The following is a 144,179-nucleotide window of genomic DNA, read 5'->3' as shown; positions in this document are numbered from 1 at the left end:
CAACTTTTCCATATAAAATATAGAGTTTGGGATATACTTGCAGTATAAGTCGGGGGTCAACTTATACGCCCGGTGTCATCTTATATGGCGGATGTGGAGCTCTGTGAAGGTGTGAGTCAAGCTGCAGGCATCTGTGACGCCCGGGGTATGGAGAAAAGATAGTGCGGCGCTGGATCTAGAGAAACACGCCTCGCTGAGGAGCTGCTCCACCAGGCTGGGTGCAGAGTGTGGTGACGGCAGCCTGGTTGCTGTGCACCCGCAGGCTTCTCCTGCAGTAGACGCTCGGCTGGTCCAGGTATCAGTTCGCCACTTCGTTCACCTCCGGAAGCAGTGACCCGGGGAGACATCTCCAGGCCACATCTTCCTCTCTGGGTGATTCGGGCTCAGGGCGGGGTGCAGAACATCGGCGGATGTAATTTCTCCGTGGAGCTCTGCCCTTCAGTGATCGCTGAACTCTTCCAGGGAAGTGTCCATCGCCAAGGTGACTATCAGCCTCACTCCATCATGTTTGGGAACTGGAGGGCAAGGAAGCTTCGTTAGTAGGGTGCAGTCTGGAGTCTTCCGGCCAGCAACTGTGACAAACATTGATTCCTACCCTGACGTTCGTATCTAGTTAGCAATTGTACTGTCCATCCTCACCAGTAATGGCGCTGACGGCTCCATATGCGGCGACCCCAGAGCTCCGCACCTGCTGTATAAGACGACACCCGGCGTATAAGACAACCCCTGAACTTTTGAGAAGATTTTCAGGGGTTGAAAAGTCATCTTACACGCCTGAAAATACGGTGTATATATCCTACTATATAATCGTCTAATTCTGTCTGTCTGTAACGGAAATCCCGCATCGCTGATTGTCGCGGACGGCCGGCAGGGCGCAATCAATCAGCGACAGGCGCAGTCCGACCGCGAATTGGTGCGGAATTTGAACGACGCACGCCACCGCTACTGTCGGGAGATCTGCCGCACGGAGGTCAGCGGCGACGTAGCCGGGAGATGACTGGCGCTAGCCGGTACCCAGGGTCCGGAGGAGCGGAGACTCTCCTTCAGGCCCTGGGTACCAAAAACCTGTAAACAATAGAATTAAAATAAAAAATAGTGATATACTTACCTTCCGACGGCCCCCGGACTCTTTCCCTCCTCTCACCAGACCGCTGATGACGCTGCGCTCTCGCGAGAGTGACGTAATCTCCGGTCCTTCGCGCCAAGCATTACTGGGACCGGAAGATGCCAGGAGCGTGGAGAGGAGATCGGGGGCCGTCAAAGGTGAGAATAACCTTTTTTTAAAAAAATTTTTATTATTTTTTACATTTTATCTTTTACTACTGATGCTGTATAGGCAGCATCAATAGTAAAAAGTTGATCACAATTGTCAAACACTATGCTTGACAAGTATGACCAACCTGTCAATCACATTCCAAGCGATGCTTCAAATCTCTTGGAATGCGCTTGAATTCCGCACGCGAAAATCCCGGGGAAAACACATGCGAATTCACATGAGTTTTTCCTGCGGCGGGAGTTGCGGAAATGCTGTGGAAATTTTTGTAGCATTTCTGCAAAGTGGGTACTTAGCCTTAGTGTGACACGCAGCAGCGACCAGGCCCCCACTGTGAGATCGCCGATCGTGGTGGATTGTCTTGGACCATCTTTTGAACGTCGGTCTCCCGCTGGCCATATTCTAGAATGCCCGATGCGTTAGAGTCGGGCCACCAATATATTTAATCTTTTGCAGCAAAAATGCAGAAAGTGGGCAACCCCTTTTAAAGAAAATATTAAATTGCTCAGTTCTAAGACATAATGCAAATTTTAAAATACATTTAAAAAAAAAAAAAAAGTAGTTCAGAATGTGCATTTAGTCCATCTGCAAATAATGAATGCACATTTGTAGCTTCAGTTCTGAGCAGTATAAATATCACAGCAGGAAGACACTGCCCTCTGCTGATGAAATGCTTCATTGCAACAACTTCAAACATTTTTACATAGACAGTAGTTTGCATTAATGGAAAAATAATAGTTTTTACCTTATATCATGACCATATTTTGATTGATTACATTTTGATTAGTGTCTAGAAAGTGCATAGGTAGGTCTGCATTATCAAACTAGAACATTTAATGGTGTGTTCTGGGTAATAAAAAAAATATACCTTAAAGTTTGCTGACTAGTTTTGTGTCCATTTTTGTAAAAGGACTTTATTTCCCTTCATCATAGATAAAGGTAAAATGTAAAAAGATAGCGAGTTACTATGGAAATCCAAGTAAATCTAGACAGTCAATGCTGCATCATAATAAATGTGACCCAGTATTTAAAAGAACTAGGTAGCAGTTGGGCAGAAGGTCAGACACGGCATATGCACTCTGTACTGAAGCCATTAGTGGTGAGGGGAGAAATCAACCCCAGAAGCCATACAAGGGACAGGGAGGCATAATACAGGCGGCTAGTGGGTCATAGTTGAGGGATAGTTAATAGTTTCTGAAGATGGTTCTGACGGGGGAAAATGTTGCTTAAGCTGCAGACTACTTGGCTCCAACTGAAATTGGGAAGGTGAACCCTATTGGTAGGGGGTCAATTCGATAGGAAAATTAGAGGTTGGATCAGGTTAGAAACTATATATAAGAAATGGGTTAAGGCATATGTAAGGGCCGGCTCAGATGAGGGAGCTCAGAATCGTACCTGAGAAGATTGGAAGCCACCCAACACTCCCTGTATAATGAGACATTGCTGCAGAATGTAGGCCTGGGGTTGCGGCACAGTAATCACTGTAGACAGAAGGGTTGGACTGGAACTGAAATCAGCCCTGGCAATTGAGATCACGCAGGCCCACCCGATGTGTGGTGAATGTGAAATATTTTTGAGTACTTGTGGGTTATGACTGATTTGGGTATATTTCACATTTTTCAAATAAAAATGGCTGCAAACTGCACTTTATCGTCAACAGACAAAACTGAATTGACATAATGTGGAGTATAAATTTCCCTCCAGGAAAATGTTAATTTCTTTCAACTGGAGGGACAGACATGTTTGTAGTAAAGAGCTCCATGATCCCAAAAACGCTGTTTGATAGTAATAGAAAAGTGAATGAGATGTCTGAAATCTCATGGAAAAGCCGCTTATGTTTTCCTTGCAGATTTGAAGCAGTTTTATGTCCGCAGCGCAGAGGTGTAGCTAGGGTTTTGGTTCGGGGGGGCGAAACTTCTGAGTGGGCCCCTAACCAGGTAACCTTGATTATAACTGGGTGACGCACCCTAATAGTGGAGGAGAACCTCAGCAGATGACCGCGCTGTTACTGAAAATAATCGCTATATAAAGACCAACATTGATATTACCGCCATATGGTCAGTGGTAGATACCCGTCCTACAGAACATACTGTATAAGAGATCACAGCACAGCTACAGATAATGACTTACCACTGACGTTCTTTCTGAAGGAATCATTAACTTTTCACGCCTTTTCCATCTGGCCCAGACTGACATGACAACTCCTCCAGCCAGGACTCGGCTACAGAGAATACAACAAAGACACGTTTCACTGCTCACATTTTCAGCACTGTCCAAAACGGGACTATTCCCAACCTGCACAAACTCCTCATCCTACTGATGCCCCAATGCTGATCTGCTGCTGCCATATGTGACCCTATCAGTGCACCTGCTGTGTGGCCCTGTGTGACCTCTAAATTTTAAAGCAACCCTCTAGAAAATACTAAGGCCGGGTGCAAGTGCCCTAGAAAAGTGCCCACATTTTGTCCCCTAGAATGTAATAATGCCCTCTGTGTGCCCATTTGACAGTCACAGTAACCTACTGTAAGTTCCCCTATAACAATAAGTGCCCACTTTACATTTAATAATGTCCAGAGTCTCCCTCCTGTACAGCTCCTCTATACACAGTATGATACTATCTTATACACAGTATAATGCCTCCTCACTGTATATACAGTCATATGTAAAAGTTTGGGCACCCCTATTAATGTTAACCTTTTTTCTTTATAGCAATTTTGGTTTTTGCAACAGCTATTTCAGTTTCATATATCTAATAACTGATGGACTCAGTTATATTTCTGGATTCAAATGGGGTTTATTGTACTAACAGAAAATGTGCAATCTGCATTTTAACAAAATTTGACTAGTGCAAAAGTATGGGCACCCTTATTATTTTCTTGATTTGAACACTCCTAACTACTTTTTACTGACTTCTTGAAGCACTAAATTGGTTTTGTAACCTCATTGAGCTTTCAACTTCATAGCCAGGTGTATCAAATCATGAGAAAAGGTATTTAACCCCTTCATGACCCAGCCTATTTTGACCTTAATGACCTGGCCATTTTTTGCAATTCTGACCAGTGTCCCTTTATGAGGTAATAACTCTGGAATGCTTCAACGCATCTTAGCGATTCTGAGATTGTTTTTTCGTGACATATTGGGCTTCATGTTAGTGGTAAACTTAGGTCGATAATTTTTGCGTTTATTTGTGAAAAAAACTGAAATTTGGCGAAAATTTTGAAAATTTCGCAATTTTCAAATTTTTAATTTTTATTCTGTTAAACCAGAGAGTGATGTGACACAAAATAGTTACTAAATAACATTTCCCACATGTCTACTTTACATCAGCACAATTTTGGAAACAATTTTTTTTTGTTAGGAAGTTATAAGGGTTAAAAGTTGACCAGCGATTTCTCATTTTTACAACAATATTTACAAAACCATTTTTTTTAGGGACCACCTCATATTTGAAGTCACTTTGAGGGGTCTATATGGCACAAAATACCCAAAAGTGACACCATTCTAAAAACTGCACCCCTCAAGCTACTCAAAACTACATTGTAGGAGATTATTAACCCTTCAGGTGCTCCACAGGAACTAAAGCAACGTGGAAGGAAAAAATGGACATTTTATTTTTTGCACCACAAATTTTCATTTATCATTAATTTTTTTCATTTTTACATGGGCTACAGGATAAAATGGATCCTAAAATTTGTTGGGCAATTTCTCCTGAGTACACCGATACCTCATATGTGGTCATAAACCACTGTTTGGGCGCACAGCAGGGCTCGGAAGGGAAGGAGCACATTTGACATTTTGAATGGAAAATATGCTGGAATATTTAGCGCTTGCCATGTCGCGTTTGGAGAGTCGCTGTGCGCCTAAGCACTGGAGCTTCCCCACAAGTGACCCCATTTAAGAAACTAGACCCCCCAAGAAACTTATCTAGATGCATAGTGATCACTTTGAACCCCCAGGTGCTTCACAAATTGATCCGTAAAAAAAAAAAGTACTTTTTTTTCGCAAAAATTATCTTTTAGCCTCAGTTTTTTCATTTTCACGTGGGCAACAGGATAAAATGGATCCTAAAATTTGTTGGACAATTTCTCCTGAGTACTCCAATACCTCATATGTGGTCATAAACCACTGTTTGGGCGCACGGCAGGGCCCCGAAGGGAAGGAGCACCATTTGACTTTTTGAATGGAAAATTCGCTCCAATCGTTATCGGACACCATGTCGCGTTTGGAGAGCCCCTGTGTACCTAAACATTGGAGCTCCCCCACAAGTAACACCATTTTGGAAACTAGACCCCTTAAGGAACTTATCTAGATGTGTAGTGAGCACCTTGAACCCCCAAGTGCTTCACAAAAGTTTATAACGTAGAGCAGTGAAAATAAAAAATCATTTTTTTTCCTCAAAAATGATTTTTTAGCACGCTATTTTTTATTTTCACAAGGTTAACAGGAGAAATTGGACCACAAAAGTTGTTGTCCAGTTTGTCCTGAGTACGCTGGTACCCCATATGTGGGGGGGAACCACTGTTTGGGCGCACAGCAGGGCTCAGAAGGGAAGGAGTGCCATTTGACTTTTTGAAATGAAAATTAGCTCCAATCGTTAGCGGACACCATATCGTGTTTGGAGAGCCCCTGTGTGCCTAAACTTTGGAGCTCCCCCACAAATGACCCCATTATGGAAACTAGACCCCCTAAGGAACTTATCTAGATGTGTGGTGAGCACTTTGAACCCCCAGGTGCTTCACAGAAGTTTATAACGTAGAGCCGTGAAAATAAAAAATATTTTTTTTTCTTAAAAAAAATATTTTTAGTCCGCAATTTTTTATTTTCACAGGGGTACCAGGATAAATTGGACCCCAAAAGTTGTTGTACAGTTAGTCCTGAGTACACTGGTACCCCATATTTGGGGGGGACCACTGTTTGGGCACACGTCGGGGCTCAGCAGGGAGGTAGTGACATTTTGAAATGCTGACTTTGATGGCATGGTCTGAGGGTGTCATGTTGCATTTGCAGAGCCCTTGATGTACCTAAACTGTGGAAACCCCCCACAAGTGACCCCATTTTGGAAACTAGACCCCCCAAGGAACTTATCAAGATGTGTGGTGAGCACCTTGAACCCCCAAGTGCTTCACAGAAGTTTATAACGCAGAGCTGTGAAAATAAAAAATCATTTTTTCTCCTCAAAAAAAAAGATTTTTAGCCCGCAATTTTTTTTCACAAGAGTAACAGGATGATTTGGACCCCAAAAGTTGTTGTACAGTTTGTCCTGAGTACGCTGGTACCCCATATGTGGGGGGGAACCACTGTTTGGGCACACGTCAGGGCTCGGAAGGGAAGTAGTGACATTTTGAAATGCTGACTTTGATGGCATGGTCTGCGGGCATCATGTTACATTTGCAGAGCCCTTGATGTACCTAAACTGTGGAAACCCCCCACAAGTGACCCCATTTTGGAAACTAGACCCCATAAGGAAGTTGCCTAGATGTGTGGTGAGCACACTGAACCCCTAAGTGCTTCACAGAAGATTATAACGCAGAGCCATGAAAATAAAATTATTTTTTTTTCTCAAAAAATGATTTTTTAGCTCGCAATTTTTTATTTTCACAAGGGTAACAGGAGAAATTGGACCCCGAAAGTTGTTGTACAGTTTGTCCTGAGTACGCTGATACCCCATATGTGGGGGGGAAACCACTGTATGGGCACACGTCAGGGCTCGGAAGGGAAGTAGTGACATTTTGAAATGCTGACTTTGATGGCATGGTCTGCGGGTATCATGTTACATTTGCAGAGCCCTTGATGTACCTAAACTGTGGAAACCCCCCACAAGTGACCCCATTTTGGAAACTAGACCCCATAAGGAAGTTACTTAGATGTGTAGTGAGCACACTGAACCCCCAAGTGCTTCACAGAAGATTATAACGCAGAGCCATGAAAATAAAAAATATTTTTTTTTTCCTCAAAAAATGATTTTTTAGCTCGCAATTTTTTATTTTCACAAGGGTAACAGGAGAAATTGGGCCCCGAAAGTTGTTGTCCAGTTTGTCCTGAGTACGCTGGTACCGCATATGTGGGGGGGAACCATTGTTTGGGCACACGTCAGGGCTCGGAATGGAAGTAGTGACGTTTTGAAATGCAGACTTTGATGGAATAGTCTGCGGTCGTCATTACGTTTGCAGAGCCCCTGATGTGCCTAAACAGTGGAAACCCCCACAAGTGACCCCATTTTGGAAACTAGACCTTCCAAGGAACGTATGTAAGATGTGTTGTGAGCACTTTGAACCCCCAAGTGCTTCACAGAAGTTTATAATGCAGAGACGTGAAAATGAAAAAATCATTTTTTTCCACAAAAATAATTTTTTAGCCTCCAATTTTTTATTTTCCCAAGGGTAACACGAGAAATTAGTCCCCAAAAGTTGTTGTACAATTTTTCCTGAGTACGCTGATACCCCATATGTTGGGGTAAACCACTGTTTGGGCACATGTCAGGGCTTGGAAGGGAGGGTGCACCGTTTGACTTTTTGAACGCAAAATTGGCTGGAATCAATGGTTGCACCATGTCGCGTTTGGAGACCCCCTGATGTGCCTAAACAGTGGAAACCCCTCAATTCTAACTCCAACCCTAACCCCAACACACCCCTAACCACAGCCCTAACCCTAACACATCCCTAACCACAAGCCTAACCCTAATTCCAACGCTAACCCTAATTCCAACCCTAACCCTAATTCTAACCCTAATTCCAACCCTAACCCTAATTCCAACCCTAACCCTAATTCAACCCTAACCCTCTTTCCAACACTAACCCTCTTTCCAACCCTAACCCTCTTTCCAATCCTAACCCTAACCCTCTTTCCAACCCTAACCCTCTTTCCAACCCTAACCCTAACCCTCTTTCCAACCCTAACCCTCTTTCCAACCCTAACCCTCTTTCCAACCCTAACCCTAACCCTCTTTCCAACCCTAACCCTCTTTCCAACCCTAACCCTAACCATTTTTTCAACCCTAACCCTAACCCTAATGGAAAAATAAAAATATTGTCTTTATTTTATTAGTTGTGCCTACCTATGGGGGTGATAATCGGGGGGTTTATTTACTTTTTCTTTCATTTTGATCACTGTGAGAGTGATCAAAATGAAAGAATGGAATCTGCAGTCGGCAGATTCGGGCGGGCGCACTGCGCATGCGCCCGCCATTTTCCAAAATGGCGGCGCCCATGAACCGGACCCGCCGGACACCGGGAGCGACAGGGGGACTTAGAAGGTGCCAGGGGAGGTGAGAGGGGGTGAGGGGGTTATCGGAAGCTGGCGGGGAGCAGAGGGAATGGGAGGGGGGCAGATGATGACAGCGGCGGCAGATCGCCGCTGTCATTCAGTTGCGGGGGGGGGCGATCGCCTGTGGGGGGGGTGGAATCGGTGTCTCCAGCCATGTCCGATGCTACAGCAGTATCGGCCATGGCTGGATTGTAATATTTCATCAATTTTCATTGATGAAATATTACTGTCGCTCTGATTGGCTGTTTCACTTTTAACAGCCAGTCAGAGCGATCGTAGCCACGTGGGGGCGAAGCCACACCCCCTGTGGCGAAGAACAAAGCCCCCTGTATCTGCGGGTCGGGTGACCTTTCAGTGACCTAGGTCACCCGACCCGCAGGGGGGCTTTAAAGTCATGACGCCACATAGGCGTCATGGGTCGTTCTGGCACGACTTTTCATGACGCCTACGTGGCGTCAAAGGTCGTGAAGGGGTTAAGGTGGCCACTTGCAAGTAGTTCTTCTATTTGATTCTCCCATGAAGAGTGGCATCATGGGCTCCTCAAAACAACTCTCAAATGATCTGAAAACAAAGATTATTCAACATAGCTTTTCAGGGGAAGGATACAAAAAGTTGTCTCAGAGATTTAACCTGTCAGTTTCCACTGTGAGGAACAAAGTAAGGAAATGGAAGAACACAGGTACAGTTCTTGTTAAGCCCAGAAGTGGCAGGCCAAGAAAAAATATCAGAAAGGCAGAGAAGAAGAATGGTGAGAACAGTCAAGGACAATCCACAGATCTCCTCCAAAGACCTGCAGCATCATCTTGCTGCAGATGGTGTCACTGTGCATCGGGCAACAATACAGCGCACTTTGCACAAGGAGAAGCTGTATGGGAGAGTGATGCGAAAGAAGCCGTTTCTGCAAGCACGCCACAAACAGAGTCGCCTGAGGTGTGCAAAAGCACATTTGGGCAAGCCAGTTACATTTTGGAAGAAGGTCCTGTGGACTGATGAAACAAAGATTGAGTTGTTTGGTCATACAAAAAGGCGTTATGCATGGAGGCTAAAAAACACAGCATTCCAAGAAAAACACTTGCTACCCACAGTAAAATTTGGTGGAGGTTCCATCATGCTTTGGGGCTGTGTGGCCAATGCCGGCATCGGGAATCTTGTTAAAGTTGAGGGTCGCATGGATTCAACTTAGTATCAGCAGATTCTTGACAATAATGTGCAAGAATCAGTGACGAAGTTGAAGTTACGCAGGGGATGGATATTTCAGCAACACAATGATCCAAAACACCGCTCCAAATCTACTCAGGCATTCATGCACAGGAACAATTACAATGTTCTGGAATGGCTATCCCAGTCCCCAGACCTGAATATCATTGTACATCTGTGGGATGATTTGAAGCGGGCTGTCCATGCTCGGCGAACAGCAAACTTAACTGAACTGGAATTGTTTTGTAAACAGGAATGGTCACAAATACCTTCATCCAGGATCCAGGAACTCATTAATAGCTACAGGAAGCAACTAGAGGCTGTTATTTTTGCAAAAGGAGGATCTACGAAATATTAATGTCACTTTTATTTTGAGGTGCCCATACTTTTGCACCCATCAAATTTTGTTTAAATGCAGATTGCACATACTGTATTCTGTTAGTACAATAAACCTCATTTGAATCCAGAAATATAACTGAGTCCATCAGTTATTAGATATATAAAACTGAAATAGCTGTTGGAAAAACCAAAATTGTTATAAAGAAAAAAGGTTAACATTAATAGGGGTGCCCAAACTTTTACATATGACTGTATACTGACCCCTTAATATCCCCCAAACTATTTTATGGCTCCAACACTATGATAGCCCTGTCACTATAATCACCACACTGTATGATGGGCCACTAGATAGGCCTCCACATAGTATACTGCACTCCCCATAGGTTTCCATATTGTATAATGCATTCCCCATAGGTCCATCTCCAAATAGTATAATGCACTCCCCATAGTCCTCCATATAGTATAATGCACTCCCCATAGGTCTCCATATAGTATAATGCTCTCTCCAAAGGCAGACTCTATATTGTATAATGACCTCCCCATAGGCAGACTCTATAGCATCATGCACCCCATAGGCAGCTTCTGTAGTGTAATGCACCCCCATAGGCAGCCTCTGTAGTGTAATGCACCCCCATAGGCAGCCTCTATAATGTATTGCATCCCCATAGCCACCCTCTGTAGTATAATGCACCCCCGTAGCCACCCTCTGTAGTATAATGCACCCCTATAGCCACCCTCTGTAGTATAATGCACCTCATAGCCACCCTCTGTAGTATAATGCACCCACATAGCCACCCTCTGTAGTATAATGCACCCGATAGCCACCCTCTGTAGTATAATGAACCCCTATAGCCACCCTATGTAGTATAATGCAGCCTCATAGCCACCGTCTGTAGTATAATGCACTCCCATAGCCACCCTCTGTAGTATAATGCACTCCCATAGCCACCCTCTGTAGTATAATGCACTCCCATAGCCACACTCTGTAGTATAATGCACTCCCATAGCCACCCTCTGTAGTATAATGCACCCCATAGCCACCCCCTTGTAGTGTATTATAGCCCCATAGCCACCCCATTTAGTATACTGCACCCCCATAACCTCCCTCTGTAGTATAATGCACCCCCATAGCCACCCTCTGTAGTATAATGAGCCCCCATATCCACCCTCTGTAGTATAATGCACCCCTCCCCCATAAACTAATAACTCACCTTTCTCCCTCATGGTTGCTGTGCTGCTCCCACTCATCTCCGACTGCAGGTGCCGAGTACTGACGTCATCAAGCCCACTGTCAGTGTCGGCGTCGGTGACGTCAGACGCTGACAGGGGGATGATGAGTGAAGGAGCGCTCGCTCCTTCTCTCATCAATGCGGTCAGCTGTATCGGCATGAAGCCGATTCAGCTGAACCTACGATGACGGGCGGGGGGCCCATTGCTGACACTGGGTCCCCCCGCCTGCTCAGGGGCCCCATAGCGGCCGAGCAGGAAGATTGATTCTCCCTGCTCTGCCGCACAATGTAACTGTAACGTAGCTCCGGGTGGGCCCCCTGAGAGCGCGGGGCCTCTGCCCCCCTGGTAGCTACGCTACTACCGCAGCGTCTATTCTTTCAGCATTTTTCAACCATCCTAAAGAACGGGAAAAAATCTCATTAAAAAAAGCAGCAATATGAAGGCGATTTTCCTGCCAAGTGACACATTTTTGGTGCAGAAATGTCTGCAGCCTGTACTTATGGTGTGCACATACCCACGCCGTATCATTACCAGTACACACACCAGACTATAGGCTGCTATCTCTACTAGATGCTGAATTCAACAATTATCTTGGACAGGAGAAAGGTCCATGTACACCGGCAGAATGCAGCCATTAAAACAGCATCCACCGTTTTGTCATGTAACTGCTGGAATGTGATTTCCACAGTTGCAGTTTCGTGCTGAATAGATCCTCAATATCTTCTCTCAATGTTCTGTTGAGTAAAGCAGATGACAATCTGATCAGAACATGACCACCATGCAGCCCAAATCACATTCCTGCAGTGACGCGACACCAACAAGCAGAGCCGAACCCTGACTTTGTATATACTGCTCACGGTCAGTTATTCTGCACGCTGTACTGCTTGCTGAGTTTCCTTCTGGGTGAAAACCCCCTTTAACGGCTGTGGTCAACCGGGGTGAATGCACCTTAAATAGAACCTGTCAGCAAGTAAAGCGATGGCTGTAATGGCGCGGTAATACTGATCACATTGATATCTTTGGTGAGGGAATCCACATTGATGTTCCTCTGTAGTCACCATGGGAAGTTTTCTGCTAATCACATTTCAGTGCACAGGGGCCGGACTGTTTAATTAGTTTTCCATAGACTTCATTGTTAAAAAAAAAAGAAAAAAAAAAAGATTCAGTTGAAACCAGTTTTTTTCAAGCTGGTCAGAACAGTTGTGTCTGCAACACTTTTTTGTCAATTGATGGCTGCTGGATCCGCTCTAACTGATGATACTAGACAAGTGAACAGAGCCTTACTGTAGGGATTCTTACTTTGTCTGGTCTTATCCCCTCACTGTTTGGACTCGCTGAGCTCATTCTAGGGGTCTTTAGACTTCATCTTTTCTAAAAGAATGGTCACAATAAGTCTAAGTATAGAAGTGCAGCCATTCTTCCCATTTTTTTTTGCTTATATTTTGTTATGTAGCGTTCCTCAGTACATTTATGTCATCCCCCATTAGCTTTTTCATCTCTCCTTACACATATGTCTTGTATCTTAGCTAAAACCTGGTAGTAAGTAGCACATAAGACAGTTCTATAATGGGTAGTGTATAATCCCTGCATATTTCAGGGTTATGTGCTTCTGAGGACTAATTAGTGCTGCCTTCCTCAGGCAGAACCTGGTTGTGACCTCGTATAATATGGGGCTGGCCAGTCTCAGCTACCAGTGTGGGTCACAGACCCTTTTTCTGTTTGCTTTGATGTTTTACTCATCTTTTATTATGTTACACCCCAAATCCCTCCTAATCCTGGAGATCCTGGTGTGGGCGAGGTTAGCTGTGGAGTGGGCGGGGTTAGCTTTCTCAGCTGTGCTGCATTGCTAAATCTAATAGCTCTGATTGTGTCAGAATGGCTGCACCCAGTAAACTAAGCAATAAATATTTGGATTCAGGGTTTCTTTTCCTATATCGGGCTGCTCTCAGATGAAATAGTAAAAAACTGCTGACAGATTCCCTTTAACTAAAAATTATTTTAACTTCTCAGTTTTTCTGAATCTAAAAGTAATGGATCAAGGCAATAAATAAGAGAGGGTGATCCAGCCCACCCACGTTAAATGACCTAATCCTCAGCTTGGATGAAAAACCACTCCTGCTTGGTGGTAGCAATTGGAAACGATAGGGATATCTATCTATTTTTTAAATTAAAATTTTCAAAACTATTTTAGTAGAATTCAATAAAAACAGAACATACCCAGTACAATAGAAAAAGTGAGACCTGTTCCAAAATGTTTTGTTTTTATTCAATTCTAGTAATATTTTTTTTTTAAATTTGTTATCCAAAAAACGGCTGGATATCCCTACCTTTTCCAATGGATCAAGGCACCCTCCAAACTGCATATGTTGATTATTAACCTTTGACATTATAATGATACAAAAGGATCTGGAAATTATTCCTGCAAGAGTAACCATATGGCAGATGACGTTTAATGTAGAGTAATGCACCGCAATGGTAGTAATCATACCGCTGTATATAGATTAAATGTAAATATATTAGAGATTACAGAACAGGAGAAGGACTTGTGTATTCTGGTCATAAGTAAGGGTCCCGTTTTTCACATAGCGACGCATCAGCGATCCCGACAACTATATGACCTGGTAGGGATCACTGGTGTGTCACTACATGGTCGCTAGTAAGCTGCCAAAAAGGCAGATCTCTTCAATGACGCAGCAACGATCTGGCGATCCGTATAACGACCTCGGCAATCGTTGATACCTTGTCACACAGCAGCTTATCTGACGACTCACACCTGCGTCCCTGAGTTCTGCGTCGCCAACGAGGTCGCTCGTCGGAGTCAAACACAGCGATGCATGCTGGCCAGCGGGACGCCGACGATCAAAAAATGGCCCACGACATTCGAGCACGATCAGCGATATCCAGCGGGGGGCCGTCGCCGCTATGTGTCACACCTAGCGAGATCGCTGGCGAGGTCGCTGTTGCGTCACAAAATCGGTGACTTTTCAGCGATCTCGCTAACGATCTCGTTATGGGATATGGGGCCTTAAGCTGAGCAGCAGTACTCAATGTCAGGAAGCAGCTGCAAAAGCAAACAAGATTTTAGGGTGTATAAAAAAAGAGAGATAAAATCCTGTGATCCATATGTAAACAGCGATAAAGTCCCTAAAGGAGAAAAAAACAACAGCTCGACACACCAAAAACAAGTCCTTACAAAGCTCTATGGGATAGAAAAATAAAAATGTTACAGATCTTGGAATACAGTAAAATTTAGATGTGGACTCATATACAGGAATTTCCAAAAGGCAGGACATATAGACTGAGGCATCATCATAAGGAGTTTGGGAAAAATGAAGATTATACATAACGCTCACCCTAAAGATCCTCTGCCAATCTCTTTGATCTGGGTATAGTTGCTCATACTTGGTTTTCTCATAGGGGTCAATGATCTGATCACGGCCTAGAAGAATAAGAAATGACAATAAGACATATAAGTTGCAGGAAGATAAAAGCTGCAGATGCAGGAACTTCTCTACATTATGTCCCCGCTGATTACACTGCAGCAGATGTAGAGGACATGATACCAGCAGGACGCTCCCCAGACACTATTATATTATAGGGATATCCTCCATACACATGTATCATTGTACTGGAGGGGATGGTAAGGGACATCACACAGAGGAGACAGGAATAATAATAGGTCAAATCTACATTCATTAAGAATAGAGTTAACCCACTGTACTCTGGGGTGTAACATGTGATGTGTAATTCATACCCCGTTATCTGATGATATACAGATGTTTTCTCTGATACTTACACTGGCAGATTCGGGGATCTCTGGTGTCTCAGATATTCCACCGTCAGCAGTTGCCGGCTCAGTTGTCTCTAATATAATGATAAAATAATGAGACATCATGTATTAGACTATATCAGAACTTAATATATAACACATTGATATAAGGAAGGAAAGACAAGTAAATGGTATAATACTAGTTATATGGATATTCTGCACATACTGTATATACTTATGGCACATCCATAGATAGATATACTCTGCCATAAATGTGTGATTGTTCGGGATCTGACAGTGACTTGGATGAGGACCCTGTGAGGTCCTCTGTGCATTTTGGGGCTTAGAAGATCCCAGAAGGGAGAACCAGAGGGGTTTTCAGAATTGCATGAGCCCTCTCCATTACAGTCTACAGGAGGTTCAGGAGCCGTCACCGGCCTCATACAGAGGATGAAGAGTAAATTTATATATTCTCTGGTGTCTCCATAATATTAATGTTTGTAGGAATGCGAGATGATCAGCTTACCTTCAATCAGATCACTTTTTAGCCCTGGCTCACTGGTATTGGGGTCAGCGATATTTCGGTGTTGCCCCTCTTTGGAGTCACCGGCCGGTGTTTCCTGATGGATATAATATGTGCAATTAATATAACAACTCACAAATACTAAATTACAGTACACAAAAGACAGAACGGACTAAACCTGGATTTACATAATTGCGGGGAATATACACGGCCGCTCCGCCCAGTAAATCCACATTAATATATAAGGGACTTGTATATACAACAGTTCTCCAATAACATCTATTACCTGAACTGCAGCATTTACAAGAAGGAAGATTGTGAAGATAAAGCGAGACCGATGTGATATGAAAGGTCTGCACCACTGAGCACAGTACAGACTGTCACCACAGAGGATGGAGCAGAGACAGGCTGCCATAAAAGATCCTGTATCTGCCTGGAGCGGACAGGGGGCTTCTATAATGAGAAATATGACAATCTGCTATATGACTAGTAATCTGGAGAAGATCAGACAAGAAAGACATGAGATATAGAAGATGACGGATTCTTACCAAATGCTTCAGTGGGCGGGCAATAAACTCTAGTACATACAGGAAATGTTGGGCCAATTGTTTAAAAAAGGCCAGATCTCCACATTGGGATCTTTCTTCAGCCTATAAAAATGGAAGTAAACAAAAAAGGAAAATCATGAGAGAAAGTAGAGAATATAGGACGCTATTTATGTCACCATTTTACTCCTGCAATCTACAGCTACAATTAATACATATATGGATATTTCTTATAAGCTATAAATTATATTGCTCTTGGCCAAAATATATAAATATATATTTCATGTAAAGAAACTTGTATTTTATAAATATTATTCATTATTGTTTCATGTGCTGTGAATATCATTCATTATTATTGTTATGTGCTTTGCCCAGATTGTCTGTTACCTGTTGTACTAATGTCCTGATGTTCATCTGTAAATGCTCAAGATATTCTGAGCTCATACGACCTTGTTGGTGTTTGGTCAGGCAGTCGCTCACTAGCTCCATAACCAGCCGGTAAGTGAAGCTGAGGACGCCATCGGGTATTGGTAGCACATTGTCAGGGACATAGATGGTAAGAATCCCCTGGAGTAGTGCCAACTCCTCAAGTTTATCTGAAGAAATGTCAGACATTTCAAGCAAATCCAAGCGCAGTCAGTATATCACCAGCTTCGCAGCCAATCACTGACAATAATGACACCTGGGCAGTAAGCACTTGGTTAAGTAGTGGCGGAGCATTATGATGTCATTTTTACGCTGAGATTTATATTCAGATTTTATACATAGAATTGCATTAGATGAGGAAAATACGCAGGTAAAAAACACAAAATGCATAAAATCCACACATGACTCTATCAATAAAGCTTTGTTAAAGCCGAGTACCAGGAAGTATCAAAATTAAAGCAGATTTATTCAACACATAACATAGCAAATAAACAAAAAAACGCAGTCAAAAAGATACAAAAATAGGTGGAAAAATGCAGCAGAAAATCTGCGACATCAAGAACTCACCAACTACTCTAACACAGACAGGGGCTGGCTGGCACTTTTCAGCCTGGGGAGCCATCACAAGGCAGTGGCCCTCGAGTTGCAGTGGCCCTCCTTTTCCCTCCCTATCTCTGGCCATTGTATTAAAGCAGCAGAGATAACAGGCTTTAAAAATAGGCTGGTATGTAGATATGGGAACAGTAAGGAGCTTGCTGCATAGATATGGGAGCAGAACCAAGCGTACTCCAGAGATATGGAAGCAGAACCAAGCTTACTCCAGAGATATGGGAGCAGAATGGAGCTTACTCCAGAGATATGGGAGCAGAACAGAGCTTACTACAGAAATATGGGAGCAGAGCAGCACTTACTCCAGATATATGGGAGCAGAATCAAGCTTACTACAAGATATGGGAGCAGAACTGAGCATACTCCAGAGATATGGGAGCAGAACTGAGCATACTCCAGAGATATGGGAGCAGAACAGAGCTTACTACAGACATATGGGAGAAGAACTGAGCTTACTACACAGATGTGGATATGGATCAGAACGGAGAATACTCCAGAGATATGGGAGCAGAATGGAGCTTACTCCAGAGATATGGGAGCAGAACAGAGCATACTACAGAAATATGGGAGCAGAGCAGCACTTACTCCAGATATATGGGAGCAGAATCAAGCTTACTACAGAGATATGGGAGCAGAACTGAGCATACTCCAGAGATATGGGAGCAGAACAGAGCTTACTCCAGAGATATGGGAGCAGAACAGAGCTTACTACAGAAATATGGGAGCAGAGCAGCGCTTACTCCAGATATATGGGTACAGAATCAAGCTTACTACAGAGATATGGAAACAGAACTGAGCATACTCCAGAGATATGGGAGCAGAACTGAGCATACTCCAGAGATATGGGAGCAGAACAGAGCTTACTACAGACATATGGGAGAAGAATTGAGCTTACTACACAGATGTGGATATGGATCAGAACGGAGAATACTCCAGAGATATGGGAGCAGAATGGAGCTTACTCCAGAGATATGGGAGCAGAACAGAGCATACTACAGAAATATGGGAGCAGAGCAGCACTTACTCCAGATAAATGGGAGCAGAATCAAGCTTACTACAGAGATATGGGAGCAGAACTGAGCATACTCCAGAGATATGGGAGCAGAACAGAGCTTACTCCAGAGATATGGGAGCAGAACAGAGCTTACTACAGAAATATGGGAGCAGAGCAGCGCTTACTCCAGATATATGGGTACAGAATCAAGCTTACTACAGAGATATGGAAACAGAACTGAGCATACTCCAGAGATATGGGAGCAGAACCGAGCTTACTACAGACATATGGGAGAAGAACTGAGCTTACTACACAGATATGGATCAGAACGGAGAATACTCCAGAGATATGGGAGCAGAATGGAGCTTACTACAGCGGTATGGGAGCAGAACCGAACTTACTTGTCACAATCCATTTTTGGATCTGTGTCAGAGTCTGGACTCTCTTATATAAACCTTTTTCCTTTCAGGCCCTGGGGGTTAATATGGGTTTTTTCCCCGGTGGCTGCTGGTGTTACTACAACTGTAGTTGCTCTGCTGCTGGTTTTCTCCTGGTGGCCGCTGGTGTTACTACATGTTCAATTAGCCAGCAGGTGGTGACCTCCCCCCTCCTTCCTATAAAAGATCATCAGCTGCTGCAGCTCTCTGTTGGTAATACCGGTCATTTGCTAACGAACCTTGGTGAAGTCTGGACCTACCTGGTGGAGAAGGGGTTCAGCTTATCTGGAGCAGTGGAGTTGCTGCTGGATGCTGATCGGGTACCTTTCTCTGCTGCTTGGAGCATTGGCAGCAGATAAAGCTAAGTTTGGGTTTATAGTTGCTTTAACCCCGTGGTGTCTGTTTTATTTTCCCTTGTGTTATTTGGTGCAATTTACTTTATTCCCTGTCTCACCTCCTGGGGAGGGGGTTGGGGCTGAGCTCATGGCTAAACAGGGGATAAGGACAGGTCAGAGAATTGGGCCTCACTACCATTAAGTGTACCCCCAAGTTAAGGAAAGTTAGGGCACCCCCTAAGCCTGAGGGACAGTTCAGGGGCCCAGGTTCCATGTCTCCTGCCTTTTCCCTACTGTCCTGTGACATTATTACCAACCGTCCCATTTTTTCTGGTGAGCCATGGCCCTAATGCAGACCTGTTTCCAATTGCTGCAGACCCTCACTGAGGAGTGTGGGGTGCTGCGTGGTGTGGTGGAGCAGCAGCTACAGCAGTTGGTGGGGTACGGGGCTTCAGCTCAGATGCAGGCTCAACCAGAGCCCAAGTTACCTCTCCCAGACAGGTTTTCTGGAGGGAGAGAGAATTTTTTGTTTTTTAAGGAGGCCTACAAGCTACACTTCAGGCTCCACAATCGCTCATTAGGGAGTGAGGAACAGCAGGTGGGATCCACTATAGCCCTCCCTGAGGGTGAACCCCAATCCTGGACCTTCTCCTTGCCGGCCGATTCACCATCTCTACGGTCGGTAGATGAGTTTTTTGTGGCTTTGGCGAATATGTCCAATGTAGTCCTTGCTAGGGAGGAGGACACACTGGTGCAGGAAGATGAGCCCAGGCAGGTGGGAAGAGGTGGTTCCCCAGCGGTGTTTCCTCCAGTTCGTCGTGGTGTGGGGGCATGTTTTAGCTATGGGCAAACTGGTCATGTTTTCAGGGTCTGCCCAGCGCGCGCCAAATCTTCTGTGCCATCTAAGAAGCCGCGTCCCCCTGGTCGTGTGGAGGGAGGCGATCAGGGAGTGTATATTTCCTCCATTTTGCCCTCTCTGTCTACATCCACGATATATTTTTGGTCTGGCAGGGTACTACTCTGTACTACTCTGGAACTACAGGAGTTTATTGGTCGCCTGAATAGCAACGACCAAAATATACGTTAAACATTCACATGCGATGCTGATAAGATTGAGTTCCTCTATGTCATTGTTTAAAAGGATACTGATGGTCTGGGGCAGCCCGATATTTTTAGGAAGATGACTTCTACAAATATGTTGTTACATGCTTCGCTATGTCATCCTGATCACATGGTCAGGTCTGTTCCCATTGGTCAGTTCCTCCAACTTTGTCGGATTTGCTCTATTAATGAGGATTTTGAGAGAAGAGCAGAGGAGCTAAAAATGAGATTCTTGGAACGTGGCTATAGTCGGCATCTACTCAAAAGAGCCTATAACAGGGCTAATTATTCTTCCCAAAATGGCCTGCTGTACAATAGGGAATCAGCTAGGAAGATGGAGGGACCTGGAAGTTACGCTTCATTGCAAATTATCATTCCCATTCTAGGCAGGTCAGGCAGGCTTTGTCTAAAGCATGTCCTATATTGAAAATTGACCCAATAATTGGCAAATTTATTCTGGATATACCAGTCATTACATTTAGGCATGCTAAGAATCTGCGCAATCACCTCACCCATTGTCATTATACAAGTGAGAGAAAGGGTACATTTTTGGATAATTTCACACATAGGAGTGGGTGTGTTCCGTGTGGACATTGAGTTGCCTGTCCCAACATTGAAAAGTGTGATTCTTTTTCCGATTCAGTTGGCGTTAAAAATTTTAAGATCAATAAATACATTACTTGTGCTACGAGATATGTTATTTATTACGCCACCTGTCCATGTGGATTAATTTATGTCGGTTTAACAACTAGACAATTCAAGGTTTGCGTGCGCGAGTAAGTGTTGGATATTCAGGCGGCGGCTGGCCACATGGATGCATCCACTCTTAAAACGTTACCCCGTCACTTTAAAAACTTTCATGACTGTGACAGTACGGTGCTACAGGTGAGGGGTATCGATGCCTTAAATATTGGAATTCGTGGTGGCAATCTGTTTCAAAGATTGGTTAAACTTGAGACTCGCTGGATCTGGACGCTTAATACGGTATATCCACAAGGACTAAACGAGAATTTGAGTTTCGATCCGTTCCTGTGACCACCTTACTGTTCCAGGTGGACATTGGGTGGATCTAATCCTTGCTATTTTTTATTGTTTTTATTATATTTTTAATTGTGTGTTTTTCATGTATTAGGTATTTTTATGATATTTTGTGGATCTATGAAGATCATTGGACGGAGTCCAGGATAGCGGCGGTACCTTGTACAGATGGACTAATTTCTACTGTTTTCTGTGTCCATCCTATACCTATGTTTGAAGAAGATCCTTTGACGAGGTTGAAGATGAGTCGGGGGGATGTCTTGTGGATATCTTTATTTTGTTTATTTTATTTTATTTTATTTATTTTTCTATTTTTTTCAATGATATATAATTAGGACTGTATGATAATGTCTCTTATATAATCATATCTTGGTAATGCTGTTCTATATATTTTGTGGGCAATAATGAAATATAATATTATTATATCTTTCTTTGTGATATGATTGTATATCAATTTTGATATTGCTTGAAAATTGTGAATATAATATGAATTCTTATTTTTTTTATATTATCTATCAAAAAATATATATGGCATTCTCCTTTAAATATTATGCAGTGAAGGGTATGTGTCTATTTCTATTATAAAAACTTGTGGGATACATATAGGGTGTTTTTTGATTGTTGGCACTGCTGCATGTGCGGTGGTGCTGCTTCTTATGTATTTGTACTATTCTGTATTACTCTGCTTTCTATTGTATTATGTTGCCCTTCTGCATATCTTGTGTCGGCGGTGCATCCCACGCCAGACCTCAGGGACACCGTGGTTTGGGTGCGGGCTGCCATGCCTTGTACATATACACTATTTCACCTCCCTGGTAGCGTGTCACTTGTTCCCACTCCCCCTCCTCTGCACATGCGACGCCTTCTTGGTTCATCGCGTCGGTCCCCGACACGTGGTGCCTCCGGCGTCTGGTCACATGATAATGTGTTTCCGATGCTGGGGGTTCCTGTGTCGGATGCTGGCATCTTGGACACAATGGCGATGCACCACCTCTTCCCTTATTAGGTATTACATTATTTCCGGCCTCCTCCCTTTATAACATCACTTAGGTCAACCTTTACCACGCCCCCTGATAAAGGAGTAATCCGAAACGTGTGTAGGGGAGGGCGGGCTGGCCTCTTGTAGACCCTGCTGCCATCCATCACCACTTATCACCAACGGGTAATTATTGTAAGACTTTATGCACTTTATTATACATACAGTATGTTGGACACTTGTTCATGTATACATTCTGCTGTTTGAGCCCATATACTTCTGTGTATAGAAGTGAGAGTGATGGGTATACATGTATGCAGTGACTGCTTTATCTCTATGGCTGATATAGCTGGGCACTGTGCAATATGAATCAGGGCTGCAGTGCAGGGTGTTATATCCACTGATGTTTTTAACTCCTTCTATCTTTGTCTGCTCATCTTGACTAATAAAAATTATATATTTTTTGCATTACATGGACTCTTGTGATTGCAATTTTTGTTGGTTTCCTTCCCTCCTTTGTATGATTATTGGCAATCTGTTCTTACCAGTCCTATGCATTGTTTGGGGATCTATGGCCAGTCATATTTATATGATTTTGTGAGATTTATATATAAATAGCTGAAGAGCCCGGCGCTGCCCGGGCATAGTAACTAACTGTGGTTAGTTATAACAAATTATAATAATCCTCCATCCCATAGTCCCGTGCCCATATACCCATCACACATCCACGATCCCATAGGCCCATGCCCATATACCCATCATACATATCCTCCATCCCATAGTCGAGTGCCCATATACCCATCCTCCATCCAATAGTCCCATGCCCATATACCCATCATACATATTCTCCATCCCATAGTCCCATGCCCATATACCCATCATACATATCCTCCATCCCATAGTCGAGTGCCCATATACCCATCATACATCCTCCATCCCATAGTCGAGTGCCCATATACCCATCACACATCCTCCATCCCATAGTCCCGTGCCCATATACCCATCATACATAGCCTCCATCCCATAGTCCCGTGCCCATATACTCATCATACATATCCTCCATCCCATAGTCCCGTGCCCATATACTCGTCATACATATCCTCCATCCCACAGTCCCGTGCCCATATACCCATCATACATATCCTCCATCCCATAGTCCCGTGCCCATATACCCGTCATACATATCCTCCATACCATAGTCCCGTGCCCATATACCCATCATGCATATCCTCCATACCATAGTCCCATGCCCATATACCCGTCATACATATCCTCCATCCCATAGTCCCGTGCCCATATACCCGTCATACATATCCTCCATCCCATAGTCCAGTGCCCATATACCCGTCATACACATCTGCCATACCATAGTCCCGAGCCCATATACCCGTCATACATATCCTCCATCCCATAGTCCAGTGCCCATATACCCATCACACATCCTCCATCTCATAGTCAACCATTATGACATCATAATGAGCGGCGGCAGGGCTTGCAACCTATGATGACATCAGCGTCGCCATGGCAACCATTGTGACATCATAATGAGCGGCGGGGCTTGATACGCACACACTGCTTCCCCAGTATGCAAATAGGGGCATTATGACATCATAATGAGGGGCGGGGCTTGACGCGCACACACTTTTTCCCTCAGTATGTAGACGGGGGCAAAATTGTTTGGTGAATTGGAACGCGCGGGGTTAAAATTTTGCCTCACAACATAGCTTAGGACGCTCTCGGGGTCCAGACGTGTGACTGTGCCAAATTTTGTGGCTGTAGCTGCGACGGTGCGGATGCCTATCCCGGACATACACACATACACACACACACACACATACATACATGCACACATACACACACACTTTGAGCTTTATATATTAGATATATACATTTGGATATTATCCATTCATATATTCCTTTTGGTCCATTGTTACCCCAGACATTCTAATGTCTTTCATATACAATATTTCCTTATATCTAAGTACAGCAGCATATAGAAATAATGCCCCCATGCCTCCTTATAATAATTCTCCTTCACCCTTTATAGTAATAATATTGACCCCATACCGTCTTACCCCATGATTGCTTATAATAATATGTCTCCTGTTCTCTCCCTGTAATGATACTGATTTTGCATTCTGCCTCTTGATAGTAATGCCCCTGAGCAGGAGCATACGTAGAAATCACTGGAACGCCAAACCAAAAGTCTTATTATTATTTATTATTATTATTATTATTATAGTGACATTTAATCCATGGCGCTTTACATGTGAGGAGGGGTGTACATAATAAAAGACAAGTACAGTAATCTTTTTTTAACTCCTTAGTGACTGAGCCAATTTGCAGATTACTGACCAGGCCAATTTTTACAATTCTGACGACTGTCACTTTGAGGTTATAACTTTGGAACACTTTAACAGATCCCGCGATTCTGAGACTGTTTTTTCATGACATATTTTACTTTATGTTAGTGGTAAACGTTCTTCGAAATGACTTGTGTTTATTTATGAAAAAAACGGAAATATGGCAAAAAAATTTAAAATTTTGCAATTTTCAAATTTTGAATTTTTATGCCCTTAAATCAGAGAGATATGTTACACAAAATACTTAATAAATAACATTTCCCACATGCCTGCTTTACAGTAGCATAATTTTTTTTGTTAGGACGTTATAAGGATTAAAAGTTGACCAGCGATTTCACATTTTTACAACAAAATTTGCAAAACCATTTTTTTAGGGACCACCTCACATTTGAAGTCACTTTGAGAGGTCAATATGACAGAAAATACACAAAAGTGACACCATTCTAAAAACTGCACCCCTCAAGGTGCTCAAAACCACATTCAAGAAGTTTATTAACCCTTTACGTGCTGCACAGGAACTGAACAACGTGGAAGAAAAAAATTAACATTTAACTTTTTTTTACAAACATTTTACTTCAGAACCAATTTTTTTATTTTCACAAGCGTAAAAAGAGAAAATAAAACACAAAATTTGTTGTGCAATTTTTCCTGAATACGGTGATACCCCATATGTGGGGGTAAACCACTGTTTGGGCGCACGGCAGGGCTTGGAATGGAAGGAGCGCCGTTTGACTTTTTCAATGCAGAATTGGATGGAATTGAAATCGGATGCCATGCCGCGTTTGTAGAGTCCCCGATGTGCCTAAACAGTGGAAACCCCCAACAATTGACACCATTTTGGAAACTATACCCCTTAAGGAACTTAACTAGATGTGTGGTGAGCACTTTGAACCTCCAAGTGCTTCACAGAAGTTTATAACGTAGAGCCGTGAAAATAAAAAATCATATTTTTTTCACAAAAATTATCTTTTTGTCCCCGAATTTTTATTTTCACAAGGGTAACAGGAGAAATTAGACCCCCAAAGTTGTGCAATTTGTCCTGAGTGCGCCGATACCCCTTATGTGGGGGTAACTGACTGTTAGGGGGCACGGTAGAGCTCAGAAGTGAAGGAACGTCATTTGACTTTTTCAATGCAGAATTGGCTGGAATTGAGGTCAAACGCCATGTCGCGTTTGGAGACCCCTTGATGTGCCTAAACAGTGGAAACCCCCTACAAGTGACACCATTTTGGAAACTAGACCCCCAAGGAGTTTATCTAGGTGTGTGGTGAGCACTTTGAACCCCCAAGTGCTTCACAGAAGTTTATAACGCAGAGTCGTGAAAATAAAAAATCATTTTTTTTCCACAAAAATGATTTTTTAGCCACCAGTTTTTTAATTTTCCCAAGGGTAACTGTAGAAATTAGACTCCCAAAGTTGTTGTGCAATTTGTCTTGAGTACGCTGATGCCCCATATGTTGGGGTGAACCACTGTTTGGGCACACGTCGGGGCTTGGAAGGGAGGGAGCATCATTTGACTTTTTCAACGCAAAATTGGTTGGAATCAATGGTGGCACCATGTCGCGTTTGAAGACCCTGTGATGTGCCTAAGTAGTGGAAACCCATCAATTCTTCAACCCTAACCCCAACACACCCGTAACCTTAATCCCAACCCTAATCATAACTCTAACCACAAACCTAACCCCAACACACCCCTAACTCTAATCCCAACCCTAACCATAACCCTAACCCCAAACACAACCCTAACCCTAACCACAATCCTAACCACAAACCTAACACCAACACACCCCTAGCCCTAATTCTTAACCCGAGTCCCAACCCTAACCCTAATGCCAAACCTAACCCTAATCCTAATGCCAATCCCAACCCTAACCCTAATTCCCACCCTAATGCTAACCCTAACCCTAATGGAAAAATGAAAATAAAAATATTTTCTTTATTTCATTATTTTTCCCCACCTATGGGGTGATAAAGTGGGGGTTTATTTACTATTTTTTAATTTTGATCACTGTGATAGGGTCTATCACAGTGACCAAAATGAACCAATAGGAAAAATCTTCCTATTGAAAAAAGGGAGAAAAGAGACACAGGATAACATGCACACAACAGCAGAATGTCCATGTGAAAAAAGGCTTTTATTGACATACAATAGCCAGAGAGATCCAAGTGTACAATAAAAACAATTAAAAACCACAAATAAAACAAAAGTGGGCAGGTGGAGAACACATGCAGTATACAAAGGAAGAAATGTTTATATAAATAAGTGTTCCTTACTTCCCCTGACGAAACTGCAGGTTAGTAGCGACACACGTTGGGTTCTGTGGGCAGTGTGAGTATGCTTAGGCAATTTTCATGTGATCCAGCAATTGCCTTCCCTCATCTATGGACTTGCATGGTAATCATTTGGATTATTCATATACCTACAAGTGACTATTAGACTGATCGGACTTCATTGCTGCAAATTGTCCATATGTTTATACTAAACAATTTATGCATATTATATGGCGATAGAGGGCATTGTTGTGAATGCATTTTTTTGAAACACTTATTTATAGAAACATTTCTTCCTTTGTATACTGCATGTGTTCTCCACCTGCCCACTTTTGTTTCATTTGTGGTTTTTAATTGTTTTTATTGTACACTTGGATCTCTCTGGCTATTGTATGTCAATAAAAGCCTTTTTTCACATGGACATTCTGCTGTTGTGTGCATGTTATCCTGTGTCTCTTTTCTCCCTTTTTTTCATTTGATCTATTTGGCACAGTGTTGCACCCAGTTATCATATTCATGTCATATTTTCCATGGTGCCCACCTATATACATATAAAAAATCTTCCTATTGTTGCCGGGTACCGGCCGGCAGATCTCGGCGGGCGCACTGCGCATGCGCCCACCATTTTCTTCCCAGAAGAAGATGGCGTCACCCATGGAGGGTAAGCACGAGGGCCGAGGACCACCGGGAGGTACCGGGGGGGTTGGGGATCCTATTTCTCTCTCCTCTGATGTGCGATCACATCATAGGAGAGAGAAATTGAATGGCACATTGGACTTTTTTTTTCGGTCGCCGTTATACGGTTAATAACGGCGATGGCAAAAGCGGGGTCAGTAAAAATCAACCCAAATCATGTTCTTTGGAGTCTCAGCTACCTCCGGCAGCTGAGACCCCGGAGAAAATCCGACTCTGGGGGTTGCTATACACTTTCTCCACAGCGCTGTTCATTAACGGCGATGTGGTTTAAGTACCCTTAACTACCGCAATTAAAAAGCGTATTGGTGGTCGTTAAGGGGTTAAACTGTTTATTTTTTAAATATTTTCTATTTTCTTGTACAAATAACATCATAAACACAAGTATACTTGTAGCAAAATTCTGCAAAACATTTTAGAAGTTTCTTCCAGTGGTACAGTACTCAGCACTTCTGCTCCTACTAACATTAGGTCAAACATCTAATACATCATCTAAGAGTAGGTATGGTACAGGGAAGACATAGGGAAAAAGTCAGGGAGGGGGGAAAAAAAAAGAAAGAAAAGAAGCACGTAACATCAATTGGTTAGCTTAGTTACATAGTCATCCCATGGATTCAATATGCGATTAACCCCTTCCCGACCTTTGACACAGTGTATGCATCATGAAAGCCAGTGCCAATCCGACCTGTGACGCATACGCTGTGTCATGGAAGGATCGCGTTCCTGCGGGTCGGGTGACTGGGGTCACTGAAAGGTCACCTGTCCCGAAGGCACAAGACCCTTTGTACTTCACCTCGGGGGTGGGTTAGCCCCCCATGGCTACGATCGCTCTGATTGGCTGTTAAAAGTGAAACAGCCAATCAGAGCGATTTGTAATATTTCATCAATGAAATTTGGTGAAATATTACAATCCAGCCATGGCTGATGCTGCAATAGCATCTGTCATGGCTGGAGACCAAGATCCGACCCCCCCACACCAAATGATGGGGACGATCAGCCCCCGCCACTGACTAACGGCGTCAATCTGCCGCCACCGTAACATCTGCTCCCCTCCCCCTTCCCTCCACTTCCCCCGCCTTCTGATCCCCCCTCACCTGTCCCAGTATCTCCGATGCCCCTGTGTCCATCCCGGTGTCCCTCCAGAATCCTTCATGGGCGCTGCCATCCTGCAAAATGGTGGGCGCATACGCAGTGCGCCCGCCGGCCGGCAGATTCCATTAATTTATTTTGATCACTGTGATAAACTCTCACAGAGATCAAAATAAAAAAAAAGTAAATAAACCCCCCCTTTATCACCCCCTTAGGTAGGGGAAAATAATAAAATAAAGAAAATATTTTTTATTTTTCCATTAGGGTTAGAATTAGGGTTAGGGATGGAATTAGGTTTAGGGTTGGAATTAGGGTTAGGGTTGGAATTAGGGTTAGAATTATGGTTAGGGTTGGAATTAGGGTTAGGGTTGGAATTAGGGTTGGGATTAGGGCTAGGGTTGGAATTAGGGTTAAGATTAGGGTTAGGCTTGTGTTTAGGGTTAGAGTTGGGATTAGGGTTAGGGGTGTGTTGAGGTTAGGGTTGTGGTTATGGATAGGGTTGGGATTAGGGTTAGGAGTGTGTTGGGGTTTGGGTTGGAGTTAGAATGGGGGGTTTACACTATTTAGGCACATCAGGGTGTCTCCAAACGCGGCATGGTGCCACCATTGATTCCAGCCAATTTTGCTTTCAAAAAGTCAAACAGTGCTCCCTCCATTCCGAGCCCTGACGTGTGCCCAAACAGTGGTTTACCCCAACATATGGGGTATCAGCGTACTCAGGAAAAATTGCACAACATCTTTGGGGGTCTAATTTCTCCTGTTACCCTTGGGAAAATAAAAAATTGGGTACTAAAAAAATGATTTTTGTGGAAAAAAATGATTTTTTTATTTTCAAGGCTCAGCGCTATAAACTTCTGTGAAGAACTTGGGGATTCAAAGTGCTCACCACACATCTAGATGAGTTCCTTGGGGGATCTAGTTTCCAAAATGGGGTCACTTGTGGGGGGTTTCTACTTTTTAGGCACATCATGGGCTCTGCAAACGTAACATGACGCCCGCAGACCATTCCATCAAGTCGGCATTTCAAAACGTCACTACTTCTCTTCCGAGCCCCGACGTGTGCCCAAACAGTGGTTCCCCCCCATATATGGGATACCAGCGTACTCAGGACAAATTGCACAACAACTTTTGTGGTCCAATTTCTCCTGTTACCCTTGTCAAAATAAAAAATTGTGGGCTAAAATATCATTTTTGAGGAAAAAAAATGATTTTTTATTTTCACTGCTCTGCGTTATAAACTTCTGTGAAGCACTTGGGGGGTTCAGAGTGCTCACATCACATCTAGATAAGTTCCTTAAAGGGTCTACTTTTCAAAATGGTGTCACTTGTGTTTTTTTCGCTGTTTAGGTACACAGAGGCTCTCCAAATGCGTCATGATGTCCGCTAACGACTGGAGCTAATTTTTGTATTTGAAAAGTCAAATGGTGCTCCTTTCCTTCTGGGCCCTGCGGTGCGCCCAAACAGTGGTTTATAACCACATATGAGGTATCGGTTTACTCAGGAGAAATTGACCAGGAAATTTTAGGATCCACTTTATCCTGTTGTCCATGTGAAAATAAAAAACTGAGGCTAGAAGATAATTTTTGTGAAAAAAAGTACTTTCTTTTTTTTACAGATCAATTTGTGAAGCACCTGGGGGTTCAAAGTGCTCACTATGCATCTAGATAAGTTCCTTGGGTGGTCTAGTTTCCAAAATGGGGTCACTTGTGGGGGAGCTCCAATGTTTAGGCACACAGAGACTCTCCAAATGTGACATGGCAACCGCTAAATATTCTGGCATATTTTCCATTCAAAAAGTCAAATGGCACTCTTTCCCTTCTGAGCCCTGCCGTGCGCTCAAACAGTGGTTTATGACCACACATGAGGTATCGTTGTACTCAGGAGAAATTGCCCAACAAATTTAGGATCCAATTTATCCTGTTACCCATGTGAAAATGAAAAAATTGATGCTAAATTAAATTTTTTGTCAGAAAAATTAAAATGTCCATTTTTTCCTTCCATATTGCTTTAGTTCCTGTTAGGCACCAGAAGTGTTAATAATCTTCTTGAATGTAGTTTTGAGTAGCTTGAGGAGTGTAGTTTTTAGAATTATGTCACTTTTGGGTATTTTCTGCCATATAGACCCCTCAAAGTGACTTCAAATGTGAGGTGGCCCCTAAAAAAATGGTTTTGTATATTTTGTTGTAAAAATGAGAAATCGCTGGTCAACTTTTAACCCTTATAACTTCCTAACAAAACAAAATTTTGTTTCCAAAAAAATTGTGCTGATGTAAAGTAAACATGTGGGAAATGTTATTTATTAACTATTGTGTGTCACATAACTCTCTGGTTTAACAGAATAAAAAATCAAAATATGAAAATTGCAAAATTTACAAAATTTTCACCAAATTTCCATTTTTTCACAAATAAATGCAAAAATTATCAACCTAAATTTACCACTATCATGAAGCCCAATATGTCACAAAATACAGTCTCAGAATCGCAAGGATCCGTTGAAGCGTTCCTGAGTTATTACCTCATAAAGGGACACTGGTCAGAATTGCAAAAAATGGCCTGGTCATTAAGGTCAAAATAGGCTGGGTCATGAAGGGGTTAAACAAATCAAGTTCATTATTAATACAGGCCGTAAGAATCTCCATACGTCTTCATTTCTTTAATCTTCAAGCTGAGTTTTTTCATGGAAGGAGCTGATCTTTTCTTCCAGTATGAGGCTATTAGACACTTTGACGATGTTAGAATATGGAGGAGCAGCCTGGCAGGACCCTTGCTCATAGATACGGGTGGAACATTAAGTAAATAAGCCACAGGATCCAGAGGTATCTCTACATCCAACACCTAAGAAATCAACCCCTGTACTCTCTTCCAGAAGGGGGGTATAGTCTGGCGATCCCAGAATATATGTGGCAATGAGCCCTCAGCCCCCAGGCATCTCCAGCATCTATCTGACATGGCAGGGTAAATATTATGTAAAACCTCCTGCGTATGATACCAATACATCAGTATCTTGTACTGATTTTCCTTCTGTATTGTGCATGGTGATGATTTAGCTGCCTAAGGGTACCGTTACACCTAGCAACTCACCAGCGATCCCGACCAGCGATATGACGCGGTCAGGATCGCTGGTGAATCGCTAGGTGGTCGCTAGTGAGCTGCCACACAGGCAGATCTCACCAGCGACATCGCAGGGGTCGGGGGTCGCTACTTACCTGTCAGACGCGGCGATCCTGCGTCTTCCCGCCCGGCTCCACGCGTCGCTCGTCGGCGCCACAGGAAGCGCCGCAGGAAGTGGACGACGAGGAATGGTCCAGCAGCTTCTCGCGCAATCAGCGATAACCAGCGGGGGAGCCGGTCGGAGGTAAGTATCACATGCAGCGATATCGCTAGCAATATCGCTGCTACGTCACAAAATCGGTGACTTTACAGTGATATTGCTAGCGATATCGCAGTGTGTAATCGGGGCTTTAGACCATATGACCTGCCAGATAGGAAGTGGAAGTTCCCTCCCCAGGTATCTCTCCCACTTAATCATGTAAGTATGTTTAGGAGGGGGTCTAATGGCAGAGTGAACAGTATATTATAAAAGTCTGTGATCAAACCCTTTGTAGAGGGGTTCCCTTTACAGAGTCGCTCAAAGGGAGTGGGGGTAGAGAACGTTGTGTTTTTATATAAAGATAAGGCCAGGTGGCGAATTTGTAAGTATGAGAAGTAGGTCCTAAGTGGGAGATTAAACCGCTCTCTAAGAGTCTGGAAAGGAAGAATATTTATGTTAAAGGGGTCTACAATATCTGCATAATAAAATAATTGTGATTGAAGCCATGGTTCTGCCATAGCTGCAGGAATACTATAAAGTATGGAGAGTGTAAAAAAGAAGGAGATCATATGGGGACCTGGGGGAGATCAATGGAAAGGCCCTGTTGCTTATCCTCCAAATTTTCATTGTAAATGCCATAGAGCCCAGCAGAGGAACTGAGGGGCATGTACTCCCATCTCTCCATAACAATGAATTGGGATACGCTGGAGCCATCCAAAGTTTATCAACTTCTACCCATTTGCTATAAGCCCGCAAGGAGGCCCAAGCTGGTATCCTTCTAAGGTGCACGGCCAAGTTATATCTCCAGATGTCTGGAAAGGTAATACCCCCTGCGTTTTTGGAGAGGTGAGGACTGATTTAGCTATTCGATGTCGCAGTACAGTAATCTTAAACAACACAGGTCCCAATAGGTACAGGAGGAGAGAGGACCCTGCCCACGAGGGCTCACAATCTACAAGGGCTGGGTGAGGATACAATAGCTGAGGGCCGAGCTGGTCATGCAGTGGTTTGGTGGATCGGTGGTTACTGCAGGTTATAGGCATGTTGGAAGAGGTAGGTCTTCAGGTTCCTTTTGAAGGTTTCCACAGTAGGTGAGAGTCTGATATGTTGTGGTAGAGTTCGAGAGTAGGGCGGATGCACCGGAGAAATCTTGTATGCGTTTGTGGGAAGAGGAGATAAGAGGGGAGTCGAGAAGATCTTGTGAGGATCGGATGTTGCATGCAAGTAAGTACCAGGAGACGAGGTCACAGATGTATGGTGGGCACAGGTTGTGGATGGCTTTGTATATCATGGTTAGGGTTTTGAGCTGGAGTCTTTGGGTAATATGGAGCCAGTGCAGGGATTGACAGAGGAGGGAGGCTGGGGAAGAGCGGGGAAACAGGTGGATTAGTCAGGCAGCGGAGTTTAGAATAGATTGGAGGGGTGCGAGAGTGTTAGCGGGGAGGCCATAGAGCAGGAGGTTGCAGTAGTCAAGGTGGGAGATGAAGAGGGCATGGATTAGGGTTTTTGCAGATTCTTGGTTGAGGAATGTACGGATCCGAGAAATATTTTTGGGTAGAGATGAGCGACTTTGCCTTGTTTAGGGTCAAGTCGGGTTTCATGAAACCCGACTTTCTCAAAAGTCAAGTTGAACGAAATAGGCCGACTATCCGGAAAAGTCGGAGGTCCGACTGAAACACGAAACCCAATGCAAGTCAATGGGGAAGCAAAGTCGTCAGGGAGAGGAGGACAGTAAACACACCTATAGTGCCCATTTCAATGCCAACGACATCAATTCTTATTACTTAAGCTTGTCAAGCTTAATTTACTTTATAATAATAGTTACGCATTGAAAACTGGGGGTTATTTGGCTAAAGTTGTGGGGGGGAAGGGCTGGCGCCAGGTTTTCGTGTGCCCCGGGCGAAAGAGTGTCAGTGGGCCCCTTTAACACATACCACAATTCATGATGCTCCGATACAGCAGAGAAATATTGGTATAGTGCAATGAGAAATACTTCACTTCTTACATTACATGACTGATATCTATTTTAAATTCTACAATAGCTCAAAAACCGGACAGTATATTCCTCCATACAGTATTATGTCCACCACATAGTGCACCATACAGAATAATGAGCCCCATATATTGCTCCATACAGAATAATCGGTCCCATATAATGTTCCATACAGTATATGATGAGCTCCACATAATGCTACAATATATGATGGTCCCCATATAATGTGCCATACAGTATAGGACGGTCCCCATAGAATAGAATGAGCCCCACATATTGCTCCATGCAGTATAATGAGTCGCATATAAAGCTCCATACAGTATATGATGAGCCCCATATATTGCTCCATACAGAATGGGCTCCAGCCCCATAAATAATGAACCCCATATGATGCTCCAGTATATGATGGGCACCATGGATGATTCTCCATTGTATGATGGGCCTATATATTGCTCCATATATAATGGGCCCCATATGATGCTTTAGTATATGATGGGCCCCATATGACGCTCCAGTATATGATGGGCCCCATGGATGATGCTCCATTGTATGATGGGCCTATATTATGCTCCATATATAATGGGCCCCATATGATGCTCTAGAATATGATGGGCCCCATATGATGCTCCATTATATGAAGGGCCCCATGGATGATGCTCCAGTGTATGATGGGCCTATACACTGCGTGCAGAATTATAAGGCAAATGAGTATTTTGAGCACATCATCCTTTTCATACATGTTGTCCTACTCCAAGCTATATAGGCTTGAAAGTCAACTGCCAATTATGTAAATCAGGTGATTTGCATCTCTGTAATGAGGAGGGGTGTGGTCTAATGACATCAACACCCTATATAAGGTGTGCTTAATTATTAGGTAACTTCCTTTCCTTTGGCAAAATGGGTCAGAAGAGAGATTTGACGGACTCTGAAAAGTCAAAAATTGTGAGATGTCTTGCAGAGGGATGCAGCAGTCTTGAAATTGCCAAACTTTTGAAGCGTGATCACTGAACAATCAGGCAATTCATGGCAAATAGCCAACAGGGTCACAAGAAGCGTGTTGATAAAAAAAGGCTCAAAATAACTGTCCATGAATAGAGGAAAATCAAGTGTGAAGCTGCCAAGATGCCATTTGCCACCAGTTTTGCCGTATTTCAGAACTGCGTTACTGGAGTACCAAAAAGCACAAGGTGTGCCATACTCTGGGACATGACCAAGGTAAGGAAGGCTGGAAAACGACCACCTTTGAACAAGAAACATAAGATGAAATGTCAAGACTGGGCCAAGAAATATGTTAAGACAGTTTTTTGTAAGGTTTTATGGACTGATGAAATGAGAGTGACTCTTGATGGGCCAGATGGATGGGCCCAAGGCTGGATCAGTAAATGCTGTAGAGCTCCACTCTGACTCAGACGCCAGCAAGGTGGAGGTGGGGTACTGGTATGGGCTGGTATCATCAAAGATAAACTTGTGGGACTTATTCGGGTTGAGGATGGAGGGAAGCTCAACTCCCAGACCTACTGCTAATTTCTGGAAGACACCTTCTTCAACCAGTGGTACAGGAAGAAGTCAGTATTGTTCAAGAAAATCATGATTTTTATGCAGGCCAATGCTCCATCACATGCATCCAAATACTCCACAGCGTGGCTGCCCAGTAAAGGTCTAAAAGAAGAAAAAATAATGACATGGCCCCCTTGTTCACCTAATCTGAACCCCACAGAGAACCTGGGGAGTCAAAACATTACACCTCTGGGAACAGTGTCAGGGAGGCTGTGGTGGCTGCTGCACGCAATGTTGATCGTAAACAGATCAAGCAACTGACAGAATGTATGGATGGAAGGCTTTTGAGTGTCATCGTAAAGAAAGGTGGCTATGTTGGTCCTTTTTTTTGTTTTGAATGTCAGAAATGTTTATTTCTACATTTTGTGTTGTTATATTGGTTTACCTGGTGAAAATAAACAAGTGAGATGGGTATATACTGCACAGTAATAGTTACCTGCACAAACAGATATCCTCCTAAGATAGCCAAATCTAAAAAAAACCCACTCCAACTTCCAAAAATATTAAGCTTTGATATTTATGAGTCTTTTCGGTTGATTGAGAACATAGTTGTTGTTCAATAATAAAAAGAATCCTCTCAAATACAACTTGCCTAGTAATAATTATGCAAACAAGTATCAACCTAGGGCCTTGTCAGATCACTCCCCTGTTATGGCGACATTTAATTGGGAAAATGGCGGGAGAGGGGAACGGGCACCATGGTCGTTTAACGCATTCTGGTTACCTATTATTCAAGCAGATGCTAGGATCCCTGATTGCTAAAATAATTTTTTGCTATTAATGAGGGTGCAGCCCCCAGGGAAATAATATGGGATGCGTCTAAAGCTTATCTGAGAGGACTGTTGATCTCGGAAGTGAATAGAGTTAGAATTAAGTCTAGAGAATATGAGGAACTTTTACAGAAGGAAGCTATCTCTGCAGAATTGCAATATTTGAAAACTCCGTCGGATATACATTTTAACGCATTAAAAGATGGGGAAAAACTTTCAACCCAACATAAGCTTTCAAAAGCTGCAGATAAACAATACTTCCGGCGGCAGGTCTATTTCGGGGAGGGGGAGGGAACTGGACATCTACTAGCTACCCTGATCAAGACTCAATCTGGCCCTGCAATGGTAGCGGAGATAAAAAACAAAAATGGGGAACTAGAAAGATCTTCTGGGGCAATTCTAGCAACTTTTAGCGAGTTTTTTGAGACATTATATAATTCGCAGGGCGGGTTCTCTGACGAGTTGCTCAGTAGCTTTTTGGGGACTGCTGGTCTGCCTTCTCAGTCGGAATCGGAAGCTGTTGGGCTGGAGGCACCAATTAGTCTGGAGGAATAAGGGTACCGTTACACCTAGCGATGCACCAGCGATCCCGACTAGCGAATATGACGCAGTCAGGATCGCTGGTGCATCGCTAGGTGGTCGCTAGTGAGCTGCCACTCAGGCAGATCTCACCAGCGACATCGCAGGGGACGGGGATCGCTACTTACCTGTCAGACGCGGCGATCCTGCGTCCTCCCGCCCACGTCCACGCGTCGCTCGTCGTCACAGCAGGAAGCGCCGCAGGAAGTGACCGACAAGGAATGGTCCAGGAGCTTCTCGCGCGATCAGCGATGAGCAGCGGGGGAGCCGGTCGGAGGTAAGTATCACATGCAGCGATATCGCTAGCAATATCGCTGCAACGTCACAAAATCGGTGACTTTACAGCGATATTGCTAGCGATATCGCAGTGTGTAACGGGGGCTTTAGAGGAGGCTCTAGATCAGTGATGGTTAACCTTGGCACTCCACCTGTTGTAAAACTACAACTCACAGCATGCCCTTGCAACCTGCAGCAGTTGAGGCAGCAGTTGAGGCATGCTGGTAGTTGTAGTTCTCCAGCAGCTGGAGTGCCAAGGTTCACCATCACTGCTCTAGATTCTATGGCAGGGAATAAGACACCGGGGTCTGATGGGCTGCCTGTGGAGGTATATAAACAATACTCAAATATAATGCCTCCACAGCTGTTGAAGGTGTTTGATGCAGCTAGGGAATATGGGCACTTGCCCCGGTCCTTGAATGAAGCAATCATAGTGGTGATCCCCAAGGCTGATAAGGATCCTTGTCTTCCAGAGTCATACAGGCCTATCTCCCTTTTAAACATTGATGTCAAGATTTTTGCAAAGATTCTGGCGATGCGGCTGTCTGGAGTAATATCTAGTATTATTCATCCAGATAAAACTGGTTTTATGCCAGAGAAATCAACTGCAATTAATATCCGGCGGTTATATCTAAATTTACAGATCCCATCTAAGGGATAGGAACCTAGGGCTGTTGCATTTTTGGATGCTGCTAAAGCATTTGACTGCGTCGAATACCCATATCTCTGGGCTATATTAGCCAAGATGGGTTTCTGTAAAAATTGTATTGCCTGGATACAGCTGCTGAATTCGAGTCCAGAGGCCAAAATTAGAATTAATGGGGAGATCTCAAATACAATTAACTTATACATAGGGACCAGACAGGGGTGCCCCCTGTCTCCCCTACTGTTTGATCTGGCATTGAGCCCTTGGCAGTAGTAATTCAGGCGACACCTGAAATTAAGGGGTTTGGGTATGAGTCTTTGCAAGAAAAAATAGTGTTGTATGCTGATGACATGCTTTTGTTTTTGGGAGAGTGGCCATCTTCTCTGAGGGTGGCAATGTAAGTCTTTGGATCCTTCGCAGTGATCTCTGGTTTATGTATTAACTGGGAGAAATCTTCAATTATGCCGGTGGGAGATGCTCCCGAGAACTCCTTGGAATTGGCCAGACGATTAAATGTAGTCAAAGAGTTTAAATAATTGGGAATTCATAGTAAGGCTAGTTTCACACTTGCTTTTTTTTGCAGCGCGTTTTTCCCGCAAAAAAACGCATTGAAAAAACGCATACAAAAGCATACAACTGCTGCGTTTTTTTCAAGCATTTTTATGAGCATGCATGAAAAATGCAGCGTTTTTATGCGTTTGTATGCGTTTTTAGTGCGTTTTTACCGCGTTTGCGTTTTTTTCCAACATTAGGTGGCCCCTCACACTAACCCAAACCATGACTTTACTAACCCTAACCATGACCCTAACCCTAACCGTGACCCTAACCCTAACCCTTAACCAAACCATACTTAACCCTAACCCAAACCCTAAACCCTAACTAACCCTAACCCTGACCCTAAACCTAACCCTAACCCTAACCCTATCCCTGACCCTAACCCTAACCCTAACCCTGACCCTAACCCTTAACCAAACCATACTTAACCCTAACCCTAACCCTAACCCTGACCCTAACCCTAACCCTAACCCTGACCCTAACCCTTAACCAAACCATACTTAACCCTAACCCAAACCCTAAACCCTAACTAACCCTAACCCTGACCCTAAACCTAACCCTAACCCTGACCCTAACCCTAACCCTAACCCTGACCCTAACCCTTAACCAAACCATACTTAACCCTAACCCAAACCCTAAACCCTAACTAACCCTAACCCTGACCCTAACCCTGACCCTAAACCTAACCCTAACCCTTACCCTAACCCTAACCCTAACCCTGACCTTAACCAAACCATACTTAACCCTAACCCAAACCCTAAACCATAACTAACCCTAACCCTGACCCTAAACCTAACCCTAACCCTGACCCTGACCCTAACCATAACCCTAAACCCCCTTAACTAACCCTAACTCTAACCCAAACCCCTAAATTCCATGGTTAACAAAAAAAAACGCATGTGCAAAAAAACGCATACATAAGCATGCCAATGCGCACATATGCGCACCCATAGACTATAATGGGTGTCTTGCTGTAAAAAAACGCATTGCGCGCGCATGCGTTTTTTTGAGGCAAGTCGGACGCACCAAAAAATGCAACAGGTTGCATTTTGTGCACCCGAGCGCTTACCACAAAAAAACGCATGCGCGGTAAAACGCGTACAAACGCATGTGTATGCGCACATAAGGCTGAAGGAAGACCTTATGTCCATCTAGTTCAGCCTATTTTTAGTGCAGCTGTTCTGCATTGTTGATCCTGGGGAAGGCAAAAAACCCACAGAGTAGAAGCCAATTTTCTCCATAGGGAAAAAAATCCCTTCCCCTAAGTTGGGTCAACCATCTACCTATAATATTATGTTATTCGTAACCTTCTATACTGTTACTCACAAGAAAAACATCCATTCCTTTCTTAAATTCATTCAGTGAGTTGGCCATCACCACTTCCTCAGGAAGAGAATTCCAGAGCCTCACTGCTCTTTCCGTGAAGAACGCTCTTCTATGCTGGTGCAGAAATTGTCTTTCCTCCAAACGAAGAGAATGCCCCCTTGTTCTTGTCACAGTCCTTGGTACAAACAGTTCATTGGAGAGATCTCTGTATTGCCCTCTGATATACTTGCACATATATATTAGGTCTCCAGTAAGTCTTCTCTTTTCTAGAGTAAATAGACCTAATTTTGATAACCTTTCTGGGTTTTGTAGTGAACCAACTCCATTTATCATTTTAGTAGCCCGCCTTTGAACCCTTTCAAGTTCAGTAATGTCTTTCTTGAGCACCGGCGTCCAAAATTACACACAATACTCCAAGGGTGGTCTGACGAGTGATTTGTACAGAGGGAGAATTATGTTTTCATCTCGTGTCCCCAGACCTCTTCTAATGCATCCCATGACCCTATTTGCTTTGGTGGCAGCTGCCTGACACTGGGCACTCCAATTTAGCTTATTTTTCCATGTCTGATTTCCCAAGCAGTTTCCCATTTAGTAAGTAATTGTAGCATCTGTTTCTCCTTCCCATGTGCATAACCTTACACTTATCTGTGTTAAACCTCATTTGCCATTTTTCAGCCCAATTCTCCATTATTCATCTTGGATATAATATACAAGATTTTGAGCATTTAAATATTACCCCGCTACTTGCTAAATTTAAAAAAAAAATAAATGACTGGTGCAAGTTACCACTGAGTATGGTGGGAAGGGCAAACCTGGTAAAAATGGTTCTCATGCCACAAGCTTTGTATGCCCTCCACAATGCGCCCATTTGGATTCCTGGTCGAATCTTTTATCAGATAAACAGAATATTTAGAGAGCTTATCTGGAAGAGGAGTGTTCCTAGAATTCGGTTGGAGGTTTTGCGTACATCTAAAGAACTGGGGGGGTTAGCGGTTCCTGACCCGTTTCTGTATTATCTTGCAGCCCAGTTGCAACATTTTAGAGGATGGGGGAGGAGGATTCCTTCATGTGAAGTTCCTCGTGATGTATGCTTACATGCGTAGTGGGAAGGGACTTACTGCTGCAGGCGCTAGACTCAGTGCAGTTCCGTCAGGGTCAAGCTATCAATACTCCGATAATGAAGTACATGGATAAGGTATGGAACACGGTCAAAGAAATATTGGGTATACAGGGAGTCACGGCGCATTCCCTGATCTGGAGAAACTTGACATGTACAGAGCTAAATAAATTAGAGGGTTTGAACTATGGGAGAGGAGAGGGCTTAACCCCTTCACGACCTTTGACGCCACGTAGGCGTCATGAAGAGTCGTGCCAGAACGACCCATGACGCCTATGTGGCGTCATGACTTTAAAGCCCCCCTGCGGGTCGGGTGACCTAGGTCACTGAAAGGTCACCCGACCCGCAGATACAGGGGGCTTTGTTCTTCGCCACAGGGGGCGTGGCTTCGCCCCCACGTGGCTACGATCGCTCTGATTGGCTGTTAAAAGTGAAACAGCCAATCAGAGCGATAGTAATATTTCATCAATGAAAATTGATGAAATATTACAATCCAGCCATGGCCGATGCTGCTGTAGCATCGGACATGGCTGGAGACACCGATTCCACCCCCCCCCAGCGGCGATCGCCCCCCCCGCAACTGAATGACAGTGGCGATCTGCCGCCGCTGTCATGATCTGCCCCCCTCCCATTCCCTCTGCTCCCCGCCAGCTTCCGATAACCCCCTCACCGCATCTCACCTCCCCCGGCACCTTCTAAGTCCCAGTGTCGCTCCCGGTGTCCGGCGGGTCCGGTTCATGGGCGCCGCCATCTTAGAAAATGGCGGGCGCATGCGCAGTGCGCCCGCCCAAATCTGCCGGCTGCAGATTCAATTCTTTAATTTTGATCACTCTCACAGTGATCAAAATGAAAGAAAAAGTAAATAAACCCCCCGATTATCACCCCACAACTAATAAAATAAAGAAAATATTTTTATTTTTATTTTTCCATTAGGGTTAGGGTTAGGGTTGAAAAGAGGGTTAGGGTTAGGGTTGAAAAGAGGGTTAGGGTTAGGGTTGAAAAGAGGGTTAGGGTTGGAAAGAGGGTTAGGGTTAGGGTTGGAAAGAGGGTTAGGGTTAGGGTTGGAAAGAGGGTTAGGGTTGGAAAGAGGGTTAGGGTTAGGGTTGGAAAGAGGGTTAGGGTTAGGGTTGGAAAGAGGGTTAGGGTTGGAAAGAGGGTTAGGGTTAGGATTGGAAAGAGGGTTAGGGTTGGAAAGAGGGTTAGGGTTAGGGTTGGAATTAAGGTTAGCGTTGGAATTAGGGTTAGGCTTGTGGTTAGGGATGTGTTAGGGTTAGGGCTGTGGTTAGGGGTGTGTTGGGGTTAGGGTTGGAGTTAGAATTGAGGGGTTTCCACTGTTTAGGCACATCAGGGGGTCGCCAAACGCGACATGGTGCAACCATTGATTCCAGCAAATTTTGCGTTCAAAAAGTCAAACGGTGCTCCCTCCCTTCCAAGCCCTGACGTGTGCCCAAACAGTGGTTTACCCCAACATATGAGGTATCAGCGTACTCAGGAAAAATTGCACAACAACTTTTGGGGACTAATTTCTCGTGTTACCCTTGGGAAAATAAAAAATTGGAGGCTAAAAAATTATTTTTGTGGAAAAAAATGATTTTTTCATTTTCACGTCTCTGCATTATAAACTTCTGTGAACCACTTGGGGGTTCAAAGTGCTCACAAAACATCTTACATACGTTCCTTGGAAGGTCTAGTTTCCAAAATGGGGTCACTTGTGGGGGGTTTCCACTGTTTAGGCACATCAGGGGCTCTGCAAACATAATGACGACCGCAGACTATTCCATCAAAGTCTGCATTTCAAAACGTCACTACTTCCATTCCGAGCCTAGACGTGTGCCCAAACAATGGTTCCCCCCCACATATGGGGTACCAGTGTACTCAGGACAAACTGGACAACAACTTTTGGGGTCCAATTTCTCCTGTTACCCTTGTGAAAATAAAAAATTGCGGGCTAAAAAATCCTTTTTTGAGTAAAAAAAAGATTTTTTATTTTCACGGTTCTGCATTATAAACTTCTGTGAAGCACTTGGGGGTTCAAAGTGCTGCTCACCACACATCTAGATAAGTTCCTTGGTGGTCTAGTTTCCAAAATGGGGTCACTTGTGGGGGGTTTCCACTGTTTAGGCACATCAGAGGCTCTGCAAACGTAACATGATGCCTGCAGACCATTCGATCAAGTCGGTATTTCAAAACGTCACTACTTCCCTTCCGAGCCCCGACGTGTGCCCAAACAATGGTACCTCCCCACATGTGGGGTATCAGCATACTCAGGGCAAACTGGACAACAACTTTTGGGGTCCAATTTCTCCTGTTACCCTTGTGAAAATAAAAAATTGCGAGCTAAAAATTCATTTTTTGAGGAAAAAAAAAGATTTTTTATTTTCATGGCTCTGCGTTACAATCTTCTGTGAAGCTCTTCGGGGTTCAAGGTGCTCACCACACATCTAGATAAGTTCCTTGGGGGGTCTAGTTTCCAAAATGGGGTCACTTGTGGGGGGTTTCCACAGTTTAGGTACATCAAGGGCTCTGCAAATGTAACATGATGCCCGCAGACCATTCCATCAAAGTCTGCATACCAAAACGTCACTACTTCCCTTCCGAGCCCTGACGTGTGCCCATACAGTGGTCATCCCCCACATATGGGGTATCAGCGTCCTCAGGACAAACTGGACAACAACTTTTGGGGTCCAATTTCTCCTGTTACCCTTGTGAAAAAAAAATTGCGTGCTAAAATTCATTTTTTTTGAGGGAAAAAAAATGATTTTTTATTTTCACGGCTCTGCATTATAAACTTCTGTGAAGCACTTGGGGGTTCAAGGTGCTCACCACACATCTAGATAAGTTCCTTGGGGGGTCTAGTTTCCAAAATGGGGTCACTTGTGGGGGGTTTCTACTGTTTAGGCACACAGGGGCTCAGCAAATGTAACATGACGCCCGCAGACCATTCCATCAAAGTCAGCATTTCAAAATGTCACTACTTCCCTGCTGAGCCCCAACGTGTGCCCAAACAGTGGTTCCCCCCCACATATGGGGTACCAGCGTACTCAGGACAAACTGGACAACAACTTTTGGGGTCCAATTTATCCTAGTACCCTTGTGAAAATAAAAAATTGCCAACTAAAAAAAATTTTTTTAGGAAAAAAAAAGATTTTTTATTTTCACTGCTCTGCATTATAAACTTCTGTGAATCACCTGGGGGTTCAAAGTGCTCACTATGCATCTAGATAAGTTCCTTAGGGGGTCTAGTTTCCAAAATGGGGTCATTTGTGGGGGAGCTCCAAAGTTTAGGCACACAGGGGCTCTCCAAACACGACATGGTGTCCGCTAACGATTGGAGCTAATTTTCATTTCAAAAAGTCAAATGGCACTCATTCCCTTCTGCGCCCTGCCGTGCACCCAAACAGTGCCCCCCCCCACATATGGGGTACCAGCGTACTCAGGACAATCTGGACAACAACTTTTTTGGTTCAATTTCTCCTGTTACCCTTGTGAAAATAAAAAATAGCGTGCTAAAAAATCATTTTTGAGGAAAAAAAATGATTTTTTATTTTCACTGCTCTATGTTATAAACTTTTGTGAAGCACTTGGGGGTTCAAAGTGTTCACTACACATCTAGATAAGTTCCTTAAGGGGTCTAGATTCCAAAATTGTGTCATTTGTGGGGGAGCTCCAAAGTTTAGGCACACAGGGGCTCTCCAAATGCGACATGGTGTCCGATAACGATTGGAGCTAATTTTCCATTCAAAAAGTCAAATGGCGCTCCTTCCCTTCCGGGCCCTGCCGTGCACCCAAACAGTGGTTTATGACCATATATGAGGTATCGGTGTACTCAGGAGAAATTGCCCAACAAATTTTAGGATCCATTTTATCCTGTTGCCCATGTGAAAATGAAAAAACTGAGGCTAAAAGATAATTTTTGTGAAAAAAAGTACTTTTTTTTTTTACGGATCAATTTGAGAAGCACCTGGGGGTTCAAAGTGATCACTATGCATCTAGATAAGTTCCTTGGGGGGTCTAGTTTCCAAAATGGCATCACTTGTGGGGGAGCTCCAGTGTTTAGGCACACAGCGACTCTCCAAACGCGACATGGCAAGCGCTAAATATTCCAGCATATTTTCCATTCAAAAAGTCAAATGGCGCTCCTTCCCTTCTGAGCCCTGCCGTGCGCCCAAACAGTGGTTTTTGACCACATATGAGGTATCGGTGTACTCAGGGGAAATTGCCCAACAAATTTTATGATCCATTTTATCCTGTTGCCCATGTGAAAAATGAAAAAATTGATGCTGAAAGAAAATTTTTGTTGGAAAAATTAAAATGTCCTTTTTTTCCTTCCATGTTGCTTTAGTTCCTGTGAAACACCTAAAGGGTTAATAATCTTCTTGAATGTAGTTTTGAGTAGCTTGAGGGGTGCAGTTTTTAGAATGGTGTCACTTTTGGGTATTTTCTACCATATAGACCCCTCAAAGTAACTTCAAATGTGAGGTGGTCCCTAAAAAAAATGGTTTTGTAAATTTTGTTGTAAAAATGAGAAATCGCTGGTCAACTTTTAACCCTTATAACTTCCTAACAAAAAAATTTTGCTTCCAAAATTGTGCTGATGTAAATTAGACATGTGGGAAATGTTATTTAGTAACTATTTTGTGTCACATAACTCTCTAGTTTAACAGAATAAAAATTCAAAATTTGAAAATTTTCAATTTCTGATTTTTTCACAAATAAACGCAAAAATTATCGATCTAAATTTACCACTAACATGAAGCCCAATATGTCACGAAAAAACAATCTCAGAATCGCTAGGATGCGTTGAAGCGTTCCAGAGTTATTACCTCATAAAGGGACACTGGTCAGAATTGCAAAAAATGGCCAGGTCATTAAGATCAAAATAGGCTGTGTCATGAAGGGGTTAAACTAGTATCACAGCTTTATTCGGAAGGTTAGTTTCGATCTTTTGAGGATCTCAAACAGACATTTTCCATCCCTAATAAAAGATTTTTTCAATATCTCCAGCTGAGACATGCTTGTGAAGCACAACAGTGACTCGCTCCACTAGGTAATCCAGCTAAAACTCCGCTGTTGGATAGAGTAGTGATGGGAGGAGGATCAAGAGGTATTATATCCATGATATATGCAACCATGTTGGAAAAGAGAGTGGTAAGTTTGGAGACACTGAAGAATAAGTGGCAAGTTGATGTAGGTGATTTAACAGATGATGAATGGGAGAATGCATTGCAAGAAGTCACGAAAGTCTCGGTTAGCGAGGCTCAGAGTGTCGCATCTTTATTTGTTTCATCGAGTTTATCGAACCCCTGTATGGCTGTTGAAAATGGGCTATGCTAGAGAGGCAGATTGTTGTAAATGTGGAACGCCTAAAGCTGATCTGATACACATGACCTGGAACTGTCCTCGGTTACGTAGGTTTTGGGGAGGTGTGAATGATTTACTTAATACTGTCTATCAATGTCAAATGGTACTAGACCCCAAAATGGCTCTTCTGGGGCGGGTGGAGACTTTGCCGCTTTCGGAGAAGCACCAGCAGGCAGTCTCACGAATATTATATCAAGCTCGTAAAAGGGTGGTGGCTCACTGGAAGAGATCTTCCGTACCCACAATCATGGAAGTTACTGATGCAGTTAATAATAATATGGATATGGAAAAATATGTGTATCAAAAGAGAAGAACAACTAAGAAATGGGAAGATATGTGGGCACCTTGGTTGGACACACCCGGGTTGGCACCTCCTAGATTAACATGGATGAGAGCATTGAGGAGGATATAACCCAAAAATTGTAGCTATGAGAGATCAAATGCATCGGGAGAGACGAGAGGTGTTTTTTCGGGTGAGGGTGGGGGGTGAGTTGGGAGGGATTTTTGTGAGGTTCTATTGTGTTTATGTAATACACTCTTTGGGAAATATCCTGTATATGACTACCTGCTTTTTCAATTCATCAGGGGAAGGTGGTACAAAATCCTTTGAAACCCAGGCATGGTTCATTTTAATGAAGGTGAGATCACCAACATTTTGGGTCAACAGCCGGGTCCTTCTTTCTGTCAGGATTGATCCAGCAGCACTGAAGACTCTTTCTGATAGCACACTACCAGCAGGGCAAGCGAGCTCCTGTAAGGCATATTGTGCCAATTCAGGCCAGGTGTCCAGTTTAGAGGGCCAGTAGTCAAAGGGGAATGAACTGTGAGGGAGAACATCGATAGGGGAGGAGAGGTAATTTTGAACCATAGTTGACAACTGCTGTCTCCTGTCTGTTGCAATCGATTCAGTATTAACAGTCATGTGAGCGGTCCTCGAGAAATCAGTCCACAACATGGTCATGAAACCCCTGTCTCCAACGCCAGTTCGGCTGTGTGCACCACGAACACCTCTTCTATTTGGCCCAGTACGGCTCGTGGTAGAACCTGCACCGCTGCTGTGTGCTGAGAATGCCTCTTACAAACGGTTTACCAGAGTTGCTTGTTTGTTCACCAGTATTAGGTCTAGGTTCTCCTGTGGCATGATGTTCTGTAATTTGCCTTTATAGCATGGATCGAGGATGCTGGCCAACCAATAGTCGTCATCCTTCATAATTTTGACAATGTGGGGGTCCCTTTTTAGGATCCGCAAGAGATAATCACACATGTGGGCCAATGTTCCAGGTGTCAATGATGCACTGACAGTGGTGGGTGGAGAAGTGCTGGCCAACCAATAGTCGTCATCCTTCATAATTTTGACAATGCGGGGGTCCCTTTTTAGGATCCGCAAGAGATAATCACACATGTGGGCCAATGTTCCAGGTGTCAATGATGCACTGACAGTGGTGGGTGGAGAAGCACTTTCTGCCAAATCCACATCCCTCCAGTCACGCACAAACCCTGTACATGACCTGGGCAAGCCAACATTTTCTCTTGCCCCCCGAGAAGCATCCTCCTCCCCAAAATAATCATCCCCCTCATCCTCCTCCTCCTCCTCTTCTTCCTCCACCTCGTCCAGTACAGTTCCCTGAGCAGACATGGCTGACTGTCATCAAGGCTTCCCTCCTCCTCCTCCTCCTCCTTTTCCTCCTCCTGCAGACGCCTGATCCTTAATGTGCGTCAAAGTTTGCATGAGCAGATGCATAAGTGGTATGCTCATGCTTATGATGGCGTCGTCTGCGCTTACAAGCCGTGTGCATTCCTCAAAACACTGAAGGACTTTACAGAGGTCTTTCAGCTTGGACCATTGCAAACCCGACAACTCCATGTCTGCCCTCAAACTGCCTGCCCGTGTATCCTCCCACAAATGCATTATAGCCTGCCTCTGTTCGCACAGCCTCTCCACCATGTGCATGGTGGAGTTCCACCTTGTTGCAACGTCTGATTAGGCAGTGCTTGGGGAGGTGGAGCGATCGCTGCAGCCTCTGCATACGACTGGAGTCTACGGGCGAGCGACGGATATGCAAGCACAGTCTTCGCATCTTATGGAGCAGGGATGTTAACTCTGGATAATTGTTTAGGAAGCACTGCACCACCAGGTTCAAGGTGTGAGCCAGCACAACACACAAGAACACACTGACCATAAGTCCTGAATGTAAATATATACATACTTTATTATTTTATAAATAAAGGTACTTGAGGTATTTTAAAAGTGGCAAAGCATCAGTGTTTTATAATATAAAAATATACATAAGAGGGCAGTACTATCCATTTCATAAGGACATATTATTACAGTAAATGGTGCTAACAAATATATATATATCTCAACAGTGAAAAAAAATTTTTAAAAACCAAAATGATAATATACACTCACTGGCCACTTTATTAGGTACACCATGCTAGTAACGGGTTGGACCCCCTTTTGCCTTCAGAACTGCCTCAATTCTTCGTGGCAGAGATTCAACAAGGTGCTGGAAGCATTCCTCAGAGATTTTGGACCATATTGACATGATGGCATCACACAGTTGGCGCAGATTTGTCGGCTGCACATCCCTGATGCGAATCTCCCGTTCCACCACATCCCAAAGATGCTCTATTGGATTGAGATCTGGTGACTGAGGAGGCCATTTGAGTACAGTGAACTCATTGTCATGGTCAAGAAACCAATCTGAGATCATTCGAGCTTTATGACATGGCGCATTATCCTGCTGAAAGTAGCCATCAGATGTTGGGTACATTGTGGTCATAAAGGGATGGACATGGTCAGCAACAATACTCAGGTAGGCTGTGGCGTTGCAACGATGCTCAATTGGTACCAAGGGGCCCAAAGAGTGCCAAGAAAAAATTCCCCACACCATAACACCACCACCACCAGCCTGAACCGTTGATACAAGGCTGGATGGATCCATGCTTTCATGTTGTTTACGCCAAATTCTGACCCTACCATCCGAATGTCGCAGCAGAAATCGAGACTCATCAGACCAGGCAACGTTTTTCCAATCTTCTACTGTCCAATTTCGATGAGCTTGTGCAAATTGTAGCCTCAGTTTCCTGTTCTTAGCTGAGAGGAGTGGTACCCAGTGTGGTCTTCTGCTGCTGTAGCCCATCTGCCTCAAAGTTCGACGCACTGTGCGTTCAGAGATGCTCTTCTGCCTACCTTGGTTGTAACGGGTGGCAATTTGAGTCACTGTTGCCTTTCTATCAGCTCGAACCAGTATGCCCATTCTCCTCTGACCTCTGGCATCAACAAGGCATTTCCGCCCACAGAACTGCCGCTCACTGGATTTTTTTTCTTTTTCGGACCATTCTCTGTAAACCCTAGAGATGGTTGTGCGTGAAAATCCCAGTAGATCAGCAGTTTCTGAAATACTCAGACCAGCCCTTCTGGCACCAACAATCATGCCACGTTCAAAGGCACTCAAATCACCTTTCTTCCCCATACTGATGCTCGGTTTGAACTGCAGGAGATTGTCTTGACCATGTCTACATGCCTAAATGCACTGAGTTGCCGCCATGTGATTGGCTGATTAGAAATTAAGTCTTAACACACAGTTGGACAGGTGTACCTAATAAAGTGGCCAGTGAGTGTATATTCATAAGTAAGGTGCATACAAATTAGTAAAAATTTTATATCAATTCCCTATAGGTGTACATCATAATTATACAAATAAGAAAACGTATATAAAGTGCAAAAAATATATAGGTATTAAAATGCAATATTAGTGCAAAAATAGTGAACACCATATGTGTCACTGCATAGATATACCATGTGAATAATGGGAATAATACCCAATAGCACCAATAGGTGTCACTATATGCATAGTTTATGTCATGGACCAGGAAAATTTCTGAAAACAGCGTTAGACATCAAAGAGTATGGTAAGTATAAGGTATAACTTACAAGCTACACTGCACCTGATCTGGACAGCCGCCCTCCCCAACACGTGTTTCGACCCTTAGCCTTCATCAGGGGGTGGCACCTATAGGAGACAGGTAATTATATATACCCAAACTCAACCAATCGCACATCGGATATAGCAAAACTGGCCAATCAAAGCGGAAGGGTGTGTTTAACAATCACCATGATGAACCTCCCATCCTATTCTACCTCATACGTCATTTAATCAAAACCATATCATTATAAGCTGTGAATCGTTGCAATATGTGTGAAAACAGGAGACCAGGCCCTAATAGCGCGTGACAAACAAGAAGTAATCATCACCGCTCATAAATACAAAGCATCCCTGGTAACATAATGACAGGCATACTGCGCATTACAGTTAAAACATGGCCACCGCTACTCATAGATATACAGCGTCCATAGTAACTAGTGTTGAGCGATACCATCCAATATTCAGAAATATCGGATCGGATTGGATCGGCCCGATACACAAAAAGTATCAGGTATCGCCGATTCCGATACCGGAAGTCCCATTCAAGTCAATGGGACAGAAATATCGGAATTAAAAAAAACCCTTTCTTGCCTTGTACATCCTGTTTGGGAAGGGGGAAGAGTGTGGGCGGTGTGTGGGCGGACACTGTGCGTGTCTGTGTGTGCGGGCGGGGCCTGTGCGGGCCTCTCGGGGTCTGTGCCGACTGTCGGGGGCCTGTACGGGCCTCTCGGGGGTCTGTACAGGCCTGTTGGGGGCCTGTGCCGGCTGCCGGTGGTCTGTACGGGCCTCTCGTGGGCCTGTGCCGGCTGTCTGTGGTCTGTGCCGGCTGCTGTGGGCCTGTGCCGGCTGCCGGTGGTCTGTGCGGGCCTCTCGGGGGCCTGTGCCGGCTGTCGGTGGTCTGTGCGGGCCTGCCGGGGGTCTTGTGTGTGCAGGCATCGTCCGATGGGACTACAAGTCCCATCGGGCGATGCCTGCTACAATGACAGTGATTGACACATTGGCCAATGATGGGACAGTAGTAGTTCCATCATCTGGCTAATGTGTTGAATGTAAAAAAAAACATACTACATACATACTACATATATACTACATTCATACAACATACATACTACATATATACTACATTCATACAGCATACATACTACATACATGCTACATATATACTACATTCATACAACATACATACATACTACATACATGCTACATACACTCACTGGCCACTTTATTAGGTACACCATGCTAGTAACGGGTTGGACCCCCTTTTGCCTTCAGAACTGCCTCAATTCTTCGTGGCAGAGATTCAACAAGGTGCTGGAAGCATTCCTCAGAGATTTTGGACCATATTGACATGATGGCATCACACAGTTGGCGCAGATTTGTCGGCTGCACATCCCTGATGCGAATCTCCCGTTCCACCACATCCCAAAGATGCTCTATTGGATTGAGATCTGGTGACTGAGGAGGCCATTTGAGTACAGTGAACTCATTGTCATGTTCAAGAAACCAATCTGAGATGATTCGAGCTTTATGACATGGCGCATTATCCTGCTGAAAGTAGCCATCAGATGTTGGGTACATTGTGGTCATAAAGGGATGGACATGGTCAGCAACAATACTCAGGTAGGCTGTGGCGTTGCAACGATGCTCAATTGGTACCAAGGGGCCCAAAGAGTGCCAAGAAAAAATTCCCCACACCATGACACCACCACCACCAGCCTGAACCGTTGATACAAGGCAGGATGGATCCATGCTTTCATGTTGTTTACGCCAAATTCTGACCCTACCATCCGAATGTCGCAGCAGAAATCGAGACTCATCAGACCAGGCAACGTTTTTCCAATCTTCTACTGTCCAAGTTCGATGAGCTTGTGCAAATTGTAGCCTCAGTTTCCTGTTCTTAGCTGAGAGGAGTGGTACCCAGTGTGGTCTTCTGCTGCTGTAGCCCATCTGCCTCAAACTTCGACGCACTGTGCGTTCAGAGATGCTCTTCTGCCTACCTTGGTTGTAACGGGTGGCAATTTGAGTCACTGTTGCCTTTCTATCAGCTCGAACCAGTCTGCCCATTCTCCTCTGACCTCTGGCATCAACAAGGCATTTCCGCCCACAGAACTGCCGCTCACTGGATTTTTTTTCTTTTTCGGACCATTCTCTGTAAACCCTAGAGATGGTTGTGCGTGAAAATCCCAGTAGATCAGCAGTTTCTGTAATACTCAGACCAGCCCTTCTGGCACCAACAATCATGCCACGTTCAAAGGCACTCAAATCACCTTTCTTCCCCATACTGATGCTCGGTTTGAACTGCAGGAGATTGTCTTGACCATGTCTACATGCCTAAATGCACTGAGTTGCCGCCATGTGATTGGCTGATTAGAAATTAAGTCTTAACACACAGTTGGACAGGTGTACCTAATAAAGTGGCCAGTGAGTGTATATACTATATTCATACAACATACATACATACTACATACATGCTACATATATACTGCATTCATACAACATACATACATACTACATATATACTACATTCATACAACATACATACATACTACATACATGCTACATATACTATATTCATACAACATACTACATACAGTACATGCTACATATATACTACATTCATACAACATACATACATACTACATACATTCTACATGTATACTACATTCATGCAACATACATACATACTACATACATGCTACATATATACTGCATTCATACAACATACATACATACTACATACATGCTTCATATATACTACATTCATACAACATACATACATAGTACATACATACATACATACTACATACATACAATACATTCATACAATACATACATAAAGACATACAGTACATATAACAGAGTACATACTCACCATCACTTGTCACTTTGATCCCCGAAGCCAGTGTCATCTGTGGAAAAATATGAAAATAACAAACAAACAATATACTCCCTGATCCGCAGAAATCCACGCGTGTTGTGAGTTCATTTTCCCCTTCACTACTGAGGCCCGAGGAACTCCCTCTTCTGGTAAAGAAAGGTAGTGATCCTGATTATCAAACACCTGAGCCTGATGATGATGACTGGCTGAGTGGAGTTACTGACTGGATATAAGGCTGCCAACGCCCTTCTGCCCTGCGGGTGATTTCTCTGTGGGATCCTTGAAGACCAGTCTGAATTCCTGCTCTTCTAAAGCTAAGTTTTCTGCTCGGCTTTTTGCATTTGTGCTTTGACTTTGTTTTGCTTTGTTTTTCTGGATTTCTGCCATTCCCTGCTGGGGTGTGCTGAATTCCTTTAGCTCTGTCTTCTGAAAATACCTGAGTGCTGATTTAGTTTTTGAAGCCTAGCTGCTTCAGGGTCTTTTTCCATATCAGCTTGTTGGCTTATGTGTTTGACAGGGTTTTGGCAGATTGCAGACAGCAACCTTCCTGTTCTGTTTGGTTGGCTTGGGCCCCATCATTTGCTCAGCCTATCTTTCTATCTGTGTGAGTGTTTTTTCATCTTGCTTCACCATCATTATATGTTGGGGGCTGCCTTTTACTTTGGGGTCTGCTCTGGGGCAGTTTAGATATCCTTTTCTGTCTTTAGGCTATTTAGCTCTCCGGCTGTGATCGAGGGGTCTAGGGCATCGTAGGAACCCCCCACGGCTACTGCTAGTTGTGTTGATAGGTTCAGGGGTCTGCAATCTGATAGTTGCCAACTTCTCTGGTTTTCTGGACGTAGCTTCTATTTTTGTGTCTTCCTCCTACGGTGACTCAGTCATAACACACGCGTGTCCCACGCCGATCTCCCGTGGAGTACAGCAGCATCAGCTGATGCGACTGCTCTCTACGGGGCTCCAGGAATCCAGTGACGGGAGGTAGGTATCCTTCTGCACTGTATTCCTCCGCCACTGTAAAAAAATAGTCCCTGGTCTCATTTTATGGCAAAAGCTGCATGGGAACTTTCTCACACAGCAATGCCAAAAGTGAGACTAGGGACTATTTTTTTACGGTGGCGGAGGAATACAGTGCTGAAGGATACCTACCTCCCGTCATTGGATTAGTGAAGCCCCTAGAAAGCGGTCGCATCAGCTGATGCTGCTGTTCTCCACGGGAGATCGGCGTGGGACCCTCGTGGATTTCTGCGGATCAGGGAGTATATGGCTTGTTTGTTATTTTCATATTTTTTCATAGATGACACTGGCTTCGGGGATCAAAGTGACAAGTGATGGTGAGTATGTACTCTATGTTATATGTACTGTATGTCTATATGTATGTATTGTATGAATGTATTGTATGCAGTATGTATGTAGTATGTATGCAGTATGTATGTATGTAGTATGTATGTACTATGTATGTATGTTGTATGAATGTAGTATATATGAAGCATGTATGTAGTATGTATGTTGTATGAATGTAGTATATATGTAGCATGTATGTAGTATGTATGTATGTTGCATGAATGTAGTATACATGTAGAATGTATGTAGTATGCATGTATGTTGTATGAATGTAGTATATATATAACCCCTGATGTACCAAAACAGTGGAAACCCCCCACAAATGACACCATTTTGGAAACTAGACCCCCAAGGAACTTATCTAGATGTGTGGTGTTAACTTTGAACCCCCAAGGGCTTCACAGAAGTTTATAACGTACAGCCGTACAATTAAAAAATCATATTTTTTCCACAAAAATGATCTTTTCACCCTCAATTCTTATTTTTCCAAGGGTAACAGGACCCTAAAAGTTATTGTGCAATTTGTCCTGAGTACGCTGATACCCCACATGTGGGGGTAAACCACTATTTGGGCGCATGGCAGAGCTTGGAAGGGAAGCAGCGCCATTTGACGTTTTTGGCTGGAATTGAGATCGGACACCATGTCGCGTTTGGAAAACCCCTGATGTACCAAAACAGTGAAACCCCCCCCACAAATGACACCATTTTGGAAACTAGACCCACCAAGGAACTTATCTAGATGTGTGGTGAGCACTTTGAACCCCCCAGTGCTTCACAGAAGTTTATAACGACCGGGTGTGAAAATAAAAAAATCTTATTTTTTCAACAAACATGATCTTTTAGTCCCCATTTTTTATTTTCCCAAGGGTAACAGGAGAAATTGGATCTGAAAAGTTGTTGTCCAATTTGTCCTGAGTACGCTGATACCCCATATGTGGGAGAAAACTACTGTATGGGCATACGTCAGGGCTCGGAAGGGAAGTAGTGACGTTTTGGAATGCAGACTTTGATGGAATGGTCTGCGGGTGTCATGTTGCCTTTGGAGAGCCCCTAATGTACCTAAACAGTGGAAACCCCCCACAAATGACCCCATTTTGGAAACTAGACCCCCTAAGGAACTTATCTAGATTGTGGTGAGCACTTTGAACCCCCCAAGGGCTTCACAGAAGTTTATAATGCCCGGTCATGAAAATAAAAAAATCGCATTTTTTCCACAAACAAGATCATTTTAGTCCCCAATTTTTTCATTTTCCCAAGGGTAACAGGAGAAATTGGACGCCAAAAGTTGTTATCCAATTTGTCCTGAGTACGCTGATACCTCATATGTGGGAGAAAACGACTATATGGGCACACGTCGGGGCTCAGGAGGGAAGTAGTGACGTTTTGGAATGCAGACTTTGATGGAATGGTCTGCGGGTGTCATGTGCGTTTGGAGAGCCCCTGATGTACCTAAACTATTGAAACTCCCCACAAGTGACCCCATTTTGGAACCTAGACCCCCCACAGAACTTATCTAGATGTGTGGTGAGCACGTTGAACCCCCAAGTGCTTCACAGAAGTTTATAACGCCCGGGCGTGAAAATAAAAAAATCATTTTTTTCCACAAAAATCATATTTTTGCCCCCAATTTTTTATTTTTCTAAGGGTAACAGGAGAAATTGGACCCCAAAAGTTGTTTTGCAATTTGTCCTGAGTAGGCTGATACCCCATATGTGGGGGTAAAACACTGGGCACATGGCAGAGCTTGGAACGGAAGGAGCACCATTTGACTTTTTCAACGCAGAATTGGCTGGAATTGAGATCAGACGCCATGCTGCATTTGGAGAGCACCTGATGTGCCCAAACAGTGGAAACCCCCAATTATAACTCCAACCCTAACCCCAACACAACCCTAACCGTAATCTCAGCCCTAACTCTAGCCCTAGCCCTAACCCTAGCCCTAACCCTAGCGGGAAAATGGAAATAAATACATTTTCTTTTAATTTTATTATTTTTCCCTAACTAAGGGGGTGATAACGGGGGGTTCATTTACTATTTATGGTGGTTTTTATGTTTGGCAGCTGTCGCACGCTAAAAGACGCTTTTTATTGTAAAAATAGTTTTTGCATCACCACATATTGAGAGCTTTAATTTTTGTATATTTTGACCCACCAAGTCATGTTAGGTCTTATTTTTTGCGGGACGAGTTGACGTTTTTATTGGTACCATTTTCGGGCACGTGACATCTTTTGATCGCTTTTTATTCCGATTTTTGTGACGCAGATTGAACAAAAATCAGCATTTCATGAATTTCTTTTGGGGGGGTGCGTTTACACCGTTCCATCTGCGGTAAAATTGATAAAGTGGTTTTATTCTTCGGGTCAGTACGGTTACAGTGATACCTCATTTAGGTCGTTTTTTTATGCTTTGTCGGTTTCATGCAATGAAAACAATTTTACATAAAGCATAATTATTTTTGCATCGCTTTATTCTGCGAGCTATAACTTTTATTTTTTGCTGATGATGCTGTATGTGGCTTGTTTTTTGCGGGACAAGATCCGTATGGCGGTATTATCACTACTGTATATGCTGGTAATATTTTGATCTGCTCTGGTGCTATTTGTTTGGTAGGCTAAGTTCCCGTGAAGAGTAGTTGGTGAGTTTTTGATGTCGCAGATTTTCTGCTGCATTTTCCACCTATTTTTGTATCTTTTTGACTGTGATTTTTGGTTAATTTAGTATGTTATGTGTTGAATAAATCTGCTTTAATTTTGATACTTCCTGGTACTCGGCTTTAACAAAGGTTTACTGAAAGAGTCATGTGTGGATTTTATGCATTTTGCGTTTTTTACCTACGTATTTTCCTCATCTAATGCAATTCTATAGATAAAATCTGCATATAAATCTCAGCGTAATCACAAGAAAAATGTATCCTGTATATTGTGGATTTCAAACACACGCACCGCAGGTCATTTTATACAGGGTATAAAAAATCACAGTGGGCATGAGATTTCTAGAAATCCCATCAACTTTGTGGGGACTGTAAGAAAATGTGTTTTCTTTGCAGTGAAAATATTCAATGTGAGAACTTAACTATATATCGCAATATTATTATTATGAAATCTGGTTCTTCCCTCCATGCCTGAGTTTGAAACTGATGCTCAGCCTATGGTATTGCCACAATAATTATTGCTAGGCAACTTCCTTTTATGGTGAGATGTCCCTTTAAGATTCCATCACCAGATTCCATTATGACATCACTGATGACAAGTTAACATTCCACCCCAAGATTCCATTATGACATCATAATGCTCCGCCACTACTTAACCAAGTGCTTACTGCCCAGGTGTCATTATTGTCAGTGATTGGCTGCGAAGCTGGTGATATACTGACTGCGCTTGGATTTGTTTGAAATGTCTGACATTTCTTCAGATAAACTTGAGGAGTTGGCACTACTCCAGGGGATTCTTACCACCTATGCCCCTGACAATGTGCTACCAATACCCGATGGCGTCCTCAGCTTCACTTACCGGCTGGTTATGAAGCAAGTGAGAGACTGCCTGACCAAACACCAACAAGGTCGTATAAGCTCAGAATATCTTGAGCATTTACAGATGAACATCAGGACATTAGTACAACAGGTAACAGACAATCTGGGCAAAGCATATAAAGAAATAATGGATAATATTCATAAAATACAAGCTTGGGAGGGGCGGTGATAGCGTGGGCCCGCGTGCTCTACAATGCCAGGGCTGAATTTTACTCCCAGTCCACCCTGGTCACAATATGAAGAAAAAGTAAATGTTTACACATGTAAAGAATATTTAGCATCCAAAACCTGGTTTAAATAATTTTTGGGGGGAAAGACGGATGTAAAAGCCTGATAAGAAGAGCAAAGCCATGATTTTCCCTCTATCCTTGATTCTGGTTCTGATGCTCAACAAATTATGTTGCCAATTTAATTGTTACTAGAATGTTTCTAGGCAACTTCCCTTTATGGTGAGATGCCCCTTTAACCACCACCTTACGATTTTCCATTTTATGCGCTTTCGTTTTTTTGCTCCCCTTCTTCTCAGAGCCAGAACATTTTTTACCATCAATATAGCCTATGAGGGCTTGTTTATTGCAGGCTGAGTTGTAGTTTTAAATATCACCATAGATTACATATATTGTACTTGAAAACGGGGAAAAAATTTCAAGTGCTGTGAAATTGCAAAACAGTGCAATTCCACAAATTTTTTTAATTTAAAATGTTTACTAAATGCTAAAACTGACCTGGTAATATGATTCTACAGGACAGTACGAGAATGCAGATACCAAACATGTATAGGTCCTTTTTTTAATTAAGTGGTGGGAAAAACATCTGAACGCCGGCCATGAGTCGGTGTTCCTAAAAGAAGATCAATGGACAGGCACACTGGTCTTCTGCAGACCCCCGGCTTTTATGATAACCCATCGCAACCCCAGAATCATGTGACAAGGGCGCTGTTGAGCGAGACTTGTGACACGGTTTCGGATAGCACGTCTGATATGCAGTTGTCAGTGATTGACAGCAGCATTTAAGTGGTTGACAGCCAAAATCCATCTGCATCTATTTGCAGGACATGACAGCTGATCACATCAGCTGTCATGTACGGGTAGAGATGCGGGCTCTGGTGCTGCCTAAAAAAAGACAGAGACACAACCATGGATGTAACTATACTTTCAAAGTTGTAACTGGGTTAAGATTCCATCCCCGGATTCCATGATGACATCACTGATGGCATGTTAACATTCCACCACAAGATTCCATTATGACATCATAATGCACCACCACTACCTACCCAAGTGCTTACTGCCCAGGTGTCATTGTTGTCAGTGATTGGCTATGAAGCTGGTGATATACTGACTGCACTTGGATTTTTTTGAAATGTCTGGAATTTCTTCAGATAAACTTGAGGAGTTGGCACTACTCCAGGGGATTCTTACCATCTATGCCCCTGCCCATGTGCTACCAGTACCCGATGGCGTCCTCAGCTTCACTTACCGGCTAGTTGTGAAGCAAGTGAGAGACTGCCTGACCAAACACCAACAAGGTCGTATAAGCTCAGAATATCTTGAGCATTTACAGATGAACATCAGGACATTAGTACAACAGGTAACAGACAATCTGGGCAAAGCATATAACAATAATAATGAATGATATTCACAGCACATGAAACAATAATGAATAATATTTATAAAATACAAGTTTATTTACATGAAACATGTAGTTTGGCCAAGAGCAATATAATTTATAGCTTATAAGAAATATCCATATATGTATTAATTGTAGCTGTAGATTGCACTAGTAAAATGGTGACATAAATAGCGTCCTATATTCTCTACTTTCTCTCATGATTTTCCTTTTTTGTTTATTTCCATTTTTATAGGCTGAAGAAAAATCCCAATGTGGAGATTTGGCCTTTTTTAAACAATTGGCCCAACATTTCCTGTATGTACTAGAGTTTATTGCCCGCCCACTGAAGCATTTGGTAAGAATCCGTCATCTTCTATATCTCAGGTCTTTCTTGTCTGATCTTCTCCAGATTACTAGTCATATAGCAGATTGTCATATTTCTCATTATAGAAGCCCCCTGTCCGCTCCAGGCAGATACAGGATCTTTTATGGCAGCCTGTCTCTGCTCCATCCTCTGTGGTGACAGTCTGTACTGTGCTCAGTGGTGCGGACCTTTCATATCACATCGGTCTCGCTTTATCTTCACAATCTTCCTTCTTGTAAATGCTGCAGTTCTGGTAATAGATGTTATTGGAAAACTGTTGTATATACAAGTCCCTTATATATTTATAAGTGGATTTACTGGACGGAGCGGCCGTGTATATTCCCCGCAATTATGTTAATCCAGGTTTAGTCCATTCTGTCTTTTGTGTACTGTAATTTAGTATTTGTGAGTTGTTATATTAATTGCACATATTATATCCATCAGGAAACACCGGCCGGTGACTCCAAAGAGGGGCAACACCGAAATATCGCTGACCCCAATACCAGTGAGCCAGGGCTAAAAAGTGATCTGATTGAAGGTAAGCTGATCATCTCGCATTCCTACAAACATTAATATTATGGAGACACCAGAGAATATATAAATTTACTCTTCATCCTCTGTATGAGGCCGGTGACGGCTCCTGAACCTCCTGTAGACTGTAATGGAGAGGGCTCATGCAATTCTGAAAACCCCTCTGGTTCTCTCTTCTGGGATCTTCTCAGCCCCAAAATGCACAGAGGACATCACAAGGTCCCCATCCAAGTCACTGTCAGATCCCGAACAATCACACATTTATGGCAGAGTATATCTATCTATGGATGTGCCATAAGTATATACAGTATGTGCAGAATATCCATATAACTAGTATTATACCATTTACTTGTCTTTCCTTCCTTATATCAATGTGTTATATATTAAGTTCTGATATAGTCTAATACATGATGTCTCATTATTTTATCATTATATTAGAGACAACTGAGCCGGCAACTGCTGACGGTGGAATATCTGAGACACCAGAGATCCCCGAATCTGCCAGTGTAAGTATCAGAGAAAACATCTGTATATCATCAGATAACGGGGTATGAATTACACATCACATGTTACACCCCAGAGTACAGTGGGTTAACTCTATTCTTAATGAATGTAGATTTGACCTATTATTATTCCTGTCTCCTCTGTGTGATGTCCCTTACCATCCCCTCCAGTACAATGATACATGTGTATGGAGGATATCCCTATAATATAATAGTGTCTGGGGAGCGTCCTGCTGGTATCATGTCCTCTACATCTGCTGCAGTGTAATCAGCGGGGACATAATGTAGAGAAGTTCCTGCATCTGCAGCCTTTATCTTCCTGCAACTTATATGTCTTATTGTCATTTCTTATTCTTCTAGGCCGTGATCAGATCATTGACCCCTATGAGAAAACCAAGTAAGAGCGACTATACCCAGATCAAAGAGATCAGCAGTGGAGGTTTTGGGTGAGCGTTATGTATAATCTTCATTTTTCCCAAACTCCTTATGATGGTGCCTCAGTCTATATGTCCTGCCTTATGGAAATTCCTGTATATGAGTCCACATCTAAATGTTACTGTATTCCAAGATCTGTAACATTTTTATTTTTTCATCCCATAGAGCTTTGCAAGGACATGTTTTTTGTGTGTTGAGCTGTTGTTATCGGTACCACTTTGCACTAGATCTAATCTACATCTAGTCATCTACTCCACATCTATTTGTCCCGATTCACCTCAGTTATGATGTGATATGTATGAAAACCTCCCATAAGGACTCATACTCACTTGCGAGAGACTCGCACTATTCTGGTGCCAGTCTCACATGGAAACCTGGCACAGCTGCCGGCACTGGGACTGGAGTGTGCGGCTACATGTATCTCTATGCAGCCGCACGCTCCGGTCCCAGTGCCAGTGGTAGTGCCGGGTTTTCATGCGAGAGACTAGCACGAGAATCATGCGAGTCTCTCGTAAGTGAGTATGAGCCCTAAGTGATCATTTATGCTGAGTAATTTTGTGTATTTCCAGACATTGGTTTCTAGTGACGGCCATACATCTAGTATTAACTATTAGTGATGAGCGAGTATACTTGTTACTCGTGATTTCCGAGCATGCTCGGGTGTTCTCTGAGTATTTTGGCATGCTCGGAGATTTAGTTTGTGTCGCCGTAGCTGCATGATTTGCGGCTCCTAGACAGCCTGAATACATGTGGGGATTTCCTAACAAACAGGCATTCCTCCTCACGTGTATTCAGGCTGTCTAGCAGTCGCAAACCATGCAGCTGCGGCGACACAAACGAAATCTCCGAGCACGCCAAAATACTCAGAGAACACCCGAGCATGCTCGGAAAACTCAAGTAACGAGGATACTCGCTCATCACTATTAATCACTATTAACTATTAGGACAGAAGATCATTTGACATACAGTATAGACAGACTGTTAGTAAGAATTCTGTATAAATTATGGATTTTTCTCCTCTACAGGGCCGTCCACTTAGTGCGTCATAAAGACACAAACAAGGTATTCGCCATGAAGAAACAAGCAAGGAGTAACCTGGAGGATCCAGAGTATCTTGAAATGGCCTATCAGGAAAGGGACATCGCAATATTCGCTGATTGTCCCTTTGTTGTCTCCACGCTTTGTTCCTTCCCAACTAAACAACATCTGTGTATGGTCATGTACTTTGAAGCAGGTAAGACATATCCATTGTATCTCTATCCAGCCCATTTCTGCTTAAACATATAAAGCTACCAATGTATTTATATTTCATTATTCTACATGCTCAGAAGAACAGTTTAGGAAGGTTACATCTTTCTGACAGATAATAATTTTCATTGCTTCTTATTGCATTTTTTTCTGATGTTGGGGCAACAAAAACACTGCAATTCCATCTGAGTTTGTTTTTTTATTATTTATTTTGAATGGAGAAAAAGTGATGTTTATATAAAATTTTCTTTCCCCAAATATTTTTGTTATTTTATTTTTTAGTCTCCATAAGGGACCTGAACTTGTGATTATATAATCGTAATTACTATGTACTGCAATATGGGCATTGCAGAATATGGTAAAAATCTTGGTCCACTATGAAGCCAAGCTACACACTGACCTTCACAGAAGTACCATAGTGGCAAGGATAGTAGTCTTCCGCAGACACTCAGCAGCCATAGCAAACCACTGACATGGAATGGGGGCGATGAGTGCTTAGAGCAGCTCGCCTCCAGGTCACCTGCTGTAAATGCCGCTGTCAGAGATTGACAGTGCAATGTAAGAGTTTACCAGCAGGGGGAAGATCTCAGCTCTCTTTTTGTATAGGATTACTCTGCAGTATACAGTATACGCTCTACAGTACACAGTGTATCTCTATGATTGACTCCCTGCCCCAATGTCTCAGCTTATTTCTCATTCACACTCATCATGTGTAACTTACATTGTAACAAACCCTCACCTGTCATATTTGCTTTCTGCTCTAGGAGGAGACTGTGGCAGTCTCTTAAAGTTATATGGTCATTTATCCCTCGCCTGGGCCCGCAGGTACCTTGCAGAAACGGTTGTTGCTGTGGAATATCTGCACAGCTATGGTGTGGTTCACTGAGACCTGAAGCCTGGAAAGTAAGTGAACGCTGCAGTATAATAAAGGGAGACAGTTATAGTTTGGTATACAGTCTATGGGTTATTACTTAGGGCTGACAATATCTTTTCTTTTACAGCCTCATGATATCATCAACTGGACATATCAAAGTCACCGATTTTGGGCTTTCAAAACTCGGACTCATGAGACCAACATCAGACATTTACAAGGCTCAAACTGAAGACATCACCAGAGAGTTTCCTGATGATGGGGTTAGCTATACATAAAAAACTTATTCTTTACAGATCTGATCTATTTCTGCTTCTCTGATATTTTCTCACATAGAAAACTTTTCCACTGATATTATTTGTCACAGTTATTTTCATTGATCATCTTCTTATTGTTCTGTTGGTTTTCAGAAGATTGGCACCTTGCATTATATAGCCCCAGAAGTCATCTTAGGGGAGCGCTACGGAAGGCCTATTGACTGGTGGTCACTAGGGATCATCATGTATAAATTTCTTACTGGTGATGTGCCATTTAAAGGAAGATACAAAAGTATTATTTTTAACAGTATCACCACAGGTAAGTAAAATATTCTGAATGCTGTGTGATGCCACAGTAATTTGGTTCAGTTGCTATGTTCATTCTTTGATTTAGTTACTTGTTGCTTTTGATGAGTTTTTTAAATGATAGTAAATGTAGAGACTTTCTTTTCTGTAATATTTACTTTTTACATAACAGATGACATCACTTTGAAATTTAAAAAGCATGCTATTCATCCCAAAGCTCAAAGCATCATTACTCAGCTACTCATAAAAGATCCAACACATAGACTCGGGACAGGTAATATATATAGTAGTATTAATAATGACTTATAGCTCCTCTGTGACCTGACAAATAGATCATTTCCATGAGGATAAACACTGAGGTCTCTGCGTTATCGTCTTGTCCATTCCCCATTCTTCATGCCATGACTTACAGTATATTTTGGATCTGATATATCTTCAGTTTAGATTAACGTAAAATGTACAGTCTTCCTAACATTGTCTGGATCACTTTTTTCTTGTCTTCCGTTTCCAGGAGGAGCAAATGAAATCAAGAGTCATCCATTCCTGAGTGAGTTAGACTTTGAGAACCTTCAAAATATGCCAACGTTAAGGCCAGATATTACATCAGAGGAGGACACCCGCTACTTTCTCAGTAAGTAGAATGAGACGTCATCTGGTTAAAGTTGCCATTTGTCTTGTCTTTCATTTTATGTGACAATATGTTCCCATCATTATTAGTAATAACTTGGTGACTGTCTGTGATTATATTAATAATCTTTGATAATACTTGTACTTTGTAGCTGGCATTGAGAGACCCAAACATATGGATTCAGATGAGGATGACACAAGTGAGGAGGTCAGTGATTGGCCAGAAAGTCTAAACTATGTATCATCTTCTCAAAGACTTTCTAAGGTATGTAAATGATCAGCAAATCCACAAAACTATAACTATAATAGTATGAAAATACTATATATATATAATTAATTTTACTCTGTGTATTTTAGCTATATGACCCCAATACCATGATGATGAGAGATGAACATCATGAGCCATCTCCAGATTGCTCTCTAGAGACCAGCACAAAACACTCAGACGTGTGAGTAGATTATTACAGGGTATAGTACTGACATATCTTCAGAATACCAAATACAAGACGCATATGACACAATACTAAATCCAGAACTCACCGCCCCCATGATTGATCATCACTGTAATGTCTGGCTTGTGATAACGCTGGTGATAACAGTTGATCATTATGACCAGCCTTTCATTTCCATTTCATTAAAGCCCTTTATTACTAGTTATTCTTCATTCTTGCTGACAGAAGGCAGTCCTGTGCAAGGTATACCCTTCATTTTGTCCAAGTGTCCCAATTGCCCATAAAAAAAGGAGTCTTTTTATTTTTCATTGCTTTCACGTGTAATTTATTTTTTTTTTCTACTAAACAGGCAGAAAGAATCTTCTCCAACTGGAAATGATGGTGATAATCAGTGCTTCACTACTGAAAACAACAAGTCACCCTCTCCCATATTGCCAGGTATGTGCAGGTCTATAGGACATCTTGTTGTCGCCACTGATCATAAGGTGTAATGTAAATGTTACATGAGGGCTCAGAAAATCACTGCTTTTTATAATCAACAATCCAACACTTTACTGTATAAAATTCTCACTCTTATGTGCTGCGCATTAAAAGGTATAAGGGGCCATACAGTCTGGTGCCTGATACTGATCATGAATGCTCTGCCCATGGCTCAATCAGGCCCCAAACTAACCCTATATATACCCTTAATGTGCCACAGATGTTTTAACCCCTTAACGCCCGAATCTTTTTTTCGATTTTGCGTTTTCGTTTTTCTTTCCCCTTCTTTCCAGAGCCATAAGTTTTTTATTTTTAGGTCAATATTGCCGTATGAGGGCTTATTTTTTGTGGGACGAGTTGTACTTTTGAACAATATCTTTGGTTTTACCATGTCATGTAACAGAAAACAGGATAAAAAATTCCAAGGGCAGTAAAATTGCAAAATAAATGCAATCCCACACTTAATTTTTGATTGGCTTTTTTGCTAGGTTCACTAAATGCTAAAACTGACCTGTGACTTTGATTCTACAAGTCATTACGAGTTCATAGACACCAAACATGTCTAGGTTCTTTTTTATCTAAGTGGTGAAAAAAAATTCCAAACTTTGCAAAAAAAATAAATAAATTGCGCCCTTTTCTGAGACCCGTAGCGTCTCCACTTTTTGGGATCTCTGGTTGGGCGAGGATTTAGTTTTTGCGCGCCGAGCTGACGTTTTTAATGATAACACTTTTATGCAGATGCGTTCTTTTGATCGCTTGTTATTTCATATTAATGCAATATTGCGGTGGCGAAAAAAACTTAATTATGGCGTTTCGATTTGTTCTCTCGCTCAGCCGTTTAGCGATAGGGTTAATCCTTTTTTTATTGATAGATCGGGCGATTCTGAACACAGCAATACCAAATATATGTAGGTTTGATTTTTTTTATTGTTTAATTTTGAATGGGGCGAAAGAGGGGTGATTTAAACTTTTGTTTTTTTACATTTTTTAATATTTTTAAAACAATTTTTTTATTTTGGCATGCTTCAATAGCCTCCGTGGGAGGCTAGAAACTGCCATAAATCGATCGCCTCTGCTACATAGAAGAGATGCATAGATCACCTCTATGTAGCAGAATTATAGGTGTGCTATAAACGCCGACCACAGGGTTGCGCTCATAGCAATCCGGCAGCAGCAACCATAAAGATAAGACTCTAATCTTATAGGAGTTTATCATTGACCTGTTTTTCTTCATTTTATGTATGATTTTCCAGTTCATATGAAAAATACATCTGCACTAAAACTGGAAGAGCAAAAACCAGAAATAGTAGTAAAGACAGAACCTAGCAGAGGTAAGTGTGACAATAATGTCTATGTGGTCTGATGTCAGCGACTGAGAATAATTCACAAGGAGGATATATTATATGTTACTTTTTTACATGAATTTCCAGTTGAGACAATAAATACATCTGCATTAAAACTGGGAGAAGATGAAGACCCAAAAATAGTCCCAGAGACAGAACCGAGCAGAGGTAAGTGTGACAATAAGGTTTTTGTTGTCTGATGTCGGCGACAGAATAATTCACGAGCAGGATATATTATATGTCAATGGTGGGATTTTCACATCTATGACTGACAATGATCACTGACTTGTTTTTCTTACTTATTTTGTATGAATTTCAAGATGAGACAAAAAATACCTCTGCATTAAAACTGGGAGAAGATCAAGACCCTGAAATAGTCGCAGAGACAGAGCCTAGCAGAGGTAAGTGTGACAATAAGGTCTATGTTGTCTAATGTCGGAGACAGAATAATTGAGGAGGAGGATATATTATATGTCAATGGTGGGATTTTCACATCTATGACTGACAATGATCACTGACTTGTTTTTCTTACTTTTTTATCTGAATTTCAAGATGAGACAAAAAATACCTCTGCATTAAAACTGGGAGAAGATCAAGACCCAGAAATAGTCGCAGAGACAGAGCCTAGCAGAGGTAAGTGTGACAATAAGGTCTATGTGGTCTGATGTCGGAGACTGAGAATAATTGAGGAGGAGGATATATTATATGTCAATGTGGGATTTTCACATCTATGACTGATAATTATCATTGACTTGTTTTTCTTACTTTTTTGTATAATTTTCCAGTTGAGGCAAAAAATACATCTGCATTAAAACTGGGAGAAGAGCAAGACCCAGAAATAGTGGCAGAGACAGAGCCTAGCAGACGTAAGTGTGACAATAAGGTCTATGTTGTCTGATGTCGGCAACTGAGAATAATTCATGAGGAGGATATATTATATGTAGTGATAAGTGAGTGTGCTCTTTACTCGAGTTTTCCGAACATGCTCCGGTGTTCTCTGAGTAGTTTGGGCGTGCTCGGAAATCAACTTTTAGTCCCCGCAGCTGCATGATTTGAGACTGCTAGAGAACCTGAATACATGTGGAGAACACCCGAGCATGCTCGGAAAACTCCAGTAACGAGCACACTCGCTCATCGCTATATATGTCAGTGGTGGGATTTTCACATCTATGACTGACAATTATCATTGACTTGTTTTTCTTACTTTTATATATAATTTTCCAGTTGAGGCAAAAAATACATCTGCATTAAAACTGGGAGAAGAGCAAGACCCAGAAATAGTGGCAGAGACAGAGCCTAGCAGACGTAAGTGTGACAATAAGGTCTATGTGGTCTGATGTCGGCGATTGAGAATAATTCACAAGGAGGAGATATTATATGTAGTGATAAGCGAATGTGCTCTTTATTCGAGTTTTCTGAACATGCTTGGGTGTTCTCTGAGTAGTTTCGGCATGCTCGGAAATCAAGCTTTAGTCCCCGCAGCTGCATGATTTGAGACTGCTAGAGAACCTGAATTCATGTGAGGATTTCCAAAAAAACGGGCAATCCCCACATGTATTCAGGCTGTCTAGAAGCTGCAAATCATGCAGCTGCGGGGACTAAAACTTAATTCATGAGCACCCTCAAAATGCTCGGAGAACTCGAGTAACGAACACACTCGCTCATCACTATATGTCAATGGTGGGATTTTCACATCTATGACTGACAATATTCATTGACTTGTTTTTCTTACTTTTATATATGAATTTCCAGTTGAGGCCAATAATACATCTGCATTAAAACTGGGAGAAGAACAAGACCCAGAAATAGTTGCAGAGACAGAGCCTAGCAGAGGTAAGTGTGACAATAAGGTCTATGTTGTATGATGTCGGCAACTGAGAATAATTCATGAGGAGGATATATTATATGTAGTGATAAGTGAGTGTGCTCTTTACTCGAGTTTTCCGAACATGCTCGGGTGTTCTCTGAGTAGTTTGGGCGTGCTCGGAAATCAACTTTTAGTCCCCGCAGCTGCATGATTTGAGACTGCTAGAGAACCTGAATACATGTGGAGAACACCCGAGCATGCTCGGAAAACTCCAGTAACGAGCACACTCGCTCATCGCTATATGTCAGTGGTGGGATTTTCACATCTATGACTAACAATGATCATTGACTTGTTTTTCTTACTTTTTTACATGAATTTCCAGTTGAGACAATAAATACATCTGCACTAAGACTGGGAGAAGATCAAGACCCAGAAATAGTCCCAGAGACAGAACCTAGCAGTGGTAAGTGTGACAATAAGGTCTATGTTGTCTGATGTCGGCGATTAAGAATTAGTCACGGGGAGGAGATGTTAACTCCCAGTGGGTACGATTGTCACATGTATGATGACTGACAATGATCATTGACTTGTTTTTTCACTTTTTATATGAATTTCTAGTTGAGAAGAAAAATAACTCTGCAATAAAACTGGTAGAAGAGCAAAATGCCAAAATAGTAGAAGAGCGAGAACCTAGAAGACGTAAGTGTGATAATAAGGTCTATGTTGTTTGATGTTGGCCAGTGAGAATAATTCATGTGGAGATGTTTTCTGTCAGTGGTGGGATTGTCACATGTATGATGAGTGACAATGATCCTGTTCCTCTGCACGGATAAGATTTCTCTACCGTCCTGCCACAATTACACCAAAGCAGTATCCTCTAATACGGAGTCCCATTACTTAAATTAGTTTTATATCTCTTCTCCTAGGATCCATCTTCCGCCGGATTATATCATCCTGTCGGCGTGGATTATCCAGGGCCGCTCGCAGCATCAGAAGATGCATTTGTCCAATTTGTCTTTAGGGCACCATATACATCTATTACAGCAAGTCATCAAAGCTGTACTTGGGCAGCACGGGGGCTCAGTGGTTAGCACTGTTGTTTTGCAGCACTGGGATCCTGGGTTTAAATGTCACTAAGGAAAACATCTGCAAGGAGTTTGTATGTTCTCCCCGTGTTTGCGTGGGTTTCCTCCGGGTACTCCGGTTTCCTCCCACACTCCAAAGACATACTGATAGGGAATTCCTAATTTAAAAAAATGAAATAAAAATTCTGAATTAATTAATATTCCTTTGTAATAGAATATTTCTGAAATATATGGCATACCAATACTGTACGTCGTACATTTTTGAAGAATCCTCATGAAGTTTTGTTTTTTTCACTAAACGTGTATGTACTGTAGTGTGGTGGGGTAATATACTTCCCAACTGCTGTCTTCTCTGAGATCAAGCTCTGTCCAGCTCCACTTTTATGTGATGTCATAGATACATAGTTACATACAAAGGTTGAAAAAAGACTTAGGTCCATCAAGTTTAACCTTTCTCCACCAATTGTCCATTTTGTCACTAAATTAAATATAACCCACAATGTTATGTGTATTGAAGAAATCATCCAGCCCTTTTTAAAAGCTGTTGTAGTGTCTGCTATTACTAGTTCTTGTGGTCGGCATTCCACAGTGTGACTGCTCTAACTGTAAATAATAACCCTTTCCTATTTAGCTGTCGGAATCGCCTTTCATCGCTCTCCAGACTCTTCGGCTCACTCTATGCTCTCGGTGTGAGCGAGAAGTCTCTTCTATTATACTAGCCTATGGGGCCTTGTTCTGATGCTCCATAGGCTTACATTGATAAAGGCAACCTGTTACCTCGTTTTTCAGCTATAAGCTGCGGCCACTGCCTTTCAGGGCTTATCGACAGCATTCTAGAATGCAGTAGAAAGGCAGTGGCCGCAGCTTATAGCTGAAAAACGAGGTGACAGGTTTCCCTTTACTGACTATATACTTGCCGATGTGGGAGATGTTGTGACCTGGTCATCATCTAGCCATGACAATTATTCCCTTATAAAAGGTTCTAGAGACATTCATTAACTAGTAGGACTTGGGCATCCTAAGACAGTCCTGCTTAGACTGCAGAGACCCGTATGACGTAAACGGTGCCTCCCCGCCTCCCACCAATAACATAATAACGAAACAACAAAAAGGCCTGGATGGGTTGAACAGGTCGGTCACAGTTTATTGAATTCTAAACCGAGAGAGGCAAATACAAATTCTCAACAGACTCAGAGCCGAAAACCCCCCATAACTGACAGTGGGTAAGGAAGCTGATGAGAGGTTACGAACCTTTGCCCCCCATACTACCGCTGTGACATTGGATACAACAAAATCATGTAAGTAATGAAAACATAGTCCAAAATTTATTTATTTTTTTAAATAAACATTATATACAATAGCCGCACAGCACAATTGCGAATTTATAAGGGAGGGAGGGTGGGACAAAACTTCGAATGGTCAGCCAGGGGAGGAAGAGGAATTATCCGGCCCAGCACAAGAATTTAACCCCTGAGGGTGTGGCCGGACGCCCCTTCCCCTTTCTCCCGTTGGTCAGTGGGCGTTCTAATATATGGCATCACCTGAGAAGTAGTGGGAGGGGGGAAGCACTGCCCAAAGTTCCTTTATAGCTTAACCTATCTATGGGGGCTCTGCAGTCAGACACACATTCCCTATACGGTGCCGTGCCTCTCAGACTGTTCACGTTGGACTATGATCAGTGGCCCTGTCGGTATTTGTGTCTGAAGCCCCATAGAATGGGATTCAGATGTTCACACCAACAGGAACATTGAATATAATGATGCAGGCAGAGTCAGTGTTCTATGTTAGCATTATTATATGCCTATTTGAGGCAGGCACCAAGACGCCATCTTGGTGTCTGCCTCAAAAAGGCATATGAGGCCAAAAATTATGACCTATAGAGCACACAATGACTCCATCTACATCATTATAATCAACAAGATGGTGGCCCGATTCTAACGCATCGGGTATTCTAGAATATGTATGTAGTTTATTTAAAGGGAATCTGTCACCCCATAAGCAGGGGCCACCGCAATCAGGGGCTTATCTACAGTATTCTGTAATACTGTAGATAAGCCCCCGATGAAGCCTGAAAAATAAGAAAATCACGTTAGATTATACTCACCGGGGGCGGGGGCGGTGGTTCGTCGCTGTCCGGTGCCTCCCATCTTCATACAATGATGTCCTCCTCCTTGCTTCTCCCTCGGCTCCTGCGCACATGTACTTTATCTGCCTTGTTGAGGACAGAGTAAAGTACTGCAGTGCACAGGCGCCGGGAAAGATCAGAGAGGTCAGGCGCCTGCGTACTGCAGTACTCTGCACTGCCCTCAACAGGGCCAATAAAGTATGCGTGCGCAGGAACTGAGGGAGAAGCAAGGAGGAGGGCATCATCATATGAAGATGGGAGGTGTCAGATGGGACAGCAACACCCATCGGACCGGACCAAACGCCGGGGTGAGTATAAGCTAACTCTTTTTTCTTATCTTTCAGGTTTCATCGGGGGCTTATCTACAGCATTACAGAATGCTGTAGATAAGCCCCTGATGGCAGTGGCTGCAGCTGATAGGCCAAAAATGGGGTGACAGATCCCCTTTAAATTCCACGCCAATATCGCTGATTGCGGCAAATCCGTGCGGCAGGAGCCGCAGATCTCCCGATGGTAGCGGTAGCATGCGTCGTTCGAATTCTGCGCCAATTTGTGGCCGGACTGCGCCTGTCGCTGATTGGTCGCGGCCGGCCGGCCGCGACCAATCAGCGACGCGGGATTTCCGTTGCAAACAGACAGACAGAATTATTATATAGTAGATGGCTCCATTAACACAAACATCGGAAAACGTTTTTCTAGGGCTTCAGCTGCAAGCCCCCAACCGTAGACAAAGACACAATGTGAACTTTGATTAAGTAATTAAGCTATAGCCATCAAGAAGAAAGAAAAAAAATGGATTCAGCTCACTGCTTGTAGTCCAAATGGAGATGCTAAAAAATAACTTTTAAATAGTCTGTGGTCGGGCACACGGGTCGAGATACATACCAGGCTGGCTCCATAGTCAAATAGCTTCAAAAAGTAGTAGTAGTAGTATATGTAATTACTGCTATCTCCTGCCAAATTCCTTAGTGAGGAGTGCCGAACATTTATTCAGGTTATTTGTCAACCCAGAACGCTTAAGACAATGCATAGGTTAAAAAAACACACTATGCCAATAATAGTTATGACATGTTCTTGTATGGACCTTGAGAATATATCCATGTCAGAAGGAGCAGACATCAGAAGGAAGGGTCGGAGGTTGATCATAGAACTTTGCTTTACCTTATTCACTTAACGGAGTACAAAACATGAACCGATTGGCTTTATTAAAAAAATAAAGTTTTTTCCTGATCCCGAGTGACAATCAGAGTGGACCTACAGGCATTTAGGCTTCACGGCGGTCAGAGCCAGAACAAAAAACAATTAGTTCCAGTCAGAGCATAACAGTTCATTTTAATGGCTACATTTAATCAGCAACATTCCCTTTATAATCTACAGTACATGATAAATGGATCTGGCAGATTTAAAGGGAATGTGCCCATTTTTTTCTCAACAATTGGAAAAAAAATGCAAAAACGTATATTTTTTAATGGTATAAAATAGCAATTTTTGTTCATATTTTCAACTTGAAAAACTGGAGGGAGTGGGGGGCAACTGCTGATATTTGCCATAAAAATTTAATGTAATGTGAGATAGTGCAACTGCAGTACACATTGGTGGGATCTGCTCCATGTGTGAGACGTCACTCCTCGCCTTCTAGATGTTTGCCAAAGGATAAGGCAGGATGAAGCATAGGAGCCATTTTGTTAGTGGCGGCAAAGTGATATTGACAAGTAGACAGTGACACAGAGGTCGGTCGTTAGCACCGATTCTGTTAGTTGAAGCTGCGCTGCTCACCGTTTCAGTGACCGCATGAGATACATGGCTCAGCAGACCGTCACACATGATGGGACTAGATACATGGCTGTGCTCAGTGTAAAGCCTCACTCAGATGTATCATGTAGGGACATCTGAATGAGGCTTTACACTGACTGAGCAGAGCTGAGTCAGTGTTCAGAGCACAGCAACGTGATGATGAACTCTGAATACTGAAGTGAATACAGGTCGGCAGCCTGACATTGTACGACTAATCCCAGGCTACCGAGCTGCTCAATAGCCTGATATTAGTACAGCGTCAGGCTCCTGATCTGTGCTCACCACATCTCACAACCACTGCGCAGACCTCCTGTCACCGACAGCTACGTGAGCTGTTGATATGGGGGTGTAAATTGTAGCGAAGAGCACAGTTCTGGACTACAATAAAATGGCACCTGACTCCCCCGCAGCGTTGAACTGGACACCCCATGGGGAATACACAGTCCACAGCTGAGGCAGACACAATATAGGAGATTGTGGTCTGTGCGTCTCTAGTCTCCTATGGCTGCAGTATTTGCGGTGCGCAAGTGTCATACCCAAACAGTTTTGTTGCTACATTGCAACAAACAAAAGATTCAAATGATCCACAACTTTAATAAAAAAAATTGATACACATATAAAGCATTCACGGAAAGCCTACAAGTGAAGATCATTAACTGGAAAAATACAGTGTTTGTGTATCCATAGTCCAGCATAGTGCAATTATTCGCATGTACTTTTATATCTTGGCCAATTTTGGTTTCAAAGACCTGCTGCAAGTATTGGCAACTGAAATAATAGTGGTTAGATTTGGCTTGGGGAAAAAAATGAAAAAATTAATAATGAAATAGAAGGCATGAGTCATTAAGACTGTGCTGTGCAGGCCAGTTTAAGAAGAGGATTGCTGGAGTACAATCCACCCAATTCTGGTGCCGTCAATGTACCCCAGTCAGACTCTTTATGCAGGTGGGTGCAGCCATGCCCTGTCCATATTGGCATAGCTGGCTTGTAAAGTAAACTCCAAATGTTGCAATATTTTTGCGCAACTTCACCAGAATTCTGCTGAAATCAGCTTAATAAATCAGGACCCAAAAGACTTCAAAATAGTGAATAATGAAGTTATTAAAATCTAATAAAGGCTCATTTTAATAGCTTACACATGTAGCAGAATATGAGCACCGAACTGTTACTTGCCAATTACAGGTGGACTACATAGAGGTAAAGGGACAACATCCCATTAGAAGGGAGGTACAGTTTACCATTACCTTTTTTGGGACAGTCACAATAACAGCCCCAATACATGTTAGTTGAAAGCCGGTCAAAGCCACAGATTTTGGGAGGATCGCTCGGCCATCTGATGTGTAGAGGCACCTCCCGGCTCTTCCCCGATAGGAGAGAGAAGGACCGGGCAGGTGGAGCGGCAATGCCTGATACTTTTGTTCTCAGGGGAGATAATCTCAAAATCCCCAGCACTCACAAGTATGTGGAGTCGGGAGTGATAGCCTTTGGCCGAACATTCAGCACACGGCTACCCAATGTGTATGGTCAGCTTTTTCCATCTCATGTAGCCTTACAACTGGAGAATATGAAACCATCCTCAAATCCGAGTTTGCCATATTCATGGCTTTTTTGTACTCTATTCGTGCAGAATTTATGTTTGACGATCAGTCCCGAACATATTCGCTCAACTCTAGACCCATTGACGTTTGGTGAATACTGTAAATACAATATTCGCCGGCGATCGTAATCCGAACCAAATTTTGCAAAATTCGCTCAACTCTTGTCACAACCCCTATCTCCTGTGGCATTGCTTACTCCCAACACTACATTGATAGCTATACGATAGGGATACATTTTTATAATAGACATTACCAGAATTTTAATGCCAGGTAACACAAGAATACAAACCATCTTGCAGCAAGAATTCAAACCAAAATTTATTTGCATAAAGTAAAATATGAAGCCGCAAAAGGAAATCAGTGCATAGATGTCCAAGGTATGATAAAATCACAAATCTTTATTAGATAACACAGGTAGAAAAGCACAAACAATGACAAACAAAGGGTGACACAAACAGAAGCAGAGCAAAAGGGTATACAGTGTCAAAAACCTCACTCTGACCCATATCGTGAGTAAACACCTGGTGGTAAAGATAAATAAGTATCCAAGTATAAACACCCAATATATAGCAGGCAGACCAATGAAAAGCAGTAAGGGGTAAAATCCCCAGCTGGACAGCCATATAATCAGGGGTGAAGATACAAAGACACAAAAGCAAGGTACATACCAGGAGGGGAGAGGGGAGAGACACTGAATCCAAAGCTCAGCTGACCCCGACGTACGTTTCGGAAATGATCTTCCTTCCTCAGGGGGCGTGTCAATAGGGTGTTAATTGCGGTTTAAATAGGGGAAGTAAAAACAAGCACCAATCATGAGGGGTGACGCTGACCAATCCCCCCACATCCCCCATCACTGCCTTAGCTGGCGCTGATCTTATTTATGTTGGCCTTACAACACGCCAACTAAAGGTCCGTGTGCGGGAGCATGTGTTGGGGATCCAGGCGGCACGGGACCACATGGATGACTCCACCCTGAGAACTATTCCCAAGCACTTCAAAGATCATCATAAATGTGACGCATCTTTATTTAAAGTGCGTGGCATCGAGGCTCTGAGAATAGATATCAGAGGTGGGGGCCTATCTAAAAGGCTGGGTCAATTGGAAACCAGGTGGATCTGGAAGTTGCAAACGGTTCATCCGAGGTGTCTTAATGAGTGTCTGTCATTTGCTCCATTTTTATGATTATCCTCTCTATCCCCTTTTCTGCTGCTGCCAGTTGGGTGACTCTTTGTGTCTTTGGTTTTAACATTTGTTTTTATTTTAGTTTTAATTGCAGGCACCTGTCTGATGGTTTTCTTGTGGCTTTCCTTGCTGGGTTGGATGGATATCCTACTTGGGAAGATGAAGATACATCTACTCCTCCATTGTTGTATGGAGAATATGGCGGTTTCAAGGCCTCATTTTTCCCTCATCGCAATACTATGAATGCTGGACTAATAATGCCTCTGTATTTATGTGCCAGTTTACTCTATGGCACATTTTGAATGGAGAATTTGGCGGTTTCAAGGCCTCATCATCTTTTTTTCATCACAATACTATGAATGTTGGTTTAATAATGTCTCTGTATTTATGTGCAAGTTTAATTTATGGCACATTTTCATGGAGAATATGGTGGTGCCCTAGTCCTTTTTTTTTTTTTCTCCATCTCATTATTATGAATGCTGGACTAATGATGTTGCTGTATCCATATATAGGTGTATTTTATGGCTCAATATTATGGATGTGTATACTGATGTATATATTGACACGTATACAGCTTTTGTGCAGCTTTATGTATTTAAAATCATGTATTCGATTATATATGATAGGTATGGGCACTGAACACTGGTTATTGTTATTAACTCTGTAATATTATGTGCTCTGCCTCTCATCTTACCGATTATTCTTGCTGCCTAGGTGTAATTTATACACTTAGTTTACATTTCCATTTCTTGCTAATGCCCTATTTGCGCTCCCCTATATATTAATTAATTTGTATATCATTGGTGATGCATTACTACATTGTTATATTAGGGTACTAAATTAGTTGTAGCGCTATTCAGCCCGCTTCTATCTTGTAAGGTCTTTTCAGGGACGTTCACTATTCCCCTTCACAGTTCTGGCAGATTTCCTGCCTTTTGCCCATATCCAAGATGGCGGCGGCCGTCTTTCCTGTTCCTGTACATGTGTGGGTGGACACGCTTCCTGTCCCGCCCCCGTCTGCCTGTGGTCTAGCGTCTGACGTCATGGGGCCCCGTGCTGATCAGCGCCAGCTAAGGCAGTGATGGGGAAGTGGGGGGATTGGTCAGCGTCACCCCTCATGATTGGTGCTTGTTTTTACTTCCCCTATTTAACCCGCAATTAACACCCTATTGACACGCCCCCTGAGGAAGGAAGATCATTTCCGAAACGTACGTCGGGGTCAGCTGAGCTTTGGATTCAGTGTCTCTCCCCTCTCCCCTCCTGGTATGTACCTTGCTTTTGTGTCTTTGTATCTTCACCCCTGATTATATGGCTGTCCAGCTGGGGATTTTACCCCTTACTGCTTTTCACTGGTCTGCCTGCTATATATTGGGTGTTTATACTTGGATACTTATTTATCTTTACCACCAGGTGTTTACTCACGATAAGGGTCAGAGTGAGGTTTTTGACACTGTATGCCCTCTTGCTCTGCTTCTGTTTGTGTCACCCTTTGTTTGTCATTGTTTGTGCTTTTCTACCTGTGTTATCTAATAAAGATTTGTGATTTTATCATACCTTGGACATCTATGCACTGATTTCCTTTTGCGGCTTCTTATTGATTACAGTGTGTCCTACACTGATTTTCCATGGGCTGATTGTGTTGGTTTTCTTTTCATCTGCACCCACATGTAATATATGATGTTATACTGTTTCAGCCTTGTGGTCTGTCATTTTTATTTATAAAGTAAAATATGAAAAAGGCAACTTCACAAACAACCAAAAAAAAAAACAAAGAAACCTTCACAATGTTGATAATAAATGGAGTATTCAGAAATACAAAAAATAAATGCATACCTATTTTTCCCATTAAAGAAATTATTTCTGATTTGAATCCCGAGAAACCCTCTTGACAGTGAACCTGTCAGACACCTGATGTGGGAGTTTTCAAATTAGGCCAGGATCACACATTGCTATGCAGCCGCACGCTCCGCTCCCGAGTGCAGGCGGCAATGCCGGGTATTAACATGCGAGATTCGTCCGAGTTTCTCGCATGTGTGATCCCGGACTTAAACCAAATGTCGGTGGTAAGAACATTTTATTTGCTGCCGATGTGCAAAACAGCAATCGGTGTGAAGAAACCGAGACATTGTTCATAGGACGGCACTTTTTATTGCAGCTTATCCCATTTTACATCAATGAAGCTACAATACTGAGCTAATCCCATGGACACGAGTATCTAATTATCCATTTATTAGATTTGCTGGCGTTTATATTATACTAGCTGAAGAGCCCGGTGTTGCCTGGGCATAGTAACCAACTGTGGTTAGTTATAACAAATTATAATGAGTATATTGCACATAAAAACCGTGCATCTAATCCTATCCTGTGTGATACTGACTGCTGAGCCATGTATCTAATCCTATCCTGTGTGATACTGACTGCTGAGCCGTGTATCTGGGTCGCCCTCCCAGGGCTGTGGGGTACTCGGTACCAAGCCGGTCACTCAGGGGGAAAGGTGTCACAGCAGCGGTGACCCGGTCCTTGGCCCTGAGCGCCCAAGTAAAAGGAAGATTGAATGGTGGATTGTAGTTGATTAAATTAATAGATCGTGATGCCACCTGTGTTGTTTGGCAAGGGAGGTGTTAAGCCGACACTGCATGCAGATCCTCTGGGACTGATGGTATGGTGCAGCAAAGATGTAAAAGCTCCCCACACGTGAAGCTGTAGTCCCAGGGCAGTGTAGATGTGGAGGTCAAGGGGAGATGTAGGTCAGGCGGTGTTGGGCACCAAGATGTAGCAGTGCCGGGTGTGTTGGCGCTGGAATAAGTGGAGGACACCAGGGCATGTAGTTCCAAAGCTTTACTCACAGTCTGTTGTGCAAACAGGTGCCTGCCTCCATGCCGTGTCCTCCGGGTCAGGGACTCAGTCAACCTCCAGGCCAGGTGGAATACTGCTTTCCAACACTCCGCCAACATGTGCCTTTCTGAACGTCTCCTCTTATAGCGCCGATAAATGAAGTACTCCCAGTACTGAGTTACACTGGAGTTCCTCCTGTCCGATGTTCTTATGAACTTTCCATGTACGGCAGATAGTTGTAGCCTGCTTCGGGACTTCTTGCTTCTTAGTACCGGCTCATTATCAATGTTGCTGTTGTGCCCCCTAGTCTGACGTGGGAATAAAGTATTGCTAACTTCTATTCCTCCGGTGTCTGCTGCAGGATCATTAGTATCCATACAACCTCGGGGACCGGGCCCCGGCCTTGCGCTTAGAAATCCTAGGCAGGGTTCTTCTCTAACCCACATCATGTTCTCTCTTTTACTCCTCACGTTCCGCACTAATCCTTTTTTTCTATGGAACTATCAGGTGTCCTTTCTATGTCTCTTTCTTGTGCTAGCAGACCCAGGTCACTGTGGCCTGCTGCAGCACTTACTTCATCCATCCCTCTCCCGGGGATCCTCTCTGTCTTACTCTCTGTCCTTCTGCATCCTCACTCACTCTCAGTGACTGACTGAATGACTATGACTGAATGACTGACTAGTAACTGCTGAATCCTAAACTCTTCCCGCTCTTTTAATGTAAACTCAACTCCACCTCCCAGCACGTTTCGTGTTCCAAGCAGGGAGCCACCAATGGGTGCTTTGCTATACTCCAAGCAGGGAGCCGCCGAAGGTGCTTTGCTACACTACTTTGTGGTGTTGGGTGCAGGTGTTGGAGTGTGGTCAGGAGCTTCCCACCTTACCTGGATGGTGGGGCACCACACCTCAGGAGGAGGTGCAGTACCTCTGTGGCGACCGAGCTTCAGGGGCGCCACATACCCCCCCGTTAAACACAGCACGTCCGCAGGCTGCAAGTTAAACAAAGTTGACAATACAGGAACATACAAAAATTTTATATTGCATAATGAACATTTCTTATACTAAACTTCCCAATGTGGGAGGCACAGTTTCTTGAATGTTACAAACAATTTAACTGCCTATCTATATTTAAAGTTATGCTACCTAATTCAAAGTGCTATGGCAACAAATTCACTATTAACTTGAGTATCACATTTGCTAGCAACACATTTCTTTTTCTGCCATCTCTCACATTTGCTACTTTCTTCTTTACTGAGTGACAAATGCTATTGCCTGGTTCATCTTCTCCACATTTTTATTCCATTCTCACATCTTTATTCAAACTTTGTAAAACATTCACTGTATTTCTTCCTCAATTAAACCTTATAAAATCTGTCATTAGTACTTTCACTACACACTATCACTTTATAGCTTTTTGTTCAAAAATATCAAACATCTAATATATAAAGCTCAATGTGGGCGTGTATGTATGTATGTATGTGTGTATGTGTGTATGTCCAGGATTGGCATCCACACCATCGCAGCTACAGCCACAAAATTTGTCACAGTCACACATCTGAACCCCGAGAGCGTCATAGGCTATGTTGTGAGGCAAAATTTTAACCCTGCGCGTTCCAATTCACCAAACAATTTTGCCCCTATCTACATAATGGGGAAAAAGTGTATGTATTGGCATCTGCACCGTCGTAGCTACAGCCACAAAATTTTGCACAGTCACACATCTGGTCCCCGAGAGCGTCATAGGCTATGTTGTGGGGTGAAATTTTAACCTTGCGTGTTCCAATTCACCAAACAATTTTGCCCCTATCTACATAATGGGGAAAAAGTGAAAGGAAAAGTGTTGGAGGCAAATTGACAGCTGCCAGATGTGAACAAGGGGGACTTAAAGAATGAGAGCGATGGCGCCAAAGAGTATATACCGTACAGTTGCTAAGGTGGGGCCCTGACATGGTATACTCACCACACACGGGGATATAAACACACACAAAATGCGCCACACACTACCACGTGCTCCAACACATATACCACCCTCAGCACACATTTCACCACACATACACCAATCTCACCATATAAAAGTCCAAACACAAAAGTCGCCACTCAAAACTCGCCACGCTGTCCCAGAGCTGTTTAAAAGATGAAATGTGAGCTGTGATTGGTTGCTATCAGCAACAGTTTTCTTTGTAGACAGTTGTGGTAACTGAGACCTATTACACAGGTCTGCGACTAAAAAGCTGTTTGATTATTTTCATCTAATTTCCATGTATTTAGGTGTGCTGAAAACAAAAGAAATATTGAAAAAAATCCTGGACGTCAGGATTGCCACAAAATGCTAAATTCTCTTCAAATTTAGTAAATTTTTCTCAATTTTTGTTTTTTTTTTATCTTAGGGTTTTGAAAGTCAAAATTACTATTAATTAATTCACATCAATGCATTGAAGATATACAATGCCAAAAAAATATAACTTTCAAAGAAAAGAACTTGCAGAGTGAGCTAATGAAACCAGCATCAACATGTTGCAAGCTGAACGAGCGGGCTCTGACATGCCCCGGCTTGTTTCAATTGTTTTATCTTGCTTCTCGGCTGTTCACACTTTTTAATCTCAGTTCGTGTTAGCTCGTCACATTCAACCGTGTTTCCCAAAATTAGCATTATGACTCAGCGGAAGTGTATTAATTCGCCTGACAGTTTCTGTTACATTTGTGGTGAATATACAGTGTTGAAGCAACAGCTGAATATTACAGACTTTGTGAAAAAAATATACTTCGCATATTTCGGACTAAAGCTTGGAGATCAAGATAAAGCTTGGGCATCTTCAGTTTTTTCTGTCAGCTAAAATCTGCCAAAATAGCGGAAAACGGATCCGCAGGCGGACTGACTGAAACGGGGGTCAGCGGATCGGCGGATGAACGGATCCGCCGAAGGTAAAAATTTAAAGGAACCGCGCCTGGGGAAAAGGAGAGAGAGAGAATTTTCTCCAGCAGCCAGACAGAAACGTGGGTTAAATCGGCAAATAGCGGATCCGGACACAAAAAAAAGTTACATGCTCCGTTCGGGCCGCTGAGCGGATGCCAAAATCTTGGCGGATCCGTACAAAAATGGATCAAACGGACGACCATTCGTCAAGATCCACCGATAATGCACGTCTATGAGGAAAAAAGGATATGCCAAGATAAATGGCGGATATGTTTTTTTTCCAAATCGGCGGATCTTGACTGATGGTCACAAACGGAAGTGTGAAACAGGCCTAAGAAAAAAGCTTTCCGTTATGGGATTCCTATGGTATGGCGAGAGCAAAAGAACCATAGTGACGATTGCTACTTTTGTTCATGCGATGTGAAAGGGTATAATTCAAAATGGAAGCATTCCATTTCATACCCCAATATTCACTCAGCAATTCATCCCATCCCCCATGGCACAGATATACCAGTACCCAAGGCCCCTGCTACCTTGGAAGAGATAACTAGCTCCGATGAAGGTGGAGTCATACCTGAACCAGATGATGAATCAAGTTCTGACTTTGAAGATGATACAAGAACAAAATTGTTTTCCCAGGAGGAGATGAATGATTTGGTAAGAGACTTGAATCTTCCCAAAGATGCCACTAAGTTACTCAGATCGAGGCTCAAAAGCAAGAATTTATTGTTGCCAGGAGTGTCTTTCTCATGGTTCAGACATCGTGAAGACGAGTTCATTCCTTACTTTGCCCAGGAAGAAAAGTTGGTTTATTGCATTGATGTCGAAGGTTTGATGGGTCAATTCAAAATCCAATATGATTCAGCGCAATGGCGTCTTTTTATAGATTCTTCAAAAAGAAGTCTCAAAGCAGTTTTACTCCACAACGGCGGTTTTTTATGCTTCCATCCCTGTAGGTCATTCCGTACAACTCAAGGAAACCTACGAGAATTGGTTCTTCGTAAACTTAACTATGAAGACCACGGTTGGCAAGTGTGCGGGGATTTGAAAGTCTTGTGCATGCTGCTCGGGCAACAAGCTGGGTATACTAAATACCCTTGTTTTCTGTGTCTATGGGGCAGTCGAGACTGACAAAACCACTGGACCAAGAAGAATTGGCAGCCGATGGTGCTCACAGTTGGTGAAAAAAATGTCCTCCGAGAAACTTTGGTTCCTCCCCATAAAGCTCTTCTACCACCTCTTCACATCAAATTGGGATTGATGAAGCAATTCGGAAAATCACTTCCAAAAGATGGAGAATGCTTGAAATACTTGGTCACCAAGTTTCCAAGCCTCTCGGAGGCAAAATTGAAGGAAGGTGTGTTCGTCGGACCAGACATTAGAAGGCTTATAGCTGATCAAGAGTTTATCAATACCATGACGCATCATCAAAAAGAAGGGTGGATTGCATTTAAAGAGGTCGTAGAGAAATTTTTAGGCAGTAGCATAGACTCTGTCTACAAAAAAATCATCAGACGAATGCTGAAAGCATTTCAAGCTTTAGGTTGCCTGATGAGTTTGAAAGTGCATTTCCTCCATTCCCACCTTGACAACTTTCCTGAAAATTTGGGAGCTGTGAGTTTAGAGCAAGGTGAACGATTCCACCAGGACTTTAAAAAGATGGAAAGAAGATACCAGGGAAGATGGAGCATTACAATGATGGCAGACTACTGTTGGACGCTTCAGAGAGACATTACAGATGCTACTCACAAGTGTAAATGTACCAAGAGAAGCCTCACAGGGAAGAAGTGTGTGTTAGTGAGCTCATTGCAGTTAAAAAAATGATTTTCATGAAACTCTTGTAATAAAAAATTAATTTTATGAGTCTATTTTCATTTATTTTGAGGTATTGTCTTATTTAACATAGTTACTTAAATTGTCAGAAAACGTGATGCCCTATGACAAAACGGAGGTCATTATCGGATTCAGCGCACTCAAAAACATAAAAATTACGTGGAATAATCAAAACAGCTCTTGAAAAATTTTTTTTTGCAGACCTGTGTTATTCTTATCATTTCTATGGTGTTATCGTCCTTCTGAAAAGCTGGAAATAACACAATTTATTACCGTGCCAACACAAACCACCCTCTGACACAGACTGCAGGGGGAGCCCAGTATCACACAGGATAGGATTAGATACACGGCTCAGCAGTCAGTATCACACAGGATAGGATTAGATACACTGCTCAGCAGTCAGTATCACACAGGATAGGATTTGATACACGGCTCAGCAGTCAGTATCAAACAGGATAGGATTAGATACACAGTTCAGCAGTCAGTATCACACAGGAGAGGATTAGACACATGGCTCAGCAGGCAGTATCACACAGGAAAGGATTAGATACACAGCTCAGCAGTCAGTATCACAGGATAGGATTAGATACACGGCTCAGCAGACAGTATCACACAGAATAGGATTAGATACACGGCTCAGCAGTCAGTATCACACAGTATAGGATTAGATGCACGTTTTTTATGTGCAATATAATCATTATAATTTGTTATAACTAACCACAGTTGGTTAATATGCCCAGGCAACGCCGGGCTATTCAGCTGGTTTTCAATAAGTGCAATTGTAGACACTGGTCCGGCCATCATGTCTTGAAATGTCCCTATAATGAGGTAGTTCCCTTTTTTTTCAAAGAGAGGTTCCTATGTAAAACCAAGAGAGAGCACCTAAAGAGGTGCAAACTATTTACATAACAGTTCTGGATCACTCAGCGTCCATGATCTCCACAGTTCAAGTGTAAAGGCTGCCAATGGAACTAGGCAACAACTGGGTAAACATAATCAAAATAGAAAAATTGAACAATAGAAAAAAAATAGAAAACTTGGTTAATACCCTCCTGGGTAGCGAGAGTTAGTTTGAATCAACATTAGAGCTAGTTATCCCCTCCTGGGTTCTGGAAGCTGGTTGCTTGGGCTGCTTCCAGGGGAGATACTCTGGGTGTCCTGACAGGTTGGTGAATTGCCAGTATTCATCTGGCATGGCTGCTGCCTGAGGTACAGCAGGGGTGGTATAGCAGTGGTTGCTGGTGATGTTTCGGCTACCAGTGATTCAGCAGGAGTAGCAACTGGTACCAATGGATGCTGTTCCTCATTAGCGGGTGGTCCTGCTGCTCTGGTGCATGGCCTGACATCTGGGGAGGCTGCGGCCTGTTGGCGTTGGTAGGCGGCTACACGGGGATTCAGTAGCCAAGGGATCTCATGGCGCCTTTCACTATCCCAAAGTGACCTAGACTCGTCCCAGCCCTCAAGGCGCCGAATCATGCGTGCCTGTTCCAGCCGTACCCTCCTCAGTAGGGACCTCTTCCACCTCCCCATCTCCGACAGCCTAGTGCCCCCGGATGACTCATCCAACATCCCCATTTCGAGCTCCAGCAAGCCAGCCTCTGACAATGTGAATTCAGGGGCTAACCCGTTAGGAGGGCCGGGATATATACCTGGTACATCCTGGTGGTGTAGTCTCGGGTCCGGTACAGGCATGGTGCGGCTCCCGGTGGCAGTAGTGGTAGCAGATGGCGACTCCCGATCCACGGGGGGCTCCGGCGGGACCTGCGCGGCCGCGTCAGGTCCAGGCGGGAGCTCTTCTTCCTCCGCTTCGGCTCCCAAGGCCTCGTACAACTCCTCCCGTGGTGACGGCAGAGAGGGGACAATGGAGGCTGCTGGTGGTATGGCAGCGGTCGCAGGCTCCAGAGTCTGCCTGGATGAGATCCGGTGCAGCAGCGATGGGTACCGGTGTAGCGGGTACCGCAGGTGTAGACCCCCTCCTGGGCGCGCTGCAGGTTCAAAGTCCATAGCGCCTCCTGCCTCAGTTGCAGATGGCGCGTCAGCTGGGCTATTTCGTCCTCCAGCTGCTGGCGGTTCATCTCGGAAACTGGCTTGGAGCCTTCAGCCATGGCGCCGAGGAGATTCAGCTTAAACTCCTCGAAATCCGCAGGCCTCCTCCCGTCTCCTCCCCTCTCCTTCCAATATGGCGTTCTGGCGTTCTTCTTCCTGTCTGGGCTCTTTTTCCTTCACTGGCTTCCGCTCCTCCTTCTGGGGGCGGCGTCTTCTTCCAACTCCTCCATACCAGGCCAGTATACGAACCCCTCGGGGGGTGGGCCATGTCGCTGTCGCATAGTAATTCAGGCAGGGGAGACCCAGGACAGTTCCCGGTCTTTTCTTAGGACCTCCCATGTTGTCACGCCCTTCTTCACCGCGCCAGCGGCCATTTTTAGCGTTCATTTTACAGTCTATTAAATTGGGTCTTCTGCACATTTTCAAAAACTTTGAGTCTTAGGCACACAGAACCCGATGGCATCGGGTCTCGTCATCCTGTTCGTGACGCCAAGTTGGGTCGCCCTCCCAGGGCTGTGGGGTACTCAGTACCAAGCCGGTCACTCAGGGGGAAAGGTGTCACAGCAGCGGTGACCCGGTCCATGGCCCTGCGCGCCCAAGTAAAAAGGAGATTGAATGGTGGATTGTAGTTGATTAAATGAATAGTTCGTGACACCACCTGCGGTGTTCGGCAAGGGAGGTGTTAAGCCGACGTTGCATGCAGATCCTCTGGGACTGATGGTATAGTGTAGCAAAGATATAAAAGCTCCCCACAGTTGAAGCTGTAGTCCCAGGGCAGTGTAGATGTGGAGGTCAAGGGGAGATGTAGGTCAGGCGGTGTTGGGCACCAAGATGTAGCAGTGTCGGGTGTGTTGGCGCCGGAATAAGTGGAGGACACCAGGGCATGTAGTTCCAAAGCTTTACTTACAGTCTGTTGTGCAAAGAGGTGCCTGCCTCCGTGCCGTGTCCTCCAGGTCAGGGACTCAGTCAACCTCCAGGCCAGGTGGAATACTGCTTTCCAACACTCCGCCAACATGTGCCTTTCTGAACGTCTCCTCTTATAACGCCTATAAATGAAGTACTCCCAGTACTGAGTTACACTGGAGTTCCTCCTGTCCGATGTTATTATGAACTTTCCTTGTACGGCAGACAGCTGTAGCCTGCTTCGGGAACTTCTTGCTTCCTAGTCCCGGCTCACTATCCATGTTGCTGTTGTGCCCCCAAGTCTGATGTGGGAATAAAGTATTGCTTAGGCTACTTTCACACATCCGTTTTTTTAAATCCGGCACGATGCGCCAAAAATTGTGAAAACCGGATCCGGAATTGGATCCGGTTTTTTCACATAGAATGTAATGATCGCCGCATCGTGCCGGATAGACATGCGGCGGCCTCCGGGTTTTGCCGGATACGGCAAACATGCGCCGTAAGGCTGCGACTTTTTTTGCAGCGCCGGACCGGCTTTTTCAACAGCGCATGCCCGGGCACTGTGAGTTTTAACCCCACAAGTGCCCGGCACGCATCTCTCTCTCTCCCCCTCCCCTTCTCTCTCTCCATACGCTCCATACCTCTCTTTGGCTGCTCTCTCGTCCCCCGCTCTCTCTTTGGCTGCTCTCTCGTCCCCCGCTGTCTTTCTGGCTGCTCTCTCGACTTTTGTGTTTGGACTTTTATGTGGCGAGGTTGGTTTATGTGTGGTGAAATGTGTGCTGAGGGTGGTATATGTGTTGAAGCACGTGGTAGTGTGTGGCGCATTTTGTGTGTGTGTTCATATCCCGGTGTGTGGTGAGTATCCCATGTCAGGGCCCCTCCTTAGCAACTGTACGGTATATACTGTTTGGCGCCATCGCTTTCATTCTTTAAGTCCCCCTTGTTCACATCTGGCAGCTGTCAATTTGCCTCCAACACTTTTCCTTTCACTATTTCCCCATTATGTAGATAGGGGCAAAATTGTTTGGTGAATTGGAATGTGCGGAGTTAAAATTTTGCCTCACAACATAGCCTATGACGCTCTCTGTGCCCAGGCGTGTGACTGTGCTAAATTTTATGGCTGTAGCTACGACGGTGCAGATGCCAATACATACATACACTTTTTCCCCATTTTGTAGATAGGGGTAAAATTGTTTGGTGAATTGGAACACGTGGGGTTAAAATTGAGAAAGTTTAGCGCATAAACTTGGCCATTTTATGCACTAAACTTTATTAATTTTTCATATTTCTAATGCAGTAATGCAATTCATTATTCATTTTTCATGTTTGCATGGTTTGGCGCTACAGTGTGCTTCCTTTTTTGCTTGAATGTGCCAAATTTTATGGCTGTAGCTGCGACGGTGCGGATGCCAATCCCGGACATACATACATACAGTACATACACTCCCACATTGAGCTTTATATATTAGATAGTACGGTGTTGTGCACACAACTGTATTATGGCTCCATACAAGCAAAGCGTTGTATAATCATAGCCAAACTAGAGCCAATTCTGCACCTCTAGGTCTCATATGGAGGATTTTTTCATGGCATCCATATTTTTTTTGGATTCCATTTATAGAGCACCATATGGCGGCACAATGGCTAAGCAAGACGCACCCAAAGGGACTACTGTCTATGTCTTGAGGCTTTACTCTCACACTTGACAATATGGATCAGGCATGTGTTGTCGAATGCAGTATTTCCCCCCCCCCCACATTTCTCCCCATATTGTAACCCTTTTGCTCAGCGTTGTCCATTTTTTATCTAGTAGTTTTGTTTTTGGTTAAAGCATTAACCAATTTTGCAGAAAAGCAAATGAAAAAAAAACAAAAAAAAATGCATGCTTAAACTAATTAAAAATCTTTTTTTTGTTTTTTTTCTTAAATAAACGTCTATGTGGTAAAAATGGTACCAATACCGAGCTGTTGCCACATGCTGGGCATTTTAGAAAAAAAATAAAATAAAGAAAAAGTAAAATATATATTTACAGGTCACTTTTTCTTCTCTTTTTGCAAGTGACATGTAAATTAAATCATGAACATCTACTGCCAAATTTTAAAAAAATGAAAACGAATCTAAAATAAGCAAATGTGATTGAGCCCTTGGCATAAAAGACTGCGGACTACTAGCCAAAAAATCGGACCAGATTAAGCTTTTTAGTGCAACTATATTGTATGTGTGACAGGACTGGACTGGATTTTTTGTTTTGCTTGCATAGTGTGCCTATGTCAGGCATATTCACTTTTATGGTTCATACACACCGCTATAATTATTTCAGCATCATTATGTTTTATCCCCTCACTTTCAACACTTGTTATCACTTAAAATAGTGATTATTATTCTTCATAATTATTTTATTTTCATGTACTCACATGAGCGCATGCCCAGTTCTGTCCTCCCTAGGAGCCTTCTGACGTGCTCAGTCTGGTATGTGGCTGTCTCTGGCTGCTTCGCAGCTCGAGCCACTTTCATGCTGATGATGAGCGCTGATGATAGACTCCCTGTTTATAGTGGGGACTCAACAGCGCATGCGCTGGTGATGCTGTGGACGTTTAGAACTGGATACTATTGACGTCACCGTGGATGCTACAGCGCAGGTCCTAAATTTTACAAGCTTTATTAGGGAAAGCGGTTCATTGGCTGACCGCACTATATAAACTAGATCCGGGGCACATGTAAACCACGCCTCCTGAGGAAGCTGCGGCGTAACGCGCGTGGGGCGGCAGGTCTAACAGCGACATACACAGCACATGTAAGTGTTACTTTCTAATGCAGCCCTTGTATCCCACTCTGGAATTTGTATAGACAGTCTTTACTCTGTGTACACTTAACGCCTACCAGGCTTATTGATACAAGGCACTTATGCACTTTATATTCAGCATTTTACTCTGGGCACTTATTGTATGCAAAACCTTATCTGGGCATACATATTATGTAAATGGGGAGTTTTCTGTTTATCATGCATTCTATTTGTGAAAGGAAAGCAAAGATAAAAACTTTATTAACTGTCAAGGTGCTGGTCTAATTATATTGTGTTTATGTCTGCTGTAACTTGCACTTAGCATTTATGCTCTGTTAATTATTCTAAATAAATTATTTAGCTTGAAAAACTCCAATTTTGATCTCTTGTGATGCTTAATAGCTCATTTATGAGATTTTTTTGCTATTGTATTTTCAGTGAGTTGAGCTTTTGAAGATTTTTTTCCAGTATTTGGGATATATTTGTACTTAACTACAGACCATAGCAGAAATGCTGGATGACTCCGAGAACAGGGGACGCAGGAATAATATAAGAATACGGGGGTTACCTGAATCTATACCTCCCCAGGAGCTGAATACCACTCTGAGAGGCATTTTCAACACGGTATTAGATAGGCCTCAAGACACCCCATTGGAAATAGACAGTGCACATAGGGCTCTAGGCCCACGTCCCGGAGAACAAGACCCACCGAGAGATGTGATATGCCGGGTGCACAAGTACCAACTTAAAGATGCGGTCATGGGAGCAGCCAGAAGAGCAAAGCCCATACACCATTTTGATTCTCGCATACAGCTTTTTCCAGATCTGTCCAGATGGACCTTACAGAGACGTAGAGCTCTTCGCCCCCTTTTGAATGAACTGCGGCAGCGTGACCTTTATACCTGGGGATTTCCATTTTGTCTTCGAGTTCAGAAGAGAGGCAGAGTGCATCGATTGAGTCACCCTAGTGGTATCCCAGCTTTTTCAGCTGCCCTCGACATACCCGAGGTGGACATTCCTGATTGGCCATCCTTACCATCATTTTATCGAATGGAGGACCCCCGCAGAGGCCTGGATCCTCAACAACAGCGCCGTCACGGAAGATGGCCTAATGGACAGGGCCGCATACACTCGGAAGAAGGAGAAGCTAACTGATTATCCTGTATTTTTCTGGCCTTTTTCTCCCTTTCCCCTTTTTTTGAAGAGGATAAATCTTAGGGGTTACTTCTATAAGTAATACCGAATTAATGTTCATGTATGTTCATGCTATTAACCGACTCTCCTCTTCTATTTTTTCCTTTCCCTCCCCCCCTTTTTTTTCCTTTCTCCCTCCCCTCCCTTCCCTTGTTTCCCCCTCATATTCTTAAATAGCTCATATTTCTTAAATTAGCAATGTCCTTTGTCCTTCATTGGATTATTAGTCTAGGATGTCCTGTTTTTGAAAAAAGAAGTGGATTCTAAAACTTACACTAGTTCAGAGTTACAGGATGGGGTATCTTTATATACTGTTCATCTCAACGATATTGAAGCTAATCACGAGTCGTTACGAGTATCATACGTGTTATAGTTATGATAGGATGCATATGGTCTTTACCCGTTACATTTTTGATTTGCAAGGAACATGACTGTTATATCATTACGGGGTCGGGTATCGAGGGAGGTGGTATCTCCGACTCCTCTTTTGTCGTACACGTGCCCCCTGGAGACGCTGCTTTGCCATTGAGGCACGCAGCCATTAACGTTTTCCTCCACTTGGTTAAATTTTCTATTGGAGTGTGACTATCCGCACTCGTATTGTTAATTTCTTCTATTCTTTGTCCTGTGTTAACTTTATTTACTTTTCCTTTTGCTGCATCCACCCCCCTCTTCCTAGCCTTTCTCTCCCTTCTCAGTAGCGGGCATTGGACCCCGAAGCCGACTCATCCCTGCAGGTGAAATTTACATCCTTGACCCCGGACTACATCCACAATGCCGGGTAAGACTGCCACGCAGAAGATCATATCGGGCTCCTTAAATACTAGAGGCTTTAACATTCCGCAGAAACGGTCACATATCTTATATGGCATGCATAAGAAAAGAGTAAATGTGTTGCTTTTACAAGAGACACATTTTAAAACTGGGCATGTTCCTAATATACACGATCGTTATTACACAACCTGGTTTCATAGTACCAACCTGAGCTCCCGATCCCGAGGTGTATCTATAGCGCTCCATAAAACGGAGGGCAGATACGTAATTTTGAAAATTCAGATTTTTTCAACAATATACACTATAGCAGGATGGTACGCCCCCAGCCGAGACCAAATACGGACAGCTAGATCCTTCTTGAAGACAATGGCTGACTTTGCAGAAGGGGTTGTTATACTAGGGGGTGACTTTAATTTGACTCTTAACCCCACGTTGGACTCCACAACCGCAAAATCTTATCTATCTCTTCGTCAACTGTCCTCTTTGAAAAAAGACCTACACAATTTACGTCTTGCTGATGTCTGGAGACTACTTAACCCTAACGGGAAAGATTATACGTTCTTCTCCACACCACATAACTCCTATGGCAGAATAGATTTCTTCCTCCTCAGTCATTGCGCACTGGCCTGGGATCCGAAACCGTCCATCGGCAGTTTTTTATGGTCGGATCATGCTCCAGTCTTTCTAGACATTAGTCCTCCCGATTCAGGGGTACGACAGTGGACGTGGAGATTGAACGATAACCTTTTAAAGGACGCTACTTGCGTGGCTGATATTAAGACTACCATAGCAGAATTCCTACAAGACCATGCACACGACACTACTGCTATGCCTATCAAATGGGAAGCCCTCAAATGCGTACTCAGAGGGGTATTTATCAAACATGGATCTCACTTAAAACAAATAAAAAGTAGGGAAATTATAGACCTGATGGAAAAAATTTTGATGTTGGAGATGAAACATAAGATGACTAAGGAGGCGGAGACAATGACTGACCTGATTAAATGTAGAGACGATTTGAAGTCACTACTAAATGAGAAATACCGACACCATAGAAATCGTTTTAAGAGTATATTATACGGTCAGGCAAATAAATGTGGGCGTTTGTTAGCTAGATTTCTACACCCACGCAATCAAACCACATACATTCCATCTCTCCAACGACATAGAGGTCAGACGACATCGAACCCGCCAGAAATTTTGGATATAATGCGGCGGTATTACCATACATTGTATAATATTAATGGAGATTACCCCCCTCAATCGCCTTTGGACTCCCAATCACATATAGAGTCTTATATACGGGACACGGCCCTTCCGACATTGGCCACAGACCTAACAATGCCATTAGACACTGATTTTACGCCAGAGGAGATTGACGATGTCATTCGAAATACCCCAACTGGTAAAAGTCCAGGACCGGACGGTTTTTCCCCTCATTTTTATAAGATGTTTCATGAACAACTTAGCCCCATCATGACGTCGGTGTTCAATACCATTGCAATCGACACCCCGTTTGTCCCACAATCCTTAGAGGCTTTTATCAAAGTCATACCGAAACCAGGGAAAGATCCTAAAGTAGTAACTAATTACCGCCCAATATCTCTCATCAATATCGATGTAAAATTATACGCTAAAATCTTGGCAAATCGACTGGCTCCTCTTTTACCTTTAGTAGTACATTCGGACCAGGTGGGATTTGTGCGATGGAGAGAAGCGAGAGACGGCATAGGTAAAACTCTCATATTGACTGCACATGCTAAATTAAAATGTAAGCCACTGGCTTTGTTATCGATTGACGCGGAGAAGGCCTTTGACCGTGTACACTGGGGCTTTATGTTCTCGGCCCTAAAACAGCTGGGCCTGGGAAATCGTTTCCTACACAGAATCGCAGCCCTATACTCTGACCCTTCAGCGAGGGTTAGGATTAACGGGGCTTTATCAGACCCTATTTCCATTGGGAACGGAACCCGACAAGGTTGCCCCCTGTCGCCCCTCTTATACGCGATAGTTATGGAACATTTGGCGGTGGCGATTAGGAAGAACTCCAGTGTGCACGGTCTCTGGGTGGACCGCGTTCATTATAAGGCCCCTCTTTATGCAGATGATCTCTTACTGTATATATCCCAACCACACATCACTCCCCCATCACTAATGGAGGAGTTTCGAAAATATGGAGCAGTCAGTAACTTTAAAATCAATTTTCAGAAAACTGAAGCCCTCAACATTTCCTTAGGACAGGCAGAACTTACAAGCATAATGGGAAACTTCCCCTTTCGATGGAAAACTGGGGCCATTCAATATTTGGGTGTTCAAATTCCTACTGACATGACTGACCTATACAAATTAAACTACGTGCCCCTCTTAGAATCGAGTCTGAAACGTCTGAGGGAATACGGACGGAAATCTATGTTATGGTTTGGTAGGATGAATTCATTTAAGATGGACATTCTTCCCAGGTTTTTATACCTGTTCCAGGCGGTTCCGGTTGTACCGCCGAAGACATTCTTCCAGACCATCAGATCTGCGATAATCCACTTTATCTGGCAGGCTTCTAGACCCCGTTTAAAATATTCTATCTTAACTGCTCCAAAATCCAGAGGTGGTGCGGGTCTCCCTGACCTGGAACTTTACCATAGGGCCTCCTTACTTGCACGTTTATTTGACTGGCAATTCAACTACCGCTCTAAACAATGGGTTCAATTGGAGCAAACATCTTTTAGTATCCCATTACGCCATCTTCCATGGATCCAACATTATGATTTGGGTGCAAACGAATCTGAGGAATCCACTGGCTTCTTGACTCGAGAAGTCCTACAGATATGGAATCGTTTTAAAAATAAAAATAAATGTATTAGCACCCTAAATCCACTGACACCAATATTTGGTAATCCGGATTTTCCCCCAGGATGTCACAGAGACCAATTTCTGGGTTGGCATAGTAGTTCTGACTTAAGACTAGGACGGGTTCTAGTGGGGGGGGAGTGTTCCATCCTGGGATGCCTTACGAGAGAAGTTTCCCGATGGGGATCTCTCCGGAATTCCACACAGGAGACTCGGACAGGGCTCTGAGCTATATACGAGCGTGGGAGGATGAGATAGGATGTAAATTTTCAGGTGAAGACCTTGACAAAGCATACCTCTTCACGCACAAAATGTCTCTGGCTGGGGGCGCACGAGAGAAAAACTTTAAGATACTGACCAGGTGGTATCTGTCCCCCGTCAGACTAAAATCTATTTTCCCGTCAGTAGACGATGTCTGCTGGCGTTGTGGGACCGAAAGGGGTACACTTCTCCATATTTGGTGGCAGTGCCCTGCTGTACGATCCTTCTGGGAAAAGGTGTTTCGGGCTTATCAAAAGATTACCGGGAAATATGTTCCCCCCATCCCCACAGATTGCCATCCTATCAATTCTTCCGGGTTCTATATCCACTCAGAAGAGCCTTCTTAGGTTTTGCATTACCGCGGCGCGGATGGTAATCCCACGCCACTGGCACACGACAACACCACCAACTATGGCAGAATGGTTGGCGGAATTTGCATACATTTTCCGTATGGAGGAATTATTGGCTGAAATGGAAGGTGATAACACTCGGTTGGTCCAAGCGTGGCAGCCTTGGATCTTATTAAAGGAAACTTCTGAACTCCCTCGATTACTCGAGGAAGCTCCTTAATGGTCGGTTCGGAAATCCGAGGCCCGCTTTTCCTCACCCCCTCCCCTTCCCCTCTCTCTTTCTTTCCTCTTTCCCCACTTCCTCTCCTGTGAGTTTTCTTTTCCCCTTCTTAATTTCTTTCTCTCTTTGTCTTAGAAGTGCACTCCCATTGGTTACAAGTAAAGATGCCGTTATGTATGCTCGCAATTATTATCTCCTTATATTTGATTAGGGATGCTGATAATGTACTGGAGGACACACAGAGCATAATGACGCTTTTTACATTTTGTTTTATTATATACGAGTAGCTATGGTATGAAGAATGTTCATACAGTTGAGTTTATTAAGATATGAAGACAAATTCTTGTTTATTCTCTTACATAAGATAATTTTGAGGAATATGCGCCAACCTCCGCTCGTTCGAGGCATACGAATATATGAGCCGGAAGACATCTTACCTTTACAGGGGACTGATTATACTGTAACCTAGTGCGGTTTGGTGTACAATTCTTGTTGCTGTCTTATATGTTATGTTATGTCTAATTGTTTTCAATAAAACAGATTCAACATAAATCTGGTATCGCTGTAATTGCACCGACCCAAAGAATAAAGTTGGGCTCTCGCTCATAAGCCATCACCTCAGGATGCATTTCTTTGCTAGATCATGCAATACCGACTTCCTCCCCCCTCCCATTTACATGTCCAAGTCATAATGGAAAATCCAAAGCATCGGTGTTGTGAATTCACTTTCAGGCCTACCTCTGGTTGCTGGTGAAGGTAGTGGAGATGGTTGTATTGACAGAGGGGTCGCGAGTTCTCTTTCCGGGCTCCCTCTTGTGGTTACAGGAGGTAATGGAGCTGATCTAATTAACAGAGGCCTGCCACCTGATAATGAGGAAGACGATTGGACATTGGGTGTTTCTGACTGGATTTAAGACGGCCGACTCCCTCTATCCCGGCTGGGGCTGTGCTGAATTTCCATCTATGTTACTGTTTGTGCCAGTTTGTTTTAGTCCCTTATTAGATTGGCCTCTCTTTGCTCTGTTTTCAGAATATAACAGAGTGCTGATATAGTGGGCGAAGTCTAGTGACTTCAGTAATTTTTCTATCAGACGTGTTGGGCATTTTTTTGCAGAGTTTTTTGCGTGATTGCAGACAGCGTCTTTCCTTTCCTGTCCTGTCTAGTTAGTTTGGGCCCCATTGTTTGCTCAGCCTATTTTCCTATCTGCGTTTGTGTTTTCATCTTGTCTCACCGACAATATGTTTGGGGGCTATGTAAAATAATGCTTATCCTGTAAAATACTCAGGACTAATTACCAGATAAAAATATAGTGGTTTATTTGGATTCTTCCATCAAAGAAAGGTTATTACAAAAAAACAGGTGAATAAAAATAGGTGAGATATTGTCCATTAGTTCATACCAAAGCAACGTGTATTCTACTTTCTCTCCGGGATCTCACATGGCAAATGGCGTCTGTCTCTCAGTTCGGCTTCTTCGTAGTCAAGTAACATACCAGCTGTTGAGTTGTGTCATCTTGCGTCTGTGTCTCATGATGGTGAGGGAAGAAGAGCGACCTCTACAGTTAGCCATGAATTATATACGTCTCCTAAAGCACGTGGTCTCTACATATATGGAGCTGTCTTTCTACCATGAGCCAAGCTTAAAAATAGCCTATGTTGTGTAAGCTAAAGCAATGTACAGAACTGAGTCTTATAAGAAATTAACGGATTATTAATATTTAACAATTCCCCCTTTTGAGGGAGACAGACATTAACTGGAACCCTCAAATATAATGATCTTTTTTCTTCTTTTCTTCTTTGACAAAATAATTTAATATCAATAATAATAATAATAATAATAATAATAATAATAATATCAGATTACCGTTATAAGTACTCAATGACATAATTGATGTGAATTCATGTTATGGTAAGTCGTGAACAATATTTATATAAAATATGTATAATTATACTTCCCTAAGTCTAAATTGAAGCATCTCAGGTCCAGTCATCATCTGATGTCATCTGGTCTTCATTTTGATGTCTTCTGTCCTCTTCTTGGTTCTTTTAAAAATACAGTTTTTCTATAGCATATAGAAATTGTGTTGTGTATCAAATCAAAGTCCATAATTTCAAATGTTAATACGAAAACAAAGTCTATGCAGCTTTAATATCTGTGCAGTGTCATCTTTAAAAACCTGGGCTTATATTGGCTCGCCTTGGATATTCTGGAATCCTCCATCGGTACTGGTCTTTGAACAGGTGTGACGTCTTTGGTCAGCAAAGCAAGGGTTAAAATGACTCTTCCTTGCTAAACATAGCACCATAACCAGTATTTGTCCTAATGCACATGACATATGTCAGGGTTGTAGCTTCCTGATAATTACCTTCATTGTTCACCAGCTTTCATCGAAGCTTTTCAGGTGATTGAAAACCTCTGGAACTTGATAAGAACGTGATAACACCGTTCATCTCAGCATCATAGGATCATCGTCCTCTGGTTGTCAGGTTAGACACTTTAATTGTGACTGTCGGTGGTGGATACTGCACTTGTGACTGTCAGTGGTGGATACTGCACTTGTGACTGTCAGTGGTGGATACTGCATTTGTAATTAACACAGTTCATTACTCAGTAATCATAGCTTTGTTACCTTCTGGGACTTCTGGATCGCGGCATTCTTCTTCTTGCAACTGATAAGAATCAATGAAGTTTAGAAATGTGAAAAGTCTTTATTAACATAATATCAGTATCTTGCTTGAAGTCTTCATTCCCTATCCTATACCAAATCTGGTAATTTCCTATCCTATAATATCACAGCGTACCATAGCAATCAGTAATATCCATATAATTATTATCAGAATTTGTACCGTATATGGATTTCAATATTTGAAATAATAAACCAATAATAAGTGATAATTAGAGTTGAGCGATACCATCCGATACTTCAAAGTATCGTATCGGATGGTATCGGCCGATCTTTAAAAAAAGTATCGGTATCGCCGATTCCGATACCGGAAGTCCCATTCAAGTCTATGGGACTTCCGGTATCGGAATAAGAAAAACCCTTTCCTGCCCTTGTACAGCCTCTCTGGGGTCTGTACGGGCCTTTCGGGGGGCTGTGCCGGCCTGCCAGGGGGTCTGTGCAGGCTCCGGTGGTCTGTGCCGGCCTGCCGGTGGTCTGTGCAGGCTCCGGGGGGCTGTGCCGGCCTGCCGGGGGGCTGTGCCGGCCTGCCGGGGGGCTGTGCCGGCCTGCCAGGGGGTCTGTGCAGGCTCCGGTGGTCTGTGCCGGCCTGCCGGTGGTCTGTGCAGGCTCCGGGGGGCTGTGCCGGCCTGCCGGGGGGCTGTGCCGGCCTGCCGGGGGGCTGTGCCGGCCTGCCGGTGGTCTGTGCAGGCTCCGGGGGTCTGTGCAGGCATCGTCCGATGGGACTACAAGTCCCATCGGGCGATGCCTGCTACCATGACAGTGATTGACACATTAGCCAATGATGGGACAGTAGTAGTCCCATCATCCGGCTAATGTGTTAAATGTAAAAAAAAAAAATAAAAAATTACATGCTACATTCATACTACATACTACATACATGCTACATTCATACTACATGCAACATACATACTACATATATACTACATGCATGCTACATATATACTACATGCTACATGCATGCTACATACTACATACATGCTACATATATACTACATACATACTACATATATACTACATGCATGCTACATATATACTACATGCATGCTACATACATACTACATATATACTACATGCATGCTACATACATACTACATGCATGCTACATACATACTACATACATGCTACATATATACTACATACATACTACATATATACTACATGCATGCTACATATATACTACATGCATGCTACATACATACTACATATATACTACATGCATGCTACATACATACTACATGCTACATGCATGCTACATACATACTACATACATGCTACATATATACTACATACATACTACATATATACTACATACATACCACATACATACTACATGCATGCTACATATATACTACATGCATGCTACATACATACTACATATATACTACATGCATGCTACATACATACTACATGCTACATGCATGCTACATACATACTACATACATGCTACATATATACTACATACATACTACATATATACTACATGCATGCTACATATATACTACATACATACTACATATATACTACATGCATGCTACATATATACTACATACATACTACATACATACTACATATATACTACATGCATGCTACATATATACTACATACATACTACATATATACTACATGCATGCTACATATATACTACATACATACTACATATATACTACATACATGCTACATACATACTACATATATACTACATGCATGCTACATATATACTACATGCTACATACATACCACATACATACTACATACATGCTACATATATACTACATGCATGCTACATACATACTACATATATACTACATGCATGCTACATACATACTACATGCTACATGCATGCTACATACATACTACATACATACTACATGCTACATACATACCACATATATACTACATACATACAATACATTCATACAATACATACATAGACATACAGTACATATAACATAGAGTAACATACTTACCAATACTTGTCACATTGTTCCCCGAAGCCATTGTCGTCTACGGAATAAATATTAACATAACAAACCACAAAAATACTCACCCACGATCCGAAGCAGTCCACGAGTGTGTCCCACGACGATCTTGGGTAGAGAACTGCAGCATCAGCTGATGCTGCCGTTCTCTACGGGCTGCAGGAATCCAATGACGGAAGGTAGGTATCCTTCCGCACTGTATTCCTCCGCCACTTAAAAAAAAAAAAAGTCCCTAGTCTCACTTTATGCCATTGCTGTGTGGGAATTTCCCACACAGCAATGGCATAAAGTGAGACTAGGGACTTTTTTTTTTTTAAGTGGCGGAGGAATACAGTGCGGAAGGATACCTACCTTCCGTCATTGGATTCCTGCAGCCCGTAGAGAAAGGCAGCATCATCTGATGCTGCAGTTCTCTACCCAAGATCGTCGTGGGACACACTCGTGGACTGCTTCGGATCGTGGGTGAGTATTTTTGTGGTTTGTTATGTTAATATTTATTCCGTAGACGACAATGGCTTCGGGGAACAATGTGACAAGTATTGGTAAGTATGTTACTCTATGTTATATGTACTGTATGTCTATGTATGTATTGTATGAATGTATTGTATGTATGTAGTATATATGTGGTATGTATGTAGCATGTAGTATGTATGTAGTATGTATGTAGCATGCATGTAGCATGTAGTATGTATGTAGCATGCATGTAGTATATATGTAGTATGTATGTAGCATGCATGTAGTATATATGTAGCATGTATGTAGTATGTATGTGGTATGTATGTAGCATGTAGTATATATGTAGCATGCATGTAGTATATATGTAGTATGTATGTAGCATGTATGTAGTATATATGTAGTATGTATGTAGTATATATGTAGCATGCATGTAGTATATATGTAGTATGTATGTAGTATATATGTAGCATGCATGTAGTATATATGTAGTATGTATGTAGTATATATGTAGCATGTATGTAGTATGTATGTAGCATGCATGTAGCATGTAGTATGTATGTAGCATGCATGTAGTATATATGTAGTATGTATGTAGCATGCATGTAGTATATATGTAGCATGCATGTAGTATGTATGTGGTATGTATGTAGCATGTAGTATATATGTAGCATGCATGTAGTATGTATGTAGTATGTATGTAGTATGTATGTAGCATGCAGTATGTATGTAGTATGTATGTAGTATATATGTAGTATGTATGTAGCATGCATGTAGTATGTATGTAGCATGTATGTAGTATGTATGTAGTATATATGTAGTATGTATGTAGCATGTAGTATGTATGTAGTATTTTTTTTTTTTTTTTTTTTTTTTTTAACATTTAACACATTAGCCGGATGATGGGACTACTACTGTCCCATCATTGGCTAATGTGTCAATCACTGTCATGGTAGCAGGCATCGCCCGATGGGACTTGTAGTCCCATCGGACGATGCTTGCACAGACCCCCGGACATCAGCACAGCCCCCCGGCAGGCCGGCACAGCCCCCCGGCAGGCCGGTACAGACCCCCACAGGGTGCACAGCCCCCCGGCAGGCCGGCACAGCCCCCCGGCAGGCCGGCAGAGACCCCGGGCAGTCCACACAGCCCCCCGGCAGGCCGGCACAGCCCCCCGGCAGGCCGGCAGAGACCCCCGGAAGGCCCGAAATGACGGCGCATCATGATGCGCACACACCGCGCATCATGATGACGTCAGGCCGTCAATCAACTGAACTTCCGATTCCGATGCCGAATTCCGATATTGAAAAAATATCGGAAGTCGGTATCGGAATTCCGATACAGCAAGTATCGGCCGATACCCGATACTTGCGGTATCGGAATGCTCAACACTAGTGATAATACATTATTATCCATTTTTTTTCATGTGATAGAACATTTTTTATGTCATAGGTGTAATTACCTTTTTCAACCCATAGGTGTCACTGTGTTTTATGTAACCAGTGTTATCATCTTTATTAATAAGGAATATATTTATTATATTAATAATATGTAGGAATGTAAAGCCATGAACCAAAATAAGAATATATGAGTGAGCGAATGAATGAATAAAAGAATTGTTGCATATAACTCAGAAGTGAAACATTTTCCTTAGTAATAGAACCATATAATTGCTATATTTAATGAAGCAATATTCTCAGTAGATATTACTTTACTAAATATTGGTGAAAGAATTAAAAATAATGAAAAATAAGAATAAAAATAAAAATAAGAATAAGGCCTTTATGTTGATGCAGAGTAGTTATGTCTTCAGTAACATATACCCTTAATATTTCCATGATCTGGATTATTTCATAATTGTCATAAACTTGTGTTACCAAAATATTCAAATTATGCAACTTTGCATGTAATTCCTCTTAGTGTAAAGAAATGACTCTTTATAATACTTGTTATTATACCCAATACTTATACCATTGTACCTTATTAATATTCTTTCCTATTAAAATGTGTGAAGAAGAGGTATTAATCAAATGTGATGATGTAGTCAGGATCAAAAACATATTTCCCCCTTAATACCAAAAAATATTGTTCTATGAAATAATTCATTTATCAAAACCAAAATTAAAAATAATTAATGTATAAATTATGTGAATTTATACTTGCTTATACCATTATTTGTCTGAAGATGTGTAACCATCAAAATTAATTTGAATATCATAAAATTATCCTTTGGAAAAATTAATTTGCATAAACCATTTTGATGTGCGATTGCACTTTGCACTTATCCACAATTAACTAAATCAAGAAATAATAATTACTATAGAAATATAGAAATATATGTTTGTATAGATAATATTTCATTATGTATCTTAATATTCTAATAATTTCCTAAAGATAAAAGCTTTGGGGGTTTTTTTTTTTCCTTTCTCTCATGCATTCAGGATCCTGAGGTCTCACAAACATATCACATTACTCGCTCAGCAGCTGCTCATACACTCAGTCACTGTCACTCAGACTGTGTCACATATTAACTTTAAACCAAATACCTCACATACGAAGGTGTGAGGAATACACGTATTTTAACCCAAATTATCCTAATTATCAATGCATTGTAAACTATTTCAATTTAGTCTCTTAATATTTCTTTGAATATTCCCCACATGACATAAATATATGTATATGTATAGCTATACTTGACATTTAGGCCTGGAAAAAAAATTCCATTGGTTTGCAAAAGTTGAGACCCCCTTAAAAATTCTTTCCCTAAGCAACAGGGACATAGTATACTGGTCTACTTGTATTATTAGAACAAGGTTCAAATTCCCCTGCTGTGGTTGTCATTCAAACCATGCAGTAAAGCACACACCCAGAACATTTTAAAAGCAATTAGTTATTTCCTTTTAAGGGTTAGATATATAAAATCATGCAATTATTGCAACTTCCTGTGTAAATAAAGGCATAAATCCTTGGAAGAGAATTTTTCTCGATTAAGTCCTGCTTTGAAATGAAAATTCTAAGGAAACATAAAAAATAAGGTTAATATCATATTCATAATTCTATATATTATTACTGATGTAGATTTTAATTTTCATTAAAAAATACAGTTCTACTATTTCTACTTCTACAAACACTCTATATATACTGTATGAATATGTATATACAAACTATAGAACTACAGGATTATACTCTATAAAATAATTACATATAACTCACTAATTGTATAACACTGTTACACAAAATATATATATATATAATTACTTTTTCTAGCCAATTCCTAAACCCATACTTATTTCTCTGCAAAAAATATCCTGAAAGGTTCTTGCCATTTTAAAGCTGATAGATTCTTGGAGCAGAGTATTCAGTTTACAGGCCATGATGTCACTCACCACCTGTTTCTGTCTGTTAAATTCGGCCATCTTTGTTACAGGAAGAAGATCAGAACTCATCATTTTTCTTAACTCAATTTGTGTCTTTTCGGTGATCTTTTGCATCATTCCATAGGGCTTGTAACAAACATGTGATTTCCTTTGTTCCTCATATATTTGTTGATTTTGAAGAAAACTCATTTTAGAAGGTTTTGCTAATACAAGCTTCTGATAAGATTTTACTCTGCCTGTCTTCCCAAAATTAGCACAATTTACTTTCCTTTCACGATTCTCGTGTTTTCTGGCAAAATCAAGGGATTGCGCACATTCAAACAAAGAATCTTTTTGTGACGCAATAACACGAGATGCAGGATTTAAAAACCAAAATTTGCTTACAAAACTCCTTATGAGGGACGGTGTTTTGACATTCTCCATGACCGTTCTATACAAGCGTTCATATATGGACATAAACGTAAAAATACATTCCTTCCGACCAATCCTTAATTTTTGAAGAATATCAATATCTGGATGATTTTCATTTGATGAACAAAAAATGAGAATTTTTAATCTGTCCTTATCAGTTAAATTCTCATGTATTTCACCAGATAACTTTAAAGACAATCTCCTAGCAAAATTTACAGGGATCCACATTTTGAACAACTGATTCTTCTCCTCGTTAGATAAATCAAATTTATCAGCACAACTTTCAAAAATCTCAGAGTTTCTACAAACATCTATTTTGTTGTCATAAGCAGGAATTATTTGGCATATCTTTATCAAAGTTTTCCTTCGGATTTGGGCCTGTGAGTCGTCTATTTTTAGTGGTACGTCTTTCCCTTGTACATCCTCTACGTCAGTTCTGAAGTCTCCTCCTACTTCTCCATCTTGTTCCACGTCTGCAAGGTCACCTTCAATAGCTGCTACTTGTAACTGTTTCTCCACATTACAGTGAATCTCGGGAACATCACAACAATCATTTTTGGATTTCTCTGACACAGATCTATGAAATATATCTACCATCTGTAGAATATTTTTTAATCTCTCTCTTTCTCTATTGAAAAACTTAGAATCTAACCTTTGATTCTCGAGTTCACACTCGGCATATAAACTTAACCATAGAACTTCTGAATTAGAATTGTCTACAGACTTAAATTTCAATTTACTCTGCTTAGCAAGACAATTAATGACATCCATTTCTCTTACCTTGAAATTTCTCAGCTTGTTCCTTTGATAGACAACGCTGGGCTCTTGTCTTGGTTTCAGCACGTCTGGCACTTTGGCACTTGTAGTACTTCTCAATCTATCTGGCAATTCTTACTTCTAGGTTCTGTGTGATTCTTGTAAGTAGTGGAATTCCCGATAACTTGCACATATGATTTGACGTTAGCAAAGTCCAATCCCCCGTGTGTGCAAGTTGAGGGAAATCCGCAAAAAAAGTACAAAAATTCAGATCTGGCTGGCTCTCCAATGTAAAATAATGCTTATCCTGTAAAATACTCAGGACTAATTACCAGATAAAAATATAGTGGTTTATTTGGATTCTTCCATCAAAGAAAGGTTATTACAAAAAAAACAGGTGAATAAAAATAGGTGAGATATTGTCCATCAGTTCATACCAAAGCAACGTGTATTCTACTTTCTCTCCGGGATCTCACATGGCAAATGGCGTCTGTCTCTCAGTTCGGCTTCTTCGTAGTCAAGTAACATACCAGCTGTTGAGTTGTGTCATCTTGCGTCTGTGTCTCATGATGGTGAGGGAAGAAGAGCGACCTCTACAGTTAGCCATGAATTATATACGTCTCCTAAAGCACGTGGTCTCTACATATATGGAGCTGTCTTTCTACCATGAGCCAAGCTTAAAAATAGCCTATGTTGTGTAAGCTAAAGCAATGTACAGAACTGAGTCTTATAAGAAATTAACGGATTATTAATATTTAACAGGCTATCTATTCCTTTGGGGTCTGCTCTGGGGCAGTTTAGATTTCACCTTTCTTGCTTTAGGCTTATTTAGTTCTCCGGCTGTGTCGAGGCATCTAGAATCATAATAGGTACGCTCCACGGCTACTGCTAGTTGTGTGGATAGGATTAGGGGTCTGCAATCCGCTTAGTTACCAACCTCTCTGGTTTTCTATGGCTTAGCTTGGTCTTGCTTTCCTCCTCGGTGACCCAATCATAACAGAATCACCAGCCTAAACCGCAGATTCTAGGGTACTAAAAAGCAGGAGAGAATTGTAAAAAAAGTGTCAGAAATTGTTTTTTTAATATATATTTTTTCCACTTTTTCTCTTGGGCCATAGGATTTTTTCTTTGATGGAGATTAAGCATTTGTCTGATCGTGTTGAGCAGCTCGCTGCTGAAGTGCGGGGAATTTCCGCCTATCTCGCTCAATCACCTGCTGTTGAACCAAAGATCCCTACTCCGGATGTGTTTTCTGGGGATCGGTCTAAATTTTTGAATTTTAAGAATAATTGTAAACTATTTCTTGCCTTGAAGCCTAACTCATCGGGGAGCTCTGTGCAGCAGGTTATAATTGTCATCTCCTTGCTGCGCGGCGATCCCCAGGATTGGGCTTTTCTCTGACAACTGGAAATCCTATTCTGACTAATGTGGATGCATTTTTTCAAGCCTTGGGGTTGTTGTATGATGAACCTAATGCTATTGATCAAGCTGAGAAAACCCTATTGGCATTGAACCAGGGTCAGGATTCTGCAGAGCTATACTGTCACAAATTCCGAAAGTGGGCGGCCCTTACTATATGGAATGACGGTGCCTTAGCAGCTCTCTTTCGGAAGGGTTTATCAGAAACCGTAAAAGATGTTATGGTGGGATTTCCTGTTCCCTCTGGTCTTGATGATTCTCCAGTATGTCATTAGCCATTCAAATTGATCGGCGTCTACATGAACGTAAAACTACACGAGAGGCGTTGCCGCCTTTTGAACAAACGTCTGAACCCATGCAATGTGATAGGGTTTTGTCTAGGGCGCAATGTCAGGAGTTTAGAAGGCGTAATAAGCTGTGTTTTTTCTGTGGAGACGCCTCTCATACTATTTCTGTCTGCCCTAAACTAAAGAAACGTTTTGCGCACACATTTGCTGTGGGCAGTGTACAACCTAAGTTCCTTTTGGCAATTACTCTGATCTGCTCCTTATCTACATTTTCCTCTAAGGCTTTTGTGGATTCAGGAGCAGCTTTTAAACTGATGGATTTGGACTTTGCTAAACGTTGTGGTTTTCCCATGATACCCCTGCGGACTCCTATCCCTTTGAGGGTATTGATGCTACTCCTTTGGCGGAGAATAAACCCCAGTTTTGGACCCAGGTGATAATGCGGTTGCCCCAGACCAACAAGAAAATTGTAAATTTTTGGTGCTGCACAATTTGCATGATACTATTGTTCTGGGTTTTCCCTGGCTGCAACTCATAATCCTGTTTTGGATTGGAAATCTGTGTCTGTGGTGAGTTGGGGTTGTCAGTGTGGTCTTAGTGACACTCCTGTTTTCTCCACTTCTCCCCAGTCTCATGATATTCCTGATTATTTGGCTGATTTTTCTGATGTATTCAGTGAGAGTAAGTCTGCATCTTTGCCTCCTCATAGAAGTTCTGACTGTGCAATTGAGTTGATGTCAGGGTGTAAATTTCCCAAGGGTCGGCTTTTCAACTTATTGGTACCTGAACATGATGCTATGCGATCTTATATCAAGGAGTCGTTGGAGAAGGGTCATATTAGACCATCCTCTTCACCCTTAGGTGCTGGGGTTTTTTGTGACCAAGAAAGATGGTTCATTAAGGCCTTGTATTAACTGTCGTTCCCTTAACAAAATCACTGCTAAATATCAGTACCCGTTACCCCTGATTTCTGATTTATTTTCCAGAGTTAAAAGTGCCTGCTGGTTTACCAAGCTTGACCTCAGGGGGCGTATAATCTTATTCGCATCAAGCACGGGGATGAATGAAAGACGGCGTTTAATACGGAGGGACATTTTGAGTACTTGGTAATGCCTTTTGGGCTCACTAATGCCCCTTCTGTCTTCCAATCTTTTATGAACGATATTTTCCGGGACTTTGTGGATACGTTTTTGATCATTTATCTCGATGATATTTTGATCTTTTCCAGTGATTGGGATTCTCATGTGGAACATGTCCGGACTGTGTTCCGGATTTTGAGGGAAAATTACCTGTATGTTAAGGGATCGAAATGCCTCTTTGGTGTACAGAGGATTTCATTTTTGGGATTTATTTTGTCTCCGTCGGCTATTGAAATGGACCCGGCCAAGGTACAGGCCATTTATGATTGGGTTCAGCCCACTTCTTTGAAGGCTCTCCAGAAGTTTTTGGGTTTTGTTAATTTCTATAGTAAATTTATAGGTAATTTTTCTGGTATTGTCAAACCACTGACTGATCTGACCAAAAAGGGTGTTGATGTGGTGAATTGGTCTCCAGAGGCAGTCTCGGCATTTCAGGAGCTTAAGCGGAGATTCACTTCTGCTCCGGTTTTACGGCAACCTGATGTCTCACTTCCATTTCAGGTAGATGCTTCTGAGATTGGTGCAGGAGCTGTTTTGTCCCAAAAAGATCCGGTGACTTCTAAAATGAATCCCTGTGCCTTCTTTTCTAGAAAATTCTCCCCATCTGAACGTAATTATGATGTGGGGAATCGGGAATTGTTGGCCATGAAATGGGCATTTGAAGAGTGGAGACATTGGTTGGAGGGAGCTAGACATCAAGTTGTGGTCCTCACCGACCAAAAGAATTTGATTTATCTTGAATCAGCCAAACGCTTGAATCCTAGACAGGCTAGGAGGGCCTTGTTTTTCACGCGTTTTAATTTTGTGGTCTCTTTTCTTCCGGGCACTAAGAATGTTAAGGCGGATGCCCTTTCTAGGAGATTCTTTGCGGATTCTCTTATTCTGACCGAGCCTACTGCCATTCTAGGTGAGGGGGTAGTTCTTTCCGCCATCTCGCCCGATTTAAGATGTGCCTTGGAGGAATTTCAGGAGGATAAACCTGAGCATTGCCCTATGGGAAAATTGTATGTTCATGTCTAGTGGAGGAAGAGAGTAATGTCTGAAATTCATTGCTCCGTGTTGGCTGGTCATCCAGGTATTTTTGGTACCAGAGATTTGGTGAGTCGGTCTTTTTGCTCGCCTGCCTTATCTCGTGATGTCAGGAATTTTGTGCAGTCCTGTGGGGCTTGTTCTCGGTCTAAACCCTGTTCTCGTTCTAGTGGGTTGTTGATGCCCCTGCCGGTGCCCAAGATGCCATGGACCCATATCTCAATGGATTTTATTTCTGATCTTCCTGTCTCTCAGAGAATGACTTATCTGGGTGATTTGTGATAGATTTTCTAAGATGATCCATCTTGTACCACTCCCAAAGTTGTCATCTTCTTCAGAGTTGGTGCCCTTGTTTTTACAACAGGTGGTTCGGTTGCATGGGATTCCTGAGAACATTGTGTCGGACAGAGGGGTCCAGTTTGTTTCCAGATTTTGGAGAACTTTTTGTTCCAATCTGGGAGTTCAGTTATCTTTCTCCTCTGCGTTTCATCCTCAGACCAATGGGCAGACAGAGAACAAACCAGACTTTGGAGTCCTATTTGAGATGTTTTATATCTGCTGACCAGGATGACTGGGTCTCATTTTTGCCCTTGGCCGAATTTACGCTAAACAATAGAGCTAGTTCTGCCACTTTGATGTCGCCCTTTTTCTGTAACTTTGGGTTTCATCCTCGATTATCTTCAGGGCAAGTGGAATCTTCGACCTGCCCAAGTCTGGACACTGTGGTAGAGAGAATGCAGCAGATTTGGGACCAAGTGGTGGATATGTTGTCCCTCTCTCAGGAAAAAGCCCAACGGTTTTCCAACCGGCATAGGACCATTGGTCCCCGGTTTAAAGTGGGTGATATGGTTTGGTTGTCGTCAAAGAATATTCCCATTAAGGTTGCGTCTCCAAAGTTCAAGCCAAGATTCATTGGACCTTATAAGATTTTGGAGATTCTTAATCCTGTTTCTTTTCGATTGGCTCTTCCAGTTACGTTTAAGATCCATAACGTGTTTCATAAATCTCTGTTGAAGAGGTTTGTGGAGCCAGTAGTTCCTATGGCAGCACCTCCTGACCCTGTATTGGTTAAAGGCAATGTGGAATATGAGGTAGAGAAAATATTGGATTCTCATTTGGCTAGACGGAGACTCCAGTACTTGGTCAAATGGAAGGGTTATGGCCAGGAGGATAATTCTTGGGTCTCTGCTTCTGACATTCATGCCGATAGATTGGTTTGTGCTTTTCACCGGGCCCATCCTGATCGGCCTGGTGGCGTGGATGAGGGTTTGGTGACCCCTCCTCAAGGGGGGGTACTGTTGTGAATTCACTTTCTGGCCTACCTCTGGTTGCTGGTGAAGGTAGTGGAGATGGTTGTATTGACAGAGGGGTCACGAGTTCTCTTTCCGGGCTCCCGCTGGTGGTTACAGGAGGTAATGGAGCTGATCTAATTAACAGAGGCCTGCCACCTGATAATGAGGACGATTGGACATTGGGAGTTTCTGACTGGATTTAAGACAGCCGACTCCCTCTATCTAAATTTTTTCCTGCCTCATGAGGTCTTAGTTTCCAGCTCAGTCCCTGCTTGTTCAAGCTAAGTGTTCTTTTGCTAATGTTCACATTTGATTTGGTTTTGTCTATTTCAGTTTTTTGTGGTCAGCCAGCCCCGGCTGGGGCTGTGCTGAATTTCCATCTATGTTACTGTTTGTGCCAGTTTGTTTTTGTCCCTTATTAGATTGGCCTCTCTTTGTTCTGTTTTCAGAATATACCAGAGTGCTGATATAGTGGGCAAAGTCTAGTGACTTCAGTATTTTTTCTATCATACGTGTTGGGCATTTTTTTGCAGGGTTTTTTGAGTGATTGCAGACAGCGTCTTTCCTTTCCTGTCCTGTCTAGTTAGTTTGGGCCCCATCGTTTGCTCAGCCTATTTTCCTATCTGCGTTTGTGTTTTCATCTTGTCTCACTGACAATATATGTTTGGGGGCTATCTATTCCTTTGGGGTCTGCTCTGGGGCAGTTTAGATTTCCCCTTTCTTGCTTAAGGCTTATTTAGTTCTCCGGCTGTGTTGAGGCGTCTAGAATCATCGTAGGTACGCTCCACGGCTACTGTTAGTTGTGTGGATAGGATTAGGGGTCTGCAATCCGCTTAGTTACCAACCTCTCTGGTTTTCTGTGGCTTAGCTTGGTCTTTGCTTTCCTCCTTGGTGACCCAATCATAACATATTGGATTGAGATCCCAGTCTTTCCCCCCATCCCCTTGCTAAACTCCGGAACTGATGAACAGAACTTTTGTATCACTATACATCCCCACAAACCGTGATACATATCCGTGCGTTCTGACCCGCATCTGAATAACATCTGATTGCATTGGGATACTAAAACCATATATGGCCCCATGAATAATTCTGAACAAGGTGTCACCCCAATTTTCATTAGGCTCGTTTCACATTAGCGTTTTTTGCGCAACACATCGTGTGCGTCCATGTGTATGCGTACCTATGTTTAATATGGCGTGCGCATGGTCTTGCGTTTGCACGCGTTTGTATGCGTTTTCATGCACATGCATTTTTCAAGGTGTTCGCCTAGGTGCGCCAGACGCAACCTGTTGCATTTTTGGGTCCGCCGAAAGGCATCAAAAAAATGCATGCGCATGCTTGCGCGCAGAATGCGACAAAATAATGCATTACAGTCTATGGGACCACAGGCGTGCGCATGGGTATGCGTTCGTCTGCATTTTCGCGCGCATGCATTTTTGGCATAAAAATGTGTAGATACTGGTTTTTACCCCTAGAGAACGAATGCACATAAAAATGCAAATGCATGCATAAACGCATGATGCGTTTTTTGCATGAGTTTCTATTGCGCACGATGCACTGCGGAAAAAAACGCTAATGTGAAATTAGCCTTAGTGATATTTTTCCTTAATATACACAACCCCTGAGTAATCTTGTCCATAATGTCCATGTCTCCCAACTGCTTTATCCACGCATTTGCGCAAGTCTGTTTCCCCGAGTTAACCAATCCCTCAGGACCCCGTATATTCTTGATAACTGGGGAGATCACACTCAATCAGGATATCAAATTCGTTTTTAAGTAATTCTTTAGAAACATCACGCAGATCACGCAAAACAAAGTGATGTATTTGTGAATATTGCATACCATGATACTTGTTAAGTGCAAACTTCTCAGTCACCTCTGCTTCAGTCATCCATCTTCTTTCATCTACATGCATCAAATCTTTCATTCTCAGTTCACCCTTCTCTCGCCATTCTTTAAATAATCTGTTCTCCCTTCCTAATTGAAAATTTGGATGGGCCCATGGATTGAGATATTTGGATAACTTCCACGGTATTCCCAATTTTTTTCTTACCGCCTTCCAGGATACTATTATGTCCCTACATATCATCGAGGTCCTCACTGTCGAACCAAGACAGGACGGGGGGGGAGTGTAGAACTGAGGCCAAGTCCCAAGGCTTACAAAACTCATTCTCCAAATACACATCCGAATGACGACTCGTTCTGTGCAACCAATCAATCACGTGCCTAGCCAAACATGCCAGATTATACCCCCTAATATTGGGGATTTCAATCCCTCCTTCCTCCACAGGGGACATAAAAGAGTACTCAAACCTATTCTAGGCCTCTTCCCTCCCCAAAGAAACCTTGTGAACGCTCCATTCAATCTAGATATATCTCCTCGTTTAAGTAACAGGGGAATCGTCTGAAGAGGGTACATCAGTCTCAGAAAGCTCATCATTTTAATCAGGTGTCCTCTGGCCAAAAGTGACAAAGGCAGACCCCTCCAACCTCTCAGCTGTGCTTATATTTTCAAAAACAACGGATAATTTAGGGCATAGACTGAATCCGCCGTGCGGCCCAAGTGAACACCCAGGTATTTGACCGAGGATTTTGCTACCCTGATCCCCCCGTTGTCGGTGAGTTCACTAACGTTTCTTGTCCCATCCCCTCGCAAAAATAATAACTCACATTTGTTTTTGTTAACTTTAAAACCTGAGAATTCCCCAAACTTCTCTATGAGCTTCAACCTTCGCATAAGATCTTTGTATGGATCAAACATATATAACACTATGCAAACAGTAAACAAAGCAGATCGGAACATCTCATTCCCTATTTTCATCCCCTCGTGGCTTTCTCCGCTATTAAGGACCCTCAACAGGGATTCGATGGCCATATTAAACACTAAGGGCGACAATGGGCAGCCCTGGGTGTGTGCCCTTTTATAATGGAAATACAGCTCATAAAAATCCAGGTGTATACACTGGTGGTTCGAGTAGAGTGTCTGTATATATCTTCTCATTCCACCGAATAAACCCATTCAGGTCTTTGGAGATGGACTTGTAGCCTTGAGATTGCTCATGCTTCCTCACAATTTGGTTTCTCAAGTCCTCAGACAGTTCTTTGGTCTTCTTTCTTTTCTCCATGCTCAATGTGGTACACACAAGGACACAGGACAGAGGTTGAGACAACTTTAATCCATGTCAACTGGCTGCAAGTGTGATTTAGTTATTGCCAACACCTGTTAGGTGCCACAGGTAAGTTACAGGTGCTGTTAATTACACAAATTAGAGAAGCAACACATGATTTTTCAAACAGTGCCAATACTTTTGTCCACCCTGTTTTTTATGTTTGGTGTGGAATTATATCCAATTTGGCTTTAGGACAATTCTTTTTGTGTTTTTTCATTTAAGACAAATTCAATGAAGATAATAATACCAAAGAATTTGTGTTTGCAATCATTTTCAGGAAGAAACTGAGTATTATCTGAAAGAATTGCAGGGGTGTCAATACTTTTGGCCACAACTGTAAGACCTGATTGGTGTGACATGATAGTTCTAGGCGAAATCGCTACCAGTCGATCTGCCAAAATTTTAGAAATCAGCTTGAAATCCTGGTGGATAAATGAAATTGGCCGGTAATGGGAAGGGTCCCCCAAATTCTTATAACCCTTAGGCAGTAGTTTTATATAAACCGTATTAGCATGGCTGGGTATTTCCCCTCCCCCTATCCAAATGTTAAACATATCAGTTAGCGTCCGTGAGACCTGATCTTTTAAGACTTTACAAAATTCACTATCAAAAATTGATCCAAAAAGGGTATCAACTGTTAAATCATATATATTTTTTGTGAACATGTATTCCCATTAAAATTAGATTTTAATGATAAATTTAAAAACACCTATTCCCGTGAGCAGATGATAAAGAAGACAAATTGTATACAAAAAAGCCCTATTAAAGGCTACAATGGACTATCTGTACCCTTCCTTGCCGTGGAGGTTGGCACCCTAATAGATACGATTGTTTGGCGCCCCCACTCAACATCGACTGACCCTGTCTCCCCTATCTCACCCTAGTAACACAGGTGGGAAAACAATGTCAAATAGAAAAGAAATGAAGGAAGGGAATAAAAAGGAAAACCTTTCTAAAATAGAAAAAATAGCCACAATAAAAAGGTATGCCCAAACCTAGATTATAATAGGGCTGACCACTGACATTTAACCTCACAAACATGGAAATGTCAAAAACAATTATTGCCTACTATAGAACAATGGGCCAAAAAACCACCATACATTGCTCAGAGCATGTTTCACAGAATATACATGCACCAAGGACATAAATAGTCCGACAAATAGAATATAGCAGTATATGGCGGATAGTCGCCTCTGATAATTAGAATAACCACAGGTGGTGCAATAGAATAGACATGATATTAAATTGTCCCATAACAGACACATAGATGAAAACATAAATCAAACACCACCTAGTGGTTTTACTTATCATTTAAAGTCGCCCCGACGCGTTTCCCCGGTGTAACGGTTCATCAGGAGGCCGCAGACTTTAGTACCACTGATACTGGATATACTCCATGATGCCCCAGATAACAAGATGTAAAAAGGCATGGCGGCGGTCTCAAGAGATAGGGTTAAATACCCCCGCTATCATGTACCAATAAAGCCAATTGGGCGCACGGTCACACAGGATACAAATCATTCATTTAACCTAGCCAATCGCTACGTGTTTTACATTTCCTCACCCTGCTGTGTTCCAAAACAAAGCCAGCGTGCGTGTCAAGTGAAGTGCGCATGACCGGAAATGATGTACCGGAAATGATGTACTCAGAAAAAAATCAAAGCACGTTACCTCGCAACCAGCAGTAACATCCGGGTGAGTAAAAAGATCAGGAAGTGTCAGCATATATAATAAAATAAGTAGAAACGATGTCTAGGTCAAAACGCACTATCGCGCAAGCGCACATAAAAATGGCACATATATCAATTTCAATTTGAACAACTATAATATATCCATAGCTGAGCTATTAAAATTAAATGTAAGCGTCTCCAACAACAGGGATGTATTAATGCAATAACACTAGGAAAAATGAATTTATAATAATATGCTTAAATAATAATAAATAAAAACATATCATATTTATTTATAATAAACAAACTCATAATAGAGTTAGTGCGAAAATTACGCACTACTTACAAAAGGACTAGCTACACATTTTCAAAATAATGAAAAATTTATAAGGGCCAAAGCAATCATGACTCTTAGAGGAAACATGTGAATGACAGGCACTCATTCAGACCTTTTGGGGAAAGGGATTGGAGTCTAAATATCCATTCTGCCTCTCTTCTTTGTATAATTTTATCAAGGTCTCCCCCCCGGGGTTTGGGTCTGACCAACTCAATCATACAAAAAGTTAAATCCTTCAGGGATCCACCATGAACCTCATTCATATGTCGGGCAATAGATGTATCTCTTTTATTTCTAATGTCATTCAGATGCTCACCTGCTCTTATCCTAAGCTCCCTAATAGTTTTGCCAACATAATCCAGAGGGCAGGTGCATGTTGCTTTATAGACCATACCAGAAGATCTGCAATTACCAAAATCCCTAATATGGTGTATCTTCCCATCTACCGAACTACAGAATGTATTAGATTGTAACATAACACCACACCTCGAGCAGTTCCCACATTTGGGGTCAGTTAACGTTGAGTGGGGGCACCAAACAATCGTATCTATTAGGGTGCCAACCTCCATGGCAAGGAAGGGTACAGATAGTCCATTGTAGCCTTTAATACAGACCTCAGTGGAAAAGTTCCAAACTAGATTAAAAGACAGAAAACACGCACAGTTTGTGCGTGATTTTGCTGAATTTAAAGATAAAGCCTACGAATATCAAGTTAAAACTGTTGCTGAGGTATCTTCATCTGATTTGGATACTTCAGACACAGAGCGTTCTGATTATTATAGTCATCGGGGGAGAGGTAAACAAAATCGGGGCAAATGGCGCATGCCAAGAGGTCAGTACAGGCAACGGGGAAATGTGAGGGATTTGAAAAACTCTCCTGGTGCATCACCTGCATCTTCCTCATCAGTACCACAGTCTTTTTTTAGACAGAGGCCCCATAATGGGCTACGATCTGAGGAGAAGACAAGTATAAATCAGAGACAGATTATCAATCTATCATCTTGTGAGCTATCTGGTAATGATTATCTATTGTTGCAGAAGAGTTTCAATTTTGTGCCTACCTTTTCTTTTGATTGTTTTAGGTGGGTAAAGGATTTGAATTTGTTCAGATGTAATTTGAAATGGAAGCTTTTCCTTCAGCAACATAACAGAGATGAATGCAAAAGGTTGGGTATATCTGAGGAGGATTATGATAGTGTCCAAATTTTGACATCTCTTCTAGAAGAAAACAATCAATCACGTGGCAAGGGCCCTTTCACTGATTTAAGGAATAGGAGTACTCGTATGCCACCTATGACGAGTAGCACTAGTGTTGATATCTTTATGAGGATGGTGGAATCTGATTTGTGTAAAATCAAGAATGATCGCATCAAAAATACCTATAATCTCCCTGAGGGTGAAAGGGAATCCCTTGTGGCACTAGAAAAAAATAATGAGATAGTTATAAAATCTTCAGATAAGGGTGGGAATTTGGTCATCCTTGATCATAAAAAATACCTTCACATGTGTCATTCTGTGCTGTATGAGCATGGCACCTACGAGGTGCTATGTGGGGATCCCACAAAAAAGTATCATTCTGCTTTAACTGAGATTTTGACAAATACAAGAGGGATGGGACTTATTTCTTTGAATGAATTCAAGTTTATGTTACCTGTTCAACCAGTAATACCAACATTCTATGCTCTGCCAAAGATACATAAGGGTCTTGCACCTTTAAAAGGTAGACCAATTGTGGCAGGCATAGAATCGTTAACACAGAATGTTGGTATTTAACTTGATAAGACAATTTGCAACATCTCTCCCATCTTTCATTCGAGATACATCGCATTTGTTAAATTTGCTGGAAGGAATTTCTATTGATGAGAATACAATCCTAGCCTCTATTGATGTAGAGGCACTCTACAGCAGCATTCCACATGATTGTGGAATGAAAGCGGTGAATCATTTCCTTCAAATCCAGAGCGGTTGAATGTGGAGATCATAATTTATTGATAGAGGAGCTTCTTTTATTTACCCTTACACATAACTACTTTCTTTTTGATGGTAAGTACTTCCACCAGCTCAGGGGTACAGCAATGGGGAGCCCTTGTTCCCCCACTTATGCTAATGTATTCTTGGGCTGGTGGGACGAAACACTCATCTTTAGTGGTGAGGACATGTGGTGGAACTCCTATATTACATTATGGGCCAGATATATAGATGACATCCTGATATTTTGGTCTGGCCCCGAAAGTGAGTTCCACCGGTTTATGGAAGCTATTAACATCAATAATATAGGGTTACGTTTTACGTCTGAGTGTCACAACAATAGTATCAATTTTTTGGATTTGACTATTATTAAAAAACAGGATGGCAACATTGAGACTCTTACATATCGGAAACCGACATCTATAAATAATCTCCTTAAATGGACAAGTCATCATCCAACCCCTTTAAAAAGAGGTATACCAAAAGGGACAGTTCCTCCGTATCAGGAGGAACTGCTCTGATTTGGTTACCTTTAGAAACCAGGCTGATGATTTGCATCATAGGTTTCAAACGAGAGGCTATCCAGAACATATTCTGAGAAAATCATATTATGAGGTGCTATCGGCTGATAGATCCTCACTTTTGGGGGTTAAAGAAAAGAGGAATGATGGGAAGACGGTTAGGATGATAGGCACTTTTGATGGCCAAGCGGAAAGGGTATACCACATCTTTAGAAAGCACTGGGGTATTCTTTTGGCAGACCCTGATTTGAAGGGCATTATTACGCCGAAGCCTAGTATTACCTACAGGAAGGGTAGGTCCCTTGGGGACCGTTTGGTGCATAGTTTTTATCAGAGACCAAAAAAAGAAGGTACTTGGCTTGATCGGAAACCACAAGGTTTTTTCAAATGTGGGAACTGCTCGAGGTGTGGTGTTATGTTACAATGTAAAACATTCTGTAGTTCGGTAGATGGGAAGATATACCATATTAGGGATTTTGGTAATTGCAGATCTTCTGGTATGGTCAATAAAACAACATGCACCTGCCCTCTGGATTATGTTGGCAAAACTATTAGGATAAGAGCAGGTGAGCATCTGAATGACATCAGAAATAAAATAGATACATCTATTGCCCGACATATGAATGAGGTTCATGGTGAATCCCTGAAGGATATAACTTTTTGTATGATTGAGTTGGTCAGACCCAAACCCCGGGGGGGGAGACCTTGATAAAATTATACAAAGAGAGGCAGAATGGATATTTAGACTCCAATCCCTTTCCCCAAAAGGTCTGAATGAGTGCCTGTCATTCACATGTTTCCTCTAAGAGTCATGATTGCTTTGGCCCTTATAAATTTTTCATTATTTTGAAAATGTGTAGCTAGTCCTTTTGTAAGTAGTGCGTAATTTTCACACTAACTCCATTATGAGTTTGTTTATTATAAATAAATATGATGTTTTTATTTATCATTATTTAAGCATATTATTATAAATTCATTTTTCCTAGTGTTATTGCATTAATACATCCCTGTTGTTGGAGACGCTTACATTTAATTTTAATAGCTCAGCTATGGATATAGTTGTTCAAATTGAAATTGATATATGTGCCATTTTTATGTGCGCTTGCGCGATAGTGCGTTTTGACCTGGACATCGTTTCTACTTATTTTATTATATATACTGACACTTCCGGGTTTTTGCCCGGATGATTATGCGTCTGCGCGATATTGCGGTAGAACCTGGACATTGTTCCTATCTATTCTATCTATATATGCTGATACTTCCGGTTATGTAATAAAGTCCGGATGTTTGTGGGTCTGTGCGATAGTGCGGTATAGTCTGGATATTGTTTTTATATATGCTGGCACTTCCTGATCTTTGTACTCGCCCGGATGTTACTGCTGGTTGCGAGGTAACGTGCTTTGATTTTTTCTGAGTACATCATTTCCGGTACATCATTTCCGGTCATGCGCACTTCACTTGACACGCACGCTGGCTTTGTTTTGGAACGCAGCAGGGTGAGGAAATGTAAAACACGTAGCGATTGGCTAGGTTAAATGAATGATCTGTATCCTGTGTGACCGTGCTCCCAATTGGCTTTATTGGTACATGATAGCGGGGGTATTTAACCCTATCTCTTGAGACCGCCGCCATGCCTTTTTACATCTTGTTATCTGGGGGATCATGGAGTATATCCAGTATCAGTGGTACTAAAGTCTGCGGCCTCCTGATGAACCGTTACACCGGGGAAACGCGTCGGGGCGACTTTAAATGATAAGTAAAACCACTAGGTGGTGTTTGATTTATGTTTTCATCTATGTGTCTGTTATGGGACAATTTAATATCATGTCTATTCTATTGCACCACCTGTGGTTATTCTAATTATCAGAGGCGACTATCCGCCATATACTGCTATATTCTATTTGTCGGACTATTTATGTCCTTGGTGCATGTATATTCTGTGAAACATGCTCTGAGCAATGTATGGTGTTTTTTTGGCCCATTGTTCTATAGTAGGCAATAATTAATTGTTTTTGACATTTCCATGTTTGTGAGGTTAAATGTCAGTGGTCAGCCCTATTATAATCTAGGTTTGGGCATACCTTTTTATTGTGGCTATTTTTTCTATTTTAGAAAGGTTTTCCTTTTTATTCCCTTCCTTCATTTCTTTTCTATTTGACATTGTTTTCCCACCTGAGTTACTACGGTGAGATAGGGGAGACAGGGTCAGTCGACGTTGAGCGGGGGCGCCAAACAATGGTATCTATTAGGCTGGGGTAACACTGGCGATTAAATCGGACGAATGCAATGCAATAAAAAAAAAAATCACATTGCATTCATCCCAATGTTATTCTATGGGGCAGCTCCCATCATGCGATTTTGATCAGATCCGATCCTCGGACCGAGACAATCGCAGCATGCTGCGATTGTCACCGATTTTCGGATCGGATTCGACAATACAAGTCTATGGGGCGAGAAAAAATGGGACTAAAACCGGACAAGATGTGTGACTTGCGATACAATCGCACCCGGTGTCCTTTAGCAAAAGCCGGCAATTCTTCCAATACAGTAAAATCACAGAGACCAGTTAAATAAAGAATGAATAGATCTAGACACACACATACATATATATATATATATATATATATATATATATGTCATAGAGACTCATTAATATATATATTACAAATTCATACAGTTCATCATAGCAGAATAGGCGCAGAAACATTTGCCGGCTTTTGTATAATTATTCTCCTGCCTAACATGAAATGACACATGGTTTATATATAGTTAACCATTTCATTTCATGTTTTTTTTGTTATGTCTATCACTATTAATTAGATGAGGGTTTGTGGGTAAAATTTTGGACTTGTAGGGGTTAATTTAAGGGGTTAATTCGTTGTATGAAATTGCTGGGACTCCCGCTGACGTCACTGAGGCTGCAGGGAGTCCCCGTAATTTCATACAACGAATTAACCCCTTAAATTAACCGCTACAAGTCCAAAATTTTACCCACAAACCCTCATGTAATTAATAGTGATAGACATAACAAAAAAAACATGAAATGAAATGGTTAACTATATGTAAACCATGTGTCATTTCATGTCGGGCAGGAGAATAATTATACAAAAGCCGGCAAATGTTTCTGCGGCTATTCTGCTATGATGAACTGTATGAATTTGTAATATATATATTAATGAGTCTCTATGACATGTATAAAATATATATATATATATATATATATATATATATGTGTTGTGAGAATCATGTGGGAATAGTGGATGAGGGCAGGTATATCTCGCCCAGATTCCTTTCCTATGTGGCCTAGTCTGGTCAGTATCGCACCTGCTTGCTAATGAATAATGGGAGGTGGATATAAAAGGATGCCAGGTGGTTGTGTGAGTGTCTCAGCCTGGGAACACAGAGAGCCTGTCTGTGTGAGAGACACACGTGAGTGGAAGCAGTGCCCACTGCAACTGTGGTTTGGCTGGACGGGAGAAGCCCACCAGTTGGTAGTTAGGTTGTCCATTGTTTAGTTAGTGCTGGACAGGCAAGGATTTGTTTTGTGTTTTATTTCCTTTTTGCATTGCTTTCACCGTTAATAAACCTGACTCAGGGTCAGTTACACCCGAATCCCAGCTCTGCGCCTGAGTTTCATGCTGAACGCACGTGACCTTTGACCCCAGTAAAGGCGATCCCGGAGTGTTTTATCACAGTGTCTAGATCTATTCATTCTTTGTGTGGGGAAACCTGTCATTGGGCTCCATTATATGTCCATTTAGCTACCCTGCGAGAAAATCTCGCCAGACAGATGTCAAACGGATCCTTACATGCGATTTAAATCGCATCAATGAAGAAAAATCGCATCAAAAATGGATCAATGGTTAAGATACCTTTGTGCAATTTCGGACCGTTAAAATGGGACCGTTTTTTTAATGGTTATGTGTGACTCCAGCCTTAGGGTGCCAACCTCCACGGCAAGGAAGGGTACAGATAGTCCATTGTAGCCTTTAATAGGGCTTTTTTGTATACAATTATTTGTCTTCTTTATCATTTGCTCACGGGAATAGGTGTTTTTAAATTCATCATTAAAATCTAATTTTAATGGGAATACATGTTCACAAAAATTATGTTATTCCTTTTTCTATTTAATTAGTCTGTTAAATCATATATATCCCTAAAAATTATCTTTATTGATTAAAAAACCATATACAATGGTTCACACCAAAAAAAAACGTGCACAAACAAAAACAAACGTGTTCCAAAATTACCAATAAAATGGGTAAGCTAGAAGTCCCTCTTACGTCAACTACGCTGTCACCTTCCTGGCTGTGGAGGTTGGCACCCTAGGGGGGAACGTTGTGGCGCCCCCGCTCCACAATGGCTGACCCTGGGAACCCTGTATCACCCTACAGCCGCTAGGGGAACCCTTCTACCCGATGTCCTAAAGGAACCCCTATCAATAGACATAGACGATCCTATATCTAAGAGGACCCTAGACCCCAATTAAAAACAAAAAGAACACAATAGGCAGTTGGTGACGATTGACATAATTTCACAACGTGGTCAAAGGATAATAATACTCCAGGGGTTTGGGCCCTTGATTTGCCAAAATAGACTATAGTCTCTTAACATGCAGACTAAATTTCAAAAGTTGCTACAGAAATTAGATACTGCTTACACCGCCAACTAATAGTTGGTAAAGATGAAAAAATGGTGCTCAGAAAACTATTAGAGCCAACTCAGATGTGCTCACTGTAGGAAAAACCTAATGTTGGTTAAATCAGTGTTTTCTAAGCATGCAGTGTATGTTCACACTCTTTCCAATAGCAACAAAAAGACCGACAATGCCACATTTCAAATGTCACAAAAAATACTGCATGATATTGCCCAAAAGAAGTTATAACCCCATCATTAACCACTTGTATAAAATGGAAGTGGCTTCTAAGCATGCAGACTGAGTTCAAAAAACTGCTGCAACAGATACTGCTTTTTAATGCCAATTGTTAATGACACACATGAGTACCAATGCTAAACCAACTTATAACTACAATGAGGTCAATGAAGGACCCGAAATACACATATATATATATATATATATATATATATATATATATATAATTCACCCCCAAAACCATCTGGTCCCGGAGCCTTTCCATTACCAAAGTCCTTGATAGCCGATTTAACCTCATCCTCTGTAATCTTGGCATTGAGAAACTCCAGCTCTTGGTCAGTGAAATTAGGAATTATAGCCCTTTTTAACCATTCCTCGCTCCCTCCTCCAACCCCCCTAGTTGCCCCATAGAGATACGTGGTCTAGGTTCTTTTTTATCTAAGTGATGAAAAAAAATTCCAAACTTTTTTAGACGAAAAAAATTGCACCATTTTCCGATACACGTAGCATCTCCATTTTTCGTGATCTTGGGTTGGGTGAGGGTTTATTTTTTTGCATGCCGATCTGACGTTTCTAATGATACTATTTTGGTGCAGATACGTTCTTTTGATCGCCCATTATTGCATTTTAATGCAATGTCGCAGCGACCAAAAAAACTCAATTCTGGCGTTTTTACTTTTTTTCTTGCTACGTAGTTTAGCGATCAGGTTAATCTTTTTTTACTATTGATAGATTGGGCAATTCTGAATGCGGTGTTACCAAATACGTGTATGTTTGATTTTTTTATTGTTTTATTTTGAATGGGGCAAAGGGGGTGATTTGAACTTTTATATTTTTTTATATTTTTAAAAACTATTTTTTTTACTTTTGGCATGCTTTCATAGTCAACATGGGAGACTAAAAGCTCCCAAAACCCAATTGGCTCTGCTACATAGAGGCGATGATCAGTTTGCCTCTATTAGAATTACTCAAATTAAAGATGTGTCTGACAGGATATCAGGACTCTTCAGACCTACAGATGACTACCCATTCCTGCTACTACATGTGGGGACAAATGACACCGCAAGAAACGACCTGGAAATCATCTGCAGAGACTTTGAAGACTTAGGCAAGAAAGTGAAAGAACTGGGAGCGCAGTTGGTCTTCTCTTCCATCCTCCCAGTGGATGGCCATGGAACAAGGAGGTGGAATAAGATTCTGCAGGTGAACAACTGGCTACGTCGATGGTGCCGTCAGCAACGATTTGGATTTCTGGATCACGGAGTGAACTACTTATACGATGGACTACTTGCTAGAGATGGGGTGCACCTTACGAAGACTGGAAAGCATGTGTTTGGAAGTCGCCTTGCTACACTTGTAAGGAGAGCTTTAAACTAGAACCACATGGGAAGGGAAGCAAAAGACCAGAAAAAGCCATACACCTGACAAATGCTATTGAGAACTCTGCTATTAGAAGTGGAAAGGAAGAACAAAGACGAAAGAATCTAATTAATAAAAATATTGGAGAAAGAGAAACCAATCACAAACTAAAATGTTTCTATACTAATGCACAAAGCATGGGCAACAAACAAGGAGAATTGGAACTACTAACACAGGAACAGAAATATGATGTAATTGGAATCACTGAAACTTGGTGGGACAATACACATGATTGGAATACAAAACTAGAAGGATACAACGTATTTGCAAGAAACAGACTTGATAAACGAGGAGGGGGTGTCGCATTGTATGTTCGAAACGCGTATATCTGCACAGAGATTGAAGCTTCAGAGACTGGGAGTTCTGTGGAAACTGTTTGGGTAAGAATACAAGGACAGAACAATGGAAAGGACACCATTGTAGGCATTTACTACAGGCCGCCTGTGCAAGCTGAAGATATAGATGAACTCTTTATGCATCAGATGGCCAAGTTCTCCAAAAAATATGACATAGTTGTCATGGGAGATTTCAACTATCCAGACATTTGTTGGGAATCTCTCTCAGGCAAAACTAACAGGTCAAGGAAATTCTTATCCTCTCTTGCTGACAACTTTATCTTCCAAAAGGTAAGGGAGAAAACAAGGGGAACTGCTACCTTGGATCTAATCCTTATAAACAGGGAGGAAATGGTTGAGGAGGTAAAAGTGGCTGGGACCCTAGGAGGTAGCGACCATGCTATTTTAGAATTTTGGATTACTAGATGTGGAAGACCTGTGAAGACTCAGACGTCAAGGTTAGATTTCAGAAAGGCAGATTTTAAGGGATTCAGAAAGAGAATTGGAGGGATCCAATGGCTGGATATCCTTAAAGACAAAAATGTCCAGGAAGGATGGGAAATCTTGAAAAATGAAATTCTCAAAGCACAGTTGTTAACAATTCCGAAAAGAGGGAATAGGAAGCATTTAAGGAAACCAGGATGGATGAACACAGAACTTAAGCACATGCTAAAAAGGAAGAAAAAAATGTTTATAAAATGGAAAGAGGGAGGCATATCTAAAGAAGAATATAATGCTGTCTGCAGAACCTGCAGGGCACAAATCAGATTAGCTAAAGCTGAAAATGAACTGAGGCTTGCAAGAGATGTCAAAAGCAATAATAAAGGATTTTGGGGATATGTCAAAAGTAAAAGAAAAGTCAAAGATGCTATAGGATTTTTACAGGATGAAAATGATGAAATGGTAAGACAGGATGTTGAGAAGGCTGAACTTTTAAATTCCTATTTTGCATCTGTTTTCTCTCAGAAAGGAAATGCAACATCAACTGTTATTCACTGTCCTATTAAGGGAATAGAAGAATCCAGGATATCTATAAACAGAAAGATAGTGAGGAAACACTTAGCTAACCTAAATGAATTCAAGTCTCCAGGTCCAGATGAATTACACCCCAGAGTACTGAAGGAGATAGCAGAAGAAATTTTTGAACCCCTCTCCATAATCTTTGAAAATTCTTGGAGAACAGGAGAAGTGCCAGAAGACTGGAGAAGAGCAAATGTTGTTCCTATCTTCAAAAAGGGGAAGAAGGTGGACCCAGGCAACTATAGGCCGGTGAGTCTGACTTCTATACCAGGAAAGATCTTTGAACAAATTATTAAACAACATGTATGTCAATACCTGGATAAGAATGAAGTGATTAAACAGAGTCAGCATGGGTTTCTAACTAATAAGTCATGTCAGACTAACTTAATTTCCTTCTATGACGGTATCACTGATTGGGTGGATCAAGGAAATGCTGTAGATATAGTATATCTTGACTTCAGCAAAGCATTTGACAAAGTCTCTCATACAATCCTTATTGAAAAAATGACTAAGTATGGAATGGACAAGGCAACTGTTAGGTGGATTCATAACTGGCTTAGTGATCGGACCCAAAGAGTGGTCGTAAATGGCTGCACATCCAGTTGGAAGAATGTCTCAAGTGGGGTACCACAGGGCTCTGTCCTGGGCCCTGTATTGTTCAACATCTTTATCAACGATTTAGATGAAGGAATTGAGGGTAAACTGATTAAATTTGCTGATGACACAAAGCTAGGAGGGATAGCTAATACTAGAGAAGAGAGAGAGAGGATTCAAAAAGATTTAAATAAACTGGAGAAGTGGGCAGCAACTAACAGAATGGTTTTTAACAGGGAGAAATGCAAAGTACTACATCTGGGCAATAAAAATGAAAAAAGCATATATAGAATGGGAGGAATAGGGCTAAGTGACAGCACATGTGAAAAAGACTTGGGTATACTAATAGATCACAGACTGAATATGAGTCAACAGTGTGATGCAGCAGCAAAAAAGGCAAATGCAATTCTAGGATGTATTAACAGAAGCATACAGTCTAGATCACGTGAAGTCATTATTTCCCTCTACTCCTCTTTGGTCAGACCTCATCTGGAATATTGTGTCTAGTTTTGGGCACCACATTTTAAAAAAGACATCAACAAACTGGAGCAAGTTCAGAAAAGAGCGACCAGAATGGTGACCGGTCTGCAAACCCTGTCTTATGAGGAAAGGTTGCAGGATTTGGGAATGTTTAGTTTGCAAAAGAGAAGACTGAGAGGAGACTTAATAGCTGTCTACAAATATCTAAAGGGCTGTCACATTTTAGAAGGATCAACTTTATTCTCATTTGCACGAGGAAAGACTAGAAGCAATGGGATGAAACTGAATGGGAGGAGGCACAGATTAGATATTAGAAAAAACTTTTTGACAGTTAGAGTGATCAATGAGTGGAACAGGCTGCCACGAGAAGTGGTGAGTTCTCCTTCAATGGAAGTCTTCAAACAGAGGCTGGACAGACATCTGACTGGGATGATTTAGCGAATCCTGCTTTGAGCAGGGGGTTGGACCAGATGGCCCAGGAGGTCCCTTCCAATTCGACGATTCTATGATTCTCACTTGCTATGAGCGCCGACCACTGGGTGGCGCTCACAGCAAACCAGCAGTGACAACCATAGAGGTCTCCAGGAGACATCCGGTTGTCATGCCAACCCACTCGTGACCCGTGATCACGTGATGTGGGTCACCAGTGGGCGGATTTCCAGCGCGATTGCCGGAAGCGCTTAAATGCCGCTGTCAGCGTTTGACAGCGGCATTTAACGAGATAATAGCCGCGGGGGCATTGCGATTCCACCCGGGGCTATTCCGGGCACATGTCAGCTGTTCAAAACAGCTGCCAAGTCCCGAGAAAGATGTGGGCCCACCGCCGGAGCCCACATCAAAGGGAGGGAGTCTGATATAAACGTAAATGTACGCCCAATATCGGAAATGGGTTAATAATTTGGGAAAAGGAACAATATCCCAAAAGGTTCTCAGGCTATTAATAACAGCTCACAGCTGTTTGCTTAACCTTTACTGGTGAGTTTACAGGGGACCCCCCAAAAAATGACTCCTATAAATTAAAACCAGCAAGACTAAACAGACAGCTGTGGGTTAATATTAATAGCCTGGGAAGGAGACAGAGATATTGCCTCCCCAGCTACCAACATTATCGCTCAGCCGCCCCAGAAATGGCGCATCCAGAAGATGCGCCAAATCTGACGCTTAGCTTCGCTCTTCTCACTTGCTCTCTGGTAATGGCAACTGAGGTAATTTATATATTCTTCACCTGTCTGACGAGAAGATAATCCATTGATGCCAATGTCACCTGTAAAAAAACCAAAAATAATAAAACACCATTTTCCTCACCTGTCCGACGAGAAGATAATCTATTTGACCCACACCGTAATCCATCTCTGCTGCATCTGGATGTCTTGATGAACGGTGACATGATGCGACCGTTCACCCTGACATCCAGGAGACACTGAGCTGAGCTTGGGGTGCAGCTTCAGAGACGAGCGGTAATGTGATAGAGGTTACCACTGGTCACTGATGCTGCAGTTCCCAGGCTCAGTTCACTATGAGCCACCCGATGAACTGTGGTAACCGTCATTAAGTCACCACCGCTAGCACTAGCGGTGATCTCATTGAGGCCACTGCAGTTAATCGTGCCGCTCCCAGCAAACAGAGTGGGAACCGCAGCTTCATTGAGCTTCGGTAACCTCTATGACGTCACCGCAGGTCACTGAAGGTGTGCTCCAAGGGAGACACTACATCTTTTTCACCAGAAAAGGCTAAGCAAACAGCTGTGAGCTGTTATTAATAGCCTTGTAAACATTTGGGATATAGTCCTCTTTCCCAGATAATTAACATTAGGCTCCCAAACATGGGCTTTCCCTCTACTGGTTATGAAAATTACGTGGAAGCCCACGCCATTTTTTTTTAAAATTTAATTCTTAATTTTACAACAGATGTACACAGCGGGTGCTGAATACAAGTCCTATCATTATTGCCTGGACGCGCTAATCTCAGGGAGACTGGGCAACAATGAAGAGAGCTGTCTTCAACACACGGCTCCTGGGAACAGCTAATTATTGCTTTTCTCAGGTGCCAGTGTCACATGGACATACAGACGGCACACGGGTGCCACACGAATAGTAAATGGATACAAGGATGTCACATACGTACATGCAGATGACACACAGACCATGGATCTCACCAATACAGGAATCACCAGGATGTGTGAAGGAGTTCTTAGACTCAGCTCACATTTATCCTGCACTCTATGCTGAGAAAACATTCTCAGAACCAGTGGGATCCATTGAAGCGTTTCAGAATTATTACCTCATAAAGTGACACTGGTCAGAATTGAAAAAAATGGTCTGGTCATGAAGGTGAAAACAGGTTCTGGCATGAAAGGGTTAAAGCTCGAATGCGTAACTGGAGGAGGGGCTGAAATTAGGATCAGAAAATGTAATTACTGGTAGGCTAATTTTGGGCAGGCATTGTGGAAATGCATAATAGTAGAGCAGCAATGCAAATTACAGGATACAGTGAACCTTTGAACTACTTGTGAAAAGTCTAGGCTGCCTTGTCTATTGCTCCACTAAAGTCTCAAACATTAATGGATTCTGTACTTTTTACTGAATTATATTCAAGAAAACTGAGGGGTATTTAAAAGTGCAAAGAGAAAAGGGGTTTATTGATTATAGGAAAATGATTGGCAGTAGGACATGGGGAACGTTTTGGTAACGGTGCATTATACTATTAGCAAACAAATACATAAATTAACAAAAAATGGTTGAGGGAAAGTAAATTACCCATGACCACAATAATCTCTCTGTATTTCAGGCAGGCAAAGTGGGGAACAAAAGCTTCCCCAGATCTCAGCTTCGTGAATTCCTTTGTGTTTGGCATAGGGCAGAGTGGGATAACTGCAGGCAAATGTGATTTTTTAAGATAAACAGCATGTTCTGGCTAAACAAGGCTAGGTTCACATATTCAGTTAAGTCAGCAGTGTATCGTCCGCAACCGCATGCAAAAATGCTTGCAAACGCATGCATGTGTTTGCGGACGATAGGCAAATGCTATTTCCCGGCAAATTTTGAATTTACACAAGCCACGCCCAATGGGTTTGTCTTATGTAAATTATTGCGTACGCTGGCATTACTATAGTGCGGATGGCTGCGGATATTTGACGCTGCAAAAAAATGCAACACGATGCGTTTGCCACGCCCTGCCACATACCGTGAAACGACGCAAACGCATACAAATGCATGTCCCTGCGTACCCCATATTAAAGATAGGTACGCAGGACGCATACGGATGTATGCGCATCAAACGCTGCGGACTCAACCGCAAATGTGAAACTGGCCTTAATGGATAATTTTAAGCTAAAGAGATCTGTTGGCAGGATTTTGCTACTTAATCTGACAGCAGCATGAGGTAGAACCCCTGACTACAATAATGTATCACTTACTGGTTGCAGCAGTTGATATAAAAAGTTTTCTCTGCTGCGGATCTAGCAGAGCTCAGTTGTTGAGTTGTGTATAACCCCGGCAACACCACAGCTTTCTGTGTGCATTGTATAGTGGCAGAGAACCGCTAATCAGTGGTGAGGGCATGGTTGGGCTACCCTGCAAAGGCCAGTTGTCCTGTACTGATAATCTCCTGTTGATAAAAAACTTGATTGTATTGAAATGACAAAACACAGCCTAGTAAGTGACACATATCTGTAACCAGAGACTGTGCTCCTACACTCTAATGCTCTCAGATAACATAACTACAAAGAAGGTCCAGACTAGAATGAGCGAATGTGCTCAGATAATGTCTTATCCAAGAATGTTCAGGTGTTATCCAAGCATGTAGGAGTGCTTGTATATTATGTTCAAGTCCCCTGCAGCTGCATGATTTGCAACTGTCAGACAGCCTGCACACGTGGGGATTCCCTAACAAACAGGCAATCTCAGCATGTGTTGTGTCTGTCTAACAGCCGCAGGGACTCACACATAATATACAAGCACTCCCAGATGCTCGAATAAGAAGTTATTAGAGAACGTTTGCTCATCACTAGTCCCGGCATGTAACTTGAATGGACAGTCCATTTGTACTATGCAATATTTCATTTCTTTTTTCAAACAAATCACAGTTGATCATGAGGAGTACCAGCAGAAGGAAGCCCTGTTTTCACCAAACGAAGCGGACCCTTATAACAAAAATTGGATTTTTTTTTTAACTTACTGTAAAATCCATTTGTTGTCTTGATCATTGGGGGACATAGAGACCCCAATAAGTGTAGGTGCTGCCAGTAGGAAGTGGCACTCTGCTAATCAGTTTGTACATAATCAATAGAATCTCATGGCTTCCAGTATCACATCTATGCTGATGACACACAGAGCTACATCTCTGGACCAGATATCATCTCCCTACTAACCAGAATCCCACTATGTCTGTCTGCTATTTTATCCTTCTCCGCTAGACTTGAAAAACTTAATATGGACAAAACAGAATTCATCATCTTTCCCCATCTCACTCGACCCCCAACAGACCTATCCATTAAAGTAAATGGCTGCTCGCTTTCCCCAGTCCCACAAGCTCGCAGCCTCGGGGTAATCCTTGACACTGATCTATCCTTCAAACCACATATCCAAATATCCAAGCCCTTTCCACTTCCTGCCGACTTCAACTCAAAAATATTTCACGGATCCGTACATTCCTCAACAAAGAATATGAAAAGCCTTAGTCCATGCCCTCATCTTCCCCTGCCTGGTCTACTACTACCTCCTGCTCTGTGGCCTCCCCCCTAACACTCTTGCACCCCTCCAATCTATTCTAAACTATGCTGCCTGACTAATCCACCTGTCCCCCCGCTATTCCCCGGCCCCTCCCCTCTGTGAATCCGTGCACTGACTCCCCACTACCCAAAGAACTGTCTGCCATAGCATATCAGATTCTCGCCTACCATGGAAACCTTCAAAAAGAACCTGAAGACCTACCTCTTCCGACAAGCCTACAACCTGCAGTAACCACCGATCCATCAAACCGCTGCACGACCAGCTCTACCCTTGCCTACTGTATCCTCACCCATCCCTTGTAGATTGTGAGCCCTCGCGGGCAGGATCCTCTGTCCTCCTGTACCAGTCGAGACTTGTATTGTTTAAGATTACTGTACTTGTTTTTATTATGTATACCCCTCCTCACATGTAAAGCGCCATGGAATAAATGTAATAAAAACAAATAGTCAGAAAGGGAAAGCACCATAAATACATTGCTCCAAAAAATTAAAGTATAACTTTAATCACACATCAAAATTCGATGGAAAAAAAGATTAAAGTTGAAAATATTTAATATAAATTGTTATTCAATTAAAACAAAATGATGTGTCAAAGTCAATGGTAACCAAAACTGTCAGCCACGTGAGAGCTGGATTTCCTCAAAGATGAAAGTAAAAACAAACAAACAAAAAAAAAATAATACATATATATATATATATATATATATATATATAATCACAGATGCACCTAATTTGTGTGGCACACCCAACGTTAACTAAAAATTTAAATGGTAATCGTGGGCATGGGCCACTCCTAAGACCCAGAGTGGAGGGAGAGATTATCATAATCATAAAGACTCTAGAGTAAAGTGGCTGAGGATTTGTGTTCTGATGATGGCTCACTAAGCTTGCTGCTAGTGTTCTGATGAAAACCCTCTACTGCTGACCAACCTTACTGCTTGGTTCGGTTACGCTGACAGTAATAAAGGGTAAATCACATACCAAAATTACTCAGCCTATTGAAGAGACTATAGCAGTTTTCTCCAGAACCATGTTTGTTGCCCCATCACCTTTTGGAAGGAAGTAATGTGGTTGCCTGTGTTGGAATAGGCTATGCTGTTAGCAAAAAGGGGCAATTCAGGAACCACAATAACTGCACCTATGGGGTGTGCATAGCAATGTACAGAAACTGTAGGGGGAACCTTCCTTGAGGATTATACTCACTTAATCCGGCAATACATATCTTTATCCTCATTGCTTTGGTTCCCACGTTATACCGTGTTTCCCCGAAAGTAGGACCCCCCCGAAAGTAAGACAGGGTGGGGGTTACGGGGGGGTCCTTCAATGTAAGGCCTCCCCCGAATGTAAGGCAGGGTTGGGGGCCGCTGTGAAATGTAAGGCCCTTACCTTTGGGCCGCCGCTGTCCCCCATTGGGTCCCCAGGCTCCAGAGGTGTCCTCAGGTGCAGCTGGGCGGGTCCAGCGCTCATGGGGTTAACTCGCCGTGTTAACCCCGCAATCCGCCCAGCTCAACAGCTCATTGGCCGCCCCTGTTCCCCACGTCACCGCCGGCCCCCGGCTCGAGCACTGATTGGTCCAGCAGCTCGGGCTGTAATTGGCCGCCCCAGCCCCACGTCACCGCTGTTTCCCTGCTGATTGGCACAGCGTTCCCTGCAGCACAGGCCTTCCGCACCCACAGCCGCACCGCAGAGGAAAACGTCCAGCATTTAAAAACCAAGTAGGGAAACATGTACTGTATAGGGTAAGGGGCTGTGTGCAGTGGGATACGGCACTGTTATGGGGTGTGGGGCTGTGTGCAGTGGGATACGGCATTGTTATGGGGTGTGGGGCTGTGTGCAGTGGGATACGGCACTGTTATGGGGTGTGGGGCTGTGTGCAGTAGGATACGGCACTGTTATGGGGTATAACAGCATGTTAATAAATGTTAATTTATTGGTTAAAAAGAAATTGTCATTTTTTTTCGGCTAAGACCTCCCCCGAAAGTAAGACAGGGTGGGACTTTTTGGGGTAAAATTAATGTAAGACAGGGTCTTACTTTCGGGGAAACACGGTAGCAGCAATGTCACACCCTTCAACAACTGTAGGAAGAGTAAGCTGGAAATAACAGGGTAGCAGAGGGGAACAACAAGTGTGGTGGTTCGGCACTGAGCTCCTTCCCAATTTGGTGTAGATTCAGGACTGTCAAACTCAAATACACACAGCCCCAAAATTAAAAACTTGAACAAAGTCACAGGCCAACTTAATCTAGTCTATTTATGGCAATTTAGGATTGTCATTTTAACAAATTACCCCATAAAATATCTATATTAATGGAATAAAATAAAAGCTTATTTTTATTGACTTGCTAGAGAGGGGTAATTTCTAATGGGGTTTTGCGCCCTTTAGGTCTTTTTGGATTAGATAACATACCCTTCCCAGGTCAAGAGCAATAAAAATGATAGCAACCTAAATTGGCTAATTGGTATCGAACTGCTGCCAGAAATCCACAGCATTAAAAAAACACCATGGGAACTTAGCCCAATAGGTTCAAGTCCCTTAGTGGGACTAAAAAAAGTGGAAAAGAATGTGAAATTCACATAATAGGTTTCCACATATCTGTAACGGTACAACATTTTATTTCACCCACATGGTGAAAGTCATACAAAAATATTTGAAAATCCTTGCAGAATTGCTTGTCTTGCCTCCAAAAAATGGCATGAAAAATAAAGAATCTTATGTACACCCAGGAGCATGTTTTTTTTTCGACGAATTACATTTCTCAGTGGAATCATTTTGGGATTCATAGGACTTATTAACAAACTTTTATTAACTCTTTATAAACAAAACAGTACTTCTGCAACTGATTTTTTGTTTTTGCGTTAACAATTTTGCGCTATTCGCCATGCTGCATACATAAAGTGTTAACTTTATTCTGTGAGTCAGAACGAATAGGGCAATACCAAATGTACATAGTTTCATATATTTTTCTTCTACTTTTGTCTAAATATTACGCTCTTTGAAAAGTATTCATTTGTTTCAGGGTCTCCATATTCTGCGAGCCATAAGTCTCACAGGTTTCCATCAGCACAGTTGTAGAACATCTTGGTTTTTGTGGGACAAGCTGTAATTTTCATTGGTGGCATTTTGTTGTACATGTGACTTTGATTTCTTTTTTTTTTTTGAGAGGCAAAAAGAGCAAAACAAAACCAACAATTCTATTTTTTCTTAACCAAACAACATTCAGTATAATTGGCATAATATCTTTATTCTGCGGTTCGATGTGACCATGCCAATACCAAATATTACCGTATTTTCTGGCATACAAGATGACCCCCAACTTTTCCATATAAAATATAGAGTTTGGGATATACTTGCAGTATAAGTCGGGGGTCAACTTATACGCCCGGTGTCGTCTTATATGGCGGATGTGGAGCTCTGTGAAGGTGTGAGTCAAGCTGCAGGCATCTGTGACGCCCGGGGTATGGAGAAAAGAGAGTGCGGCGCTGGATCTAGAGAAACACGCCTCGCTGAGGAGCTGCTCCACCAGGCTGGGTGCAGAGTGTGGTGACGGCAGCCTGGTTGCTGTGCACCCGCAGGCTTCTCCTGCAGTAGACGCTCGGCTGGTCCAGGTATCAGTTCGCCACTTCGTTCACCTCCGGAAGCAGTGACCCGGGGAGACATCTCCAGGCCACATCTTCCTCTCTGGGTGATTCGGGCTCAGGGCGGGGTGCAGAACATCGGCGGATGTAATTTCTCCGTGGAGCTCTGCCCTTCAGTGATCGCTGAACTCTTCCAGGGAAGTGTCCATCGCCAAGGTGACTATCAGCCTCACTCCATCATGTTTGGGAACTGGAGGGCAAGGAAGCTTCGTTAGTAGGGTGCAGTCTGGAGTCTTCCGGCCAGCAACTGTGACAAACATTGATTCCTACCCTGACGTTCGTATCTAGTTAGCAATTGTACTGTCCGTCCTCACCAGTAATGGCGCTGACGGCTCCATATGTGGCGACCCCAGAGCTCCGCACCTGCTGTATAAGACGACACCCGGCGTATAAGACAACCCCTGAACTTTTGAGAAGATTTTCAGGGGTTGAAAAGTCATCTTACACGCCTGAAAATACGGTGTATATATCCTACTATATAATCGTCTAATTCTGTCTGTCTGTAACGGAAATCCCGCATCGCTGATTGTCGCGGACGGCCGGCAGGGCGCAATCAGCGACAGGCGCAGTCCGACCGCGAATTGGTGCGGAATTTGAACGACGCACGCCACCGCTACTGTCGGGAGATCTGCGGTGCTAGCCGCTGATCTCCCAAAGGTTGCCGTGGGTCATCTCCTGCCGCACGGAGGTCAGCGGCGACGTAGCCGGGAGATGACTGGCGCTAGCCGGTACCCAGGGTCCGGAGGAGCGGAGACTCTCCTTCAGGCCCTGGGTACCATAAACCTGTAAACAATAGAATTAAAATAAAAAGTAGTGATATACTTACCTTCCGACGGCCCCCGGACTCTTTCCCTCCTCTCACCAGACCGCTGATGACGCTGCGCTCTCGCGAGAGTGATGTAATCTCCGGTCCTTCGCGCCAAGCATTACTGGGACCGGAAGATGCCAGGAGCGTGGAGAGGAGATCGGGGGCCGTCAAAGGTGAGAATAACCTTTTTTTAAAAAATTTTTTATTATTTTTTACATTTTATCTTTTACTACTGATGCTGTATAGGCAGCATCAATAGTAAAAAGTTGATCACAATTGTCAAACACTATGCTTGACAAGTATGACCAACCTGTCAATCACATTCCAAGCGATGCTTCAAATCTCTTGGAATGCGCTTGAATTCCGCACGCGAAAATCCCGGGGAAAACGCATGCGAATTCACATGAGTTTTTCCTGCGGCGGGAGTAGCGGAAATGCTGTGGAAATTTTTGTAGCATTTCTGCAAAGTGGGTACTTAGCCTTAGTGTGACACGCAGCAGCGACCAGGCCCCCACTGTGAGATCGCTGATCGTGGTGGATTGTCTTGGACCATCTTTTGAACGTCGGTCTCCCGCTGGCCATATTCTAGAATGCCCGATGCGTTAGAGTCGGGCCACCAATATATTTAATCTTTTGCAGCAAAAATGCAGAAAGTGGGCAACCCCTTTTAAAGAAAATATTAAATTGCTCAGTTCTAAGACATAATGCAAATTTTAAAATACATTAAAAAAAAAAAAAAGTAGTTCAGAATGTGCATTTAGTCCATCTGCAAATAATGAATGCACATTTGTAGCTTCAGTTCTGAGCAGTATAAATATCACAGCAGGAAGACACTGCCCTCTGCTGATGAAATGCTTCATTGCAACAACTTCAAACATTTTTACATAGACAGTAGTTTGCATTAATGGAAAAATAATAGTTTTTACCTTATATCATGACCATATTTTGATTGATTACATTTTGATTAGTGTCTAGAAAGTGCATAGGTAGGTCTGCATTATCAAACTAGAACATTTAATGGTGTGTTCTGGGTAATAAAAAAAATATACCTTAAAGTTTGCTGACTAGTTTTGTGTCCATTTTTGTAATAGGACTTTATTTCCCTTCATCATAGATAAAGGTAAAATGTAAAAAGATAGCGAGTTACTATGGAAATCCAAGTAAATCTAGACAGTCAATGCTGCATCATAATAAATGTGACCCAGTATTTAAAAGAACTAGGTAGCAGTTGGGCAGAAGGTCAGACACGGCATATGCACTCTGTACTGAAGCCATTAGTGGTGAGGGGAGAAATCAACCCCAGAAGCCATACAAGGGACAGGGAGGCATAATACAGGCGGCTAGTGGGTCATAGTTGAGGGATAGTTAATAGTTTCTGAAGATGGTTCTGACGGGGGAAAATGTTGCTTAAGCTGCAGACTACTTGGCTCCAACGGAAATTGGGAAGGTGAACACTATTGGTAGGGGGTCAATTCGATAGGAAAATTAGAGGTTGGATCAGGTTAGAAACTATATATAAGAAATGGGTTAAGGCATATGTAAGGGCCGGCTCAGATGAGGGAGCTCAGAATCGTACCTGAGAAGATTGGAAGCCACCCAACACTCCCTGTATAATGAGACATTGCTGCAGAATGTAGGCCTGGGGTTGCGGCACAGTAATCACTGTAGACAGAAGGGTTGGACTGGAACTGAAATCAGCCCTGGCAATTGAGATCACGCAGGCCCACCCGATGTGTGGTGAATGTGAAATATTTTTGAGTACTTGTGGGTTATGACTGATTTGGGTATATTTCACATTTTTCAAATAAAAATGGCTGCAAACTGCACTTTATCGTCAACAGACAAAACTGAATTGACATAATGTGGAGTATAAATTTCCCTCCAGGAAAATGTTAATTTCTTTCAACTGGAGGGACAGACATGTTTGTAGTAAAGAGCTCCATGATCCCAAAAACGCTGTTTGATAGTAATAGAAAAGTGAATGAGATGTCTGAAATCTCATGGAAAAGCCGCTTATGTTTTCCTTGCAGATTTGAAGCAGTTTTATGTCCGCAGCGCAGAGGTGTAGCTAGGGTTTTGGTTCGGGGGGGGCGAAACTTCTGAGTGGGCCCCTAACCAGGTAACCTTGATTATAACTGGGTGACGCACCCTAATAGTGGAGGAGAACCTCAGCAGATGACCGCGCTGTTACTGAAAATAATCGCTATATAAAGACCAACATTGATATTACCGCCATATGGTCAGTGGTAGATACCCGTCCTACAGAACATACTGTATAAGAGATCACAGCACAGCTACAGATAATGACTTACCACTGACGTTCTTTCTGAAGGAATCATTAACTTTTCACGCCTTTTCCATCTGGCCCAGACTGACATGACAACTCCTCCAGCCAGGACTCGGCTACAGAGAATACAACAAAGACACGTTTCACTGCTCACATTTTCAGCACTGTCCAAAACGGGACTATTCCCAACCTGCACAAACTCCTCATCCTACTGATGCCCCAATGCTGATCTGCTGCTGCCATATGTGACCCTATCAGTGCACCTGCTGTGTGGCCCTGTGTGACCTCTAAATTTTAAAGCAACCCTCTAGAAAATACTAAGGCCGGGTGCAAGTGCTCTAGAAAACTGCCCACATTTTGTCCCCTAGAATGTAATAATGCCCTCTGTGTGCCCATTTGACAGTCACAGTAACCTACTGTAAGTTCCCCTATAACAATAAGTGCCCACTTTACATTTAATAATGTCCAGAGTCTCCCTCCTGTACAGCTCCTCTATACACAGTATGATACTATGTTATACACAGTATAATGCCCCCTCACTGTATATACAGTCATATGTAAAAGTTTGGGCACTCCTATTAATGTTAACCTTTTTTCTTTATAGCAATTTTGGTTTTTGCAACAGCTATTTCAGTTTCATATATCTAATAACTGATGGACTCAGTTATATTTCTGGATTCAAATGGGGTTTATTGTACTAACAGAAAATGTGCAATCTGCATTTTAACAAAATTTGACTAGTGCAAAAGTATGGGCACCCTTATTATTTTCTTGATTTGAACACTCCTAACTACTTTTTACTGAATTCCTGAAGCACTAAATTGGTTTTGTAACCTCATTGAGCTTTGAACTTCATAGCCAGGTGTATCAAATCATGAGAAAAGGTATTTAACCCCTTCATGACCCAGCCTATTTTGACCTTAATGACCTGGCCATTTTTTGCAATTCTGACCAGTGTCCCTTTATGAGGTAATAACTCTGGAATGCTTCAACGCATCTTAGCGATTCTGAGATTGTTTTTTTGTGACATATTGGGCTTCATGTTAGTGGTAAACTTAGGTCGATAATTTTTGCGTTTATTTGTGAAAAAACTGAAATTTGGCGAAAATTTTGAAAATTTCACAATTTTCAAATTTTTAATTTATATTCTGTTAAACCAGAGAGTGATGTGACACAAAATAGTTACTAAATAACATTTCCCACATGTCTACTTTACATCAGCACAATTTTGGAAACAATTTTTTTTTTGTTAGGAAGTTATAAGGGTTAAAAGTTGACCAGCGATTTCTCATTTTTACAACAATATTTACAAAACCATTTTTTTAGGGACCACATCACATTTGAAGTCACTTTGAGGGGTCTATATGGCAGAAAATACCCAAAAGTGACACCATTCTAAAAACTGCACCCCTCAAGCTACTCAAAACTACATTCTAGGAGATTATTAACCCTTCAGGTGCTTCACAGGAACTAAAGCAACGTGGAAGGAAAAAATGGACATTTTATTTTTTGCACCACAAATTTTCTTTTATCATTAATTTTTTTCATTTTCTCATGGGCTACAGGATAAAATGGATCCTAAAATTTGTTGGGCAATTTCTCCTGAGTACACCGATACCTCATATGTGGTCATAAACCACTGTTTGGGCGCACAGCAGGGCTCGGAAGGGAAGGAGCACATTTGACATTTTGAATGGAAAATATGCTGGAATATTTAGCGCTTGCCATGTCGCGTTTGGAGAGTCGCTGTGCGCCTAAGCACTGGAGCTTCCCCACAAGTGACCCCATTTTGGAAACTAGACCCCCCAAGAAACTTATCTAGATGCATAGTGATCACTTTGAACCCCCAGGTGCTTCACAAATTGATCCGTAAAAAAAAAAGTACTTTTTTTTCGCAAAAATTATCTTTTAGCCTCAGTTTTTTCATTTTCACGTGGGCAACAGGATAAAATGGATCCTAAAATTTGTTGGACAATTTCTCCTGAGTACTACAATACCTCATATGTGGTCATAAACCACTGTTTGGGCGCACGGCAGGGCCCCGAAGGGAAGGAGCACCATTTGACTTTTTGAATGGAAAATTCGCTCCAATCGTTATCGGACACCATGTCGCGTTTGGAGAGCCCCTGTGTACCTAAACATTGGAGCTCCCCCACAAGTAACACCATTTTGGAAACTAGACCCCTTAAGGAACTTATCTAGATGTGTAGTGAGCACCTTGAACCCCCAAGTGCTTCACAAAAGTTTATAACATAGAGCAGTGAAAATAAAAAATCATTTTTTTCCTCAAAAATGATTTTTTAGCACGCTATTTTTTATTTTCACAAGGGTAACAGGAGAAATTGGACCACAAAAGTTGTTGTCCAGTTTGTCCTGAGTACGCTGGTACCCCATATGTGGGGGGGAACCACTGTTTGGGCGCACAGCAGGGCTCAGAAGGGAAGGAGTGCCATTTGACTTTTTGAAATGAAAATTAGCTCCAATCGTTAGCGGACACCATATCGTGTTTGGAGAGCCCCTGTGTGCCTAAACTTTGGAGCTCCCCCACAAATGACCCCATTATGGAAACTAGACCCCCTAAGGAACTTATCTAGATGTGTGGTGAGCACTTTGAACCCCCAGGTGCTTCACAGAAGTTTATAACGTAGAGCCGTGAAAATAAAAAATATTTTTTTTTCTTAAAAAAAATATTTTTAGTCCGCAATTTTTTATTTTCACAGGGGTACCAGGATAAATTGGACCCCAAAAGTTGTTGTACAGTTAGTCCTGAGTACACTGGTACCCCATATGTGGGGGGGACCACTGTTTGGGCACACGTCGGGGCTCAGCAGGGAGGTAGTGACATTTTGAAATGCTGACTTTGATGGCATGGTCTGAGGGTGTCATGTTGCATTTGCAGAGCCCTTGATGTACCTAAACTGTGGAAACCCCCCACAAGTGACCCCATTTTGGAAACTAGACCCTCCAAGGAACTTATCAAGATGTGTGGTGAGCACCTTGAACCCCCAAGTGCTTCACAGAAGTTTATAACGCAGAGCTGTGAAAATAAAAAATCATTTTTTCTCCTCAAAAAAAAAGATTTTTAGCCCGCAATTTTTTTTCACAAGAGTAACAGGATGATTTGGACCCCAAAAGTTGTTGTACAGTTTGTCCTGAGTACGCTGGTACCCCATATGTGGGGGGGAACCACTGTTTGGGCACACGTCAGGGCTCGGAAGGGAAGTAGTGACATTTTGAAATGCTGACTTTGATGGCATGGTCTGCGGGCATCATGTTACATTTGCAGAGCCCTTGATGTACCTAAACTGTGGAAACCCCCCACAAGTGACCCCATTTTGGAAACTAGACCCCATAAGGAAGTTGCCTAGATGTGTGGTGAGCACACTGAACCCCCAAGTGCTTCACAGAAGATTATAACGCAGAGCCATGAAAATAAAATTATTTTTTTTTCTCAAAAAATGATTTTTTAGCTCGCAATTTTTTATTTTCACAAGGGTAACAGGAGAAATTGGACCCCGAAAGTTGTTGTACAGTTTGTCCTGAGTACGCTGATACCCCATATGTGGGGGGGAAACCACTGTATGGGCACACGTCAGGGCTCGGAAGGGAAGTAGTGACATTTTGAAATGCTGACTTTGATGGCATGGTCTGCGGGTATCATGTTACATTTGCAGAGCCCTTGATGTACCTAAACTGTGGAAACCCCCCACAAGTGACCCCATTTTGGAAACTAGACCCCATAAGGAAGTTGCCTAGATGTGTAGTGAGCACACTGAACCCCCAAGTGCTTCACAGAAGATTATAACGCAGAGCCATGAAAATAAAAAATATTTTTTTTTTCCTCAAAAAATGATTTTTTAGCTCGCAATTTTTTATTTTCACAAGGGTAACAGGAGAAATTGGACCCCAAAAGTTGTTGTCCAGTTTGTCCTGAGTACGCTGGTACCCCATATGTGGGGGGGAACCATTGTTTGGGCACACGTCAGGGCTCGGAATGGAAGTAGTGACGTTTTGAAATGCAGACTTTGATGGAATAGTCTGCGGTCGTCATTACGTTTGCAGAGCCCCTGATGTGCCTAAACAGTGGAAACCCCCACAAGCGACCCCATTTTGGAAACTAGACCTTCCAAGGAACGTATGTAAGATGTGTTGTGAGCACTTTGAACCCCCAAGTGCTTCACAGAAGTTTATAATGCAGAGACGTGAAAATGAAAAAATCATTTTTTTACACAAAAATAATTTTTTAGCCTCCAATTTTTTATTTTCCCAAGGGTAACACGAGAAATTAGTCCCCAAAAGTTGTTGTACAATTTTTCCTGAGTACGCTGATACCCCATATGTTGGGGTAAACCACTGTTTGGGCACATGTCAGGGCTTGGAAGGGAGGGTGCACCGTTTGACTTTTTGAACGCAAAATTGGCTGGAATCAATGGTTGCACCATGTCGCGTTTGGAGACCCCCTGATGTGCCTAAACAGTGGAAACCCCTCAATTCTAACTCCAACCCTAACCCCAACACACCCCTAACCACAGCCCTAACCCTAACACATCCCTAACCACAAGCCTAACCCTAATTCCAACGCTAACCCTAATTCCAACCCTAACCCTAATTCCAACCCTAACCCTAATTCCAACCCTAACCCTAATTCCAACCCTAACCCTAATTCAACCCTAACCCTCTTTCCAACCCTAACCCTCTTTCCAACCCTAACCCTCTTTCCAATCCTAACCCTAACCCTCTTTCCAACCCTAACCCTCTTTCCAACCCTAACCCTAACCCTCTTTCCAACCCTAACCCTCTTTCCAACCCTAACCCTCTTTCCAACCCTAACCCTCTTTCCAACCTTAACCCTCTTTCCAACCCTAACCCTAACCATTTTTTCAACCCTAACCCTAATGGAAAAATAAAAATAAAAATATTGTCTTTATTTTATTAGTTGTGCCTACCTATGGGGGTGATAATCGGGGGGTTTATTTACTTTTTCTTTCATTTTGATCACTGTGAGAGTGATCAAAATGAAAGAATGGAATCTGCAGCCGGCAGATTCGGGCGGGCGCACTGCGCATGCGCCCGCCATTTTCCAAAATGGCGGCGCCCATGAACCGGACCCGCCGGACACCGGGAGCGACAGGGGGACTTAGAAGGTGCCGGGGGAGGTGAGAGGGGGTGAGGGGGTTATCGGAAGCTGGCGGGGAGCAGAGGGAATGGGAGGGGGGCAGATGATGACAGCGGCGGCAGATCGCCGCTGTCATTCAGTTGCGGGGGGGGGCGATCGCCGGTGGGGGGGTGGAATCGGTGTCTCCAGCCATGTCCGATGCTACAGCAGTATCGGCCATGGCTGGATTGTAATATTTCATCAATTTTCATTGATGAAATATTACTATCGCTCTGATTGGCTGTTTCACTTTTAACAGCCAGTCAGAGCGATCGTAGCCACGTGGGGGCGAAGCCACACCCCCTGTGGCGAAGAACAAAGCCCCCTGTATCTGCGGGTCGGGTGACCTTTCAGTGACCTAGGTCACCCGACCCGCAGGGGGGCTTTAAAGTCATGACGCCACATAGGCGTCATGGGTCGTTCTGGCACGACTTTTCATGACGCCTACGTGGCGTCAAAGGTCGTGAAGGGGTTAAGGTGGCCACTTGCAAGTAGTTCTCCTATTTGATTCTCCCATGAAGAGTGGCATCATGGGTTCCTCAAAACAACTCTCAAATGATCTGAAAACAAAGATTATTCAACATAGCTTTTCAGGGGAAGGATACAAAAAGTTGTCTCAGAGATTTAACCTGTCAGTTTCCACTGTGAGGAACAAAGTAAGGAAATGGAAGAACACAGGTACAGTTCTTGTTAAGCCCAGAAGTGGCAGGCCAAGAAAAAATATCAGAAAGGCAGAGAAGAAGAATGGTGAGAACAGTCAAGGACAATCCACAGACCTCCTCCAAAGACCTGCAGCATCATCTTGCTGCAGATGGTGTCACTGTGCATCGGGCAACAATACAGCGCACTTTGCACAAGGAGAAGCTGTATGGGAGAGTGATGCGAAAGAAGCCGTTTCTGCAAGCACGCCACAAACAGAGTCGCCTGAGGTATGCAAAAGCACATTTGGGCAAGCCAGTTACATTTTGGAAGAAGGTCCTGTGGACTGATGAAACAAAGATTGAGTTGTTTGGTCATACAAAAAGGCGTTATGCATGGAGGCTAAAAAACACAGCATTCCAAGAAAAACACTTGCTACCCACAGTAAAATTTGGTGGAGGTTCCATCATGCTTTGGGGCTGTGTGGCCAATGCCGGCA

General features: G+C 42.6%; 1 long non-coding RNA gene across 1 annotated transcript; it reads right to left on the bottom strand.

Annotated features, from left to right (window-relative positions):
- Positions 1–69,057: 69,057 nt before the first annotated feature.
- Positions 69,058–138,191, bottom strand: LOC141083455 (uncharacterized). Its single transcript, XR_012230723.1, has 2 exons — positions 137,912–138,191; positions 69,058–69,713 (listed from the first exon to the last, which is right to left on the bottom strand). It is a non-coding gene; the product is annotated as an uncharacterized lncRNA (long non-coding RNA).
- Between the last annotated feature and the right edge of the window lie 5,988 nt (positions 138,192–144,179).

Source organism: Dendrobates tinctorius, unplaced genomic scaffold (assembly GCF_039654945.1).
Source record: "Dendrobates tinctorius isolate UK_male_01 unplaced genomic scaffold, ASM3965494v1 ptg000005l, whole genome shotgun sequence".
In the NCBI taxonomy this organism is placed as follows: domain Eukaryota; kingdom Metazoa; phylum Chordata; class Amphibia; order Anura; family Dendrobatidae; genus Dendrobates; species Dendrobates tinctorius.
Note: the sequence above shows the minus strand (reverse complement) of the source record. Positions and strands in the feature narration are given on the sequence as shown.